This window comes from Bubalus kerabau, chromosome 3 (assembly GCF_029407905.1).
Source record: "Bubalus kerabau isolate K-KA32 ecotype Philippines breed swamp buffalo chromosome 3, PCC_UOA_SB_1v2, whole genome shotgun sequence".
NCBI lineage: Eukaryota > Metazoa > Chordata > Mammalia > Artiodactyla > Bovidae > Bubalus > Bubalus kerabau.
The window spans coordinates 161,123,877-161,258,317 of NC_073626.1; the positions used below are offsets into that span (position 1 = coordinate 161,123,877).

The 134,441-nt window shown below is 45.2% G+C and overlaps 4 protein-coding genes across 6 annotated transcripts; 1 reads left to right on the top strand and 3 right to left on the bottom strand.

Annotated features, from left to right (window-relative positions):
* Positions 1-7,246: 7,246 nt before the first annotated feature.
* Positions 7,247-98,542, bottom strand: NHEJ1 (non-homologous end joining factor 1). Its single transcript, XM_055573506.1, has 8 exons — positions 98,405-98,542; positions 94,937-95,208; positions 93,805-94,017; positions 86,346-86,484; positions 85,359-85,417; positions 9,427-9,544; positions 8,511-8,629; positions 7,247-7,760 (listed from the first exon to the last, which is right to left on the bottom strand). Exons 2-8 carry the CDS (start codon positions 95,111-95,113, stop codon positions 7,686-7,688), a joined length of 900 nt encoding a protein of 299 aa, XP_055429481.1. The 5' UTR covers positions 95,114-95,208; positions 98,405-98,542; the 3' UTR covers positions 7,247-7,685.
* A 1,374-nt stretch (positions 98,543-99,916) lies between these two features.
* Positions 99,917-105,655, bottom strand: SLC23A3 (solute carrier family 23 member 3). The gene is made up of 12 exons (XM_055574798.1): positions 105,491-105,655; positions 105,219-105,376; positions 104,993-105,114; positions 104,759-104,832; positions 104,228-104,409; positions 103,786-103,909; positions 103,525-103,639; positions 102,493-102,746; positions 101,888-101,993; positions 101,424-101,591; positions 100,298-100,393; positions 99,917-100,203 (listed from the first exon to the last, which is right to left on the bottom strand). Exons 1-12 carry the CDS (start codon positions 105,653-105,655, stop codon positions 99,917-99,919), a joined length of 1,851 nt encoding a protein of 616 aa, XP_055430773.1.
* A 2,010-nt stretch (positions 105,656-107,665) lies between these two features.
* CNPPD1 (cyclin Pas1/PHO80 domain containing 1) lies at positions 107,666-112,720 on the bottom strand. Of its 2 annotated transcripts, none has more exons than XM_055573509.1 (9): positions 112,234-112,720; positions 111,895-111,982; positions 111,323-111,431; positions 110,698-110,779; positions 110,415-110,535; positions 110,201-110,329; positions 109,568-109,629; positions 109,086-109,203; positions 107,666-108,870 (listed from the first exon to the last, which is right to left on the bottom strand). In XM_055573509.1, exons 1-9 carry the CDS (start codon positions 112,581-112,583, stop codon positions 108,325-108,327), a joined length of 1,605 nt encoding a protein of 534 aa, XP_055429484.1. In that variant the 5' UTR covers positions 112,584-112,720; the 3' UTR covers positions 107,666-108,324. The 2 variants fall into 2 exon arrangements, with proteins under 2 accessions (XP_055429484.1, XP_055429485.1); XM_055573510.1 differs by having other exon boundaries at positions 112,229-112,356.
* A 517-nt stretch (positions 112,721-113,237) lies between these two features.
* Positions 113,238-118,666, top strand: RETREG2 (reticulophagy regulator family member 2). Of its 2 annotated transcripts, XM_055573507.1 has the most exons (9): positions 113,238-113,732; positions 114,014-114,120; positions 114,889-114,919; positions 115,281-115,416; positions 115,827-115,911; positions 116,200-116,343; positions 116,499-116,593; positions 116,766-116,901; positions 117,155-118,666. In XM_055573507.1, the coding sequence occupies exons 1-9, from the start codon at positions 113,470-113,472 to the stop codon at positions 117,775-117,777; spliced, it is 1,620 nt and encodes a 539-aa protein (XP_055429482.1). In that variant the 5' UTR covers positions 113,238-113,469; the 3' UTR covers positions 117,778-118,666. The 2 variants fall into 2 exon arrangements, with proteins under 2 accessions (XP_055429482.1, XP_055429483.1); XM_055573508.1 differs by lacking the exons at positions 113,238-113,732; positions 114,014-114,120 and having other exon boundaries at positions 114,901-114,919; positions 115,369-115,416.
* Positions 118,667-134,441: the final 15,775 nt, after the last annotated feature.

Here is a 134,441-nt window from a genome sequence, read left to right on the forward strand (position 1 = left end):
TTGAGGGCAGAAGATAAGTCTTTGTGGCAAAATACAGCACATAGCATAACACCCCCATTGGTGACAGTGTTGGTGAATGAGCACTCAAATATATGTGAGTTAATACACATCTAAGTGTTCCTGTTTCTTGTTGAATATGGGTTTTTGTATCTCATTCCCAACACAGTTCCAACAAACCCATGCCATGCCTTTGAATTCCTTTGCAGTGATCTGGAATGTTCCTGTTGGACTTTCTCATTTTGCAATTCAAGTCTCTCTGCAGTATAACCAACTTGGTTCCTTACATATCCCTTCCTGGCCAGGAGTACAGCATTCTTTAGAGATTCCACGGGGGCTCTTTCTTCACATTGAATTCTTCCCACTAGTTACCCAAGCTTCTTAATGGTTGAAATGTTTTCTGTCATATTTAAATGATTTTGATATCAGTTTCATACCTGCTTCCATTCCATTTGATGACTACCATGAAGGTATTTTTGAGATTCCTACCCAGAAGCATACACATCTTTTAGATTCTCAGTCCCAGGAGGTATTTTCCAGATGTCTTTCTGGTGGGAAACTCAGCTCCCACCTGTTGTCCCTGCTTTAAAATGGCTTTGATAAATGACCTACAGGAGCCATGCTTGTCCCTGAATCGTCACATAGCACCCCAGGTGGGAAAAATCAAGCTTCTCTGCTGTTGCTCCATCCCTGACCTATGTGAAGAGACTGCATGCTCAGTCGCTTCAGTGGTGTCCAACTCTGTGCAACCCTATGGACTATAGCCCGCCAGGCTCCTCTGTCCATGGGATTCTCCAGGCAATGATACAAGATGGGTTGCCATGCCCTCCTCCAGGGGATTTTCCCAACCCAGGGATTGAACCCATGTCTCCTGCATTGCAGGCAGATTCTTTACCCACCTGGGAAGCCTATATGAAGAAATTAAGTACAGGCACATGCAGTAAGCCAGGCTTTCTTCCTGCAGTTCTGCTATTTCATTCTTCAAGTCCTAAGAACATATGTACACTTTGACCGTTCAACAGTCTGCAGTGTGGAACTGGGGCCTCACTCTACTTCACTGGTGACACATCCGAAAGCAGCGTGGTGGCACCTTGTGCCCAGTGCATCCTGGGTGCATGAGAGCCAAGTACCAACTCAAAGTTGGCTGCTTCACAAGTTGGGTGTCCCAGAACCTACAAGAGGAACGTCCTCTGCCTCGTCCTGAACGTAGCACCATGTTCATTTGTGCCCTTTAGCACAAGCCAGACATTGCATCTTTTTCTTTTTTTCAAAATGCCATTGTACAGCTCACCTATTTCCTGTCTTGCTATTCTAATTATATAAATTACCCTGCCACAGTTAATTCATACTTATTAAAGAGCTACATAATGGACATTACTACTACTAGAAAACCACTCAAGTTGGGATATCAGTACCACCTTCATACACCATCACAGTATAACATATATTGCTCTTTTATCAGGTTATTAATGAAACAGAAATGTTTATTACCAGCTCTCTCTCCCCCAACCAGTGTCTTTCCATTCCCTATATGTGACCTGTGACCAACTGGCATTTCTTTGTGCCCTGGAAGCAGCAGGCAGCAGTAACAGATGAAATCGGCAGTCTTTTCTTCTCATCTGGCAGGAGTCTTTTTTCTGTCTTGAGTAAAGGCTCTCTTTACCACCCAGGATTCCTAGCAGTACTGTTCTTAACCCCAGAACACACATCCAGACCCTGCTGGGGGGTGGAGGGTTTCCCCACAAGCAGAAACTCATTTCACCACCCCTCCTCACTCTTCAAGGCCTGGAGGTGGGGCAGGGGGGAGGCAGGATGGAGTGCCAGTCAAGAGGATTACCCTTCCCCTACTCCATCCTCTCTTCTCCTGTCACCCATTTCTGTCGATCCTATCAGGGGTCCATAAAGCCAGGAGGACTCTGGCCCAGGAGAGGGGGGTAGGGGTTAGGCAAACAGGCCAGGGAGGCAGCTGGTTGAAATTTAACCACAATATTCTTGGTCTCTATTGTTTTGAGTGAGGCCCAATATTTCCACAGCAGGATTATGGGATCTGATTAACCACGTTAGACAACAATGCTGAGCTGGGATGGGCTTCCCCTTCCAGCTGCCAATATGAAAAAGTAAATACAACACCCACATTTCAGAAGGGACTCCCAGCAGCCCCCCAGACCTTACTCCCCAGTTCTGACCCAAAGTGAGGTGGGGGGGGGCAGAAGAGTGTGGCACTGCATACACCCCTAAACCCTGGCCCCCAGCCCAGCTGGACGAGTAACCTGGCACAGTATGCCCAGGTGAGTCAATGGCTGTGCGCTCCCCACACCCTGCAGTTCTTCCAGTGCTTCTTCCGGGTTCCCCTAGGCTGGCCCAGATTCTCAGGAACCCATGAGAGTTAGGTGCTGAGAGGCTAGCACTCACGCAGAGGATCCAGAAGTGTAGAAAGCACACAAAATCAGTTGGATTCCAGGACAGAGAGACTGAGAGCAGGTAGGATTCCACAGCTGAGAAGAGGCTGAGCCTTTTCTAGAATGTTTTGGTGCTACCTCATGACTTCCCACGAGACAGGGTAGAAAGAGAGACCCCAGAATTGAGGGAAAGCGTTGAGGCCACGAACAAAGTCTCAGGAGACAGTATTCCTTGATGGGTCTGGGCTGGGAGACAGAGGATACTACTTCACACCCTCCCCTCTCTGAATGTTTCCCCTCAAGGTGGGATCTTCTGAAGCTCTGTCCAAGAGAACCTGTAAGAAAGAGCATTAAGAAGCCCTTGACAAGAATACCCTGTGGCAACTCATAGGAGGGCACAGCAGCTGGGGAAAACCCTCCCTCCACAATGTGGGCTCCCTTAATCTGACATTTCTCTGCATCTAAGTGCCTAGCAGAATCCACTACAATTCTACAAGTCCCTGCATTTACTCATATTGGTAACAGGGACTAGGAAGCAAAGGTCTTGAGCTGAGTCTGGTGGCTTCCTTGTAGAAAGTCACTTGCTCCTTTTGAACTATTTCTTCTTCAGGAAAATTAAAAGACAGAAAAATACTTCTGGGTAAAGCTCAGAAAAGCATATCATGTTTGCATGAAAACCCAGTTAACAAAAAGCGGCACCCTTTAGTAGTGTAATATCAGCACAGTGCTATTTTTTGAGTTAGCATTAAAAACTGACCCTGTTCTCAAACTTATACTCTTGAGTATAACCCAATGTAAGGATGGAAACAAAAAGCCCATAGGAAATGTGTCTATAAATGCCGATTACGTTAATAGCACAGTGAGGAGGTGGCAAGAACAGATAAAATGAGCGTACCACGTCACGAGGAAGGTTAATTAAGAGGATTTTAGGTTTCCCCAATACTCTGTGGAGCAAATCCCCTTAGCTTTGTAAATAGGAGGAAATGAAGGACAGAATAATTGAAAAGAAGGAAATGCCCCTGATGACAATGTCAAGTGTTAGTTGCTCAGTCATGTCCAACTCATTGTGATCCCATGGACTGTAGCCCACCAGGGTCCTCTATCCATGGGATTCTCCAGGCAAGAATACTGTCAAGAATGAGACCAAATCTAGGTGGCACGGCCTTTCCCATTCCCATTCCCACCATCTCTGTAGAGAATGAGACCCAGGCTCCTGCTTATCTCCCAGCCGACCAGGGAGGAGGAGGTCAGGAGGTTTATGTGAACAGGAAGGCAAGAAAAGGGAGTTCAAATGGACCACAGGACAAAATTTAAAAAGCATTGTGCTGAATGTTCAGGAGACTTGAGCATCTCTTCCTCCCCCAAGTGCTCCTTGAAGGTGAACCATATCAGACCTGTGGAAGGATACAGTCCAAGAGGAACAGATTCTTTCCAGTCCAGAGTACAGGAGCTCAGATCTCACTCTCTGCCACCTTACACCCTAGGGACTCCGGGATTCAGTGGGCAGAGACTAGAAGCTCCTTCCTTCCTTTTCCCTAACTTTACTACCCTATGGAGACCCTCTTTGATCTGGAGGTCCACCTTATACCCTAGGGACTCCGGGATTCAGTGGGCAGAGACTAGAAGCTCCTTCTTCCCTTTTCCCTAACTTTACTACCCTTTGGAGACCCTCTTTGATCTGGAGGTCCACCTTACACTCTAGGGAATCCGGGATTCAGTGGGCAGAGACTAGAAGCTCCTTCCTCCCTTTTCCCTAACTTTACTACCCTTTGGAGACCCTCTTTGATCTGGAGGTTGGTTGAACAGTGACAGAACAGAGAATGACCCTCTTGGGGTTTTCCGGGCTCTGGCTTGGGCTCTGCCTTTGGGGGGCTGCTGGGGAAGCCCTCAGTGAAGCCGGAGGAGAGGAGGTGCTGCCCAGCTGCAGTGCTAAGGGATGAAGATTTGTCTCCCAGCAAAGAGCTGGTCTGTCTGGGCTGACTGTGGGGGAGGGGTGAACCACCAGCAAGGCCAAGAAGGCCTTGCAGCCTAGGTGGCGCTATTTCTCTACTTTTTAGGTCAAGTTCCTGCAGGAACTTCCTCGAGGTCCCTAGTCCTGCTCCTGGTTTGCTGGCTTGCTGCTGTAAACCACCTTATATTATTTTTTTTTCTAAAAATACTCCAAAGCAATTGAAAGAGTCCCTTCTCCCACCAGCCAGCCCTGGCCCCAGCCCCGGCCCCGGGGAGCGGGCGGGTAGGCGGGGAGGTGGGCCACTGCTTTATTAAACACAGGGAAAACTAATATTTACGGAATAAAATTTATGGAGCAGCCACGAGAATTCGACCCTTTTATGTGCATGCGGAGTGGGGGTTGGGCCAGGCTGGGGGCCTCAGGGAGGGGCCCAAGCCAGGGGGCAGGGCTGGAATACAGCCTGGCTAGGCCAATTTGTCAAGGCAGGGGTTTCCCTGGAGTTGCCCTGGGATGAATGATTTTCAAACACCACCCCTTGCTTTGGGGGGCAAGGGCTTCAGGGCAAGAATGCCCGAGGCAGAGCCACGGGGAGCAATGTTTCTCCTAAGGATGTGTCTTTGGGCAATAGTCCCATGGGGGCAGCAAGCTTTGGGGATACAAGGGGCAGTGGGCAGGGAAGTCATTAGGCATATTCTCATTTAACCTTTTTAAAAAGTTACACATTCTTTTGAGAACATGAAAAAAAATGCTCTTCGCATTTTATTTATAATTTTAGGGGATTCACAAACCCCTGATCCCCACTCTGATTAAAAAATGCCTTCTCTTGAGACTGTGCTTTTAGGGCAGAGGGATTACCTAGCGTGAAGAACCCTTATTTTCTTCCAGTTTTCTGGGGAAGTCTCTCCATTTTCCATGTGGTCTCATACCTTGAAATCTGTCTATCTATACTATGCCAAGAGAAACTAAACAATAAAGTGAGTCATCTGATAGATTGTTTTTACATAGTTCCCTAGGTACTTCAATGACAGTCACCACCAGGGCACAGACGGGGGCACTGGCCTGGAGGTAAAGAAACTTATCAGCAGCAACTGGGAATGAGCCATGGTGGAGCTCTCAGACTCTGCCAGCAGGTGAAGGCCTGGGGTAAGTCCTGGAGTCTGCCAAGGCTCCTCCCTTGAAGAGCTAATATGCTCAGTCCCTCAGTCAGGCCCAACTCTTTGCAATCCCATGGACTGTGGCCCACCAGTCACCTCTGTCCATGGGATTTTTTTTTTTTTTTCCCCAGGCAAGAATACTGGAGTGGGTTGCCATTTCCTACTCCAAGGGATCCTCCTAACCGAGGAATTGAACCTGCGTCTTCTGCCATGCAGGCAGATTCTTTACCACTGAGCCACTGGGAAAGCCCTGAAGAGCTAACTGGGAGTGGTAAAAATATCCTCTTAAAAACAGGCAGGGTCACGGGAAAAGAATGGTCACAGCTGAAGACAGAAAAGAATGACTTTACATCCTTCCTGGAAAATGTTTTCAGTGAGGTATATAATAATGCAGTTCAGAACTCAGCAGTCTGGGCTCAAATTCTGGCTGCTACTTACTAGCTGTGTGACTTCTCATAGGGGGGTTTCCCAGGTGGCACAAATTCAAGAGAACCCACCTGCCAATGCAGGAGAAAAAAGAGATGCAGGTTGGATCCCTGGGTTGGGAAGATCCCCTGGAGAAGGAAATAGCAACCTGCTCCAGTATTCTTGCCTGGGAACTTATGGACAGAGAAGCCTGGCAGGCCACAGTCTATGCGGTCACAAGAGTCAGACACACACACTAAACCACCACTGCCACTTAGCGGAGTAGCTGGTACACATGAACTGCTCAGTAGATGGTAACTGTTGCTGTTATTATAATCATCATTACTTTCTTATTACTTGGATGGTCCTCTTCCTCCCAAGACTTGACCTGGGGACAGAAACACCAGTCCTATGTGCTTCTCTCTCAGTGCCAAGAGAGACCATGTGACTGAGGAGCCTTTGACCATCATAAGCAAATAAACCAGAAAAGGCCTCTGCGGGTTCTGCCCCGACCCCTTCCTCTACCTAACAGCTCCCAGTGAACATCTGAGTTCTACTCTCCTTCCTGTCTCTCCAAGGTAAAGATTCAGATGGTGTTACCCATAGAGGAAAACCTAGTAGAGAAGGCCAAGGAGCTTTACGAATGCTGGTCTGTTAAATCCTTTTTTTGGCTGAGCCATGCAGCTTGCGGAATCTTAGTTCCCTGACCAGGGATTGAACCTGGGGTTGTGGGAGTAAAAGCACGTAGTCCTAACCACTGAACCACCAGGGAAGTTCCAAATTTTGCTAGATTTGTCCAAAAAATTGACCTTATAACTGAGAAAGTCTATCTCATACAGGCTTTATATCTTTTCCTGCTAAGCACTATTCATTCTATACGTCAATTCTGTTGGTCCCAGAGAACCATGGCCATTTCCTATTCCCACTCATCCTATCTTTTCTAGTTCTTCTATTTACTCTGCTATCTAAAGTGAAGGATAGGAGAGCAAAATTCTTTTTTATCCCACTCCAGGAAACTAACTTGGCCCTAGGGCTCACAGTTCTTTGTCATTTCAATCCCATGTTGTGGTTTAACCTGTTGTCTATGCCTCAGAAACAGATTAAAAAACACCCCATATCAAGCTGGACCAAGAAGCACAGAAGCCATAGGGCACAAGACTATGGAGAGAAGTTTCAAGATCAGTGCTCCCCAATGGAGGCTTAGCACAAGCCACAGAAGAGAAGCATAAAAAGAATCCTGAAGGATTGGACAAGGGCCTTGACTTCATCCAGAGACATCAGTGGGTTGGGATCCAGTAATGGGTTGGTTGTATGTTCCACAGGTAAGCAATCTCAAAAGCAGGAGTGTGAGCGCTTTTTATTCTGTGCTAGAGAAAAGAGTGTCTCTGAGGAGCATCTGGGAGTAGCTAAGGACTCTAGAAAGACAGGCAAGACTTCCTTCGTATGTTGTGCCTTTTTGCTGACCTGCCCCATATACCTAAAGTCCATGGTAGATCCTAAGTCTAGAGAACCTTCCCTAAAAGAAAGGAGGGTGTGGGATTCCCAGAAACTGTCTTCCACTCAGACAAGGAAGGCCAGTGCCCAATGGATTGGAGCCAGGATTCCCTTGTTAACAGTAGTCATGCCTGTCAACATGAGCTTCAGTTATCTGGCCCTTACGGTGGAGTCTCTGACTGTATAACTCTGTGTCAAAGATGCTGCCGCCACAGGAGCTCCTTCCAAGGTAACACTAGGAAACTACTCTCCGAGTCCATTTTCAGCAGTTGAGATGGTGACAAGTTAACTGAAAAGCCCCCTTAGCTTCTTCCTCTTGACTTTCAACAGCTGAGGTTTCTGCATAGGGCCTGAAGAGACCTAGAAAAAAAAAAGGAATCCAAGTTAATAGAGGTTTTGAACAGTTGCACTTAAGTTAGGAAAAGAATTTCCTTGCTCCCATGGCTCTGGCTAAGAAGGGTGACTGACACGGGGGTTTTGATGTCCATGTCAGGCTGTGAATGCGATGGAAGAGTCTATGCAGGAGAGGCACACCGCATCCCTTTTCCCCTAGGGAAAAACTTCATAGACCATCACTGGAAGTGCAATAAGGCTGAAAGGGAGCCAAGGTCCATCATTCAGAAGAACTGCAGAGAGACAACAGCAAGGGAACATGGAAAAGACCATGACTCTCCATCTAGAAATCCACAATCCACAATGTGGACGCCAGGTCACAACCCATGTTGGGTTAAGGCAGGGTCAACTAGGTGACAATTCCAGGGACCACCAGCTTGGGAGCTATAGATGCAGATTCTCCCAACTCTTTTTTTTTTTTATTCGTTTATCTGGCCGTGCAAGGTCTTAGTTGCGGCACACGGGGTCTTCAGTCTTCACTGCGGCACAGAGGATCTTTAGCTGCAGCCTGTGGAATCTTTTAGTTACAGTGAGTGGGGTCTTCAGTTGCAGCATGCAAACTCTTAGCTGCAGCATGTAGGATCTAGTTCTCTGATCAGGGATCTAACCTGGGCCCCCTGCATTGGGAGTGAGAAATCTTAGCCACTGGCCCACCAGGAAATTCCCCAGACACTCTCAACTCCTGAAATGCTATCTAGGAAGCTGCTCATGACTTACTGTGGGCTCTGTCTCAGGTCCTGGGAGGGATGGTGTTGAGGAGACCGGCTCTTCTAGCTGGTTCAAAAGTTGGTTATCAGTTCCCTGCGAGAAAGCACTGCTTGAGGTCTGGGGATCTCCTGAAACCAGAAAGATCAAAGGAAGATAGTGATAAATGCCTTCTTCTTACCAGGAAGGCATTAGCATTTACAAAGCATTCTGATAAAGGCCTGGCCTTGGTTGTTGTAGTTGTTTAGTCACTAAGTCATGTCTAACTCTTTGCAACCCCGTGGACTGTAGCATCCCAGGCCCTTCTGTCCAAGCCTTGGTACTAGTATGTAAACAGACACAAATTCACTTCCAATTAACTTTTGGAAAGCTGTTTCTACTGTGAAGATTCCCCAGGCCAATTGTAACCACGTAGGACAAGAGTCTCTGTGACTCAAAACAGCTAACTGTTCTCTGCATTGCCTGTCACATCTCAGGTAAGGGGATTAACTTTTTTTCCTGGTTCTCTAATTCTCCATTGGGTGGCATCACTGATTCAATGGGCATGAACTTGGGCAAACTCCAGGAGATGGTGAGGGACAGGGAAGCCTGGTGTGCTGCAGTCCATGACGTTGTGTGTGAAGAGTTGGACACAACTTGGTGACTGAACAACAACAAAATTCTCCTAGGCATGTAGACTAGTCCTAATAAAACTTTCTATAGCGATAGAATGAATACTTGTGATCTGTGTTGTCCAACCCGGTAGCCACTGGTCATATGTGGCTACTGAGCACCTGAAATGTACAAATGAGATGAGCTTTTCATTTTATTTAATTTTTATTTATTTAAATTTAAATGGTCACTATTGCCTAGAGCTACCATAATGGACAGCACAAACCTAGACCCTAACTCTAACCCCAGGGAGACCAACACCTCTAGAGCTACGTACCAGTGTCATGATGCTTCTGTCCCACCTGGATCGCTTGTCTGGTAACTGCCATATACATACTCTGCAGATTTGTGACGAAGGGTCTTCCATCACCAACACTGCATGCCTCTGGTAGTTTCTACAGGGGAGAGGAGATACTATCATGGGTTACATGGGATTGCTAGAGAAAAACTCGATATCCCACTGGCATTAACCCCAAAAGAGTTTATATACAGAAGTTAGATCCAATATGGGGCTTCCCTAGTGGCTCCCTGAGTTCAGTCACTCAGTCCTGTCTGACTCTTTGTAACCCCGGGGCCTGCAGCACGCCAGGCTTTCCTGTCCATCACCAACTCCCGGAGCTTGCTCAAACTCATGTCCATCAAATTGGTGATGCCATCCAACCATCTCATCGTCTGTCGTCCCCTTCTCCTTCTGCCTTCAACCTTTCCCAGCATCAGGGTCTTTGCTAATAAGTAAGTTCTTTGAATCAGGTAGCCAAAGTATTGGAGTTTCAGCATCAGCATCAGTCCTTTCAATGAACATTCAGGACTGATTTCCTTTAGGATTGACTGGTTTGATCCCCTTGCAGTCCAAGGGACTCTCAAGAGTCTTCTCCAACACCACAGTTCAAAAGCATCAATTCTTTGGTGCTCAGCTTTCTTTATAGTCCGACTTTCACATCCACACATGACTACTGGAAAAACCATAGTTTTGACTAGATGGACCTTTGTCAGCAAAGCAATGTCTCTGCTTTTTAATATGCTATCTAGGTTGGTCATAGCTCAGATGGTAAAGCTATGGCTTAGATGGTAAAGAATCCTCCTGCAATGCAGGAGACCAGAATTTGATCCCTGGGTCAGAAAGATCCCCTGGAGAAGGGAATGGTTACCCACTCTTCTATTCTTGCCTGCAGAATTCCACAGACAGAGGAACTTGGTGGGCTACAGTCCATGGGGTTGCGAAGAGTCGGAAATGACTGAACAACTAACACACTAGATCCAATACAGACATACATGGCCAAACCCGTTGGGACTGATATAAAGACCTCTTGGGAGGTCTTCTCTTCTGAAAGGCAACTCCAAACAAATATTTTTATTTCTCTCAATACTTAAATCTGTTATGCCTCCCCATGAATACCTCATAGGTTTGTAGGTTCTCTCCTCCAAAAGGATAACCTTTTAGAGAACGTTCTTAGAAAATCACACTCTTTAAATTATCCCTGAGTTGTAGATTACTATTTTATTTATTTATCTGGCCGTGTCTGGTCTTAGTTGTCATGTGGGATCTCCCATTGTAGCGCATGGACTCTCCAGTTGTGGCGCACACCGGCTCAGCAATTGCAGTGCACAGCCTTAACTGCTGCATGCCACGTAGGATCTTAGTTCCCTGGCCAGGGATGGAACCCCCATCCTCTGCATTGCAAGGAAGATTGTTAATCACTGGACCAACAAGGAAGTTCCCAGACTACTATTTTAATCAAATTTACTCTGAAACTTCTACGCTGGAGAGAAAAAAGAATGAAATCAAGGAAAGGGGAAAGAGAGCAAAATGGAAATGACAGACTGAAAGACAAGAATAAATTATGGAGCTATGATGTTCAGTCAAAGGAGATGGGAGAAACAAAGTTTACAAAATTTGGAGGCTTGCCTGCCATTTTACATTACTTATGCAATCCCATTGTGCTTTACTATAATCAATGAACTCACAATAGGGGTGATATTCTCCCCCCAGGGAGGAGAAAATTTGCTTTTGGTGGGAGGGATAAAAAAATCTTACTCTTTTAATGTATATGGCACAGATACACAAATAGTACATAAACAGAGTTTTGGTATACCCGTGGTATTAAAATTTTCTTAGGGGGGATAATTAGGGGAAAATGTCTTAAAAGGTTCCTCTGGAAGTTGATAATGAAAAAAAGTTGAGAAACCCTGCCATAATCGCACCATATTTATCTGTTTCCTTCACTACGGAAGGAACTCTGAGTTTACATTCACAACAAAATCTTTTGCCTAGTTCAAGTTTCATACACTTGGCTGAACTGAGTTTTAAGTAATGGCTGAAAACTGAAGAAAGTGCAATCAAAATGAGATGAAAGAGTATGGTGTCCAGTGACCTAAACCTGGCTGTACTTTAGGATCTGGGAAAAGGCCCAGAGCCACTTCATCCGTCCTTGTGCATGCAGATTGTCATGGTTCCCAGCCAGGCTAGCAGGTCTCAAAGGAAAGCCATGCCAGCAGCTCACATGGGAACGAACCCAAGAATCTTGGATTGCCCACATCTCACATCGAGGGCACTTCTGTTGTGCTATAAAAGCATGCATTTCTGCAAACCCACGGTGGGAGAAGGATGGAAGAGAGAGTGGGAAAAGCAGTGAAGTAGTTGCTGAACCATGGTCAAGGTTACACAGCTCTTTCCCCCAAGCATGGTGGTAGCTGAAAAACTGGTTGATTCCAGGAAAGATTTCTACTCCATAGATTTCTATTCCAACCCAACTTGCAAAACACTGTGTCAGTCTTGACCTTTCACTGGAAACCACAGACAGTGAATCAGGAGCTGCATGCAGACTTTGCTTCCAGCAGCAATCACACTCAGAGTGTAACGTCCTCTTCAGCAGCATTCCCTAAGGAATGAACTGAAACAGGTCATGGACCTCTGCCTCACCTCATTCTCGTTCCTAAGTTCAGCTCTCCAACCCCCAAGCCATCTCCTCCAGCAGAAATCCTCTATCCCATGGCCAGAGAGCCCTGACAGCAGAGAGACAAACAGGTGTTCTCTGTCCTCACATCTCATGTCTCTGGGATGTCCCTTCATGCTGCGCAGGAAGCATGGCCTCTCTTAGAGTCACCCACACATGGCTAGGTGGGCACTGTGCTGCCTCTACAAAAAAACCAGCCGGAATCTAGGTAGTCCATGGGGGCATCTTCTCCTGCCCTTTCTACGGAACTAAACAGACTCATACAATTTCCAGAGTGACCTTTAACCAGTGCATGTATTTAGTCTCAAAATAAAGTGCCAGAAATAAAAGGCCATTCAAGCTATTGCTGTCCTGGAACTAAGTCCAAATCCAGAACCTGTATCTTAGCCCTTCCTCCAACCTTCCCCTTCTCAGAGAGATCTGATCCTGCAGCTTCTGCCAAAGGTCATCCCATCTGAGTATCCCTTCTCAGAAAAGCACTAGGAAGAGAACACATATTTACTACATGCTAGACACTGTTCTAGGGCTTCCCTGGTGGCTCAGCTGGTAAAGAATCTGTCTGTAATGCAGGAGACTCTGGTTCAATCCCTGGGTTGGGAAGGTCCCCTGGAGAAGGAAATGGCAACCCACTCCAGTTTTCTTGCCTGGAGAATCCCCACAGACAGAGGAGCCTGGCGGGCTACAGTCCCTGGTGTCACAAAGAGTTAGACACAACTGAGCAACTAAGCACAGCACAGACACTGTTCTAAGTATTTAAATGTTCAATCCATTTTGTCTTATTCACTGCTATCTCCCTGGCACCTAGAACAATCTGGCTCACAGGAGTGGCTCAGTAACTACGTGTGAATGAATGGACATGGTGGGCATGAGGATGACCCTACCCTGCTGAGAAGTTACTCAGTCACAACTAGTAACTGGTGGGACAGGATTAGAATCCAGACCATGAGGCTTCAGGGCCCTCACATATAACAACTACCCTAGGGACCTCTCTGAAGCATAGAATTTCAGTCCAATGGACAATACAACCTTCCCTAGGATTACAGGCCCTTATTCCTGGCATCACAGATCATCTGTATATATTCCCTTCCAGCTCAGAAACAAGATCCCTTGGGGGACAAGGAAAAGAAAAAAGCGAGCAGATAACAAGGAGGCAACTGGCCCTCCCTGGAACCCTCAGAAGGCTGAAGGGTCACACCCATAATCCTGTTCTATCTGTTCCCCATCATCACGGATTCCTTGGGCATCATTCTCAGAATATGTGAGGGAAGAGGTGGTGAGGCCTGAGCCTGGGAAGGAGAAACATTATTTCCCTGGGCAGGACAATGGTAGGGGTGAGCTGGGGCAAGCAGCAGAGATCAAAGGGAGAAGCTGGAGTCAGGACTAAGAAAAGCAAACAGCGGTGCCTCCTGCTATAGTACACTTGAGCCAGGAGCAAGGTGTACCAGCCACAAGCGGGTCACTGCCCAGAATGGAGAGGGGAAGAAGAGCCAGGTCAGTCTACTGTATAATGTGTTCATCTGATTAATCCAGAATCAATCCTACTTGGCAAAAAGGCTACTTAGATTCTATCATGAGCCAGTTACTACAGGACTGGGGGAGGGGAAGTGGATGCAGTCCTTCCTGCCTCAGAACAGGACAGAGTTAGTACAAAGATAAATAAGTCAGAAGCCCTGCCTCCAAGAGTTTACAGTCACACATAGGAAAGAGGCAGATTCAGGTATCCCCCACTTTTTGTAAATTTGTTTTCTGCCACTTTGCTTTTGGCTTCCCCAGTGGCTCCACTGTTCTTGCCTGGAGAATCCCAGGGACGGGGGAGCCTGATGGGCTGCTGTCTACGGGGGCGCACAGAGTCGGACGCGACTGAAGCGACTTAGCAGCAGTGGCAGCGGCTCAGAGGTAAAGAGTCCACCTGCAAGGCAGCAGACATGGAGGCACAGGTTCGATCCCTGGGTTGGGACGATCCCCTGGAGGAGGAAATGGCAACTTACTCCAGTTTTCTTGGGAAATCCCATGGACAGAGGAGCCTGATGGGCTACAGTCCATAGGGTCGCAAAGAGCTGGACATGATTCAGCAACTAAACAACAACTTTGCTTTTAGGAAAAGCCTACATTAGTATCTGTTTTTGCTAACTAGAAGAAATCCAAAAAAGATTTTCACTTTTATGAAGAAAGGTAAGTACTTCTTCACTTTACACTATTTCAGCTTATGAAAGTTTCATAGGAATGCTCTCACTTTCAGATAGAAGGAAACTGTATGTGTTTTTTTTTTTTTTTTTCTTTCAGGCATTATGCTATAAGGGAGTTATAAACAAAGAGCAATAAGAACCCAGCGAAGAAGAAAGGGACAAAGTCTCACTGAGAGTCCTGCAAAACACTTCAGAGGTGATGGAGTTAAGCCTTTGCAAGGTTAGACTTTGTAGTGGAAGTCTTTGAGGCACAAAGGTGTGAAAAGATAGGCCAGGTGGGCATGTGCTCAGTCATTCCGTTGTGTCGAACTCTTTGCGACCCCATGGACTGTAGCCCACCAGGCTCCTCTGTCCATGGGATTCTCCAGGCAAGAATACTGGAGGAGGTTGCCATTTCCCACCCAGGGGATCTTCCCAACCTGGGAAGATCTGTGTCTTGGATCTGTGTCTCTTGCATCTCTTGCATTGGCAGGTGGATTCTTTACCATCTGAGCCACCAGGGAAGCCCATAGGTGGGAATATCTGATGGGAAATGAGACTGGACAGCTAATTCATAACCACCGAACTGCAAAGGACTTTATTTTCTGAATTAAGGATATGCCCATAGGAATTCCTTTTGTTTCATAAAGTGGATTTCTCTGCTATACAACTACTTGCCGAGGCTTCCCTGACTTTGAACTGTTACTGATACAGTGTAATATAGTATTGCAGATGTCACGTTGAGTAATCAGGCGTTTCCTCTAGGTTTGCATTTCTAGGTTTTCTGCTACACTAGAACCTCTTCTCTACTTCCTGCTAGTACTGTGACTAAGAGCCACATCACACTCTAATCCCAAGAGCTCTGTCACTCTCTCACCTCCAGCCCACCAGGACTTTGGCCCCTGCTTTATGACCATATCAAAAGCGTTAGGAAAACCAAAGTCACAGAAATCACAAAGGGCATTTGATCGTCCCTTCTTGTCCCTCTGGTGGCTCCTCTTCGTTGCTAGGCCCCAAACTTCCCTCCTGTTTAACAATAACTCCCACCTTCACTGAGTCTAAAACTCACTCCCAGTGGTCTGGAAATTCTAAGACTCCCTCCTACCCCCTGACCCCAACAGGATGCTGGAGCCATCCCAGTTACCACTTCCAATTAGAAACAAAAGGTTTGATCCGACCCCCAGACCTCACCCCCATTTCATCCACTCTTTCCTCTGAGGCTGCTTCAGAAAAAAAAAAAAAAATTTAGAAGTCTGGGTCAGGAAAGGCTGGACCTTGAGACACTGCTCACTCTACTCTATATGGACCCACAGGTGGAGTATACAGGCTTATAAGACAGAGGAGAAAGGGGAAAGGAGCAAACTAGAGCTCCCAGCACCAGCTGAGTAGGTCCTTGGTTCTGGCACCAGTCCCAGAAGCTGGCACAGCCCCAAGATCTGACACTGCCTGTCTCAGTATCATAACTTCCAGGGCAGGGCCCCAAACATGTGACTTCCCAAGGGTAAAAATCCTCTTCTCCATCTTGTACAAACTTCCCTCACTAGGGGGCCCAAGTCAGGTTAGGAAAGCATGGTGTGTGTGCTCCATCATGACTCTGCAACCCCATGGACTATAGCCCCAGGCTCTTCTGTCCATGGAATCTTCTAGGTAAGAACACTGGAGCGGGTTGCCATTTCCTATTAATTGCATCATTAGCTCCTCATAGGGGTAAGAGCACACTGTGGAAAACCATTCTAAGGTCTCAAGTTACTCAAAAACCATTCTAAGGTCTCAATTTAAGGTCACCAAAATAAATAGAAAGGAATAAGAAAACTGGTTTGGGAAGAGAACTCCAAGGAGAAAGACTCTTTAGAGCAGAATTCTTGCTTCCTCATCCATTCATTTGGCAAATATTTACTGGTTATCTACAGTATCTGGGATGATGTAGATGCTGGGGATACAGTACATTGAACAAAAGAAATAAAAATCCCTTGTCCTCCTGAAGTTTACATTCTAGAGAGGGGAGAGCAACAGTAAATATAACTAATTAAAACATATAAAGAGGAGAATGAAAAAACTGGAATGATACTCAACATTAAAAAAACTAAGATCATGGCATCCAATCCTATCTCTTCACGGCAAACAGAAGGGGGAAAAGTGGAAGCAGTGGCAGATTTTATTTTTTTGGGCTCCAAAATCACTGCAGATGGTGACTGCAGCCATGAAATTAAAAGATGCTTGCTCCTTGCAAGAAAAGCTATGACAAACCTAGACAGCATAGTAAAAGGCAGAGATATCACTTTGCCAACAAAGGTCCTTATAGTCAAAGCTATAGTTTGTCCAACAGACATGCACAGATGCGAGAGGTGGACCATAAAGAAGGCTGAGTGCTGAAGAATTGATGCTTTCAAATTGTGGTACTGGAGAAGACTTGAGGGCCCCTTGGACTGCAAGGAGATCACACCAGTCAATCATAAAGGAGATCAACCCTGAATATTCATTGGAAGGACTGATGCTAAAGCTGAAATTCCAATACTTTGGTCACCTGATGCGAAGAACTGACTTGCTGGGAAAGACTGAAGGCAAAAGGGGAAGCAGGTGGCAGATGATAAGATGGTTGGGTGGCATCACTGACTCAATGAACATCAAATTGAACAAACTCCAGGTTCAGAGGAGCCTGGTGTGCTACAGTCCACGGGGTTGCAATGAGTCGGACACAACTTAGCAACTGAACAACAAGCAACAATTAAAACATACTCTTAGAGTAATGAAAATAAAAATAAACAAATGGGACCTAGTTAAATGTGAAAGCTTTCGCACAGCAAAGGAAAACATAAACAAGATGAAAAGACAATAATTGCAAATGAAGCAACTGACAAAGGATTAATTTCCAAAATACACAAGCAGCTCATGCAGCTCAAAATCTGAAAAACAAACTACCCAATCAAAAAATGGGCAGAAGACCTAAATAGACATTTCTTCAAAGAAGGCATATAGATGGCTAGTAAACACATGAAAAAATGTTTAACATCACTTATTATTAGAGAAACACAAATCAAAACTACAATGAGGTATCACCTCACACTAGTCAGAATAGCCACCATCAAAAAAATCTACTAACAATAAATGCTGGAGAGGATGTGCAGAAAAGGGAACCCTCTTGCACAGTTGGTGGGAATGTACATTGATACGGCCACTATGGAGAACAGTATGGAGAGTTCTTAAAAAAATCAGGTATAAAAAATACCATGTAGGTTTGTGTGTGTGTGTGTATGCTCAGTCACATCCAACTCTTAGTGATCCCATGGGCTATAACCCACCAGCCTCTTCTGTCCCTGCAATTTTCCAGGCAAGAATACTGGAGCAGGTTGCCATTTTCTGTATGACCCAGAAATCCTACTACTGGGCATATACCTAGAGAAAACCATAATTCTAAAAGACACATGTACCCCAGTACTCATTGAAGTGCCATTTACAATAGCCAGGACATGGAAGCAACCTAGATGTCTATCGACAGATGAATAGATAATGGTACATACATACAATGGAATATTACTCAGCTATAAAAAAGAATGAATTTGAGTCAGTTCTAGTGAGGTGGATGAACCTAGAGCCTGCTATATAGAGTGAGTAAGTCAGAAAGAGAAAAACAAATATTGTATATTAACGCATATATGGAATCTAGGAAGACGGTACTGATGAAGCTATTTGTGGGACAGCAGTAGAGACACAGACATACAGAACAGACTTGTGGACACAGTAGGGGATGGAGAGGGTGGGACAAATGGAGAGAATAGCATTGAAACTTATACATTACCATGTGTAAAACAGATAGCCAGTGGGAATCTGCTGTATGATGGTGCTCTATGACAACCTAGAGAGGTGGGATCGGGTGGAGAGTGGGAGGGAGGTTCAAGAGGAAGGGGACATATGTATACCTATGGCTGATTCATGTTGATGTATGGCAGAAACCAATACAACAGTGTAAAGCAACTATCCTCCAACTAAAACTAAATTAAAAAAAACTCTAGGGACTTCCCTGGTGGTCCAGTGACTTAAGACTCTGCCCTCTGAATGCAGGGGGCCTGGGTTTGATCCCTGGTCAAGGAACTACTAATAGCTCCTACATGCCACAACCAAGATCCAGCGCAGCCAAATAAAATTTAAAAACAACAACAACATACACTCTATCAGATGGCGTCAGCACCACAGAGGAAAATAAATCAGCACAGGCAATATGGGATCGGGGCAGGAATGTGTTGCAATTGTAAACAGTGGTCAAAGGGGGCCTCACTGTGAGGTGACACTATAAAGACCTAGGGGAAGTAAGAGAATGCTCCACGTGGCTCTCTAGACCTGGTGACCAGATTCCTCCCAGTTTGCCTGGTCAGCCTCAGTTTGCGTTTACTGTCATTTATCAGTAGAGCTCCTTTTCTCTCTTACGAGTGTCCCAATTTGAATGATAAATTAGGTGGTCCCCCTATTATCAGAGGAAGAGCATGGCAGGTATGTGGACACATGTTTGTGTGAAATCATAAGATAATACAGCACATGATCTTTTATTCTGTAAGATGGGAAGCCACTGGAGGTTATAAAGAAGAGAGTAAAATGATCTGACATACATTTTTAAACGATCACTTTGAGTGCAGAAAGACAAGTGAGCAGATCTGTTAGGAGGCTGTTGCACTAACCAAGTGGGAGATGACAGTAGCTTGGGCCTGGGTGGCAACAGTGGATCTGATCAGATTCTGGATATATTGAAAGTACAGCTGTACATTGTCACCCTGTTTGTTTAAACTTCTATGTAGAGTACATCATGCAAAAATGCTGGGTTGGATGAAGCACAAGCTGGAATCAACACTGCTGGGAGAAATATCAATAACCTCAGATATGCAGATGACACCATCCTTATGGCAGAAAAGAGCCTCTTGATGAAAGTGAAAGAGGAGAGTGAAAAAGTTGGCTTAAAACTCAACATTCAGAAAACTAAGATCATAGCATCTGGTCCCATCACTTCATGGCAAATAGATGGGGAAATAATGGAAACAGTGACAGACTTTATTTTTGGGGCTCAAAAATCACTGCAGATGGTAACTGCAGCCATGAAATTAAAAGATGCTTGCTCCTTGGAAGAAAAGCTATGACCAACCTAGAGAGCATATTAAAAAGCAAAGACACTACTTTGCAAAGATCCATCTAGCTAAAGCTATGGTTTTTCTAGTAGTCATGTATGGATATGAGAGTTGGACCATAAAGAGAGCTGAGCGCTGAAGAATTGATGCTTTTGAACTGTGGTGTTGAAGAAGACTCTTGAGAGTCCCATGGACTGCAAGGAGATCAAACCAGTCAATCCTAAAGGAAATCAGTCCTGAATATTCATTGGAAGGACTGATGCTGAAGCTCCAATACTTTGGGTATCTGATGCAAAGAACGGACTCATTGGAAAAGATCCTGATGCTGAGAAAAAATGAAGTCAGGAGAAAAAGGGGATGACAGAGGATGAGATGGTTGGATGGCATCACTGACTCAATGGACATGGGTTTGAGCAAACTCCAGGAGATGCTGATGGACAGGGAAGCTGGGCGTGCTGCAGTCCATGGGGTTGCTGCAGTCCATCGGCATGACTGAGTGACTGAACTGAACAAATGGCTGATAGGATTCAATGATGGATTGGCTATATAGAATGTGAGAGGAATCAAGGATAAGTCTATTCTAGGACATAAGGCAGAGGCTACAGAGTGATGATCCAGAAACCTAAAATAAAATCAGAGATAACCTGAAATGGCCCCTGGATCAACAGCACAGACTCAGTGTGGATAATAAAAGGGGGAGACTGAGTGAGAAAGGTGAACCCAATGACCAACGCAAGTATCAGAAAGTTTAAAAAGAAGAAGCCCAAAGTGGCTTCTCATTCAAAGAAGGAGGAAAACTATTAGGAATTAGGACAAAAAAACTCTCTAAAAGAAAAGAGAAGTAAAAACAAGATTTAAGTTCTGGCTTTAGAACCTCAAAGACTCAGATTTGTACCTAAGTTCTTCTATTTGCTGGCTGTGACATTTTGGGCAAGTTGTATTTAACCAATGTCTTATCTTTAGAGAGAAACAGATGGAGGGATGGGTAGATATGGGGGCTGGGAAGGGAGGACTGAGACAGACAACATCTACATCACAGAGTTTGTGAAAGGATTAAAGGAGAGAGTAGAATAAATTGCCAAGAAATGCTGTCCTCTCCCTTTGCAGGACAAAGGAAGCTCAAGAAATGCCCTAATGCTCTAGGACATAGAGCAGCCAGCGTCTCACCCAGTTATGAACCTCTCCCCAATGCATTCCAAAATATATGATCTTCCAACAATTCAGTGACTAGTCAAAGCTTAGGTCAGGGGGATACAGCTAGGTCAGAAACCTAGCTCGTAACCTCTGGGGAGCTCATCATCCACTATCACCACATAAGCCCAATCCTCAGTCTCTAGTAAGGACCAAGGTTCTGGCTTTAAACCCTGGCCTTGCCAATTAGCAGCTATATTATTAACCTCTTTCAGCCTCTGTCTCCTCACCAGAACAATGAGGAGACCAGTATCCACTTTTATGAGGCTGTTAGAAGGACTGCATGAGATAACACATGTAAGGGTTGCCTGCTCCTTGTAAATGATGTCTCCTGACCTCCCCCTAAATGCTCTCATTGCCTCTCAAAGATCCCCCTTACTCTCCCAATGTACAGGACCTACCCACAAGGCTAGGTTTCACTTCCATTCTCCTTACCCTCTTTTTTGGGGAGGTGGTGAGTATAAGAGTGTAGAATAAAGCTTCCTACTTCAGAAGCACACAAAGCACAGTTTACTCTCTGAAAAATTTTAGCTGAAGTATTCCACATGGCCCAACCTGTCCAACAATGGTTCCACCAGGAACCTTTTCTCACCATTGTTTCCTGCTCCCTAGTGAGGCCTGGGCAAGAGGTTCTGCTATGGTGTTTCCATTGTGAAGCAATGTACACTCACAAAAGGTTATTTGGAAAGTAGAAAAACATGATCTGCAGATAGGTCATCCAAATATGGGGTTTTTTAAAAATATATTTTTTAATTTATTTATGTTTGACTGCACTGGGTCTTTGTTGCTAAGTGGGCTTTCTCTAATTGTGGCGAGGAGCTGCTACTCTGTTGCAGTGCGTGGGCTTCTCATCGCAGTGGCTCCTCTTACTGCAGAGCACAGGCTCTAGGTGCATGGCTTCAGTAGCTGCAGCACAAAGGCTCAGCAGCTGTGGCTTTCGGGCCCTAAAGCTTGGGCTCAGTAGTTGTGGCCCACAGACTTAGTTGCTCCCCCGCACTGTTGAATCTTCCCGGACCAGCGATAGAACCCATGTTCCCTGCATTGGCAGGAGGATTCCACTGCGCCACCAGGGAAGTTCCAGTAGTCATATATATATATATATTTTTTTTAGTCCTATGTTTTTGATGGGATTAATCTCACAGTTTCTTCAGAGTTTGAGGGGAAAAAACAACAAAACAGTAATAGGGCAGAGAAAAGAGAAGTGGTGGTGATGTCTAGGTTTTTATTTTTCACTTTTTTTGGTGGCACTGAGTGGCATGTGGGATCTTGGTTCCCTGACCAGGGATTGAGCCTATGCCCCCTGAATTGGAAGCATAGAGTTTTAACCATTGGACCACTGGGTAAGTCCCATTTAAAAAAAAAAAAATTTTATTAATGTCCAGGTTTCTAAAAGACAACCAGCTCAATCTCCGTTCGCCTCCCTTGAAACGTTTCCACAGCAGCTCACTTGGATGCGGTGCTTCAGGTGATTCCTAGCCCAAGGGGTCCCTGTGTGTGTTGACCCTCACAGAATACCCCTCTGAATTTCCTCAGTTCAGTGATCACAAATCTTGGTGACTTGGGAGAGATCCGGCACACTAAGGATACAAGGCAAGCTGCCCTTGAGATCGTCTGTGAAGTTGTTGAGACAGCTGACCTGCTCCTGTGTTTGGTCTGGTCTGGCTTTGTTGGGTCTGGGTCGCACAAGGCCCACCCTGACCACCATGCCCCACTGAGACTGACCTCGCCAGGCTCTCCTGTCGGCCTCTGTCTCCTGTGCACCCACCCCCACAGCACGGGGCTTTGCTAAGGAAAAAACACAAATAGGTCTGAACCTAATCTTCTGTTTGAGACCTTACACATTCATTATAGCTCACCTCTGTCCTCCCCACCTTTACAACTAGGTGGGAGAATGGACACATGCGTACACTCACCCATCCAAGCATGGATATAGTCCAGTCAAATCTTTACGTCACTATCTTATATGGCCCGCTCTTCAAAATGGGGTCATTTTGTGCCTCACTCTCCCTCACGGAGCTGGAAATGCAACTGAGATAAAATAGGTACAGAATTCAAAACAGTTTAAGATAAAGTCTAGATTTTTCTGGTTTTGCTTAAGGAAGGCCTAGGTATCTCCTTGAACTGCACAGTCAGAAGAGAAATGAGATGGAAAGCAAGAGAGGTCCAAACAGAAGGCTTGAATTTTATTAGTAAGATTAACATTTGGGAATGCTTTAAGTGTACTAGGCACTAGGCAAAACATTAAAAAAAATTTTTTTTACTGTGGTAAAAGTCACATACTATAAAATATACTATTTTAACCATATTTAACTATACAAATCAGTGGCACTAAGTACACTCACACTGTTGTATAACTCTCATTTATGTATAACATCCGTGTATACATACAAATATATAACATACATTTCCTGAAATTTTTACCTTCCTAAACAGAAACTCTGTCCCCATTAAACAATGACTCCCCATTCCACCCCCCAACCCCACCGCCCCCACCCCGTCTCCTCCCAGGCATCTACCAGTGTACCTTCTGACTCTATGAATTTGACTATTCCACGTACCTAGTATAAGTGGAATTAAATAATACAGTAAACCTATTAAGTAATCTGTTAATCTAATAATCAGTCTCATTAATTTATACAGGAAAAAAGAAAGGCTCAGAGAGGTTATGAAACTTGACCAACGCCACAGCTAGAGAGTAGCAGAATGGGGCAGCAAAAGGCCCAGGGAGCTGAACCTCAGAACATACACACACTTGCACCACTCCACTACGTGGCTTCTTAAAAATCACCTCTGGAGGAGGATCCCACATACCTTGGAGCAACTAGGCCCATGTGCAACAACCATTGAGCCTGGGAGCCCTAGAGCCCACAGTCTTCAAGAAGAGAGCCCTCCCCAGTGAGAATCCGGCACGCTGCAACCAGAGAGTAGCCCCCGTTTGTCAAAACTAGAGAAAAGCCTTCGCAGCAATGAAGACCCAGCACACCCAAAAATGAATAAATAAAATAATATTTTAAAAAAATCACCCCCAGAAACAGGCATGTGTCCCTCCCATCCCCCACCTGCCATTCCCCAGGAGGAGCTTGGTCCCCCCTGGTTCTGAGACCTCATAGTACTAAAATGTACCTCTCTTGCCTTCTTTCTTAAATCTCCAAATAGCCCAAAAGACTGACAGAGGAGAAAGACAAAACACCCTCCAAAGAAGAAACACCTTACTTATTAACTCCTTGACTGTCCTCTAATGGGACTAGAAAATCAGAGAAATGAATCTCTGGTATGGGGAGGCTCTCAACTCTAAATCTCCTTTTCAAATAAGTACAGCCCCTCAAAGTCATAGCAGGAAGGCCCCTCAGCTCTGCCCCCAAAAGAAAAATAATGGTAAAGGGAGTGGAAGTGAAGGTGGGGGCAGGGGCCGCTGCTCTCATAAGAGCCCTTTGTGGTGGTGCCTCTGAAAGGAGGTTTTGCTAGACAAGGTGGAACTTCTCAAGGTGACAAGCAAATGGTACAGCCTAAGCGGTGACCCTTTGCTCGCTCCATAACCACCCCCTCCCCTCTGGAGAGCAGGAGCCTAAACTGTCCCTGAAGCCCCACCCAGCCCCAGCACAAACCCCGGCTTTCTAACTAACAAGCAGCAAAGGGGCTGGAGTAGGAGGGGACGTGAGTGGTTTCCTGGGGGGAGGAATCCTCAGAGCCCCTCAGAAAATGCAACGGCAACTCTCATTCCTTCTCTCTCTACTCCCACTCCTTCTCCAGGAAGAACAAGCAGCTCCTGTCAGCTCTGGCTCGGGGCGGGGGCACTGACCCGCCTCTCCGGGACAACCAGTCTGAAGGATAGTTTAGCCCCCCTCTCAAGTCAGCCGCCTCACCATCCTTTCTCCAAATGGAAATGAAATGAGGAGGTGAGAACCAAAAAGAAAAAAGCATCAGGCCTAATGACAGAAAGAAAATCACAGCCATACAGCAGGCATCTGACTGAAGCGCGTGACCCTTGCCCTGTGCCCCCAGCACTCCGCAGGAGCACATATTTCTTTTTCCCCCTGTTTTAGCGGGGAAGAGAGGACAGTCAGCTGGGTCTGCAGGGCACAGAGGTGATTTAGAGGACCTGGTAGTTAGTATCATCTGTAGGACCTCTACCACCAGAGGGATTCTCTTTCACTCCCCATTACATGCTTGACAGCTGGGAACACAGATCACAGCGGCTGTGATCTCAGGGCCTCCCCACCCCCACCCCGCCCATCCTCTGCACCTCCTGAAATCTTCCTCTACAGGGTGATGCACCCTCCCATAACACACACACACACACACACACACGCACACACACATGCGTGCTCATGATAAGGGCCTGACCTTCATGACCTTAGGTAGGCAAAGATTTCTTAACAGGACATAAATCATAAGAAAAGATTGATAAATTGGACTATATCAAAGTTAGGAACTTCTGTTCATCAGAAGATACAATTTAGAGAGTAAAAAAGCAAGCTCTCAAGCGGGAGAAGATATTTGTAAAACATATAATCAACAAAGGACTGACTCATTTTCAGAATATTTGAAGAACTCCGAGAAATTAATTGGAAAAAGTCAAATAACCCAATAGAAAATTGACAAAAGGCTTGGTCATAGCTAAATGATCCATAATGACATGAAAATGTTCAGAACCTCATTAGTTACTGGGGGAGTTAAAAAGCCACAATAGGATACCGCTACACATGCACTATAAATGGCTAAAAGGAAAAGGCAGATAATACGAGTGTTGGCAAGGATGTGGTACAAACCGGAACTCTTATATATTGTGTGTGTGTGTATAAATTAATGTAGTCACTTTGGAAAACTGCTTGGCGGTATCTATGAAATCTAAATATATGCGTAACTATGAAGCATCCAGGGCTTCCCAGTTAGTTCAGTTGGTAAAGAATCAGTCTCACCAATGCAGGAGACCCAGGTTTAATCCTTAGGTGGGGACAATCCCCTGGAGAAGGAAATGGCAACCCACTCCAGTATTCCTGCCTGGAAAATCCCATGGACAAAGGAGCCTGGTGGGCTATAGTCCATGGGGTCACCAAGAGTCAGACATGACTTAGTGACGGATGAATAAATTGTGGTACAGTCTTACAATAAAATACAAAAATGAAAATTAACAAAGTACTATCAACATGGATGAATTTCAAAAAAATTTTCTTGAGTGAAAGAAGTCAGACACAAAAGAGTATAGACCATATAATTCCACAAACAGACAAAATTAACCTATTGTATTAGAAGTCAGGACAGTGATCCTTTGGAGACAGTAGGTACTGAGTACCAGAAATTTTCTAGTTCCTGATTTGGGTGCTGATTACACAACTATATTCATGCTGTAATTCTTCAAGCTCTTTGTTTACGACAGAGGCACTTTTCTATATGCATCATATACTTTTATTTTAAAAGTTTATTAATAGGAGAAAAACAATTTGGCAACTCCCCTGAAAGTTAAATAATAGAGTTACTATATGGCCGAGCAATTGCACTCCTAGGTATATATATACCCAAGAGAATTGAAAATGTATGTTCATACAAAACTTATACACAAATGTTCATAGCAGCTTTATTCATAACCCCAAAGTGGAAAACAACCCAACTGTCCATGGATGGATAAACTGATGTGGTATATCCAACTGATGAATGAATAAACAAATGTGGTATATCCATATAAAGGGATATTATTCTGCCATAAAAAGGAATAAAGTAGATACTTGCTTCAATAGATGCACCTTGAAAACAACGCTAAGTGAGAGAAGTCAGACACAGAAGACCATATATTGTATAATTCCATTTGTATGAAACATTTAGGAGAGGTGACTCCAAACAGAGACAGAAAGTAGATTAGTGTTTTCCAAGAATGGGGCAGTAAGGAATGGAAAATGACTACAAGTGGGTACACTGTTTCTTTTGGGGCGGGGGGGTGATAAAAGGTCCTGGAGGTAGATAGCAGTTGTAGTTATACAGTCTTATGAATATTGTAAAAGCACAGAATTGTACATTTTCATTGTATATATTTTTGGTAAATATTATGGTATGTGAATCATACCCCAATTTCTCAAAACAAAATTGTTATTTTTATTTTTTAGAAAAGATAAAGTCTCTATTCTCCCACTCTCCTCTGTCTGCTCTCTGTTACTTCTTTCAGGAATAGACTCTCAGCCTCCCAACAGGCAGGCCTGGACAACTGTCAAAGGATTTTTTTTTTCTCTTTCAAAGGATTTTAACAGTAGATTCCTGCCTAGTGGCCAAGTGACTGGCATTAGCACCAAATGGGGACAGAGGATGGGCTCTAGAGTCACGTAGGCTTAGCTTTGGAAATAAGCCCACCACTTACATATTTTTGGCTAAGTATCTTTATATTTTTTTAAAGATTTTTTTCTTTAATGGGGACCATTTTTCAAGTCTTTATTGAATTTGTTCCAATGTTGTTTGTCTTGTGTTTTGCTCTTTTGGCCACAAGGCATGTGGACCTTGGTTCTCCCACCAGGGATCGAATCCACACCCCCTGCACTGGAAGGCAAAGTCTTAACCACTGCGCCTCCAGGGAAGTCCCCTTTTCCATGATTTTGGATAAGTGTCTTAATCTCTCTGAGCCTCAATTTTCTTTCTATAAAATGAGTAGAATAATTCCTATCAATCAGGGTTGTTGCAAGGATTGTTAAATGAGATCATGTATGTAACATATTAATTCCACTCTCCTGAAGTTCTAAGCAACCTCAGCTACTTGAATACAACCAACATGAAAAGTGAAAGTGAAGTCACTCAGTCGTGTTCAACTCTTTGAGACCCCGTGGACTGTAGCCTACCAGGCTCCTCCATCCATGGGATTCTCCAGGCAAGAATACTGGAGTGGGTTGCCATGTCCTTCTCCAGGGGATCTTCCCAACCCAGGGATCAAACCCAGGTCTCCCGCATTGCAGGCAGACGCTTTACCCTCTGAGACACCAGGGAAGCCAGGAGCACTTCAATTTGGCAAAACACTCAGATCCCAAGTCCATCACTTTATCTTTCTAAGCTTTAATTTCTCCAACTTCAGAATGGGAATAAGAATACTGCCTGCATTTTAGAGTAATTTTGAGGATTAAATGAAGTAATGTATGTGAAGTGCTCACTAACACCACTTTGCACATAGAAAAGTGTTAGTTGCTCAGTCATACCCAATCCTTTGCGACCCCATGGACTGTAGCCCACTAGGCTTCTCTGTCCATAAAATTCTACAGGCAAGAATACCGGAGTGGGTTGCCATTCCCTTCTCCAGGGAACTTTGCTGACCCAGGGATTGAACCCGGGTCTCTCACACTGCAGGGGGATTCTTTACCATCTGAGCTACCGGGGAAGCCCAGAAAGTACTCACTAAATATTAACTGTTATTATTAATTAAGTCACTAAACAAAAAAACTGTTGGCTGTGCCAGATAGTATGCTGTGTCCTAAGGATAAGAAAGAGTTCTCTGCCTTCAAGGAGCTCATAGTCTGGTTGGGGAGTCAGTCACATAAACAAATAATTGTTCTCATTGCTGGGCACACACTGGAGTCTTTGACCAGCAGTCAGAAACACTAGGTCTGAGGCATTATAAAATCAAGCTGGATATGTGAAGAACGGGGGTAGGGTGGGGGCAGTGGTGAACAGACTAACCATGAATCAACAGTAGACCCCTTCTTTTTTCTACAAATAGCCTACAAGAATCTAGATAAACAGGCAGGCAGACTTTGACTTCCTTCTAAGCATTAATACCAACCAGGCAGGGGCTTATGGGCATCTCCTATGTATCTATCTCCCCTGCTCTTCAAGTGCCTGGTTCTTTCTCATCTTTAAGATCTCAGTTTAATGGTACCTCTCCTGGCACCCTTACCGAAAGTATTTGTTCTTAGAGCACTCTATTCTTTTTCCTCAAAACAGTCATAATAAATTTCAATTATTTGTTTACTTGTTTCCTATCTCTCCCAGTAGATTCTAAACTCCTAGAGTTCAGGTTCATTTAGCAAATGTTCACTGAGTACCTCTATGTGCCAGGCTCTGAAGTACGCACTGGGAATTCAGCTTGGGGATAGAGACATGGCTGCTGCCCTCATAGAGCTTATAGTCTATATTTGCTGCAGAGCTTTGGGATGGACGTTTATCCCAATCCTGGCTGAGAACATCTTCAGACTAGCCCAGTCAGGAATGAGTCCTGGGCTGCCAGTCTCTCACTGAGTCCAGAAACAAGAGGCTGCAACTGTAGGGACATCTTATCCTTATCCTTTTGCAGTCCCGGATTCCCAAGCTCACAGCCCAGCCGAGGTTAAGTGAAGCCAAACAACACAACCTCAGAGCCATTCCAGCAAATTCTCTCCTTGTAAAGCTACTCCTATCAGCATTTGGGACTAGGGGATCAGGGTCACAACCATCTCCTGCTATTAAAAGATTGAGACCATGTATGTGTATGTATGTGTTTGCATACACACCTTGTTCATTTAATAAAGAATCTGAAGCAGATTTTAAAATAATTCTTTCCATTTTATTATCTTCCAGTCCTGGAAAACAGTGTTCCCTTGGCCTATTCCCAGAGAATTTGCTGCTGACTCTATTAACTAAAGCCTCATGGAGCATCCCTTGCTCAAGCTCAGGCTGGCTTTTGCAAGAAGCCACCTTGGGATGGTCAGGTTCAATGTTAAAGAAGCTCAGACTACTGGAAGCAGGCATAGTGAGAATCTTGGAGCACTGAATTTGAAAAGTGCTGAGGACTCTAGTTATTCCTTCTCTGTAGGACTTAAAAGGAGACTCTCACCTCCCTATCCCTACCTCCCACCGCACCCCACCCCAGACATATATCCTTTGCCAGAACCAACTGTTCTTGCTTTTAGAATGCTTACATGTACATCTTTATTAACACATTAAATTATAAGCTCTCACAGTGGATCAAATAGCCACCAGAATTTCAAACAGTGATGAGCATAAACTATATTTCACAATATCTGTAAACTATAAAATGATCTGTGATTTCTATTGGTGACAAAGTCACAGAAACTGCTAATGACATGGTGATTTTCTGCATATATTTGTTTAGTTTTTTAATTGAAATACAGTTCATTTACAATAATTGTGCTAGTTTCAGGTTACAGCAAAGTGATCAGATATAGATAGATATTCAGACTATTTTCCACTGTAGGTTAAGATATTAAATATAGTTCCATGTGCTATACAGTAAATCCTTATTGTTTATCTATTTTATGTATAGTAGTTTGTAACTGTTAATCTCATACTCCTAATTTACCCCCCCTACCCTCCGTTTCTCCTTTGATAGCCCGTAAATTTGTCTTCTGTCTTTGAGTCTGTTTCTGTTTTGTATATGAAAAGTAAAAGTGGCTCAGTCAAGTCTGACTCTTTGCGACCCCGTGGACTGCAGCCTGCCAGGCTCCTCTGCCCATGGAATTCTCCAGGCCAGAATACTGGAGTGGGTAGTTGTTCCCTTCTCCAGGGGATCTTCCCAACCCAGGAATCGAACTCAGGTCTCCCGCAATGCAGGCGGATTCTTTATCATCTGAGCCACCAGGGAAGATTCTATACGTAAGTGATACATGATGTTTGTCTTTCTTTTTGGTGGCTAATATTGCAATATATATGTGTGTGTGTGTGTATATATATGATGTTTTCTTAAACCAATGATCTGTTGATAGGCACTTAGGTTGTTTCCATGTCTTGGCTATTGTAAATAATGCTGCTATGAACAGTGGGGTGCATATATCTTCTTGAATTACATTTTTCCTCTTTTTGGAATATATGCCCAGGAGTGGGATTGCTGGGTCATATGGTAGCTTTATTTTTAGTTTTTCTAGGGAATCTCCATACTGTTTTCCACAATGCTGCTGCTGCTAAGTCGCTTCAGTCATGTCCGACTCTGTGTTTTGCACAATAGCTGCACCTATTTACATTCTCACTAACAGTGTAGAAGAGTTCCCTTTTCCCAACACCCTCTCCAGTATTTATCATTTTTGGCTTTTTGATGATAACCATTCTAACCTTGCTTACATTTATAATAGAAAGAAATGCTAAATTTCAGTTACAGGTTAATGAAAATAAAGATGCAACTTTCCTCCTATCCAATTCACAGAACCCTGAATCCTAAGCATGAATTCTCAAAGGATTCATGGACCAGGGTGAAAAACTTCTGCTATAAAGATTCTCACTGGGTAACAGTGCTTGCTTACTTATCAACAGAAAGACCATGCAGACCTAGTCAGAGTAACAGGGCAAGCCAAAGCCACATGTCAGTCGATAACTTATAGGATCGGAAACAAACCAGGCAGCAGGTCACTATGAGGTGCAGAGATGGGAGGATCCGGAGATCCCGGGGAAAGACACTGCCTTTCCAGTTTCTGTGAAAGTTTCTGTGTCGTCGTTGTTGCTGTTCACTCAGTCGTGTCCGACTCTCTGAGACCCCACGCACTGTGGCACTCCAGGCTTCCCTGTGCTTCACCATCTCCCGAAGCTTGCTCAAACTCACGTCCATTGAGTCAGTGATGCCATCCAACCATCTCATCCTGAAATTAGGTACTGACAGATCTTCTTGTGCCTTTTCACTAAATTTCCTTTTTATTTAAACTAATTGAGGGAATTTTTTTCTTTACAATTAACTACTGAGATAACCCTTTAAACAAATGAGTGTACTGAACCATGTTTATAATACATTGTGTTTATTTGTATACATTAACATCCTACTGGATTATGAATTCCTTTAGAGCCCAGAGTATGTATAACCTTAATTCTGTAAAGCCCATGGCTGCTAATGTACACAAACCCACTATAGCAGATACTGACAATATCAAAGCCTCTGAGGAGGAGGGAAACATGCCTTTCTTCTTCCTATGTGGCTAAACCTGGCAGGCAAACCTGGGCAGTTTACAGAGTGAGCTCGTAGGAGCCTGATGAAATGGATTAGGATGACAAATCATTGAAGACGTTTTGGTATCATCTGAATTACTGTAGAGCTCTAGGTTTAGGGAGGGCAAAAGCAAGAAAAAGGTATAAAAGGCCAGAAGAAGAAACCAAAGTTGTCAGAAGGCCTCTTAGAAGATGTATCTTTAAGCGATATTCCATTTTATTGAGGGGGAAAACTGAGGGGGATAAGTTGTGTCCTGAACAGCTTTCCTATTACAAAAGCAATGCTGATGGTTAACACTTAACTCCCGCTGGACAGATGTAGGCCTGGGGCCACTTCTGTGGAGAAGAGAACAGAATGACCTCCAAGGCATCTCCCATTGCTCTTCCCACTGTTTTTCATCCCACTGGGGGAAAAGAGGAAAGGAGAAGTGCGGGGACAAGGGACTGAATGTTACGGTTAATTGTTTAAAAATTCAGTGTGTGCTGGGTACATGGTATTTGTTTTATTATCCTTTATATACCTCTCAAGGGGCTTCCCTAGTAGCTCAGCTGGTAAAGAATCCACCTGCAATGCAGGAGACCCTGGTTCATTGGGTTGGGAAGGGATAGGTTACCCTTTCCAGTATTCTTGGGCTTCCCTGGTGGCTCAGATGGTAAAGAATTTGCCTGCAATGTGGGAGACCTGGGTTCGATCCCTGGATTGGCAAGCTCCCTTGGAAGAGGGCATGGAAACCCACTCCTGTATTCTTGCCTGAAGAATCCCCATGGACAGAGGAGCCTGGAGGGCTGTAGTCCAAGGAGGCAAAAAGAGTCGTACATGACTGAGCAACTAAGAACAGCACAGCATACCTTATATATGTCATATATTTTCTAATAATATTTTATATTAAGAGTATTTAAAAGATAGTGAAAACCAAATCAAATCAAATATCCAAATGAAAAAGTAAAAAATACTTAACATAACACTGCATCAAAGTCCAAGCATAGTAAACCAATTGGGAGACATGTTCTTCAGACTTGTACCAGTGCCTGGCATCCCTGGACTCTGAATTTCAAGATGGGCACAGATTCCAAGAAGTCTGAGGTTCTAAGAAAAAAAATTCTGGATTCAAAGTCATTTTCCAGAAAATCAAGAGGCCTAGGAGGCCTCAGGGTTAGAAAGCTGAAGTGCTAGCAGGTTAATTGCTAGCCCTCAGTTTCTTGCTACCAGTTCAGCTCACAACAAAATACTCACAACAGGGCACCTGCCTAATGCATGGCTGGGGTGGTGATGGAGGGTGTGACCCAAAGTGGTCCAATGATGACTCTGCAATCCAGTGTCTGGGGAAAACTAAGCAGGCCTAACGAGGATTAAAGAGATATCAGTAAAAGATGGAACACTGGGAGAAAAGCAGAGGTTAAAAGATGCACTTCAATCAGACCACAACTCAGGAGTGTGGTCATGCTATGGTGGAGTTGAGGGTGATGGTGGGAGAAGGGGGCTGAAAAAAGAGAGAAGAATGACTCTATGGGGGGATCAAGGCAGGCTTGATTAGGAGGGAATTTTCCTAAATGTATATAATCAGGCTTGAGGCTAAAAGCTGTTTCCTGAGGCTTTCTAGTCCCTCAGCCTGGGGTTTTTGCACTCCTTGTCTGCTTTCCCAGGTGTAGACCAGGGACTCATTTCTAGGTACAGTACATCTCATACTCCTTACGATACAGGTTTCATTGAGGAAGAGAGAAAGGCCTAGTTACCTTATTAAGCGTTTCCTAACTGATACACTCTCCACTTCCTTGCAGGAAGCCATAATCTTGTGGGTTTAAGGTTCCCACTGAGTTTGCTAAACGCTTACCCTCATGTTCACTTAGGAGGCGAGAATAGACAGCCCTGACACCAGGCTGACCCAAGGGAATAGAACAGCTACTTCAGGGTTCATCTCCAGGTGAGGGGATGAAGGAAGGACCAAATCTAAGCTCTGGTTACAGGGCAGTGGGAACACCTGCCGATCATAAAACATTATCCGTCAAGGCTTTGGCCCTCCAACCCACAGAAACACAGGAAGAGGGTGGGAGAGGAATTTTATTCCTTCTGATACCCACCCCAGAGAATAACAATCCCCATCCTCCACTCCATCCCAAAGGCCACCAGCCAGAGTAGAAGAGCACCAAAGGGAGGGTCTCAAAGAAAAGATTGACCAAGGGTTGTGAAAGGCTGTACTAGTCCCTTTCTAGAAAGGAAAGGTGGGCAGTGGATATGAGACAAAAGCTAAGGAAACACTTGGCCAAATCAGCTTTCTTCCTTACCCACTTCCACTGAGTTTAGTTCCAGAGTGGCTTTTTAAGACTTGTGGGAGCACAAAGCAGAGGAAATATTCAATTCAAACAGATTGAGTTTGAGAAGTCTATTAGACATTTAAGTGGAAATGTTGAACGAGCAATTGGAAACACAGGCGGAGGGTTTAAGAAGATCCAGGCTGGAGATACACATGTAAAGATGGTGTTTAAAGCCGTGAGATGGAATGCAATCGCCAATAAGAGTGAATGTGGGTAGAGAAGAGGACCAAGGACTGAGCCCCACAGAGAGTACAGAGGAGAAGGAATCAGCAAAGGAGGTGTGAGGAAGTAACCAAGAAGCTGAAGATAAAGCCAAGAAAGGGCACAGCTCTGGAAGCCAAAGGAAGACAGTGTGTCGAGAAGGACTGGATGACCAACTATATCAAACGCTTCCTGTAGATCAAAAAAGATGAGGACCAAGAACTCACTATTGGATTTTGCAAGGAGACAGTCAGCAATGACCTTTTCAAGAACAGCTTCAGTAGAGGGGGGAGTCAAAACCCCACTGAAATGGTTTTAAGAGAGAACAAGAGAGCGATTGAACATCATGAAAACAGATAGCTCTTGAAAGGAGTTTTGCAGCAAAGGGGGCAAAGAAGTACAAGAGTAACTTTTGGGTAAAGCAAGATATCAAAGGAAGGTTTTTAAGATAGGAAAAATAGGGCTTCCCTTTCCTTTTAAGATAGGAAAAATATCAAAAGAAGGATTTTAAAGATAGGAAAAAAATAGAAAAATCCTATCTTAAAGGATTTTTAAGATAGGAAAAATAGGTGGCTCAGTGGTAAAGAATCTGCCTGCCAATGCCACAGACACAGGTTCAATCCCTGGTCCAGGCAGATACCACCTGCTGTGCAGCAACTAAGCCCATGTGCCACAACGATTGAGCCTGTGTTCTAGAACTTGGGAGCCACAACTATTGAGCCCATGCTCTGCAACAAGAGAAGCCACCACAATGAGAAGCCTGTGCACGGCAACTAGAGAAAAGCCAGCACAGCAACAAAGCCCCAGCAGAGTCAAAAATAAATAAAATTTTAAAATATAGAAAAAATAATAGCACATTTGTACACTAATATGATAAACTTATACAAGGCAAAAAGTTAGAGAGGGAAGAATTACTGGAGCATTTTCCTTATTAGATGACATGGCATCTAACTGCACAGAGGAATTGTTTTTGGATAGGAAGATGGCTAAGTTATCTATGCAAATAAGCAGAAAGGCAGTGGATGAGGGTATATATGTTAGTAGTAAGTAGAAGACGTAAGTCTGTTACAGTTCACTTTTTGTTGATTCTTCCCCCAACCCCAACCCCCAGCAAATCAGAAAGCAAGCTTAAGGTGATAGGGACTTAAGCAAAGAGAAAAAGGTATGAAACAGTCATTTAGAATGATGGGAGAGTGAATGGATTAGGGAAGTATGACTACCTGGCAGTATTAAGAGTACATCTGAAGTTCTTGGTCAAGAATCTAAATTGAGGAAATTCCCTGGTGATCCAGTGGTTAAGAATCTGCCTTCCAATGCAGGGGATGTAGGTTCAATCCCTGGCCAGGGAATGAGGATCCCATATGCTGCTGGGTGACTAAGCCTGAGCACCACAACAACTGAGCCCATCCAGCCAAAAGTAAGAAAAAAAAATTGAAATTGAAATTAGTTTGGTATGCTTTTTTTTTTTTCCTCCCTGACTATACTTGGCTGCACATGCAGGTATGAAAAAGTAGAAAAGTTGGGTTTAACTGTATACAACATTTGAGATGGGCCTTAGAATCAAAAGTGCATATAAGGAAGTGGTTATAATGATTGACCATAGAAACTGGATAAAGAAAGGAAGCAGGACATCAAAGGGGTCAGGACAATGAAAGGAGGGTAAGATCAATGGACTGGAGGTCTCTGTGGAATTAAAGGAATGTTGAGTCAAGGTAGAGCGAGAGAGCCAGAATGATAAGAAAAGGAAATGGTTAGAAAGTAGGATGTATAAAATTGAGATTACGGAGAGGTTGCGATTACTGGCCGATGACAAAGTCCACAGTAGATCCTAAGGTAACTTCTAAGCAGTGGCACTACTGACACTTTGGGTTAGACATGTTTTGTCATGGGGGCCATATCCTGTGCACTCGAGGATGCTGAGCAATGTTTCTGGATGCTGCACACTACACTAGATGCCAGCAGCTCCCACACCACAAATGGTAACAACCAAAAATGTCTCCAGACGTTGCCAAATGTTCCCTGAGGGCAAAAGTCTCCCCTGGTTGAGAACCAGTGCTCTAGAGTATGTCCACAGCAATCAGGGAACGAGACAGAGCAGAAGTCAAGATAATTTGCAGAGTTCCAAAGAATAGCAAGAAGAGATGAGAAAGCCTTCCTCAGCGATCAATGCAAAGAAATAGAGGAAAACAACAGAATGGGAAAGACTAGAGATCTCTTCAAGAAAATTAGAGATACCAAGGGAACATTGCATGCAAAGATGGGCTCGATAAAGGACAGAAATGGTATGGACCTAACAGAAGCAGAAGATATTAAGAAGAGGTGGCAAGAATACACAGAAGAACTGTACAAAAAAGATCTTCACGACCCAGATAATCACGATGGTGTGATCACTGACCTAGAGCCAGACATCCTGGAATGTGAAGTCAAGTGGGCCTTAGAAAGCATCACTACGAACAAAGCTAGTGGAGGTGATGGAATTCCAGTTGAGCTCTTTCAAATCCTGAAAGATGATGCTGTGAAAGTGCTGCACTCAATATGCCAGCACATTTGGGAAACTCAGCAGTGGCCACAGGACTGGAAAAGATCAGTTTTCATTCCAATCCCAAAGAAAGGCAATGCCAAAGAATGCTCAAACTACCGCACAATTGCACTCATCTCACATGCTAGTAAAGTAATGCTCAAAATTCTGCAAGCCAGGCTTCAGCAATATGTGAACTGTGAACTTCCAGATGTTCAAGATGATTTTAGAAAAGGCAGAGGAACCAGAGATCAAATTGCTAACATCTGCAGGATCATGGAAAAAGCAAGAGAGTTCCAGAAAAACATCTATTTCTGCTTTATTGACTATGCCAAAGCCTTTGACTGTGTGGATCACAATGAACTGTGGAAAATTCTTCAAGAGATGGGAATACCAGACTACCTGACCTGCCTCTTGAGAAACCTATATGCAGGTCAGGAAGCAACAGTTAGAACTGGACATGGAACAACAGACTGGTTCCAAATAGGAAAAGGAGTATGTCAAGGCTGTATATTGTCACCCTGCTTATTTAACTTCCATGCAGAATACATCATGAGAAACGCTGGGCTGGAAGAAGCACAAGCTGGAATCAAGATTGCCAGGAGAAATATCAATAACCTCAGATATGCAGATGACACCACCCTTATGGCAGAAAGTGAAGAGGAACTAAAAAGCCTCTTGATGAAAGTGAAAGTGGAGAGTGAAAAAGTTGGCTTAAAGCTCAACATTCAGAAAACGAAGATCATGGCATCCGGTCCCATCACTTCATGGGAACTAGATGGGGAAACAGTGGAAACAGTGTCAGACTTTATTTTTGGGGGGCTCCAAAATCACTGCAGATGGTGACTGCAGCCATGAAATTAAAATACGCTTACTCCTTAGAAGGAAAGTTATGACCAACCTAGATAGCATATTCAAAAGCAGAGACATTACTTTGCCAACAAAGGTCCGTCTAGTCAAGGCTATGGTTTTTCCTGTGGTCATGTATGGATGTGAGTGTTGGACTGTGAAGAAGGCTGAGCACTGAAGAATTGATGCTTTTGAACTGTGGTGTTGAAGAAGACTCTTGAGAGTCCCTTGGACTGCAAGGAGATCCAACCAGTCCATTCTGAAGGAGATCAGCCCTGGGATTTCTTTGGAAGGAATGATGCTAAAGCTGAAACTCCAGTACTTTGGCCACCTCATGTGAAGAGTTGACTCATTGGAAAAGACTCTGATGCTGGGAGGGATTGGGGGCAGGAGGAGAAGGGGATGACAGAGGATGAGATGGCTGGATGGCATCACTGACTCAGTGGACGTGAGTCTGTGTGAACCCTGGGAGTTGGTGATGGACAGGGAGGCCTGGCATGCTGCGATTCATGGGGCCACAAAGAGTCGGACACGACTGAGTGACTGAACTGAACTGAACTGAACTGAGAGAAAGTGATGGTGAGTCAGGAGCTAAAGTCCTCAAGAAATGAACTGGAATGACTCAGAGTCAGTGTGTCAAAACAACAACGAAGAATGGATGATACAATCTGATGACACGAGATTCAAAGCCAGGCTTTTTAGGGAAGAGGAGGGAGAACAGTCAGAAAGCAGCGATTAGAAGCACCAAGGATACGTATCCCCGATCTTCATGCGTGTGTCTGTTAGTTGCTCAGTCATGTCTGACTCTTTGGGACCCCATGGACTATAGCCCACCAGGTTCCTCTGTCCATGGGATTCTCCAAAGCAAGAATTCTGAAATGGGTTGCCAGTCCCTTCTCCAGGGGATCTTCCTGACCCAGGCATTGAACCCAGGTCTCCCACATTGTAGGCAGATTCTTTACCGTCTGAGCCACCAGAGAAGCCACTCTGCAGTATGAGGACTATGGGAGAATAGCCACCATGTGAGAGGGGTGGAAAAAAGAATCCTCAGGGGAAAGCCAGGTTTCTGAGCAGAAGGAGAAAGAAATGCCCAGATAAGAGACTAATGATAAAGAAGAGTCTGCTGTGTTGTACTGTTAATCCCAGAAGGCACAGTGGAAGCATTCAGAACTGTGGAAAGGTGGGAAAAAAGGACAGAATAGGGGAATGCAAGATGTGCTCCTCAAACTGGAAGGAAGAATCCAGTGGGAGGTCCACTAAGGGGAGTGGTGGTGTAGAGGACACAAATCTTCAGAACAAAGAAGAAGGAAGGCTTCCGTTATTTTGTTAGCAGACTAGAACTAGCCTAGAGCAAAAGGATAAATTTCTGCAACAGTTTTAATATTAGGAAGTCAACCAACCAGACGCATATCTCTCAGGAGATGAAAAGGGGGTTTTCAAGGGTCCAGGAGCTAAGAAGGGTGAAACTGATGTAAGGTCAGTCCAGATAGGTCTAAAGAGGTAAGTAGAATTCTTAGGGCCAATTAGGAAAGTGCTTTCCTCATTAGGAGATCAGAAATTAGGGTGATCTATGAGGGCCAGAGGGGCTCTAAAGCTTACACTCTGGAAGAGAATTAGAATGTAAATTCCCAGAGGGACTGAGAATTACCCCCACAACACACCCACCCAACCAGACAAGACTGAGGAAAGGAACAAGGACCAGTGAGCCCTGAAAGCTAAACTGAATGGACTAAGAAAAAAAAGGCAAAGAATTCTCTCAGGATAAGGAATTGGTGCTGGGTAAACTCATCAATTTACTTTTTCTTCCTTTTAAAAAAATTACAAAGAAACATACTGACAATATCTAAGTTCTACACTAAACACTTAAATTTAAATGCTACAGAAGTACAGAAGTAAAAGACTCTCTCTCTTCACCTCCAATCCATTCCTCAGAGGCAATCGCTGTGAACAGCTTTGTGTATATCCTCCCAGACTTTTTTCTATTCTTATATAAACATACACAGAGATGATTTTCCCCCTAAAATGGGATTTTATGTTTTTTCCTTTGGTCACTTAACAGTATATCATGGCCACCTTTTCAAGGTATAGAAAGGTCTACCTCATTCTTTTTAATGACTTCCTTGTATTACTTGAATGGATAAGCCATAATTTTCTCATATCTGCATAACAATAGGCATTTAAACTGTTTCCAATTTTCCCTGTTACAAATAAGGCTCCTTTGAATATACTTGTGCACATCTTTGCATGTTAATTCTGCAGATTACATTCCTACCTGCTCCATTAAAAACTGTCCTGCCAAAATAATGTATCAAGTTACCTTCCCACTAAAATTGTGTAAGGAAAGCCCAATTCCCCACACTCCTGCCAAAGTTATAATAATCAATCTTAATTTTTGTCAGCTGATAAAAGAAGATCTCATTCTTGATTTAATGTGAACTCTTTTTGTTTTGTTTTTCTGTTTATGCAGGGAAGGATATTTCAGTTTAAGGATAATGGGAACCAATTTCAAATTCATTTATATACATAAACATTGAACCAACAGGATACCATCCTTATTAAATATACTGATTCCTAAATGGGAAGAAATATGAGAATAGTCTACACATAAGCAATACTTCTGAGTGTTTATTACATGCCTAGACACTATGAAAAGTACCTAAGTATATTATCTTATTGAGCTCTTACAACTCTATGGAGTACATTAATATGCCCATGTTAAAAATAACATGGAAAAATAAACTGAAGCCAGATAGGTTAAGTATTTTCTTAAAGTCACATTGCTAATAACTGAGTAGAACCATGTTTTGGACCCAAACCACCTGAACTCTGGAGCCCCTATTCAGAAAAGTTAAGTAACTTGCTCAACCAAAATTACATGGCCAGTAAATGGTACAGTCAACCCCAACTGTCAAACCCAGGCCTGTCTGACTAGCAGAGCACACATACGTAAGGTGTTTGTTCAGTAGAACTTGCATTATTTACATGAATAATGTAGTGATGGTGTGGGAAAGGATTTATTCCTAACCGAATGTGTTTTTTGTTTTTTCGATTCTGGTTTTGGTATTTTGGGTTCTGTTTTGTCTAAGGTTTTTTTTGTTTTGTTTTAAGTGAAATTGCCTTGGCTGAACTAAATGCAAAACCACTGCATCCCATGATACCAGGGCATCATACCTTATTTGTGTAGTATACAACCCACGGGGCTGAATGTGGTGGCCCCAGGACCAGACACCAACTGACTAAAAGTGAAAGTGAAAGTCACTCAGTTATGTCCAGCTATTTGGAACCCCATGGACTATACAGTTAATGGAATCCTCCAGGCCAGAATACTGGAGTAGGTAGCCTTTCCCTTCTCCAGGGGATCTTCCCAACCCTGGTTTCGAAGGCAGGTCTCCCACATTGCAAGCAGATTCTTTACTAGCTGAGCCACAAAGGAAGCCCAATTGACTAAAGACAAGGGGATATTTCTCCCACAATTAGGCCAAAAGAGCCAAGGGAAACAAAGTGTCCCCTAGTGGCTGAGAATGGCATAACTACTGTAAAGTCTAGCTAGAGAAATCTAGAACTGCTGAACGAGGGTAGTTGCGATAGTGAAATTGAGACATGAAAACTAATTGCTGCTCTCTGCCTAGAAGTGTCCCTTTTTAAAAGCATGCAAGACATATAAAGACTACTCTTTAGACAATCAATGGTTCTATAGGAAACAAAGGGGAAGAGACGATAAACATCACCCACATCTTGGGTCTCAAGAATAAGATACCTACAGAGTAAATGAAAAAAGAAAAGGATTTACCTTTTAAAATTTTAGAATTTACCAAACTAGAGAAGGTGGTAGAGAACGCAGGGAGAGTTCAGGATGGGGAATACATGTACACCCATGGCTGATTCATGTCAATGTATGGCAAAAACCACTACAATATTGTAAAGTAATTAGTCTCCAATTAAAATAAATAAATTAAAAAAAGAGAGAGAGAGAAGGCAGGGAGATATACATAAATAGACTCAAGACTAGATAATCAGTCCTGGAAACTTCTTAGTAATCTTATAAAAGGCGCCCCTCCTCCGCCCAAAAAAAAAACTAGAAAATTGGGAGAACCTTGAAAATGTTCTCAAGAGGAAAAATGATGCTAAAAGAAACCCAGATGTGGTGAATGTAAAATGAATGGAATTTTGGATTCATTCCTGCTGTCAGCCTCTCTTAGAATTGAGGCAAAGGCAATTGCAGACTTGGGAAGAAAGGCTTAACTTGACCAAATTAAAATGGCCTAAAGCCATGAAAAGACCATGGGTAAAACAGAAACATACATCAGTGGGCAGAATATGGGCCCGGAGAATCAGTACAGTAACTGAAAGAAACGGAGAAGATTCAGCCAAGGTAACTATGATTATACTATCAATCATCTGCTTGACTGAGAAGGGGATATTCTAGGTAATCACATTTTCTAGTTTAATATTTACTATTTGTTACATATACAGATTATCAATTTTCAAAGAATTTGAAAGTATATTGTAAGATAAAAATAACACTAAAATAAAGACACCTTATCACTTTCTAATGACATGGTGGTGGTGGTGGTTTATCTGCTAAGTCGTGTCAGACTCTTGAGACCCATGAACTGTAGCCTGACAGGCTCCTCTGTTCGTGGGATTCTCCAGGCAAAAATACTGGAGTTGGTTATCATTTCCTTCTCCAGAGTATCTTCCCAACCCAGGGATTGAACCTGGGTCTCCTGTATTGCAGGCAGTCTCCTGTATTACAGAAGGATTCTTTACCAGAGAAGCCCCTCTAATGACATGGGGTGTTTATCAAAAGTATCAGTCATCATTACTATCTAAGGATTGTGCAGAATCTGGTCCCTGTTACTGATATATCATAACTCTAGCTAAAAAGAAATAATATAGAAAGACGTAGGTGACACCAAATAGATTACAAAGTCCACGGAGTTGAAAGACACGATCTTTCTCAGTTCAAAGAACTTAGCACAGTAGGAAGCATGAGGAATGATATAGCAATGGGACAGAGAAAAAAAGACCACATTCATTTAGACAACTCATCAAACTATCAGTTCTCTGGGAGCTAGGACTTTGTTTTGGTCATTGCTGTGTCACTGCCACTAGAACAGTGACTGGCACACAGCTGGCACTAACAAATATCTAAAGAAGGAATAGGTGCTGTTCTGGTTAATATGTCCTTTTCCCATCCTCTCAAAAAATATTTCTGGGAACAAAGAATGAATGTTGTTCACTCTGTCTAATATCCCTTTCCACATTCTTTACTTAGGGAAGTTCTTATCCTTTAAGGTCCAGCTCAAATTTTTCTCTTTTTCAAAGTCTTCCCTGATCCCCTCCTGCTGCCCACAATTCCGCCTCCTTCAAAGAGCCAAAATCAAACCTACTTTATTCTTTCCTTCCAAAGCTCATTACTTAGACCCACATTTGCTCTCATGTCATTCTGCATTACACTATAGTTCAGTATATACATGTCTGGGACCCTTCTAATGGATTATAAGCTCCTTGAGGGCCAAGTTCTGGATTCAGTTACTCTTGAACTCCCATCTTCTAACATAATACCTTGTAAATAGTCATTACTTAAATGTCTGCTAAGTTTAATAAAACAGAATTACGTTCTTGGTGTCTAATAAGAAGAAAGCATATACTAGGTGCTCAATAAATGTTTGTTACATGAAGAACAAAACTAAGTTCCTGGCCTCAAATCCCAGGGTTGGGAGGCATCATGCCTTGGGGTTAGAGAAACGGTCTCTTTCTTGCCTGGTTCATGTGGCGAGTATTGGGCATTCTGGTACCAAAACTGTGGAAATAAGTTTGGGGGAGCTCTAGAAAGAGCCACATAACTGACTTGGGGTGGGAGAGGAAAGGATGAAAAAGGAATGATTAGGGGCTTAACCCAGGCAGACGGCCTCAGTGACGCCTGAGACTGGACACGATAACCTGCTGCTAACTTTGGGAGAATGTAAACACCCAAGAGGGGAGGAATTGTTTAGCCTGGTCCAAAGAGCTAAAAGTAGGAGAAAGGATGAAACAAGGGATGGAAGATCAAAGCCCTGGGACAGGAAAGCTAACCAGGAGAGACACTGGTCTCCTTGGACTGAGAAAACAATGTCACATACATTTTCACAGCTATCAACAAGTGTTATTATCCTCATCTTCAGGCATACAGGTCTACAAACAGATGGATTGCTGAAACTAGAAGAACTGAAACCTAATACAAAGAGCCTATGCTTGGAACAGAAAGTCCTTTTACCCTTATGCAAAATATAGCCCCATACTCAGGATTATATTAAAGCAGTGTCCAAAAAAACCATTGCTTCAGACTGTACCCATAAGTAAAAGCTCCTCCAAGAGAAAATAAAAGAAGAAACAGTAGAAAGAAAGAGAATCAACAGGACTGGAATCCTGTGGTTCAGAAAAACACACGCAATCTCCTATCTATACTCTAAATCGCTGTTTTCCATTTTACGCTAACAAAGTCACCTCTCAAAGTGCAGTTTGCTGAAAACAGATTCATTGCTTCCTGTTCCAATTCCCTCCAAGTCTGCCTGCTAGCCTCCCAGGAAAGTGGTAGTGGGCTTCAATGCCGCCTACAACATTCATAGTGAGTGCAGTGAGTGGTAGAAATAGAGAAGATAGGGCTTCCTCCTTCAAAGAACTTGTAATCTACTTGAAGAGACAAAATATAAATATGTGAAAATAGCAATAAAATAGCTTCAAGGAAACATATGATATATGCAAATGAAGAAGAGATCTACATTCTGGAGAAGAAAAATAGAAATGGACTGACTGAAATCAATATATGGGTTTATAAAAGCTAGAAGAAACCTTAGGGGGTATTTTATTAAAATTGCTCATTGACAGGTGTATTAAACAGAAGCCCAGGGAACTTAAATATTTGTTAGTTCAAGTGACAAATAAATGAGTGGAAGAACTGGAATTCAAGTCAAAGTAACACTAATGTTCACTGCAGCATTAAATATAGGAGCCAAGTTAAGGAAGCAACCTAAGTGTCAACAGATGAATGAATAAAGAATATATACATATATAATGGAATATTATATATATGTTATATATAATATAATAGGATATTATACACACACACACATATATATTTATATACACAATGGAATGTTATTCAGCCACAAAAAATAAAATCTTGCCATTTGTGACAACATGGTTGAATCTAGAGAGTATTATGCTAAGTGAAATAAGTCAGACAAAGACATACACTATATGATCTCACCTATATGTGGAATTTAAAAAGTAAAACAAATAAAGCAAAATGAAAACAGACTTATAAACACAGAGGACAAATGGGTGGCTGCTTGAGGAGAGATGGGTAAGGTGGGGGCAAAATAGGTGAAGGGGATTAAGAAGTACAAAATAAAATGTTATTATAAAATGTTTTATAAAATGTTATAAAATAAATAAGCCATAAGGATGTCATCTATAGCATAAGGAGTATGGTCAATGATACCGTAATAACTTTATATAAGGACAAATGGTTCCTAGACTTAAATGGTGATCATTTCATAATGTATACAAATGTCAAGCCACACTTGAAACTAACAAAACACTGTATGTCAACCATATTGCAATAATTGGAAAAAAAAAAAACAAGTATTCTGCCTTCAAATCCAGGGCAGATGACAAGAACTCAAGCAGAGAAGCAAGAATTAGCAATGCCTGTAAGGAGGAAGGTGAGTAGACTGGTTTGGCTGTGACAGAGGGCTTGTTTCATAGAGTCCTGAAAACTAAGAAGCCCCCCTCTATTCCAAAATAATCTGGGTGGCTCCATGTGAGACTCCACTTCTCTCCCTCTTCAGGAATGCTCACCATGCTTTAGGGAGCTCTGCGTTTCCCATACCACGTGTCCTGCTCTGAGATCTTATCTTCTGGCAGTCACCATTTTTAGTCCCAGATGCCTACAAGTCTAAGGACCCCCAAAGCACCAAGATACATACATGGCAAAACTAACCAAGAAGCTACTCCACATATGAACTTCTGGTTCTGCTCACAGTCCTGCCCTCCTCCTTTGCCCCCACTAACACTGAGGAAACCAGATGTACAAATAGTTAACAGAGGGGAAAAAAAAAATCCCACCCAGACCACTTGAAACGCGGCTAGTCTGGCTGGGATTCGAGTCCGCTCAGCTACTGCTCCATGCCTGCTATTTATAGCCTCTGGGTGCCCAGCCCAGCTTCCAGGTCACTAATTGTGGCCCAGCCCCGAGCCAACCCCCACACCTCCTCCCCCGCCCAGGGAACAAGAAGCAAACCCAGCTTTGTCCAGCCCAGGAAGAACAGCCTGGAGTGAGATCTGAATCCAAGACCCTATTTTATAGGTTTTGTGGGAGGTATCAAAACTGTTCCAAGGAGTCTGCCTGCCTACTGCATATCTTGGGGAGCTGAGCTATCCCTTCCTTCTACACCAGCATCCTTTCCTGAATTCTTTAAGATCATCCAAAAATGAATCCTGAGTTCAGGCTAATCCATTCAGATACTAGGGAGATACAGGTTTTAGCTATCAAGGACATTAGCCAACAGGCCATAAAGAGTATGCCTCTTGAGTAAGTGTCCAAGCATTTGTGGACTGCTATGCTTGCCCCTTTCTGGGATCTATTTGTTAGATGATCTACCCATTTGTTTGTATTACTACCCCACAACAAGACAAGTACCTGGGTACTTTTTAGTTTTATTAGAGTTCCATCTATAAACAATCCCTTCTGATTCCAAGATGCTATTACTTGAGTATTATTCTATCCTATGGCTTTTCCCCTAGGAATTCAGATGATTCTGAGGTGGGCAATGACCATTTTTGGATATATGAAGCTTTGTGAAGTTACCCTGAGAGGAAAAAGGTTTTTGTTTCATTGTTTTGCTTTTTTAAAAAATAAATAAAGGCATACAGATTAACGGCAAAAAGATTTGGCAAAAAGACTCAGTGAAGCTTTCTGTGTTAGGTCTATATCCATGCTACATTGAGGCAACCAAAATGGGCCACATTCTCAACTATCAAGTATACCTGACCATTGTCAATGATGTTCATATTCAGAGCAAAGGATTACAACTAGAGGTGAAGGAAGAGGTAAGGGGCTTAGAATTAACGTGAGACATCTCCTTCCTTTCCTGGTTCTCCAGTGCCTAAACTTTGGTTGCCCTTTCTCAGACCGCCCAACAAGCTCCCAATCCTCTACATCCCTCAACTGATACTGCCCAAGGCTATACAGTCCAATGTCAGTCTTCCCCATTTCACTTTGGGGTTCACTTGGGCCTCTGGATAATATGCCAGAGATTCTGGTTATTGGAGCCAGAACCAGAATGCTGCTGCTATGTTATCTCATCATCACCCACAAATACCAATTCCCAGCCCCAAATGGCCCCAAATCTTTCCTCCCAAGACCACAAGGGGAAAAAAGTTTCCAAATTAAAAAACTAAAACTGGCAACAAAGGTGCCCCATGGCAGTAACCTTTAAAACTGGCCATTAAAGTTTATAAGTCAGACGGGCACCAACGTGAACGATCAAGAAGAGAAAAACAGCCCCCTCCCTTGGGGACCTGGAGCCACAGCCTTCCCCCTAAAGCCACAGAGCTGATGTCACATGAAGTGCCTGCTGCCGTCAAGGGCTCTCTGTGTCCTGACTGCAACCACTCACAATGTAGGCAGCCTCTGTGTGCTGGAGGTGGGTGGGTGTCTGGCTGAGAATAAAGGAAAAGGGAGGGAAAAGGGGGCACAGAATGGGGGTATATAGGAGGTAGGGAAAGGTGGGAAGGAAGAGAAAAACAGCAAACAACAAATCTCCTATCATGAGGGCTGTCTGCAATACCCAGGCCAAGAGGGGGCACGGCTGTCAGCCTGCCTAGGACAGTGGTTCTCGACTTTTTTTCCCAACCAACACACATGAGCCATACCAAATATTTTCATCGGCAACTATAGGTCATCATGCAATGACTCTTAACCATCCTGGGGTTGGTGGGGGCACATAATGGAATTTTTTAGGTAAGGGTATGAAAAGGCCTCCAAGCATTCTCCTCACCTCCCCTATGGGTTATGTACCCCCTAGGAAGAATCATCAGTTTACAGAAATTACTCCTTCCCTCCTCCTCCATCCTTCCATGTATTCAACAAATACACATGCCAGGCATTGTTCTAGGGGCACTGGTCAGATGGCAATGAACACACAAATGAGATCCCTGCCCTCACTGAGAATCCATGCCTCCACAGGGGAGGAAAACAACATAATAAAAAAAGTAAGAAGTAAAATCTGGGGTATGTTGTGCATGCTAAGTCGCTTCAGTCGTGTCCAACTCTCTGCAACCCTATGGACCATAGTCCACCAGGCTCCTCTGTCCATGGGACTTTTCAGGCAAGAATACTGGAGAGGGTTGCCATGCCCTTCTCCATAGGATCTTCCCAACCCAGGGACTGAATCTGGGCCTCCTGCATTGTAGGCAGATTCTTTAACATCTGAGCCACCAGGGTATGTTGGGTAATGATAATTGCTAAGGAAAAAGAGCAGGGAAAGAGAACAGAAGGTACTGGTAGGGGTGGGAGTGAAATTTTAGATAGGGTGGCCAGAAAGTCCTCAACCAGAAGGCACAGGGAAAAGGCCTGGAGGAAGTGGAGGAACCAGCTAGGCAGGTATCTGGGGAAAGAGCATTCTCAGAAGAGGGACCAGCAAGTACGAAGGTCCTAAGGTGGGGCACATGTCTGGGATGTCCAAGGAACGGTAAGGAGGTGGCCACTGAGGCTGAAGCCCACATTCCACTGATCACAAGCAGGAAAAAAAAATGTAAATACCTTGGTGAAAGGGGACTCAGGTAGTTAGGTAAGATGAACTTAGTATTAAAGTGTTTCTCTTTATTTAAACAGCTCAGAGTTCTTTTAAATAAAATCTCACCCATTAACACAAAATCCTTCCAAGGAACAAAGGTCATTATCGCCTTAACTAAGGACTAGAGGGGGAAATGGCTAGCTCAAGAATTAATTGTTAAATTATTTTAAAGCTAGAAAGTAGAATAGAATTTACTCTTGATACCCAAGCTGATGCTCTATTATTCAGGAAATCATAGCATATTAAAAACTGGAGGACTTCCCTAGTGGTCCAGTGGTTAAGAATCTGCCTGCCAATGCAGGGGACACAGGTTAGATCCCTGGTCCAGGAAGATTCCATATGCTGTGGGGCACAATGACTGAAGCCCACTTATCTAGAGCCCATCCTCTGCAACAAGAGAAGCCACTGCAATGAGAAGCCCACCCACTGCAACTAGAGTGTAGCCCCTGCTCGCTGAAACTAGAGAAAGCCCACACAGAGCAACAAAAACCCAGCACAGCCAAAAATACATAATTTTTTTAAAAACTTAAAAAAAAAAACTGGAGAAGCCTTAAGAGATTATCTTACACATTCCCCTCACCTTATGCAAGAAGCAACTACCAAAATTAGAATCCAGGGTTCTTGCATGAGGGTTAATACTCCTTAGAAAGCAAAGGAGGGGGATGGTGCAGATTTTAAAAGAAGGGACCGTTTCTCTCAAATCTCATATTTCTAGAATCTTTCCTGCAGAGGAAGGTGACATCCTAATGATGATACTAGGATCACTGAAGGCTCAATAGTGTTCTCTGTCCCCTGACTTCCTAGAAAAAAGTCTGTTATCTCCACATGAGAGGCTCATTGCGCTTTATCTAGCTGCCTTCAGTTCAAGTGTCCTTGGTGAGACAGAGCCTGGCTGAGCCAGTGGGCTGCAGGTCTGAAGACCAGACCAAGTCTACAGTGTGGATACAGATAAACACACACACACAGACGCACACAGTCGGGGGGAATGAAGGAAAAGGAAAGCACACACAACACAACACACCAGGGCAGCTGCAGAAAACAACTGCTTGTTAAGTTAAAATTAAACTCTGCACAAATATTGACCTTTGGAGGGGACAGAAACTGGTCCCATATTTACCAGTTTTATAAATGGGACTGACCACAGCTGCCCCACGCGCTTGGCCAGTGTGATGGCAGGATGGGGCGAGGCCACGCTTTGGGGGTGGGGGATGAATGAGAGGGGCAGGAGACATTTTAAACACTCTCTTAAATGTAGTTACTACTGGTAGGTCAAAGTTCCCAAAAGCCTTAAAAGAGGAATTTCTAGGAAAGCAAATAAAGCCGTCTCTGAAAGTGGGGGGTCAGAGAAGTAGGGATAGAGAGGGGAAAGGAAGTGTCAGGAAGGAAAAACTGTTAAAAATAGTGAGAAGTAGAACAGAGATTGAAACTGAATGGAGAAAACACTGGGGAGCTTATCCTTTTGAACCCTGGCCCTTAGTCAAACCAAGAGTCATAAGGTAGAAGACCAGGTGACCAACTTAACCCAGTGGAACAACCTAAATGGACTTGGATTGAGTCTTGGCTCCGCTGCTTACTTGCTATGTAACCTTGGGACATTTGGGGACCCCAGCTTCCTCATCTATAAAATAGGGGTGGTAATATAAAAACATTGCCCTAATGTGTGAATTATACGAAGACCACAACCAAAAGACAATGTGAGTGTAAGCACTTTGCCAACTATAAATACCACACAGATATCAATCATAATTTTTATTCATTCTATTCCAGCTAACTGTGCAGCTTTATGCTCAAACTAGCCAATAAACTGCAGTCTCTAAGAGCAAAGTCAGGGGTCAGAAGGGAGAGCCTAAGCTTCTTCTGGACTTGTTTAAAAGCCTCCTAAAGGCATATACCTACAGGCTTCCCAGGTGGCTCAGTGGTAAAGAATCTGCATGCCAATGCAAGAGATGTAACAGACTCGAATTCCGTGGGTCGGGAAGATCCCCTGGAGGAGGAAATGGCAACCCACTCCACTATTCTTGCCTGGAGAATTCCATGGACAGAGGAGCCTGATGGGCTACAGTCCATGGGGTCTCAAAGAGTCAGACATGACTGAGCAACTAACACAACAACAAAGGCACATACCCAATTCTTCCCTTGCTACAGGATGACAAGGAGGTCAGCTTGCTGAAATAGCCCCCAAACCCACACTCTCAGCTGCAAAACATCTAGATAAGCAGGAGGAGAAAGGACTCATCAATATTATCTCCCTGAAAGCTGATCTCTGACAAACTAAGGTTTTTCAGGAACAAACATCACAGATGCAGGGTAACTTAGTTCTGTTCCAAACCTCTGATGTGTTTTTTACACTTTTCTTTACACTTGTGACTTTCATGACCAATGCTGCTGCTGCTGCTAAGTCACTTCAGTTGTGTCCAACTCTGTGCGACCCCAAAGATGGCAGCCCACCAGGCTCCCCCGTCCCTGGGATTCTCCAGGCAAGAACACTGGAGTGGGTTGCAATTTCCTTCTCCAGTGCATGAGAGTGAAAAGTGAAAGTGAAGTCGCTCAGTCGTGTCCGACTCCTAGCGACCCCATGGACTGCAGCCTACCAGGCTCCTCCGTCCATGGGATTTTCCAGGCAAGAGTACTGAAGTGGGTTGCCATTGCCTTCTCCGTCATGACTAATAAGAATACACAAAAAATTCCTGGATCCAATCTCTACATAAAGCATGACAACACCTTCCCCTCTAGTTGTGCCACCAAGAATCAGAACTCTGAAAGTATTTCAACTTTGAACAATACATGAATAGATTTTGCTGAAATTAATCACCAGTTTTATAGACAGCTCCTGTGCCTTTATGTAGCACACTATTTGTACTGTTTACACTCCACACCTTAAAAGCATGGAGCAAACCAGTATCTATCACTTACAGCAAGTGAGAAAGGCAGTGATAAAATGGAAGTCCTTTACCTCCTCTGTGCTAAGCAAACACGTCACTGGTATCTTTCGACTCTGCTTCTCTTGTTCAATGTTTTACCTTAATATATTACAGTTTATATTGTTAAACGAGTGTCATAAAACATAAACAATGTACAGCACAACCATGTCAGCAATTCAGGAGGAATTTCCAACGCTGCAGTCTCTGTGGTCACAGGACAGGAAGATGACTTGCATTTGGTAGACCAAACACGTGCTAAGGCAGAGACTCCAAACAAATTGGGGAGGGGGAGACAGGAAAGAAAAGAAGAGAGTGGGGAAGTTACACTCCTTGTGGGGAATCAGTTTCCCTGGATTGTGACCCAAGAAGTGATTTTAAAATGGAATCATTGTGAATTTCTGTAACACTCTGGATTTACCCTTCTGCAGGGACAAAGAGAATGCCCCCAGGTCCAGCCACTCAGGGCCTCTAAGAGCTTGTGTTATTCTTTTGTCAAAAAGAGTCCTTTCTTTACTCCAGCCCCATCCTTTCCATAAGCAAAGGACTCCCCCCTGGAAGTTTTAGTTCCATCTTCTGTGAACATAGAAGAATCTAGGCTAGCTAAGCTGGCAGATCTTCTTTGTAGGGGCCTAAGATTCCTTACCTGTTAAGCTATAGCCAGAAATGATATCATTTTCAAGAATTCCCTAGTTCCAGAAAAAGGGAACTAGGTGTTACCATAATTACGAGTGTCACCCATTTAATACTCCAAAAAATCCGTCTTCACTCTAAGTGCCAGTGTTCCCAGGAGAAGCCTGAACAGAACGTGCCAGTCTGTCACCCTTCAAGATCCTCCTGCCTCAATGTTCTCATCCAGAGTAAAACCAGTGCTTCAGACACAGGGGGTGTCTTGGCTCAGAACATGGTGCAGGAGCTGAAAACAAGATCTTCAAAAGCAAACTGTTCTTAAGGAGAAATTCACAGCTAAGTAAATCTCCAAGAAAATAATAAAGGTCACAGTGGGACAAATGATTATTATCCAGCAATTAGAAGTGACATGTCCAGAGGAAGACAAGTACATGATATCACTTCTATGTGGAACCTAAAAAAAAGGGTACAAATGAACTTATCTTTTTTATATTCTTTAGGTACAAAACAGAAACAGGGTGACAGATATAGAAAACAAACTTAAGGTTGTTGTTTAGTCATTGTGTCTGACTCTTTGCGACCACATGACTGTAGCACACCAGGCTTCCCTGTCCTTCACTATATCCCAGAGTTTGCTCAGACTCATGTCCATTGAGTCGGTGATACTATCCAACCATATCATCCTCTGTCGTCCCCTTCTCTTCCTGCCTTCAATCTTTCCCAGCATCAGGGTCTTTTCTAATGAGTCGGCTCTTTGCATCAGGGTGGCCAAAGAATTGGAGCTTCAACTTCAGCATCAGTCCTTCCAATGAATATTCAGGGTTGATTTCCTTTAGGATTGACTAGTCTGATCTCCTTGCTGTCCAAGGGACTCTCAAGAGTCTTCTCCAGCACCACAATTCAAAAGCATCAGTTCTTCAGTGCTCAGCCTTCTTTATGGTCCAAAAACCAGGGGATAAGAGGAGGGCAGGGATAAATTGGGAGATTCGGATTGACATACACACACTATTATATATAAAATACATAATTAATAAGAACCTACTACATAGCACAAGGAACTCTACTCAATACTCTGTAAACAGCATATAGAGTATACCCTATATACTCTAAAAAAAGACTGTCACTGTGCTGTACACCTGAAACTAACACAACATTGTAAATCAACTATACTCCAATAAACTTTTTTTTAAAACTGACATATTCAGAGATGCTTGATGAGGGAGTCTCTTAACCCTACCCAGCACAGCGTCATCTGTGAGAACCTCTCGATCCCCTCCCAGACTAAATTCAGGCTGTCCAAATTCAACAGAATGCAGCCCCACTGAGGACATGCGGTTGAACACTGGTTGTTTCCGTGATCGTCTGCTCTCTCCTACACAAACTGGGAGACTGACTTCTCAGGGCAGTCCCGCAGCAGATCATGTTCAGTTCAGTTCAGTTCAGTTCTGTTGCTCAGTGGTGTCCGACTCTTTGCGACCCCATGGACTGCAGCATGCCAGGCTACCCTGTCCATCACCAGCTCTCAGAGCTTGCTCAAACTCATTTATTGGGGCAGATCATGTATCAGGGCTGATTTCCACTGAGAAGGCCTTCACCTGACTAAGTCAGCAAAATGTCTTTCTGGGAGCCTTCAGGACAGAAGGGCACTTTTATTATCAAAGATGACAGCTCCAAAAATGCTCCGAGGGCTATAAGAGGTAATGCTTATTCAGGCCTAAGAATTACAGATGAAGCTAGGGTTCCCAGAAACACTCTGATGTAGCCCAACAGTAAGGACAAGCAGGGGACTCTCACACAGGGCCTAGATAGGGCTGGGAGCAAAGTGAAAGCACAAAGAAGGGACTCACAGACCTGGAGAGCATTTCCATACACAAGTGCATATCTCTTCCCTATCTGAGGCTCAGACACTGCAGGAGTCTTTGACTGGGTAAGAACTATGTCTGTAACCCAGAAACAACTAAATTTCGAGCGCATGAGGAAAGATCCTTCCCCCTGTAATCTCTGAAGCCCCTAGAGAAGTAAATAAGGAAACACTGCTCCCGGGTACCAGTGAGGGCTGCCCACTCACCAGCCCTAGGAAATGTCTGAACAGAGTCTTATTCAAGCCAAGGGAAAGCGCTGTTAAAATACACAAAACTCCTTTGACTAATGTGAGAGGGGGAAAGAGCCTCTATAATTAACAGAAACTGTCACAGGCATTGGGGGCTCCGACGTGTTCAATGCAAACCACTTGAAAAGACCCGGTCTTCTAGGAGAAGGCTGGGGTTTGTGAGTGGGGATCCAACAGGCTGGGGACAGCTTTTCCAAATGAATCCACCATATTAAGAAGAAGGAAAAAGGAGAAGAAAAAAAACTGGGGGTTGGGGGGGTGGAGAAAAGAAAAACCCAAACCTCAGCTGAATATTTTTCCACCACTGGAACTAAAAAGCTGAACAGAAGAAGAAAAGTCCAAATACAACCAGTTTTCAATCAGGGCCTAATTAGAAAGAAAAGTGGCAGTGCTATTATTACAGATCTAGGGAGGAAGAAATGCAGTCAATGACTTTCGTTTGGGCTGAGCCATCCACTTGAAAGCTGTGATGATTAGAGGGACAATTTATGCTGAGAGATGCTGAGGGGGAAGAGAGCAATGGAAGAAGGGGCTGACTGCTCATGCCAATCAGGAGCCAAAGCACAGAGTCAGAAACATTTATTGATCACTTGCAATTTGTAAAGCATCACATGAAGGGCTGTACAAATAAAGAGGAAGGAATAAAGAAGAATAAAGATCGTAACAGATGTAGCTCTGACCTGAAGAGGCTTCTAAACACTACCCCTGCATAAGCACCTACCTCCTAACCCTCAGCCACTATATACACATGCACACGTCTTCAGAGAAAATTTAACCTTGACTTCTTTCACACACAAAGTCCACTCTGACTGCTCATGTGGCCTGACTCTGCATTGCTCCCAGCTCCCTCCTCATTTCTATACATGAGACACAGAGACTCCATGAGGAAAAGACGCCATCATCCAATATAATTCCTGAAAGAAGCAATCTGGATTTGCCTGAGCCCTCAAAAGAAGCCTGTCAAGGTCTACACCCTGGCTCAGACAGGCCAAGATCTTACATCAAGATGGGTAACCTCACAAGGGCTGAAAGAGTATTTTCTGCCTTCTTTACAATCCTGAAGGAATCAGGTCCATTTTCTAGGTAAAAGTCATAACACATGAGAACAAGCAGAAGGGAACTCGGGATGGGCACCCTGATATACACATGGCTATAGAAAGGAAAGCGGCAGCCAGTTCCATTCCTTATTTGCAATAGAACAAAGCAGTTTGATTGGTGGAAGCATGAAGGACTTTCTTCCCTTGCTCTGGGGTACCCTCTTCTTTGTTGATTTAGCTCAGGCAACTTGGAGGAGGGACAGGAAGGGCTACGCAAACATGTCACAGCCTGCAGTGAATAGGGCCAACAGAAAGGAGAGGCAAAGAACAGAGCTGAGAGGAGAGGAAAAGAGGAGAGGCCTCTCTTCCCATCCCACAACCTGGGCTCCATCCAACACAAAGTTAATTCCTAACCTCGGCTCACCACCCTGCCCACTGCTTGCATGATTTATCCCCCTATCTGCCTGCATCGCCTTTACAAGCCTCCCAGCCCTGCACACCATTATAAAAGCTGTCTGTGCTGCTGGCTCGACCTGGCCTGGCCCAGGCTCCTGCCACTGTAACCCTTCCCCACCCCTACATTTTACAAGCCTTCCGCCATCATGGAAATCTGAAATCCCACGAAAGAACAGTAAACATCGCAGGGAAAAGAAAATACCTAGCCAGGCCACTCTGGACAGCAGAGTCACAAATGGACCGATGTCTCTAAGCCAGAGGAGAAGGCCCCGAGGCAACAACGGTACAGTGCGCTGCCTTCTTGCCTGAGCTCAGCTGGATAATACCAAAGAGATGCACACACAGGTGGGCCAATCCTTTATGGGCACAGCCAAGCGTCCCGGTGCCCTGGGAATTCCCAGGCTGGAAGAATCAGCCAGAATGTCAGGGAAGCTCACAAGTAAACACAGGTGTCAGGTTCAGAGAACCACGTGGAAATGTGAAGTTTTAAATAACGGAAAGAGACTAAACATTTTTCAGACCACAAACTAAGTCAGGAGCAGCTCTGTCACCTGCTTATATGGGCTCCTTAGGGAGGCAGCACGGTGCAGCGGAAAGAGCATGGGTTCAGATTTAGCTGACTTGTTTTGAAAGCTGGCTTCATCCCTTATTTATTAGCTAAGTGACTTCAGGAAGCTTATACTCTCTGAATCTCAGTTTCATTCTCTATACCATGAGAAATACCAACTCACAAAAAGGTGGTGAAGAGTCCTAACAAGATTTATAGGCAGAGGGCCCAGCACTCAGAGGTACCCCCCAAAATGGTACCTATTATGATTCCTGGGGATGTTAGACATCCTAAAATGGGGGGAGGGTCTATTGCTTCCTCATGCAAATTTTATTCTGCTTAACAAGTTTCCCCTTTGTTCTAAGAAAACTTTCTCTTTCTAAACCAGATTCCACCAGTTCATCTCCTGGCCAGAGAATGAGCCAAAAGGGAGGCCCCTGGAGGAGCATCTTCCCTACCCACTGGGTTGAGTACCCTTTTCATCACTCTGAACTCATATGACCCAGGTCTGCCTCTGATCCTCACACTAGGCCCCCATTGGCTCCTCTGGCCCCAGTTCATAAGGCTCTTCTTCCTTTTTCACATGCCTCAAGAGAACCTGCCAGCAGCTGCTAGATTCCATTCTGTTCGAGAATGCCCACCTGCCCTATTACAGCAGAGTCTAAGCCAGATGTCAGGGTTCACACCTTCCCCAGCTAACTGAGTGGAGAAACTGGACACTCAAGAATTCTCCATGAGTCTCTTGAGTTCCAAAACGCTTTGCCAATGAGGCTGAGTGCTCCCCAGAGCTCTGTTATTCACTTGGGGGTAGGCAGTAGGGACACGGAGGGGGAGGGCGGGGGAGGGCAGGGAGAGAAGAGAGCCTTGATTCAGGGGCCAGACTGAGTCCGCCACAGGCCAGGCTCCGCTGAGGTTTCTCCAGTGAAACACGCCTCTGTGATGGCTGTGCCTGTGAAGCGCATGGAAATGCCCATAAAGCCGTATCAAACCCTGCGCAGAGAAGGACAGGGATATATATAGAACCAGGAACCAAAGGGCCCAGAGGGGATTCGGGCGGACAGCTCCGCCCAGCCCTTAAGCCCGCCCCGGGGAAGCGGGGAGGCCCAAGGAACAAGCTCAAGGAATGAAGGTTGGAGACAGCCCGGCGGGTGTGCGCAGCGAGTGGGGAAGGCAAGGGGCACTGGGGACAATGATGGAAGAGAGCTGGCGATGGGGCTGTGGGAATTGGTCAGGGCTGGGGAGCCGTGCCTGCTCCAGCACCTGGACGCCAAGGAGCCGGCCTCTGAGTTCTGGCAGATCCCGAGGTGACTCGTAACACTCGCTTTGGTGTCCCATGGTCTGGACAGTGTCCTGCCGCCTTCTCAGAACCAAAGAGCCTCTCATGAAATAGCTTTCCCTGTCCTTCTCCACCCTCTGGGCAGTACCTCCAGTTTAAATTCGTCTGGGAGCCAGTGTTCCCCAGTCACCACTCCCTGCCTCTCAGAGAAACTGGGGTCGATAAAAAAGAGATCTACCCATGAGGAAAGTGTCCCGAAACAAGAAAGGTATCCTAAGAAGGACATCTGTCAAAAGATAGAATGAAATTCACAGAAAGGAAAAAATAGAGGATCACAGAATGAGGCAAGAGCCTTAGGAACAAGGGCATCTGGCAGCATCGGGCCCTGAAGGAGACCCAGTCTTGGCAGGGACAGAAAGTCAACGGGCTCCTCCACTCTTGGGTTTGCTGGGAACCCCCTCTCCTCACCAGTCCTCTGGCTGAAGTAGGACAGTGGGGGTCCAGACCCTGGGTGAGGGGGAGGGAGCAGACACGGAGCCCGCAAGGATTTCTTACCTGAGCAACAACCAAGGTAACCAGCCCCCATCCCTGTCCCTGAGAGAACCCTCTCCACCTCAAATGTTCCCCAAGCCAGTGCCAGAAGTAGGACAATGTTTTGGCGCCACCTGCTGTCTTTTTCCTGACAGCTGCGTACACTACATCCTAAAACTGGATGGACCTCAAATTCACCTTCTTTAATTCATCACAAGCCCTAAAGGAATGGAATCCAAACAATGGACAACTTCAGGACTCCACGCTTCTCCTGGTTCCCTTGGACCAACATCATAGGAACTCCAGTTAGCCAGAACCATCTTACTGGGTTCTGAGTTCCAGTCTTAACAGCCATGGGTCTCTGAAATTCCTTCTCCAAGAGTCTTGCTGATTTGAGAACTGTGAACACTCAACAAGCCCTTACTCTAGTCAATAAGTTCTATATAGTTTTAAAATATTTCTGTATCATACTGGTTTTCTTGGTTTTGGTAGAAATTCGAATTTTGCACCAAGATGACATGATCCTTTGTCATCCAACAGCAGAATGAAAGCAGTGTCACCAACAAGCAATGACTTAGACACTTCGCATTGCTCCACCATTCCTGTGGTCCTCACTATGGTCTGGGCAAACATTCTAATAAGCAACATGCTCGTTGAGCAGTCCGTTCATCTTACAAATATAAACATTTGTTCATCCATTTAACAAATATTTCTGTAGCACCTAGGAGGCACAGGCTGGAGGTACAGTGGTGAATAAGACATACAAGCACCCAGCTCTCAAGGACCCTTCATTTTAGCATCATTTATCTGATTCTTTAAGGTAGTCTAGCAATTTCTCACCCATCTTAAAGACTATCTGGGTGAATAGCAAAGATCAAGACAAAAATGTAAACAGACTTTGTAAAGAGAATGAAGAAATATAAGAAGATATAAGGAGAAAGATACACAGAGTGGGACAATGAATGTGTACAGAAAGAGAACTGTTAATATTATTCCTTCCTCATATTCCTTATGAAGAAGAGTTTTTTTCCTAAAACCCATTAATGGACCTAACTCTAGGAACTGCATGCCAGCTTCCACGGTCAGCTTCCTCAGACCTCAAGAAGGATTTAGTAGGTCTTTAGTAGAAAGTATGGAGGGCTGCCTGGGATTGACAGCTTAAATTATATGCAAGTATTACCCCAAATGTCACCACAGGAAATACGTGGGGCTCCATAAAAAGTATTGTCATCTTGTAGAAGAGGAAGAAGCTTCTGCTGGGCTGTAGCACAAGCCAGCAAATCGAGGGGAATAGAGTTAACCATAGAATCTTAGGGTTAGCCATACCCTCTCCTACTGCTTTCTAAGCAGGGCTAGATGACACCTGTTGTTAGGGAAACAGTCTTAAAGAATTCTAGCAGGGTAGTTTCCAAAGTTTCCCTGGTAACATTCTAGTCAGGTGAAAAATTGTTCTTTCTACTTCAACTATATCCTTATTGCTATAATGCAAGTTCATCCTTTCTTGTAATATAATTTTGAAATGCCGAAAAGCACATCCTACAGGCACTAATTTTTCATATGTAAAAGAATGAGCTATGACTCAATCTACTTCTTAATTAATCCTATTTTCCTTGGATTTTTTAAAAATTCTATTTCCACCACTCTTACTACTGTTCTGATTTTCCTATGGGCACTAAGGCTCTGTGCATCTTTCAAACATGACACCAAAATCCTGTAATAGAAGGGTGGCCTCAGGCTCTCCTCCTCTTCTTTTAATTACATAATTTGGAATTCTGTTCATGTTTTTAAATAACCAAACTATGCCAAAAATTATGTCACAGTCGGGAACCCTTACTAGTTAAATCTGAAAGAAAAAAAAAGGGGGAAATTTTCTCACCTAGGAAGTATAAGGATACTTTATAGAGAAAAGAAGTTCTATTAAATAAGATACTGGAATAGCCGAAGCATCCGACAAAAGGTGTAGCAGGCAAGGCTGGTAAGCAGGGCGCCCAGGGCGAGCATTTAGAGGGGCTTTACGCCTCGTTGAGGGTTATTAAAGGAACCACAGGAAATTCTACTTTCCTTTCCTTTCAAGAGCTCCCAGGGAATCCTTCACTAATTTCCCCACAGAGAATGACTTCCTCATTTGTCCTAGCTCAGTGCTTTGTGTGTAATCTCCAGAAGAGCGCTCTCACTTTGGATTCATGTACACCTAGCCATCTCCCCTTCTCTTTCACGTGCTTCTTGGAGCAGGAATCATGTCAGTTATTGCTGTATCCCTAGCACTCACTAAATATTCAACAATGCTAGTTTCCTACCCCCCAAAGCACCTCGTGCAAGAACCTAAACCCAGCGGTACTCAACACACTGGAACAAGGACAATGGCAGGAACAACAGCCATCCAGCACAACTCCACTAAGTCGTCAGACCAGTTCAGGATATTGGCATGAAAACTCCTTTTTCTCTTGGCCCAGACATTTACTCTTAAGATTTGCCTCCTCCTCAACAGACTCCAGGAAATAGGGTTAGTTTTAACTTCTAGAAACTCTAATCATTCTTGTTTTCTCCAAGCTAAGGGCCCGAAGGAAGGCTGCAGATACCTCATGAATATGGATGAGCCTCTGCGGTCACATGAATATTAACAACACCCTGTGGCTTTCGGGAACAGCAGCCCAGCTAGAAGGTCTAATATTAACCTTGGCTAGTCCCAAAAGGTGGGCAGAGCATATGCCCATACGACTCCATGCGGAGTAAAGACTGAATGGCAGAGTCTGGTTGGGGGTTGGCCCCTATGCAAACACTGGGCACAGGGGCAGTTAAGAAAGGACTAAACACTGTGCCCACGTCCCTGGCACCAAGAGCACTGCTAGCTGCTATCCAGGCAGAAATCCCAGTTCACAAGCTCTGCAGAAGTAAGGATGCAGAAAGCTCAAGTCATCCTCAATGCAGAGAACTGGTAGGGATACCCTGACCTAGTTCAAGAGCCACCGTAGAGGGCTAGGGAAGGTTCAAAGTCAGATTTCGTTGGACAAAAACCAGAATCAAATAATCAGGCTCATTTAGACAACAAAATACAGTTAGCAGGTCACACATTAACAGTAATGAAAGACCTGCAGGCTGTGGAATTTCCAGCCCACACCTTCCGTGAAAAAGCGGATATAGAGACCAGTGACTTGGGCTTAAGGGCAAAGATGTTCTAACACCGAAGGAGCAAGAAATAGAGAGACTGGGTTCTTTCAGCACCTACAGATTCTGAACCCAGGAGACACCAGAAAGAATGATGAGTGTTATTAAAAATAAAGGAGAAGTACCCTGAATCAGAGTCAACCAAAGAAACCCATATACTCCTGGCTCTGGGTCTAAGTTCAAAACCTACTGCCAAGATTTCCCTGGTAGTCCAGGGATGAAGAACTACCTTGCCAATGAGTGGACACAGGGTTTGATCCCTGGTCCAGGAAGATCCCACACGCTGCAAAGCAACTAAGCCCGTGAGCCACAACTACTTACGCCTGCGTGCCCTAGAGACTATGCTCCGCAACAAGACAAGCTACTGCAATGAGAAAGCCCTCACACAGCAATGAAGACCTAGTGTAGCCAAAAATAAATAAGTTATTCATGTTGATGTACGACAGAAACCAACACAATATTGTAAAGTAATTATCCTCCAATTAAAAAATAAATAAATTTCAAAAAAAAAAAAGCCTACTTCTATGGCACAAGGCAATACTACTGAAAGGCAGGTTAAGTGCCCCATGCAGGGAATTAATGCTAATCACTGGATTCTTGCTGAACTCACACCCCAAAACAGACTTTGTTTAAAACTAGAAAACACCTCTTTACTCCTCTTGCCTGATCCTACTTAAGGCCTTGACCCCTTAGTTCTGTCTGCAAATCTGACCCAGCCCCCTTTACACACACATGCAGAAGAACAGAGAGGCCTGTGGGCCGAGCCCCAGCTGAGGTGGTGAGAAGCCACACCTAGGAAGAGGGTGGCGGCTGCTCACGGAGCTGTGTTCTGTCACACAATTACCATATTATGCAGCTCTAATAAAAGAAATACTTGAAGTTTTACTACTGCCATATAATAAAGTATTTATAGAATCCGGGGGGTGGGGGTAGGCAGAGTAGAGGTGGGGAGGGAAAAAGGAGGAATCAGAATTGTTCGCGAGAGCCCTGGCGACAACAACCCCCAGCATTCATCGTGTAGCACTCGACTTCAAAGCGTCAGCCTGGGCTATCGGGCTGGCTCTCACTGGCCCAGATCAGTGTGGCTCCCCATCCACTGCTTCTCCTGAATAGTCTGTCTCTAACTTCTTCCTTGTTTAACAAAGAAAGAGATGAGAAACTGAAAGGAACAGGAAGGAAGAAGAAGGAATGTCAGCAACACTGGAGGCCTGAAAATGTTGGGGACCTGAGGACAGGGGACGGCAGTCAAAGAATGAATGGAATGTGAGCTTTAAAAGGCTAAACTTCTAGTCTCACCATCCAACATACCTGACAGCTTTCAAATTTGCCCAAACAGGGTTTTCCATCATTGCACTGGCCCCTCTGCACACCTCTCACACTCCCCATTCCGACCATATGCTTCACTTGTAGCTACCACGAGCAAGCGTGGTATGCTCCACACCTACAACAACCACAGTGTCTCCCACACCTCCCCTTCTCCTGCACGGTCCCCAGAGAAACAGCATCTCACACACAACAGACTCGCCACAGCACACTCCTCCCCACGAGCACTCACTGGCTGCCTGGATTTCCCAGGCATCTTCCCAACTTAAAGCACATCATAGATAAAAAAGGTTTTCTGGTTCTACCACCCTCTTTAACGTTTCAAATTTTCTATTACCCAGAAAATCTCCCCAAAGAGAGCACAGTGAGGGCTGTGGCATTATTACAGAGGAGACTATAAACAGAACAAATATAGAGCTGCTTTATTACAAGGCAGTGTGGGGTTGGTGGCTGGCTGATTACAGGGACACTCCCCGGAGCTCTCTGCAGTCCCAGACCTCAATAAAGCCCAGACTACAGTCGCTTTTCAACTGAGGGGCAATTGGATTCGGGGGGCCCCTAGAATCTCTTCAGATTCCAATCCAGGATATGAACCTGCCTTGGTGGAAGATAAGGAGGAAGAGCAAATATAGTCTAAGAACAACCATGCTTGGCAGAGAGCCACCAGGCCATCTTCTCCAAGGCAAACACAATTAGTAATGCTTTGGGTTTCTTGAAATCAACAGATATCAAACTTCGGATTTAAAAAAAAAACTATAAAAATCAAGAGCAAATTGATTTAGAATCTCCACACGTCAGAGATGGTGCAGGGGGACGAGACAGAATGGATTCGAAGACAGAAAGAGAAGCAGCGCAGCTTGAGTGACTAAACCAACCCGTATTACGCATAAAATCATAGAAGGAAAGGGTGGGAAATCCACAAGTCCTCTCCTCTGGGCTCGGGCACACGGCGTCCCTTCCGGGGTGACTCACAGTGGGCTCACCTTCACCCCTGCTTCATGTGGTAAGGGCCTCTTTATAAGGAGACATACCCGCGGAGCCTTCTCCTCCTCCATCGCTGCAAGCCAGGGGAATTGCGTCACTGACCTCCACACACACTCACTCCCTCCTCTTTCCAGCCGGCCACCACACAAGGGATCTTGTCTTGTGGTCCCCGCGATCCTTTCATCTAGGCTCCAAACCCACTGTCACCTTGGCCCTGAATCACTCCCCAGGAGACACTGGGAAAACATTGCCGGACAAAGAGCGTCTGGGTCCTGCATGGCTAGAATTCACTGATCCCTGCTGGCCAGAGAAGCCGGCCGTGCTCTTCCCTACCCAATAGCTAGGGTGCAGGGATAATTTTGAAACCTGGCCTTGTGGCCAGCTCTGCCTACAGACGAGGTTTCCACTGATTTGGGTGATACCAATTCCCTCCAGCTCCCAAGAGCTGAAGGATAAAAAAGGACCAAGGGGCAGCCTGAATGGTTCCAGCTCTGCCTTACTTGTTCAGTGGTTGAGAAATTGTTAGAGCTGGAAGAGGGTGAGCAAGAAAGTACCCCACCCCGTTCTCTTCTCATCCCACTCGGCCATCCTATTCCCAGGGTAGCCCCAAGGAAAACATTTTGGCAGCTGAAAATGTCAGTGTTTCTTAGATCCCTCTCCAGATAGAGAGATTCCCCTCTAGAGAGAGGATTCGCCTCTAATTGTGTCTCATGTCACGTCCACATCCTATGGTCCTAACATTTTTCCTTGACCTTCTGTGTGATGATGCTCGGGTTTGGGGCTTGGCCGCTTTTCTATCATTTCAGACCAGTGTTTCAGTGGGCATATATAAGGGGAGTCACAGGAACGCTTTTTACTCTTTGAGTATCCTCCCTTCTCAAATATATTTCATTAGAACAGAGTCTCTGAGACAGTGTGAGATAGTGGAAAAGCTCTGTCCTAGAAAGTCAAAGGATGAGGTCTGGCTTCAACTGCAATGACCTGTGGACACAAGGTCATTAAATTGCTCTGAGCCAATCCATCATATTTCCTTATCCTGAAGTGGCCAGAGGGGCGTGAAAACAAAATTTTTATACATAAGTTTGTTCTCTCTTTTTATAGCCTTTTAAAAAATCTGAGTAGGTGATCAATATATTTACGTTGAATTTTCCTCAATGAAACCTGCTTATTTCACCAGATAGTTATGAGAATTGAATTAAATAAAAAAGGCAAAAATTCTCTGCAAAATACATAGCACCAAAAAATTTGCTGAGTACTTAAAATGGACCAGACAAATTAAACAAGACTGATAATATCGCTGCCCTTGGGGAACTTACCATGTAGTAGAAGGAGCCAGAAAAACTAGTACTTACAGTGCAGTGTTGATAGGGCCTATGATAGAACAAATAAAGTCACACATAAGAAGGGCAACTAGAGAATTCCCTGGCAGTCCAGTGGTTGGGACTCCATGCTTCCACTACCGGGGGCCCAGGTTGGATCCCTGGTCAGGGAACTAAGATCCTACAAGCCGCACAGAGTAGCCTTAAAAAAAAAAGGGGTGGGGTGACAACTAACTTTTGCTCCCTGGTGACTCAGTGGGTAAAGAATCCATCTGTAATGCAGGAGACCCTGGTTCGATTCCTGGGTTGGGAAGATCCGCTGGAGAAGGCATAGGCTACCCACTCCAGTATTCTTGGGCTTCCCTGGTGGCTCAGATGGTAAAGAATCCATGTGCAATGTGGGAGACCCAGGTTCAATCCCTGGGTTGGGAAGATCCCCTGGAGAAGGGGATGGCTACCCACTCCAGTATTCTGTCCTGGAGAATTCCATGGACTGTGTAGTCCATGGGGTTGCAAAGAGTTGGTCGGACATGACTGAGCGACTTTCACTTTTCAACCTGAGCTCAGAGGGCCAGGGAAAATTTCCTGGCAGAAGTGACATCCCCTCTGAAACCCAAACAATGAACAGCAGTCATCCAGATGAGAAGGCTTTGCTGCTGATTGGCAGGGCACTTCCAGAAGGAAGAGCACATGCCCAGGACTAGAGACAAGACAACAAGGAGCTCGAGGAGCTGACCATAGTTCACTGGACTGATGTGAAGATTGGGGATGGGTTTAGGGGTACAGATTTGGAAGTGTAGATTTGGGGGTGAGTGTGGCCTAGCATAAAGAAAGCTGAGCACCAAAGAATTGATGCTTTTGAACTGTGGTGTTGGAGAAGACTCTTGAGAGTCCCTTGGACTACAAGGAGATCAAACCAGTCAATCCTGAAGGAGATCAGTGCTGGGTGTTCATTGGAAGGGCTGATGCTGAAGCACCAATACTTTGGCCACTTGATGCGAAGAACTGACTCATTAGAAAAGACTTGGATGCTGGGAAAGATTGAGGGCAGTTGGAGAAGGGGGCAACAGGGAATGAAATGGTTGGATGGCATCACCAACTTGATGGACACAAGTCTGAGCAAACTCCAGGAGTTGGTGATGGACAGGGAAGCCTGGCGTGCTGCAGTTCATGGGGTTGCAAAAAGTTGGACACGACTGAGCAACTGAACTGAACTGTGGCCTAGCAAAAGAGTGGGAGAGGCAGGCAGAGGCCAGATCATTACAGGCCTTCATGGTTTCACTAAGGAGCTTGGACTTTATCCTAAGGTCAATAGTGAGTGACCGATTAATTTTCAGCAGGCACACGTGACCAGATTTACTTTAATCAGGAGCTTTCATCTGGTTTGTTGTCCTTTCTTGAGTATCGTCCCTGCCCAGCCCCCACTCTCCAATGAGGACTGTTGGGTCACCCAGCCAAGAGTTCACATTTCTAACCCAAGGCCCATTTCTTATCTCTTACTCGAATTCCACCAAGTTTGCCAATATTTACTTTCTCCTCAATCCTAGATCTTTCAACCTCTAGAAACAATTTGGGGGCCTCCTAACAGAAGACTAAGATAATACTGCCCAGACACATGATCAATCTGTATAAGAAAGACCTCATATCTGGATGATAATGACAGACTAGCAAATGAAGTGTATGGAAAACATCCCCTCCTTTTCTTTCTTTACCTCATTAAGTCACATAGAGCCACAGTTTAAGGCTTAGAATCAATACCCTAGGGGGAAAGCATCATGGCCATTAACTTTATCTCCTGGCCTTAGCATTTAACCTTAGGATCGCAGAACCTTGGCACTGGGAAAGAAACCTTTAATCCTCCAGTCCAGCCTTCCACCTGAGTATCACTGGCAATTGAAATCAGATTATTTCTTACTGCCTGAAATTTCCTTCAGAATTTATTTTTATGTTCATCCCCCACTGGACAGGTCTAGGGTAGGACCTCTATGTGCAGTAGAGAATGGCTGTAACTCACTAGGTCTTCTGGTTCTAGAATAATGCTATTCAAAGTGTTATCACTAAACTGGTCCTGGTCCATGGACTCCTTGTTACCACACACAGGCTAAGTACAAAAGTTAAGTGTAAGCATTTGGAAGTCTGTATAGAACCTGATATTGCCATGACAGCCAAACACAAGTTCAGAGGACTCACCTCAGTGAACAGGGTATAAAACGGTTTGAGCATTGTTGATCTTGTCATGTGTGGCATGTGCTACAATGAGTTATGCACAGTAAGACCAGGTTACTTTGAAAAGCACCATTCTAGAAGGTTTAACGGGAAGAGAAGAGGAGAGGTCTGGATGTAGGAGGACCAGCTCTTTCCCCTCTTCTGGTTACAATAAAGAGTGAATCTGCTGTGGAGGATGAGGAACAGGAAGCTGCTCCCCCTAGGCCACTGGCTGTGTGGGGTGAAGAGGAGGGCAGGAGTTGGCGGCCAGGTTATCAGGCAATAACAAACTCAGCATCCAAGCACGCGACTTCCAGCAATGCAAGGAGCTTCCTTTGTTTTGGGAAAACAAGAGCTGCAAGAAGCCTCTCCTTGACACGTTCTTGCCCGGCTTCGGGAGGAGCCCAACCACCCGTAACACACAAACAGGACAGTCCTGGCCAGTCAGAGACAAGCCGGTACCCTGACCACAACCCCTGTTTGCTTTTCCTTTTCCACCACTTCCTCAGTTGGAGGGCCACTGTGGGGCCATAGGGAGCTGCCAGCCTAGGTCACTACTCAAGAACTTCACCCCCAATGACCCAGTATGTTCTCCATACAGCTCTTCCTATGCCTTTTCTACAGCCTACTTTCTCTTCCCAATATGGTACTTTTGGTCTGAGACCAAGGAAATACTTCTAGGGAGCGGTAGGTAAAGCTAGGCCTCAGAGCACCATTCCAACAAAGCCCATGGTATGCTCTGGCCAACGATGCTAGCTTAACTCTAAAATCAAAAAGACTGGCACCTCTCCAAGGGCCCAAGAAGAACGATATCTGAGGTTTCAACAACTTATTCTCAACATGTATTTTTAAGTTATCTGAAGAGTCAATTATATTAGAGTCTTGGCTTCAAGAACCCAGTTATCACCAAGACTAACGTATATAAAACAGTGCACCACTTCATGACACGGAATGTTGTTAAAACTAAACTTCTAGCAGCCAGCTAGGGAGCAAGGACCAAAGACCCAAACAAACATCTGACAGCACCTGCTAGTCTAGCTCTCAGGGTATAAACAGAGTAAGAGTGTCAACCTCCCAGACTCACAGGAGACTGTCTTCTAAGACCAGAGACTTCGGGACATTTTCTCCAAGAGCACTCTGAAGTAGGGCTGGCAAGTCCTACTTATGACTTTATGAGGATCCATCAAGAGCCTGGGGGACCAGGAAAGCTTCCTCCCTTTCTGATTCATCAAGGGAGCTTACTCTTTACCCTGATGGCTCAAGAGTCCAAGTTTCTATGAAGACTTATTTGTCCAGTAAGGGGAGGGGTGTGGGGGCGGGACTCCCCCCCCTCACTCCAAGCCTCCTTCATGCCAAAGAAGGAGGAAACAGAATAAGCAAAATAAAATTCATAAAGCGAAGCAGTAATTATGGTGTGGTCAACAAGAGGCTGTCCTCAAGCCCATCATTATGTGGCTAAATTTAACGCCCTGCGCGGCCAGGGGAGCCGTGCGCCCGGGGCACCGTGTGTCCACACAGACGCCAGCTCCGCCACCTTCACCCGCTCAACAGCCGCCAGGCCTGCCAGAAAGCAGGTCACAATTTTTTTTATAGTCTGTTTACCAAGATGCTGTTTTTACTGCGAGGTTTCTCTCATTTTATCTCTTTTTCCCTTTTCCCCAAACAGACTGGCCTGTATTTTCTGTCCTGGGTTTTTTTTTTTTTTCTTTCTCCCTCTCTCAGTACTATTTTCAGAACTCTAATTTTATATGGTATGTCCCTTTTTTTTTTTTTTTGGTAAATATTTGCCATGACTAAGCCAGGCACATCCAGTTTAAAAGGCTCCGTCCCACAAAACATCGGGTCTTTAATGATATGCATCTCATTAGCTCTCCCCATGAAAGGGGGTATAGAAAAAAAAAAAAAGCAACTTACAGACTCTCTCACTTTTTATATCTAGAGAGACCTATATTTATATATGAGGACAAGCTTGAAACTGACATTCCGAGCCTCAATACGAGGTTAGTACAATGGCCATTTGATTCAGTAGAGAGAGGCTATGGGGTCTGTGTGTCAGTTGATTGCTAGCTGAGCCAGGCGGTTCTGACCAGATCAGTACAGCCAGAACCAATCCTCGAACTCTGAGGTATCAGGGTTCGATAGTTCAGGGGAACAAAACTCCAGGAAGTCCTCTGACACTAAATTTCCTAAAACAGGCATGAGAGGACAGAGTGAGACAATGGGGCACCAATATTTTCCCCATCCCCTGGTGCATGAAGTCAAAGAAAGGAAAGCTACAAGTTAAGGGAGTGCTGAGAGAGACCCCCTTCCAGTTAGCATTTCATACCTGCCATTCACCATCCAAAGAGCTTCTCCAGCTAGGCAAAGCCTCAAAACTGATGGGAGGATTTCTTACTGTACATGTTAGGTTCAATGAAAGGGGCCACGTGTCCATCTATCACACTGAGCAAAAGGCAGAGCATTCAATAAGCATTCTCTGAGGACTGATCTATGGTGCATTTAAAATCACCCTGATACTCCAAGAGAGAGCCCCTGAGATTGAGGGCTTTCAATAAGAAGTGTCAAGGCAGGGAAAGAGATATACAGTTTGAGAGACCCTGAATGTCTGCTAAAGCAGCATCTTGAGGGAGTCTATACTTTGAAGGCATCACCAAAGGTCCAGAGTCTCAAACTTGGTCTTCACTGGTTAATTTAGGGATAAACAGACTCCAGAGGATTGACTGATACTAACTAAAATCACAAGAGACCAATTTAGAAATTAAAATGCCAATTTATTAGTTTATAAGGTAGGGGCTATAACCATTCTAGTGGCTGATACACCTTGTGCTGATTTTTCCTGAGAAGATAAAAACCGAGAGCCCTCCTTACTAAACACACAAAAAAAGGCAAAAACAATAAATGACTTTATGGAATAGTTCATATACACTGCAGAAAAAGCTGGCCATTCATCCTTATTCTACACTAGCATGCTGCCGCTCTGGGGTAGACAAATTAATCAACTGTCACTCCCTGGTTTTTCTCTTCCTACATTCTATACAATGAGGCAGTTCTTGGAGCAGTTCTCTAGCCATGGCCACTTCCCCATCTTGTAATTAAGTTATGAGATAGTTAGGAGTCTCCCTCTGCTCGTAGATGGGTCTCAGTCTTGCCTAGTGCCCACATGAAGTCCTAGGTGAAGCTGTGTAATATGTAGCAAGGCAATGGGACACGATGGAAGAATACTGGGTGGCAAGTTCAGAGCCCTGGGTCCTGGTGCCAATCTACCACCGGTTTCCCATTACATTCTTTTATCTTTGCAAGCTCTAATTTCCTTATGAGTAAAACAAAGAGCCTTGATATATCCTTAGATTGATAAAGCCCCTTCCAGCTCTTAAATTTCTACAGCTCTAATCTTCTCAACAAGGTATCTAAGACACCATGATTTCCTTCTTAAGGTACTGGCCTGGGCCCTTGAGATTTGTAACCTCATCTCAGAATCAATACATTTACAAACAGATGGGTGGGTTCCTTCTGTAAATAGCTAATTTCACCCATGTTATATTGATTATTATTATCTCAGTATCAGAGATGACCCCAACCTGGGGGAATATTCTGCTTGAAACTAGCATCTCGTTAGGTACCCACTAAATTCAGCAGTTTCACTTTGCTCTTTCCCCAGCTGCCAGGCGCTGCAGAGAAAGATGCTCATTGACTATTTCTTCTTTTTATTATTATTATTTATTTATTTGGCTGTGCTGGGTCTTAGTTGCAGCATGTGGGATCTAGTTCCCTGATCAGGGATCAAACCCAAGGCCCCTGCATTGGGAACACAGAGTCTTAGCCACTGGACCACCAGGGAAGCAGCAGCAGCATCCTTGTCTCAAAACCTCCTCTTCATTCCTAGCCTCACTTACACCAAGCTGGAAGGATTTCGTTGGAGTAAAAGATTCGAAGCAGCATTAGAACTGCTCAGCCTTCAAGTTTAAGAGTTAAGAGACGCCAAAGAGTTTGAAGAAAAAGTGAAAGTGAAAGTCGCTCAGTAGTGTCTGACGCTTTGTGACCCCATGGACTATACAGTCCATAGAATTCTCCAGGCCAGAATACTGGAGTGGGTAGCCTTTCCCTTCTCCAGGGGATCTTCCTAACCCAGGGACAGAACCCAGGTCTCCCACATTGTGGGCAGATCCTTTACCAACTGAGCCACAAGGGCAGCCCAAGAATACTGCAGTGAGTAGCCTATCCCTTCTTTAGCAGATCTTTCTGACCAGGCCGGGGTCTCCTGTATTGCAGGCAGATTCTTTACCAACTGAACTATGAGGGAAGCCTGTTAGAGTTTCTGCAGGACTCCCTCAAACCATCATATCTAGGGAGAGCTTCTCAGATTGCATAACTGAATAAAGTCCCTAGACATGTCTTTCCTTCAACAGCCTGCTGCTGCTGTTGCTAAGTCGCTTCAGTTGTGTCCGACTCTGTGCAACCCCATAGACGGCAGCCCACCAAGCTCCCCTGTCCCTGGGATTCTCCAGGCAAGAACACTGGAGTGGGTTGCCATTTCCTTCTCCAATGCATGAAAGTGAAAAGTGAAGTGAAGTTGCTCAGTTGTGTCCGACTCTTAGCGACCCCATGGACTGCACCATACAAAATCCCTCTGAACTTTTAGCTCAAGATTTCCCTCTTCCAGAAATACCTTACCCAAACTAGCCTGGTATGAAACCCAGATGCCACCCAAATGAATCTACTGCTCCTCTCAGACAACACATATTTTATGTATTTAGAATATTCTTTGCATATGTGTAAATATGCCTAATCTCTCAAAAGTCCAACTTTCAAGGACAGAGACCATGTTTTAACTTTTCAGTATGACTCCATGTTGTTTAATATTTTCACTGGTGCTTAAAAAGTACTGTCCACATAGAGCTTAAATTTCCAAATTAAAAAACAACAACAACAAACAAATAGACCAAAGATCTCCCACGCAGAATGGAAAAAATGCTTTCTGGGACTCTGGGGCAATTTCCCCTTGACAGTTTTATTATAGGAGATAGCAAGGACACCCGTGAATCCTGCCATCTGTGCCCTAAACATTGGACAGGTGAGCTGCCAACCAACAGACCTCAGTCTCACTCCCATGCTTCAGTTCAGTTCAGTTCGGTTGCTCAGTCATAGCCGACCCTTTTCGAGCCCATGGACTGCAGCATGCCAGGCCTCCCTGTCTCATGTTTCACTGTGGCTCACTATCCAAAGGAGGTTTCACCCACAAGCAAAAGCCATCATAAGAGAACATGGGTATAAGGCTGAAGTTATAAAGTCAATAGATCAGGCAAAGCTTAAAGGTAAGTCATTTGATACTTTTGTTTTTTCTCTTCATTTCTATGACCAGAGACATTGAACAACGGGAGAAACTTCTCCAATGCCAAGACCTCTGAGCTACAAGCATTCATTATTTTGGACCTCCTACTACTGGGCACTGCTGTAGACTCAGAAGGGAAACAAAATGAGCAAGACGGTTTTGCCCCGAAGGAGTTTATCACCTAAAAGGGGCAAGAAGTATAGAAATTCTCATATACAAGGCCAAACTGAGACGTGACACAGGAAAGATACAAAGCATTGTGGGAGCTCAGACGAGGGAAAGAGTATAGCTTATACTTTGACTTCTGTCCGTTTCACTATTTCTGGCATTACAGAAACGTCACAGAACCATCTGATGCTCTTTTTAAGTTAGGAGAATTAAATGCCCTTGGAAAGAACTGCAAAATTCCTAGATGAAAAGGCTATGTCTCCTGGGGAAAGAAGATGGAAATAGGCAGAAATCAAGTCCTCAATCTTCAAAATGTCACCTGTGCCTTCACTCCACCTGCAAATCCCAGAGCAAGGCCTAGCCCCTCGCTCTGTCCACTTCGCAGGTCCTTCTTTCACACTGTCATTTTCACACCACCAGCATAAATGTCTCCTTCTCCAGGGGCTTATCCTTTGTTTTCAAACACATATGTGTCTTCCCATCTTAAAAAGGGAGGTTGTTGGACCACTTCTAGCTCTCCAGCTAGCTCTCATTACCTTCTCACTGTGAAACTTCCCAGTGAAAGTTCTATATTCACTGTCTCCATCATATCAATCAACCCTTCTTTAGCTGCCTATAATCCGCTGATGTTGCCCAAGATCCCGAACAGCATGATGATCTTTCCTTGGGCAGTCAGTCTGGCCTCTCTCCTGTGTGTAGCACAGTGGATCACCTCCCCAGTGATAGGAAGAGCAAGGGATTTGAAAAAAAAAAAAAAAAACAAACAAATTCCATGACCTGAAGTGACCTGCAGCAAATTACTTAGCCTTTGAGCCTCTGCTTCTTTAAGATGAGGATAATATCACCAACCTCATGGGTTTGTTGTAAGGATTAAAAGTTATACCTTAGCTAAAGCACCTATCACTGTGTCTAGCACAGGCAGTATGTATTAGATAACTGCTAGTTCCCCTTCCTTAGCTAATTTACTCCTCTACCCAGATTCCCTTCCTATCTCACCCACATTTCCTTCACTGGCTCCTACGACCTTCCAATTACATTTGTTCCCCAAATTGAGAAAGATTGTTCTCAATTACTGGACTTTTGTTCTTTTCTCCATGCTGTTCCTAGTAAAAGATGCTTCCATTCTAATGCCTTCAAATGCTGCTCCTTTGTAGAATATTCCCAAATCTATTTCTAGGGGTCCTTTTATCAACCTAAGCTCCAACTCTATTTAACTCTTTTCCTGAACATTTCCACTTCTATGTTTTATAATCAATTTAAATTCAACATGTATTAAAAAAGATCCTCATCTCATGTTATTTTAATTAACTCTGATTATATATAAGGCATTGACTATTTTTTCAACAAGCTAAGGCTTATGTTAACTGGTCATACTGAAATGAATGGACTTTTATGAAACTGTTCCTCTACTAGGGGATGAGGGGGGAGACTCAACTGTGTGAATCATGGCAAGATGTTCCAGAGGTGTGTGAAGCTTTTATTGTACATGTGAATGCTCAGGCATGTCTAGCTCTTTGTAACCCCATGGACTGTAGCCCACCAGGCTCCTCTGTCCATGAGATTCTCTAGGCAAAAATACAGGAGTAGGTTGCCATGCCCTCTTCCAGGGGATCTTCCCATCCCAGGGATTGAACCCATGTCTCTGCATTGGCAGGCAGGTTCTTTACCACTAGTACCATCAGGGAAGCCCATGAAGCTTATAGGTTAGGCCTAAAAAGACTTAATATTTGCCAGAAATAAGGCATCAATGATCATTGCCTCATGACTCAATTCTGAACTAAGTGGATTTCTCAGACCAGAGTTAAAACCAAATGGATTTGGCGAAGCTAAACAGAAAAAAAAAAAAAAAAGTGGTTTTCATTTTAGAAGAGTGGGTAACTTCCTTTGAATGAAGCGAGATGCCCAACCCTGGCAGCAGTGTTTGTTATACTGTGTCAGCCAGTCTGGGCCTAGATGTATCTAGATGTGCACCATCTAGTTTCCCACAGGCCCCTACAAACCCTGCTGTCTTTTATCCAGTCTGACACACATGTTTCTATACTATACCTATCCCATGCAGTCATCTGGGTTTGAGTGTGTTAGGATAAGAGAGGGTTTCCCTTGTGGCTCACATGGTAAAGAATCTACCTGCAATGTGGGAGACCCGGATTTGATCCCTGGGTTAGGAAGATCCCCTGGAGAAGGGAATGGCAACCCGCTCCAGTGTTCTGGCCTGGAGAATTCCATGGACAGAGGAGCCTGGTGGGCTACAATCCATGGGGTTGCAAAGAGTCGGACACTACTGAGTGACTACACTTTCACTCAGGATAAGAGAATTTAAATGTGACAGAGCCCTTCACTATTGGGATTCCCAGAATCAGAGAGCCTATCTTCTGGAAATGAGTAATTTTAACCCACTGTATTTTCTATATCAATATCCTTTTAGTTTTTCCCTCAGATTTTTGGTGGTTTTTTTCATATTTTTTAATACATTTCCTTTTGAAAGTATAAGCCCTTATAAAACTTTGTAAAAGAAAAATAAACAAAGAGGCCTTTCTATACATTCTTGGGACAAAAAGAAGTGGTGAGCCCTGATAGCAGCGCTCGATGGTGACTACAGGAATCCCAATGAGAAAACCCCAAAGAAAAGGCAAAATTCAGAAGAAATATGGCTGAGAAACATGTGCAGCCATCCCTGCCTCCCTGGAGATTTTAATTCCAGACCTCAAATACTGGTGGACTTGTGTTTTAAATAAGGAAAGCCATTCCTTTATAGGCCCAAGATTAGATTTAATTGAGCCCCACCCATGATTTTTCCAGTCTGTCAATGGCACCACTATTCTTCAGATCACATAGGCAAAGCACTGACAGCCTAATCTTCCTTAAAGATCACTTTCATATGTCACTTATACAGTCAAAACTTCCCATGGTTTCCCACTCTATAACAGTAGTTAACTGCAAGCAGGAAGCGCCCCATCTCCCTCCTAGGAGACGCGCCCCTATTTGAACATCACTACATGTAATGACAGATGTTAATAACTGGACTGAAATGGGTAAATAAATGGATTACAGGCAGAAAAGAAATACAAAACATTTACCACTAGCACAAAGCATCAATCTTCCAGGCCAGCATCTCAGCCCCCTGCTCCACAACTCAAGTATTACCTTACTAACTTTATTTTCTACTGATCCTCACCCACTCTTGTTAATTTACATCCTTCGTCCATGTGTTTCCCACCTAAAATGTCTTTCACATAGTTCCCTAGGAAAATCTGAAAAAAAAAAAACAAAAAACAAAACCCCAACAAACTAAAGTCCAATTCAAGTCCTATTTCTTACAGGAAGCTTTTTCCAATCACTCCACTACTGTGGCCCCTATAACCACTCATTAAGCACAGTGAGCTCTTTGATGGCAACATTATCATTTATGCTCATAGAACCTGGCATAGTACACATGCACAATACTGACTACTATAAGGACGAACTAGCTGCAAGGATCAGAGAACTGACACACGCAATCATAGGGAGGATGTGCTCATGATCTAGACTTGCCCTTCTTCATGATGCCCATGAAGGAGACTGAAAAAAACATCCTCTGAATGCTATGTCTTCCTCTCCATAATGAAATGCAGAAACACGGCAGAGGAGCAGCCCTTCCAACCTTGGAAGCAGAGCCCAGAGAGAGGAAAGACTGAAGAAGGAAGAAACTTAATAACTTGCTTTGGGCTCTATGACTAATGTTCCTTCCAGGATTTTTTAAGGTTCTTATTCATTTGGTTTTTGAGATATTTAGTTTCTTAACTGGCTCTTAAAAAAGAGGTTCTAGGATCTCTCAATGGGCTTCTTGGTGGCTCAGATGGTAAAGAATCTGCCAACAATGCAGTAGACCCGAGTTCAATCCCTGGGTTGGAAAGATCCCTTGGAGAAGGGAATGGCAACCCTCCAGTATTCTTGCCTGGAGGATACCATGGACAGAGGAGCCTGGCGGGCTACAGTCCATGGGGTCGCAAAGAGTTGGACATGACTGAGTGACTAACACACACACACACACGCACGCGCGCGCACACACACACACACACAGAAGATCTCTCAATAATGAAAGATTCAAATTGGGACTATGTCCCCAAATTGGGACTATGTCCCAGTAAACTAAGTGCCAAAGAAACAAGGCAGGTACTAGAATGGGAATCTGACAGTGGTCCTCTCCTTAAGCCACTCATCTGTTCATAGCAGTACTGTCTAAGTCTCAGGCTACCAAAAGGTGATGGTCTCATGGTTTACTATTCATAAGAGTAAAAATAAGGAAAAGTGAGAAGATATGATTTCTTCACCCATTAACAAATACTGCCTGAGTGCCTACCATGTGCGGAAGCACTGTTCTAGGTACTTTGGATAAACCAGTGCACAAAATACACATCCGTGTCCTCACTGAGTTTAAACATTCTGTCAGGGGGAAGACAGGCCATAAACCATAAGCATAATAAAATAAAGTTGATGTTAATATGGAATATAAGTGCTATGGTGAAAAAATAAAAAGTAGAGCATGGTGAAGTGAAATGGGAGTGCCAGGTGCAGAAGGGTGGGGGTGTGGCTTACAATCTTAAATAATATAATCAGGGTAAACCCACTGAGAAGGTGACACATGAACAAAGCCATGATTGTAGTCCATGTAGCTATGTCTACACATTTTTTGACATGCTTCCCCTTCAAGAAAAAAACAAACAAACATGAAAGTGTTACTTGCTCAGTTGTGTCTGACTCTTTGCGACCCCATAGCCTGTAGCCTGCCAGGCTCCTCTGTCCATGGAATTATCCGGGTAAGAATACTGGAGTGGGTGGCCATTTCCTTCTCCAGGGGATCTTCCTGACCCAGGGATCTAACCCACATCTCCCACATTGCAGGCAGATTCTTTACCATCTGAGCCACCAGGGAAGCCCCCTCCCTTTCAATTACCCTTCCCTGGAGTGTGACCTGGACTTGGTGACTCACTTCTAAGGAAAAGAATATAGCAAGATGGTGTCAAGATGGGGGTGTCACTTCTGAGATTAAGTTATAAAAAGACTTCAGCTGCCTTCTTGGTCTTGGTCTCTCAGTCTGCCTCTCTGATTACTGGCTCTGGAGAGGCCAGAGTCGTGTCATGTGGGTGGCCTTACGGATAGGCCATGTGGCAATGAAATGGCACCTCCTGCCAAGAGTCACACGGGAGAGCTTGGAAATGAATTCTCCAGCCCCTTCTGATGACGGCCTTTCCAGCTGAGATCCTGACTTGCGGTTTCAGAAGAAACTCTTGAGTCCAGAATCACCCAGCCAGCCACTTCTAGATTCCCAACCTTCAAAACTATGTGAGAGGATAAATATTTGTTGTTTTAAGCCACAACGTTTTGGAGTAATTTGTTATACAGCAATAGATAACTAATACAGGCAGAAAAGAAGGGAGGGTTTTGGTCATACAAATACCTGAAGAAAGAGCATTCCAGACAGAGGGAATAGGAATATAAAGGCCTAAAGGAGGTGATGCTCAAAATGTAGAAAAACAGCAACAAGTTCAGTGTAGCTTCAGTGAAGTGATGGGGGGAGAGAGGGAAGAGAGGTTCAGATCATGTAGGGTTTTGCAGACCATCATCAGGTCTTTGGGTTTTACTCCATAACTGAAACGTGAAGCCAGCTTTGAGCAGAAGAGTATCATGATGGGATCTGATTTTAATAAGATCTTTTTGTTGGTAATGGGCCCGGAAGAGAGAAGTGGCAACAGGGACACTAATAAAGAGGTTCATGTAAAACTTCAGGCAAGAGATGCTGGTGATGCAGACAAGAGTAGTAGCAGCAGAGGTGAAATTACAGATATGCTTTGAAGGTAAAGCCACGAGGCTGATAAACTGGATATAGGATGGAAAAGGACAGATTTCACTCCAAAGATGACTCCAAGGTTTTTGGCTCTAGGAAGTGAATGGATGAAGCTTCCATCAACATGTGCTGTGATAGATATGCTAAGTCACTTCAATCGTTTCTGACTCTTTGCAACCCTATGAATTGTCCTCTGTCCATGGGATTCTCTAGGCAAGAATACTGAAATGGGTTGCCCTGCCCTCCTCTAGGGGATCTTCCCAACCCAGGGATCAAACCCACATCTCTTACTGTCTCCTGCATTGGCAGGCATGTTCTTTACCACTAGTGCCACCTGGGAAGCCCTTTCCATCAACATGAGAAGGGGATTTTAGAAAAGCAAATTTGAGGGTTAGGATTAGGAGTCCAGTTTTGGACATGTTAAAGGTGAGATTCTATTAGACTTCCATGTCAAAATGTTGAGCAGGCAGTCTGGAGTTGGGGGTCAGGTCTAGAATGAAGACTAAATTTGAGATTCATCAATGCAACGATATTTAAAGACATGCAACTAGATGAGATTACTAAAGGAGTGAAAAAAAGATCAGAGCATCAAGGACTGAGTCCTAGGGTACTCCAACATTAAGAGGTGAGGGACAAGACCCAGAAAAAGAGTCTAGAAGGAACAAGTGAGACAGAAAAAACAGAAGAGTATTATGCTGTGGAAGCCACATTAAGAAAGTATACTAAGGAAAAGGAATTGACAAGCATTATAAAGGAAAAACCTAAATAAGAAAAGATCAGCCAACTCAATTGTCCTCTGCCTCCCTACCCTTCTTTTTCATTTCCACATCCTCCCTGTTGACAAATTTTACAGCAGTGGTAAGTACAGGGGGCTATGGGACTTCCTTGGCGGTCCAGTGGTTAAGACTTGCACTTCCACTGCAAGGGGTGGAGGTTTGATCCCTGGTTGGGGAACTAAGATCCCACATGCCACGTGGTATAGTCAAAAAGAAAAAGTACAAGGGGCTATAGGGATAACAGGGTAGTATACTTATGCCTGGAGAAAGGAGAGCAGACTGAGAGAGGGAAAAGTTGTCATGGGAGACTCAAGAAAAGGATGACACCAGTGCGGAGCTGGCAAAGCTGAACAAGAGATTTCCATGAGCACAAGAAAGAAGAGACTACCAGGCTAATGGATCATGAGATGTATGGACAGGAAGCTGTCAATACTTGAACATGGTGCTACTGGGGCAAGACATACGGTCAGGCGGAAGAGGTCAGCAGGACCACATCATGAACCATCTTGTATGGCAGCAAGGATTGAACTTTCCCTGGTAGATCAGACAGTAAAGAAACTACCTGCAATGCAGGAGACCCACGTTTGGTCCCTGGGTCAGGAAGATTCCCCCTGGAGAAGGGAATGGCAACCCACTCCAGTATTCTTGCCTGGAGAATCCCATGGACAGAGGAGCCTGGTGGGATATAGTCCATGGGGTTGCAAAGATTCAGACACGACTGAGGGACTAACACTTTCACTTTCTGCAGGCAATTGGGAATCAGTTAAGGACTTTAAGCAGGAGAGTGACATCATCAGGTTTCTGTTTCAAAGAGACTCCTCTGACATAACTTCCAGTCCAATTGGAGGGAAATAAGTACTAACTGGGAGACAAATTAGGAAGCTGTGACACGGTCAAACCAAAAATGGGGCAGACGATGGCTAATCTTAGGCAATGGAAGTTGGAATAGAGAAGAAGAGTAGATTCAAAAAAGGCTTAACAAGGACTTCCCTGTTGGTCCGGTGGTTTAGAGTCCACTTGACAACGCACGGGACACAGGTTTGACCCCTGGTCCAGGAAGATTCCACATGGCACAGAGCAACTAAGTTCATGTGCCACAACTACTGAGCCTGTGCTCTAGAGCCCAGAAACTGCAACTGCTGAGCCCACAGGACACAACTACGGAAGGCTGCTTGCCCTAGAGCCCTATGCTCTGCAACAAGAGAAGATACCATGATGAGAAGCCCGAGCACCACAACTAGAGAGAAGCCCCCACTCGCCACAACTAGAGAAAGCCCATGCACAGCAAGAAGGCCCCAGGGCAGCCAAAATAAAGAAATTAAAAAAAAATGTTTAAGGGGTTAACAAGTTAGGCTCTGGAAGTAAGGACAAAGAGAAGAGGGGATAACTCCCAAGTTTCTAGCTTAGAAAACTAAACAGATAGCTGTACAGTTCCTCAAGATAAGGAATATAGAAGAGAACTGGGTTTGGGGGAGTAGACGATACTTTTGTACACGTTTAGGGTATTGCCTGTGGGACATCCAAGTGGAAATGTCAAAGATGCAGAAATATGAGCCTGAAACCTAATGAAGACAGAAAACCAGTACTCAGCGGTGTACTAGTGATAGCTGGAGCTGGGGTCTGGATGAGATCACCAGAGAGAAAGTGAAGGGTGGGAGGATGGAGGGTTACCAGCCCCAGGGAACACCAGCACGTGAGGGCCAGCGAAAGGATCGAGAGCCAGCCAAGGAAACCAAGTATAAATTGTCTGTGAACTTAACAGGAGAGCAGTTTTCAGGTGAAAGACTCCCCATCTTCCCCAAGCATCTTTGACATAAGCTCCAGCTTCATAAGAGCAGCCATGAAGATCTTCAGAGCTTGAGGTCTCTGCTCTAGAATCAGGCTGAAACCAGGCAAGGGATGAAAATACTACCTAAAGCTAGATAGGACACAAAGGACATGGCTGCATTCAGGATGCTGAGTCAAATCAATGTGAATTATAGCTGTAGAACTAGAACTATATAAAAGAAATTGGCCACATGGAACTCTGCTCGATGTTATGTGGCAACTTGGATGGGAGGGGAGTCTGGGGGAGAACGGATACATCTATGTGTATGGCAGAGCCCCTTGGCTGTTCACCTGAAACTGTCACAGCGTTGTTAACCAGCTCTACCCCAATACAAAATAAAAAGTTTATTATCAAGCATGGTAGAAAAGCCTTTGTATACATATTTATAAATTACATGTGCAAAATATATATTATAGAAAACATGAATGTTTGCCTAACTAAAAAAATTTATGACATTTGATTCTACTTGTTTGACTCAGTATGAATAGAATGGTAGATTTCTACTTTAAAAAACAGATATGCAACAAGCAACAAAGGTTTACTGTATAGCTCAGAGAGCTACAGTCAATATCTTGTTATAACCTATAATGGAAAATAATTTCAAAAATAATATAGGTGTATATGTATAACTGAATCTCCCTGCTGTGCACCTGAAACACTAAGTCAACTCTACTCCAATAAAATATATATGTTAAGAAAAAAAATTTTTTAAGAAGTGGAAAAAAATAAATAAAAAGTAAAAAAAAAAAAAGAAATTGGTTAAGGTATTACACGAACAGATTATTTAAGTCTGACAAGGCATTCAGGAAGCAGTCATGGGAGTAACTGCTATGCTGAATATTCTCCACTGAAGACAGAGAAGAACTGCAAAATCTCTATCTCTGAGAAGGCTCCACTCCCCGAGGAAGCCGACTTCACACAACTGCCCAGGTTTCAGAGTCCGGGGCTGATTCCCAGCCAGGGGTTGCCAGCTGCAGAGGGCGGGGCTCTATTTTGGGCTGCCTGCTGTCCCTGAGCCGGCCGCCTCTGGTTTGAGCAGCAGGCAGCCCCAGTGACTCACACACCCATGCAAACCGCCTGTGGCTCGTGGCATGGCCTCGGAATGCCAGCCTTAGGCCAGCTCCCTCCTCACCCCATTACACTGGGATAAATAAATAAAGAGCACGCCAGCAGCCGCACAGCCTGATGGCAACCAGATGAAGAGAGGGAGGCACGGACAAGGCCAGGAGAAGGAACTCCCTCCAGTGGACCCTGCTGAGCAAGGGCCATGCCAGCCCACTCATCCTAAACTTCCTCCTCAACACCGTTCCGACTGGCGTGTAGCCGCAGCCCCCAGATCCTTGACGGGTCTACCATTCCTAAAGGGGCCTCTCAGCCCCTTGTCCTAGGAAATGCTCAACGTGGGGATGTTGCCCTCTGTGAGAACAGGGCCAGCCTTGACTTGAATGGGCATTGCCAGGATTCCTCCTCTAGTTAGGTCACCGTCAATTGGCCCCTTTGGGCTCCCTGGAAATGAAGATCAGGCTCTTAAGGGAAGAGGAAAAACAAAAGGTCTAAATACGGAGAGGTAACCCCTGTTCAATCCTTAAATATTTTTCCTGGACTTAGTGTCCTAGAAACCTCCCATCCACTGCCCCCTGCGCCCTATCTCGATGGCCTCTTGACTAGCAACTGTCCCAGTGAGAACCAGGAAAACAGACCCCAGGCACTGACCGCTCAGCCCTCTGACATCGGCCCTGGCCCCCTGCACCTTCATCCCGAGCTCTCTGTCCTCGGTTTGTTTATCTTCCTATGTTGCTTATTTTGATGGCACATCCTTTCAGCTCAGTCTTGGGTGACCCTATGACCCTTCTGTGTCCTGTTTGTAGGACCCCAGGCAAGCAGAGTTGCTGAAAAGATGCAGTGGCCATAAGAAATGCTGCAGTCCTGGAAATAAATCTTTCAGTTCTAGCAGCTCTGTAGGACATTCTGAGGACAGTGCAGTGATCTCAGGGGTCACAAGAATTCTACATTATCCCAGCCCTTGACTCTCCTCTAATTTGTGTGTACGATCAGTAAAAGCAGCAAAACAAAATAGGGATAATCCTAGACTATGAGTCAAGAAGTGTGGATGGTCCTAAACCTATAGCTACCACCATATGACCTTAGGCAAGTCACTTAACCTTTCTGAGGCCCAATTTCTTTTATTTTATTCATCTATTTATTTGGCTGTGACAGGTCTTAGTTGCAACATGCTCCATGGCACAAGGGATCTTTGTTCCCCAACCAGAGATCAAACCTGCATCCCTTGCATTGCGAGGCAGATTCTTAACCACTGGAGCACCAGGAAAGTCCCTTAGGCCCAATTTCTTAAGCTATGAAATGGAAAGCTACTATCTATCTCTCAGATCTTTTCCAGATATAATAAAACTCTACAAGTCTAAGCAGTTTGGATGTGATCCACCCAGAACCTAAAGGACCAGTATTCTTGAAGCAGTTGGTTCGAAAACACCAATCTCCTTCCTGGGCTAACACCTGTTTTCTACATGCTTTCTCATTCAGTTCCACAGTATTCCCCCCACCCCAATAGTGTGAAATGAGCCTCCAATTTTACAAATGAGAAAATAGAGGCTCTGAGAGAAGTGATTTATCAAAGCCACAAAGTAAATCAGAAGAAAAACTGAAGATCCCAAATAAGAGTCTAACAAGCAACACTGGATCCACAGCCCACACAGCCACAATTTTCATAAAATCCCTTTAGCATAGGTTTATCAACATATTTATCCACAAACTCATTGAGAACCTATTACTTCCAGGCACTATGTTTGGTGCTGGGAACATGGAAACATATTCAACATGGTTCTTGCCCTCAAAGAGTCCATGAAAGTGAAAGTGAAGTCGCTCAGTCGTGTCCAACTCTTTGCGACCCCACGGACTATAGCCTAACAGGCTCCTCTATCCATGGGATTTTCCAGGCAAGAATACTGGAGTGGGTTGTCATTTCCTTCTCCAGGGGATCTTCCCAACTCAGGGATCGAACCCCGGGTCTCCCTCATTGCAGGCAGATGCTTTACCATCTGAGCCACCAGGGAAGCCCTTCAAAGAGTCCATAGCTCAGTGGAAAAAGACATACTCTTGCAAGCATACAAACAGCATCATTATGAAGCTATAACTGCTAAAAAATAGAGGCATGAACCCAGGCACTATCATCTCAGGAAAGCAGGATTATCTTTACAAGAAAGTCTGTAAAGGTCTCCCAAAGAAGCTGAAGCTGACACTCGAAAGATTAATAGACGTTCACAAGGTAGAAAAGACCAGGGCACTGGGCATTCTAGATAAAGGAACAATGTGTGCAGAGACACAAAGGCAAGAGAAAACAGCATTTTTGGCAATTCAAACCCATTCTATATGGCTGACACATAAAATATACAGAAAAAAAAATGCTGAGAAACCAAGCTGAATAGGAATGCAGGCACTAGATAGGAAGGCACCTCCCTGATGAGCTAAGAATAAGCCTAACATTGTTTGACTAAGGGGCTGAGGCATGGAACAAGCATGTCATACCAGCCTACATTAACCTCCTTAATACATAAACCTATAGACAGGAGAAGCTATCTGAAAGAAAAATGGCCTAAGATATCTCTCTGTCCCAAGTTTTGGTTTAATGGTCTCTCTTTCCCCATGAATACCTAAAACCTGTTCTGCTTCAAAACTGAGCAATGCAGCTCTCCTCCTCCAGAATTACAACCGCTTTAGTAGAGGGACTGAGGGCTCCCTTTACATGTTTGGTTCTCACTGTTAAGACCTCAAGCATCATGCAGCTACTGCTCAGTCAATAGACAGAGGCAGGACAGAAGGATCCGAATCAAGAACACCTGCCTGTTGCCCAGCCCTGTGAAAAGCACGAATTTCAGGTTCAAAAGAAGTATGAGTCACAGTCCCTGCCCACAAGGAGCTGACAAATTAGCCTAGAAGACAAGACAGAAAAATGAATAATCCATACATATGATAAATACTATAACAGCATTATTTACTTACACAATAAAGTACCAACCTGGGTAACATGTATAATTAGAAAATAGTGCAATAATACTAGGGTACTAACGGTACAACCAACAACTCCCAGAAGAGTTAGAGAAAAAGATCAATATTGACTGGTACTATCAAAGGTCACTATTATTAATATTCCCCCTGCTTGGCATTTAATAGATGTTTCTTTTGGCCAAGCTCAATCCTTAGAAGGGAAACCTAGGAAGGAGCTTCTGACAGGCCACAATTATCTTCTCCCCATTCATTCCCTTGCCAGTCCCCTTGCATAAACACTGTGATTTTCCACAGCCTACTGTGCCCACAAGACCGTCCCCAAATGGTAGCCCTGTGCTTTTCACCATCCCCTACTGCAGGATGTACAAGGGGACAAGGAATAATGACTAGCCCCCCGCTCCACAATCCAGACCTGGGATCAAATCTCAACAAGCAAAAACTTAGCAACTGGTCAACCAAGCTTTCCAAGAGAATACCAAATAAAATGCCTAGGTACTGCAGCAGCGATGTTTTACAAATGTTAATCAGCCCACTTCTACCTTTTACATCTTTCCCCCTACTTCTCCCCCAGCGTCTCCATCTTAAGCTTTTCAGACTTTCTATAGGTGACTTTTCTAGAAAATAGATTTTTCAATCATGTAATCAAACCCAATACCCAAAATGCAAGTCACTACTCAGGCACCTGGAAAGAGGAAGTAAAGTGAAGGCTGCACAAAGAGAAAGGAAATAACAAACACTTTACCTCTACCATAAATCGTTCCAAGAAGGAATTCTCTTCAAATGGCTCTGTCTTCAACCGATCTGCAACAAGAAGGGAGACAGAAAGGAAATATGAGTCTTAGAACACGCTCCCTACCTGTGAGATGGAAAGGGAACAGAGCCCAGGACTTCTTGGGGAAAAGGATAAAGATGCAACATTCAGAGACACCAAGTGGGAGAAAAGCACAAGCAGGAGGAGGACAGGATGATTAGCCATGACAACAGGTTCAGCGGCAGCACGTGCTCTCGAAGGTCTTCCCACTATAAGGACAGGTTGGATTGAATTTTTAATCTGAAGTTGGAGCTATGCAACCTTCTAAAGTCCCAAGTCATGTTTGCCCTCATGCAATTTTGTACAGCTGTTGGCCCCTTTCCAGAATCTTTCCTGGCCATTGCCTAGGGCATGTCTGACTCAGTTACAGCATCTCTTAGACACCTGGGCCCCAGCCAGATACTTAAAGCAAAAGAAGTGTCATCTAATCTCCAGTTCCTGGTTAGCACCCAGCACCCGGGGAAGCACCTCCGTAATACAAATGAGTCTCCCCCTTTCCGAAGGCCCTTCAACCACTCCCCACCCAACTCCCAAAGAATGTCCTGGGCTTCCCTGATGACTCAGTAGTAAAGAATCTGCCTGTCAATGCAGAAGACACAGGTTTGATCCCTGATCTGGGAATATCCCACATGACACAGAACAACTAAGCCCATGCGCAACAACTACTGAGTCTGCAATCCAGAGCCCAGGAGCCGCAATTACTAAAGCCCGTGTGCCCTAGAGCCTGTGCTCCTCAACGAGAAGCCACTGCAATGAAAAGTACATGCACCACAACTAGAGAATAGCCCCCACTCGCCACAGCTAGTGAGTAGCCCACAAAGCAAGAAAGATCCAGCACAGCCAAAAATAAATAAATAAAATTATTTAAAACAAACAAATGAAAAACCCCACATGATGTCTAAAAGAATGTCCTCTTACCTCGGCTGAGTGTAGCCCCACTCTCCTGGTAGTCCTGGATCTCTAGATCTTTCATATGAAGCAACGTTGTTAGGTCCCTCACCTGGCATTGCAATGCCAGACTCATGCCCATCAGAGGACGAATCAAATGTTGGGAGACCTTCCATGGAATAGATACTAATTAGTCAACAGATACACATTAAGCACACCCTAACGCTGTATAAGGTATTAGGAAAAAATACTAAAAAAATAAATGTTTGCACAGGAATTTATATTTTTATAAGCATGCAACATGTTTACATGAATGTAAACACAGATACAATAACTTAATAAGTATGCGAAAGAGGTCCAGGGATTTTCTTTGTGGCACAGATAAGAGGATGGGAAGAATAAATGATAGCACACATGAACAGATAACCTCAAGTCACAATGTAAAGAGAAGGCTGTGATACAGGTGATAAGAGGTAAGTGTGGACTCAAGTCTCAGCAAAAATTTAGAGACAAAAGCAGAAGATCCAGGTAAACTTCAAGAAAGTGGGTCCAGCTAGAACAGAGTATGCTGGCTAGAGTGTAACAGAAGACAAACAACAGCAGAAAGTAGAGAACTTTGAAAGTCAAATCAGACCCAGACACTAACTATGAACCATTCAGGGCTGATCAGTTCAGTTCAGTCACGTCCAACTCTTTGCAACCCCATGGACTGCAGCATGCCAGGCTTCCCTGTCATCATCAACTCCCGGAGCTTGCTCAAGCTCATGTCCATTGAGTTGGTGATGCCATCCAACCATCTTATCCTCTGTCGTCCCCTTCTCCTCCTTCCTTCAATCTTTCCCAGCATCAGGGTCAGTTCTTCAGATTGGGTGGCCAAAGTATTGGAGTTTCAGCTTCAGCATCAGTCCTTCCAATGAATATTCAGGACTGATTTCCTTTAAGATTAACTGGTTTGATCTTCTTACAATCCAAGGGACTCTCAAGAGTCTTCTCCAACACCACAGTTCAAAAGCATCAATTCTTTGGCCCTCAGCTTTCTTTAGAGTCCAGCTCTCACATCCACACATAACTACTGGAAAAACCATAGCTTTGACTAGAGAAACCTTTGTCAGCAAAGTAATGTCTCTGCTTTTTAATATGCTATCTAGGTTGGTCATAGCTTTTCTTTCAAGGAGCAAGCGTCTTATAATTTCATGGCTGCAGTCACCATCTGCAGTGATTTTGGATTCCAAGAAAATAAGGTCTATTGCTATTTCCATTGTTTCCCCATCTATTTGTCATGAAGTGATGGGACTGGATGCCATGATCTTAGCTTTTTGAATGTTCAGGGCTGATAACAGCCCACAATGAGGCCAGAGTTTCAATCTGTCCCCACAAATGCAGCAAAGTCTAAGATCATTGTTGTAACTGAAGCAAGCCAGTCACCAAAAGACCAGCCTAGGAAGGAATAAGCCAGCCTTCCACACGGCTTGCTCTTAACCAGAGATAAAGAAGGATTCAAGCATGGCCATATGGCAATGCAGCTAGGGTGATGCTTATATGATAATGCATAGTTATATAGAATAACTATTCCATTCACCCACACATGGTGAATGTGTAGGTGACATTTTTTTGACAGCCAGTCAAAAAAAAGAGCTAAATTCGATCATTTATTCCTGGGAAGTATCATGAAAGTTCCTTTCCTTTCCCTCAAGGAGAATTGTTTCTTTTAAGAGGCACTAAGAAGAAATGCCCTAAATCAGAGGTCAGCAAATTTTTTCTGTAAGGGCAAGATGGTCAATATTTTCAGCTCTGTGGCCCATACAGTCCCTGCCACAATACTCAACTCAGCTGTTGTAGCAAGAAAACCGCCATAGAAAACATGTACTAAATGGGGGTGGCTGGGTTCCAATATAACTTTACAAAAACAAGCAGCATGCCAGGTTTGGCCTGCTGACCACATATGCCAATCCCTGCCCTAGACCTGAACAGGAGAACTTTTAGACAAGATAGTCCACACAGGCTTGAAATGAAGAAAAGGTACTGAAGTGGTCAATAAGATGTACAAGCCAGACTCATTTGGACCAGGATCAGAAGTCTGAATTCTTCAGACTCTTCTGTGTGCATTTCCATTAATTTTCTAGTAAAACTTATTACTAAAGGCTTCAAGCTTATCACAGCTCAAACTGAGAGAAAGAGATCTTTCACTACAGACAGATTATAAGAGAAGACACTGGGTGTGTGATACTGTGGGGGAAGTTAGGGGTTAATGGCAACAAGCTTTTGTATCAGCACCAGGACCCAAGAAATGCAGGGGTAATAGTGCAGCGTGGGAGGCCAGTAGTCAAGTTCAGCCATAGAGACCGGTCCCTGCTTTCTGTCACACACCACACCCCAACCAAGTACTATCTCCCAGCTCAGTCCTTAGTATGAACTTAAACCTCCAGGCAGTACTGTTCAGAGTGTGGCAGAAGTCCTGCTTTTGGAAAATGTATCTGTTCCAGACTCAACCCTCTTTCCTAGGAACTGTTTTAAGTTTGGACCTTTTCAAGGGAAACCAGGAGGAAAAATAGGTGAATACTTATCTGAAAGCAAGTCAATGGTTGGTGGGCTGAATTGAAAATAACTGCCACTGCTAACTGAGCAGCGCCACCATCTATTTGGTAGCAGCACTCAAATAACAAAAACTCCTAAAGTTAATAATCAACCTTTCTCTGGGGGTTACTTTCACAGCAATTCCTTTGAGTGGTAGTAAATAAAACAGCATGAAACATGATGAGAAACAGCTTTTAATTAATGCCATGTCTAATTAAATGTGGTGATTATTTCAATTATTGATAGGACTCCAATGTCTATATAGCATTTTTTAAAAGCTTTTTATCATTGAGTATTTCAGCTTCTGAAATAATTTCACAGAGTTGGGTTACACCACTCTGAATCATTGAGGTGTAACTCATTTCGACATTAGCTGAACCCTGTCTTAGATCAATTAATTAGAATAAGACATTGTGGCTGAAGCAATAGATTTCAAAGCAAATTCACAGACACTACAAGGAAAAACACTGACGCTGTAGGAGGCCAGGGACACTCCTTCCCCTTCATCTATGGACAGCAACGTATGGAAAGATGCAGTTCAATAAGTCAATTCAATAAATACCTACCGGGTGTCGAATATGTGCTCTGACCCTGCGAGGCCTCTGCCCTTACAGAGCTCCCAACAGCTAAGGAAGTCAGGAAGTGTGGTGGATATAGAAGCAGGAGTCGCCAATCTTGTCTAGAGGAAAAGCTATTTATAATTTTCCCCAGCGTCTTCAGATTTCCCATAGAAATGTTCAAGAGTCAGAAGAGCAGGACAGCAGTTATCAATCCCAAGATGAAACACAGCATGCTTGAATTTAATGAAAAAGGCAGTAGACTGGGAATCAGATTAACACGCTACCCTGGTTCTAACTATACCTGGATGTGAAAATGACTTCATCCCCAAGTACTCTTGTGGTCTCTGTCTTTTTTAAAAAGAAAAATTACGGAATTGGAATATTTGCTCTCATAGGTCCACTTTAATGCTAAGGCCAAGTAATATGACACATATTCTCTTATCTAATCCTCACAACTCCTTAGTAAGGTCATGATTGGTATCTTCATTTACAGATGAAGAGACTGAGTCTCATAAAAATTTAGTAACTTATCCAAGCTGATACAAGTAGTTAAAGTGGTGGAGTTAAGTTACAAGTTCAGGTCTGCTGGTTCCAAACCCTGTGCTCCTTCCACTATGGAAAAAAAAAAAAAAAACACAAAAACCTTTGGATGTGACTCCTGGGAATCATAAAATTGCCAAAAAGGTGACAAATTTGAAACTCAAAATATGGAATATCAAGAATTACATTAGGGCTTCTCTGGTGGCTCAGTGGTAAAGAATCCACCTGCCAATTCAGGAGAGATGGGTTCGATCCCTGATCCAGGAAGATCCCGGATACCTTGGAGCAACTAAGCCCATGTGCCACAACTACTAAGCCTGTGCTCTAGAGCCCATGAGCCACAACTACTGAAGCCATAATGCTCTGGAGCCCGTGTTCCGCAATAAGAGAAGCCACCATGAAGAGAAGCCCGTGCACCGCAACTGGAGAGTAGCCCCCGCTCACTGCAGCTACAGAAAAGCCGGCACAGTGACAAAGACCCAGCACGGCCAAAACAAAGAAAATTATTTACAAAAAAGAATTACACTGGGAATAAAGATAACAACAACAAAAAAGAATTAGATTAGATAATAGAAAGACTGAACAGTGGGAAGGAGTGGGTGATGAAGAGAGGTTGGCCAGAAGTGGAAATGGGCTCTGTGTTAGAAAGCTTTATATATCCCATAATATCTTGCAGAGATAGGAAAACTATTATCAACACGTTACTAACGTGAATACACCATGTGGTAGAGGAGGTGGGGACGCTCCCTGTATGAAGAGGGAAGCTCTCACTCCCTTGTATGATGAGGAGGAGTTATACTGCATAATCTCTCCAGAAGACAAGACGGCATTATGTTAGCGATTTATTAAAGATGCAAATATTCCTTGATACAGTTATTCCACTTCTAGGAATTTACTCACACATTTACACATAGGAAAAGTAAATACAAGGGTGTTTATTACATATAACAACAAAAGAATGGAAACAGTTTAAGCGTCTACTGGCAGCAGATCAACTAAATACATGTTGATATATTCATTCATCAAAATGCTATGTGGCCATTAAAAAAATATTAAGGCAGGTCTTCTAAATGTATTACTGTGAATGATATCCAAGTTCTAAAACTAAGTGAAAAAAGCAAGGTACTGGACACTGTGAACAGCATGTTAACATTTGTGAAAATACATATATATCCAGAGATCTGATTCTGACTGTATAAGTATATTCATATATATACATATATTCATATATAAATGTATAGATACATACACACAAACATATATGTAGCTTTCCTTAAGAATTCACAAGAATGTGACAGAAGTAGTTGTTTTAGAAAAGGAAAATGAAGGACTGGGAAGGGAATAGAAAGTAGACCGACTTCTTAACGACATACCCTTAAATGCCATTTGAAGTGTTTGCCTTTGGCATGAGTTACTCATTCAAAAAGAATTAAATAAGAACTATGACAAGAATGAGTAACAAACAAAAATTATGACTGTGTGACCTCACAGACACATACAAGCCTGAAATAGAATCCACCTACATCCTCGCCCATGTCCACTGGTTCTAAATTTTCCCCTATAAAGCTTTCTCAGGTACAGGGGTTTCCCTGAGATGGCATTCTTCTTCTTTGAATAATATATCTTGAAGCATAATTATTAATAAATTGTTCTCCCCATGGCCAACCAAGACTCATTCGACTCTAAATACTGCTGCCTCTTTTTAAACTGCCGCTCTCCAACTAGAGAAATTTGCCTAGGAGAGCTAAGTGTTCTTAACACACTACTTTCCATTATATTATCATTATACAAGTATCCTTTACTGTATTCTTTTGAAAGGAATAACTATTAGAGCTCATAAGCTTCCAATATGAACTGCCTCTCCAGTCTCACTTGTCTGAATTTCCAGGGCTGTGTGATACAAAATAAGAGTAGCTATTGGGAGGGCTTCCAGCCAAGGCTGCCCAAGTGTTTTGGTGCCACAAGCATTATTGAGGGAACAGTGCCCCCTGGTGTTACTTAGAAAAAGGTACAGGGGTTTTAAACAAAAACAAATTCTATCCAAAGCAAGGTGGAAATTTTCATAAACTCAACTAAAATCAACAAATGTGAGTGATGATTACCTGCTAAGCACTGCCAATGAGCCTTAAAAATACAGAAGTTAATGTGCAGTGGTTCTCCAAACACTCAAGTCTAGTTTGGGTCAAAAATACCAGATCAAAAACAGAACAGTTTATTGAAAAGCACTTTGTCCCATCACCCCATTGATGCCAAAGCATCACAGCACCTCTGGGAGACTAAAGAAGGAAGGTAGGAAATGATGCCCACTTGTCTTCAGTTTTCTCTGCTGATAAAACTATAACCTTCAAAAACCCACAGAAGATCCTGTCTTCTAATGTTGAAACAAGCTTTGTTTATATAGAAGGATAGAAAGACTACCAGAAGTCATTCCTTCAAACTAGTTCTTCACTCTCAACTAACTAATCACTAATAAAAACTCTTGGGGAGACTTCCCTGGCCGTTCAGTGGTTAAGACTCCATGCTGCCAATGTACGGGCCATGGGTTCAATCCCTGGTCGGGGAACTAAGAACCCACATGCTCCACAGTGCAGTCAAAAGATAAAAATAAATAAAAGCTCTTGGGACCTAGAGAGCTACAAGTGAGCAGAGGACATTATCTCCCAAGTCCCTGAAAATGGGTTCATGAATCAGACCTAGCTGGGAGTCAAATTCCAGCTCATTCATTCATAAATTGGATGACTTTGGACAAATTACCTTAAATCTCAGCTTGCTACTCTGAAAAATGTCAATAATAATACTTACCTTGCAGAACAGTTGTGAGGATTAAAAGATAACGTTCAGAAAGGTACTCAGCACTGGCATATACCCTACCCTACTCCTAGAGTGATCTTAATAAATTACAAACTGAATCAGCTTAAACCCCTGCTTAAAGTTTTTCAATGAATCCCTGTTGCCTTTGGGATCAAATCCAAACTCATTAGAATCTTTCAAGATCTGGCCATTGTTTACCTCTTTTCTCACAACCTTCTGCAGTCATGAAGTTCCCCCACTTGCCCCACACTTATACACCTCCACTCCTCTCAAAATGCACTCTTGCCTAGAATGATTTTTTCATTTTCTCCAATTAGTTCCTACTCATCTTCAAAACTCAGCTCAGAAGATCTTTTCAAAAATGTTTTCCAGATTTCTCAATCATCCTGAGCTTATCTTGACCAACGTATATATCATCCTTTATCTTGCTTTCTGTCTGTCTTCTCATTAGATTATGAATCTAGGAATAGGCTCAAGTGAAGTGAAGTGAAGTCACTCGGTTGTGTCCGACTCTGCAACCCCATGGACTGTAGCCTACCAGGCTCCTCCGTCCATGGGATCTTCCAGGCAAGAGTACTGGAGTGAGTTGCCATTTCCTTCTCCAGGGGATCTTCCCGACCCAGGGATCGAACCCAGGTCTCCCGCATTGTAGGCAGATGCTTTACTGTCTGAGCCACCAATAGGCTATATTGTTTTAAATCTGAACACCCAACAATTAGCCCACAGTAGATGCTTAATAAATGTTCAATAAATCAAGTAATGACTAAAGATACCCAGTCAAGCATGTAGACCCAAACTCTGCTCCTTTTGTAAGGAAAGGAATACCAGTCAAGAAAACTTTATGCCTTCTTTCTAGTTAAGTAAAGTTTTCTAACTGGAGAAGAATTTCAAATGGGGTTTACAAAGAAAAAAAAAAGAGAGTACCAAAAGCTTCATATGAGAAGCTTTGAGAAGGAGGAGCAGCTGGCACCCCTTTCCCTACCCCATGTTCAAACTGCACTTACCAGTGAGGGGCTAGCTAGGCTGCAGTGGAAATTCCAATAGAATGGGAGGCCAGAAAGCTCACTCCGCACCTGTAGTATCAGTGCCTCTGGCACACGATCACAGGAGAATGTAGCCGTGCCAGGGCAAGAAGCATCCTTCAACAATGGGCGAAGCAGATCATCCAAATGACGAAGAAAAGCCTCGGGAGGAGCAGTCAGGCGCTTGTTCAGCTCCTTAAAAGACAGCAGGGTTTGTACAGAGTGAGAAAGCTAAAAGGAAACTGACTCCCTTGTACACACATGCTAAGTCACTTCAGTCGTGTCCAACTCTTTGTGACCCCACATACTGCAGCCCGCCAGGCTCCTCTGTCCATGGGATTTCCCAGGCAAGAACACTGGAGTGGGTTGCCTTGCCTTCCTCCAGGGGGCCTTCCCAACTCAGGGATTGAACCCAAGTCTCTTACGTCTCCTGCACTGGCAGGCAGGTTCTTTACCGCTAGTGCCACCTGAGATTCCCTCATAGATAACAGCAAAGAAAGCTCTGGTTAACAGGAAGACAGTGGGCAGGGGACTCCCCTGGTGGTCTAGTGGGTTAAGAATCTACCTTGCAATGTAGGGTATGCGGGTTCAATACCTGGTTCAGGAAGATCCCAAACCTTGAGGGGCAAGTGAGGGGCCCATGCTGAGGGGCAGCTAAGCCCGTGTGCAGAAACTGCTGAGCCCGTGTACTCTGGAGCCCACAAACTGCAACTGGAGAAGTCCTCAAGCCAGAATGAAAGATCCTACATGTCACAACTAAGACCCGATGCAGCCATGTAAACGAAGACATATTTTTAAAAGAGAAAATAGTAGGCAGAAGAGGAAGGTGAGGGAAAATAAAAACATCAGAACAGGAAAGAAGAAAACAATTTTGGCCTACTTCTTCCTTCTACTAAATACACTACAGAAATATACCCACACCCACATCCATATGGAAAGATCCCAGGGTTAGAGGCAGAAATGCAGAACACTGGTGGCAATTGTTTTATCCTGATTTAACCTTCCTTGGTAACCTATAGGCCAACAAGCTGGGAGATGGTAATGCTCCCTGACCTTCACTAGGGAAGAAATTATGTCCCCTGCCACCCACAGCAGTACTTCTCTTCACACTTACCTTGGCTCGCTGGCTGATCACACTAGTGTCCACCTGTTCATGCCACACCTGTTGAAGATCTGAAACCAGCAAGGCATAGCCCTGCCTGGTGATATACGCCTTGGCCAGGAGGGAGTTCTTAGCAAGCTGTAGCCATGCCCATGGCTGCATCAGCAGGCCTTGCTCCAGTTCCTCCATCTGCAGCAGAGTCTTAATTTAGCAAAGTGCCTCCGGGGTCCTGCAAGTCTGAAACCACTCAGACAGTTCTGTATCAAATATGCTTCATGAAAATCCTAAGAAAACAGAAGGAATGGATTTACTTTCTTCCACCTCTCCTCCACCCTCCTGGTATGTAATAAGCTGAGCATCAATCTTACTACCTCCTATCACTAAAAATCTATCTAGAATTTTGACGGTTTTTTTCTCATATTAAATTCCTAGAGGACGTAAAATATCTCCTTCTTCTATAGCATTTAAGCCTCAATAAAAGGGTAATAGAATTTCTGCTTTCCAATGGTAAAACAATGTGGAAACCCACACCATTCTTGTCGCAACTTTATCACATTCCTAATAAATATGTCAATGCTATCCTTTCCCAGAATTTCTAAAAGAGAAGAAATTGTTCTTTTTTTATAAAACATCATAAGTATCATAAGCAGGAAACTCAAATTATTTGATCATTATCTAAAAACAAAACTCTGGAAGCTCTCAGAATTTTAAATATATGTGTGTGTGTGTTCTGACTCTTTTCGACCCTATGGACTGACTAGCCTGCCAGGCTCCTCTGTCCATGGGGATTCTCCAGGCAAGAATACTAGAGGTGTGTATATTCACTAAACATATATATATTCCCTAAATTACAGTATGTATATGTGTATGTGTGTGTATATATATATATATATACACATACACTTATATGTCCCCTAAATACATTTTTCTCTAAATATAGATACATTCTCTAAGTCAGGGATTCTTAACCTAGAGTCAATGCATGTAAGTTCTCTGGAATTATAAGCAAAATTTGTGCATACATCCATATACCCAGTTGGAGGGAAGAGATGCACAGTTATGGTCAAATAAAGAGCTAATAACTCCATGTCCAGAAGCAAAGAGAAAAGCCCCAACTCCATTTCAAGAAGACTCTAAATGACTAAGAAGTCAATATAAGATACAGAACATAGCAAAGATAGAGACCATGAAATAACTCCACTTTCCTCATTGCCTACCTCCCCACCCAAGGCACTGCCATCAATGATATCATTCCCTGCTGAACATCCTGGAAGCCAACCTTTCCACTTCAATAACTAAATGTGTAGCCTTAACCAAACAGATGTTCAGTAACTATGGCTACTATACAGGCAGTTTGATCATTTTTTCTGTGGGTTAAAAAAAAGTGATATACATATATGAAATGAACTGCCAGTCCAGGTTCGATGCATGATACTGGATGCTCGGGGCTGGTGCACTGGGATGACCCAAAGGGATGGTACGGGGAGGGAGGAGGGAGGGGGGTTCAGGATGGGGAACATGTGTATACCTGTGGCAGATTCATGTTGATGTATGGCAAAACCAATACAATACTGTAAAGTAATTAACCTCCAATTAAAATAAATAAATTTATATTTTTAAAAAAAGAAAAAAGTGATATAATGAAAGTCTATAAATACAAACTGAAGTTGGGGGAGGCAGATCTTTAAGAATATAAAGAAAACAATGAAAATCCTTGGATTTCATTAATATGGTTAACATGGCTCCATTCTTCCAGTCATTTTCATCTCAATCTAAGCCATTATTCTTCCAACCATAACCTAGTGCAGCCTTGTAACACAATTTGTACAGTCACTAGGCAGGTGAAATAGAAATGCATATATTGTGACTTTCATCTGCAGCCTCAAAACCTTCTGTTTTTTCAGTCACAGTTCCCCTGCTATTCCTACTCAGAGGAGGAGATCTGGGAATGATGAAGCCAGTCCTCCTCACCAGACCAGAGTCCCACTTTGCCGAAGATCACAAACCTCAAGTCTGTCACAAACAGCAAGTCACCAAGCCCTTCTTTCCTTTCTAGGCACTCCCCAGTGCGCATTCGCAGTCACCAAAATTGGGCTGATTATCTGAGCCTGTCATTTTAGAAAGCCTGGATGCTCAAGACCCCCACACTGTATGGTGTTTTGTGGACGGGGGAGGAGTTTAAAATGCAGCTGGGGGGGTCAACAAGCCCCCCCAGAAAAGTCTGAGAAATTCAGCACCACACCTAGAGTAAGCTGCTCCCACCACACACGTCCAGTTCTGAGGCCTCTATATCTCAGCTTTTTCTTATTTCCTTCTAGGATGACTTCACATTAACCAGATTCACCCGTTTATTATTCTTTTCCTTCTAATAATTTTTTATTTAAGTATAGCTGATTTACAATATTATATTAGCTTCAAGTGTGGTGGTGGTGGTTTAGTCGCTAAGTCGTGTCCGACTCTTGCCACCCCAGAGTCTGTAGCCTGCCAGGCTCCTCTGTCCACGGGATTTTCCAGGCAAGATTACTGGAGTGGATTGCCATTTCCTTCTCCAGGGGATCCTCCCGACCCAGGAATCGAACCCGGGTCTCCAACATTGCAGGTAGATTCTTTACCTACTGAGCTGTGCTGCTGCTGCTGCTAAGTCGCTTCAGTCGTGTCCGACTCTGTGCGACCCCAGAGACGGCAGCCCACCAGGCTCCCCCGTCCCTGGGATTCTCCAGGCAAGAACACTGGAGTGGGTTGCCATTCCTTCTCCAGTGCATGAAAGTGAAAAGTGAAAGTGAAGTCGCTCAGTTGTGTCACTGAGCTATGAGGGAAGTCAAATGTACACCTGTTTATAATTACTGAATGAAGGGAGGGGAAGTGTGGAGGGCCAACAGCGGAGTGCCAACAGCGGAGTGGGGTTGCCTAAGGCGGGTCGGCATGAACCCCTCTAGGCGCAGTTCCTCCGCCATCCTGCAGAGGGAAGCAGAACACCAACGACCGTCCGGGCTAGACCCCGCCCCGCCTCACCCCTCTGGGAGAGGGCCGACCCTCTCTCCCTTCACCACAGCCCCACCCCAGGACCCCCCAGGAGCCCCGCCTGGTGGCAGCCAGTTTCCATTCGCCCTCGCTAGAAAGGCCTTCCAGTCCGTGTTTCTACTTTTACAGAGCCGGCTGCGTGAGGCGCGGCTCCGGACTCCCCAAGGGGCAACAAGGCCAAAAACCGGCTGCTTCATGGCAGCAACTTGCCGGATAGGAGTACCTCCACAAACCCCGCCCCGCGGCCGGGAGGCGAGCTGCGCACGCGCGGCCCCCGCCACCCCGCTCCCGCCGCCCATCCCCGAAGGCCTGGCCCAGAACCTTGGCCGCGCGCGGGTCCCTCCTGGCAGGACACTTGGGGGGCGGAGGCACTATTGCCAGGACCAGCCCGCAGGGCCCGAGAAGTCTCTCGCTGCCTGGCCCCGGCCCTGGCCCGGATTAGAGCTCGACCCCACCTACCGTGAGCGGCCGAGAGAGCTCTCACCCTCCCCGCGGCAGGCTGGCCCGCCCGCGCCAACGAAAAGGCCTAGAGTAGAAGCATTTCCCACCCCCACTACAGGGAGGTGGGGTCTTGGGACACTGGGGCGGAGCCCAGGCCTGATGTGGGCGGGGCATCTGGGCCCCAGGAGCTGATAACTGCAGGGCTCGGAGCCAGAGGGCTACCGGGGCCCTGGTAGGGACGTGGAAGGATAAAGACGCTCCTTAGAGTTGCCCTGCGTCCCTGGTGACTCAGATAGTAAAGAATTCGCCTGCAATGCCGGAGACCAGGGTTGGGAAGATGCATCCCCTGGAGGAGGCATGGCAACCCACTCCTGTATCCTTGCCTGGAGAATCCCCATGGACAGAGGAGCCTGGCTGGATACAGTCCATAGGGTCGCAAAGAGTCGGACATGACTGAGCGACTAAGCTCAGCACAGCAGAGTTGCCCTGGCAGAGTAGAAAGAATGCCAGACGAAATGCAGGAAAGAGGACCACGAATTTGGATTTGTTGAAAAACCGAAAGTCAAATTTCCCTACCCTACGTGTCTTTTTTGTTTTGTTTTTAAATAAAATGAGGGGATTGAACGTCACTAGATAGTCTCTCTTGGGTCCCACCAGCACGCTGGTTGTTAAGAGATGAGTCTCCCAGGCATACTGCCCCTGGTCTGACCTCATCTTGTACCTTCCTGCCTCCTTTCTCCCTCCATCCACCACCATACTTACGCTCCATCACCAATCCAACTCATCTTGTACCTTGTGTAACTTAACAGTTTTGCTCCATCTGGACACCCAAGTCTGAAAACTTCTCCTCATCCATGTTCCCCAACCCAAAGTCCTCTTGTTAAGGCCAGCCCCAGTGCTGCTTCTATGTAAAGTCTTTCCCACTGTCCCCAATCAGAATTCATTGTTTCTTACTCTTTGCTCCCATAGCATTCTTTTAATCTTTATTGAAGACTGACTTCCATTGTGGATTTTAGTTAGTAATTACATGTTTTTTATTGTTGTTGTTTCTTTTTGATGCACCACCAAGCTTACAGGATCTTAGTAGTTCCCCCACCAGGGATCGAATTCACACCCCTTGCATTGAAAGCTCAGAGTCTTAACCACTGGACCACCAGGGAAGTCCAGTAATTACATGTCTTTTTAAATCATAAGTATTTGAGAGGGGAGGGACCCTGTCTTATCCATATCTGTATTTCCAGGACCTTACACATAGGAGATACTCAATAAATATCAGTTAAGTGAATGCTAGGGTTCGAGTATAGATCGTTCACAGGCAAAATATCACTCATTCATTCACAGTCCCTGCTCTGGAACAGGCCTAACTAAGAAAAGAAAAGGCAAACACACCTATTGGGAAGTGAGACTTTTGGGGGGCCCATGTGAGACACACATATACATCCTATCCCTAGGAGAAAGTGGAGCCTGCCATCTGGCTCTCCAGCAAGCTGGAAGGTAGGACTAAACTAACCAGAGTAGGAATCCTAGTAATTACTGGGACTCTCCTCTGCTAGGCTGAGGGCACTGGTCCCCAAAGTCAGGCAACAAGTCAGCTGTCTCTCCAGGCTCAGAGGGCACTCTTTCCTCATTCCCAGAGCCTTGGGGCAGCGGGCAGAGGCAACAGAGGGGTTGGGGAGTGCAGGGACACAGGTTTTGGATGGAGAAAGGAAGCTCGTACTCTTGATCTGCCTTCTCCCTAGACTTCTGAGGCATTGGAGCCTCTCGGGCAGTAAAAGGAGGTGGCAGCCCTTGCCCTAGGCCTCGCTCAAGCCGTGTGCCTGCAAAAGACAAAGTGGTCAGGACATTGCCCAACCCAGGGAGTGATGACTTCCTGGCCACTCCCCAGTCTGCTGGGTACTGGCCTCAACTTACCAGGAATGGTGTTCTCTAGGAGGAAGCCCAAGAGTCCCGCCAGGAAGATGGGCTCTGTGAGCAATGAGCGCAGTAGCACATCCAAAGGGCTCCAGCCTACAAGGGGTTGGGACCAGGCAGGAGGGGGACTCTGACGCTATGCAAAACCAAGGGTCTAATACTTCCAACCTAAGCTTAAGTACTGGATGGAGGGCATATCTTTCTGAATTGTTCTCTCTCTCCCTCCCCACTTTGTCCCTCTGCTCTCTGTTTCCCACACCCAGATCCTTCCCACAGGATCCCTGCTTAACACCCTGTCTTCTGAGCATCCACGTACCCTCAGATATGCTTTGATCATTCCAGGCTCCCTGTCTTTGGAAAGTTTGGTATTAAAATCCCCAACCTTATTTCTTACTTCTCACTTTCTATGCTCTAGCATGAGTTCCTCAACCTTAGTACTACTGACATTTGAACCAGATAATTCTCTGTTTGAGAGAGGCTGTTCTGGGCACTATAGAATGTTTAACAGCATCTTTCTACTCACTAAATGCAAATAACCTCTAAATGCAAGCAACCTCTCCCCTGCTTGTAACAGCCAAAAATGTCTCCAGACACTGCTAAATGTTCTCTGTGGGGCAAAACCATCCTCAGTTAAAATCACTGCTGTTTGCTAAGCTGAGCTAACAAACTAAGTTATTTGCCACTCCTGGAGCGTATGCTATGACTTCCTACTTCAGCATCTTTGTTTACTGTGGTTCCTCTGCCAGGAATGACCTTTTCACCAATTACGTTTCAATCTTACCATCCTTCGAGACCAGCTCAGTGTTACTTTCTCCATAAAAGTTACCGGGATCATCTCCAACAGAAGCCATCTCTCTCACTGCAGAACATCACAGCTCTTTATCTGAACCTTTCTAGTTACATTTCTACACATCTCATCTCTTTTACTAGACTGTAAATCTATGGGTACCTTTGTATCCCAAGGAAGCTAGCATGGTGTTCAGTAAATATTTGCTAAACAAATGGACAGACTATTTATCCCCAAGCCCAGAGAAGGGTGTGGGGCCTGGAGTCCAGAGAATCTCAAGCTTTGAGCCCTTGCTTGCCCACTGCCAAGCAACTCCTCTTTCCCTCCCCTTCCTCCCACCTGTGCTCAGTAGGACTGGAGCTTCCCGAAACCACCTCGGCAGCAACAGGGCCGTGAAGATGGAGAAGCCGACAATGAAGACATTCCGCCCAGAGTCAATGTCAGCCAAGTGGAAGCTGGAGAATCCAGTAGACAGAACCATGGCCTGGGTCACTCCCAGCACCCCACCTATGTTGTACAGAAGTAATCGAAGAGGTTGGGAGAGGGCTGGCACAGCAGAGTACTTACTATAGGGCGGGGCAGGTTGTGATGGGCAGAGACCACCAAAAAGCCCAGAAGCCCAGTCAGGAGGCCAAGATGTGGCCAAATGCGGGCAGCTGCTACATACTCACAGCCATATACTAGGGAAGCTTCTCAGAAAGAAAGGGTGTCGACCACAAGCAACCAGTTGGGCCCTGCTGGGGGATCCTGATTCAATACTAGTGCTGCTGAAACATCCGCTCACCAAGCACAGGCCCACTCACCAAGCACAGGCAGCGGGATGGTGGTGAGGAGCTGGGCTAGCCTCGGGGAGAGCCCCAGTGCCACGCAGAACAGCCCCACCAAGTGGGCCACTCGCCGAGGTCCAGCCTACGTGATGAAGAGGCACTAGAACACACCTCTTCGACCACTCAAGCTTTGTGCTTGGCCAACCCCATCTCATCCTTTGGATCCCAACTCAAATGTTACTCTCCCAAGAAGCATCCTAAACGGATCTCTCTTACTCAACCCCCTTCCCATCCCCTGCTTTGTTTTCTTAATAGCACTTATCACTTTTGGAAATTATCTTATTTGCTTTTCTCCTAACGTGTCCGCCTCTCTCTCTCTTGAAGTCCTCAAGAGAACAGGGACTTCATCTGACTCCTTTCTGTCTAGAACCTCAGCCCTGGTACAAACGCCTGAGGCACAGAAGGAGCTCAGTAGTGACTTAGTGTCTCCCTCACACTCCTAGTCCCCACCACTTCTAGGCACCTCTGTCAATGAGATGGCTGCTGTAAAGAGCCCGACAGAGGGCTGGGCACAGCAAGCCATCAGTTCCCCTCCCTCTCTTGCACCTCCGGTTCCTCTCCCCACACCTCTGTTCACATACCTGGAGAAGACCCACTGTGCCCACGTTGGGGAAGCTGGATGCAGTGCCCATGGGGCTTCCCAACAGCCCAGCCAGCACACTGCCCAGTCCCTCCAGGCTCAGCCCTCGGCTACAGGCATGCGGAGGTGGAGAAGGCAAACGCAGCAGCTGGCCACAGAGGGCATAGCAGCCCAGGGAGCTGGTGGAGGCTGCCAAGGCCATGGAGATGCCTGCAGCCAGAGCCCTGGGTGTCAGCAAGGGCCAGTCCCACTCAGCTGGGGAGGGAGAAGGAGCCACTTTGGGGCCAGACTCAAGTCTGAAGCATCCCCCTGCCTGCAAAAGCCTGTGACACAAGAAGCCTAAAGGCCCCATTGTCTTTGAAGATAATGTCTTGGGACAAAACCATCAAACTCAGGGTAAAAACCCATCCCTTTACTGCGATCTACAAAGTCCCTTTGGTCGGACCCTTACCTCTTTCTCTAGCCTCATCTACAACCACACTCTTCATCATTCCTTTCACTCCAGATACACTGGCCTTGTTTCAGGCCTTTGTACTTGCTGTGCTGCTGGCCACCACAGGGCCTTTGCATATGTTGTTCTCTCCACCTAGAATGCTCTTGTCTCTTGCCTTTCCCTAATAAGCTCCTACTTATCTCTCACATCTCAGCTCAGCGATCACTTCCTCAAGAATGCCTTTCTTGGGAAATCTCTGGTAGTCCAGTGGTTAGGGCTCCATCTCTCACTGCTGAGGGCCCAGGTCCGATCCCTGGATGGGGAACTAAGATCCCACAAGCTGTGTGGCATGGTCAAAAAGTAATATAAATAAATAAATAAAAATAAAAACCATTAAAAAAAGAATGCCTTTCCTAACCTCTCCAATAAAGTCAGATTTTTTCCCATTGTAAACCTTCATCATACAAGGTACCTGTCCTTTGCTGTACTTACTACAGGCAATTCTACATTCACTTAGGTAACTACTGAATTAGTATCTGTATTCCCTGACATATTATAAGCTTCCTGAATGCAGGCTCTGCATTCTAGGAGAAAGCCTACCTGGATGAGGCAGCCAAAACCATGGTGCCTTGGTGGGGGCAGACAACTCCCCGGGGATGATGCTGAGACCCAGAAGGGCAGAAACAATCCACACACAGGCCACTGGGATCAGCACCTGAGGGACAAGGCTCAGAAAAGAACCCCTCCCCCAGAACCTTCCAACCTTCTTAAAGGGGTAAGCAACAACCAAGTAGGGGCCAAGTGAGCAATCCATGCCAGCCCTCCTAACTCCAACTGCCTCCCGCCCAAACCCCCACATACCGAGAGGAGCCTGAAGGCCAGGATGTGAGTATGGGTTGAAGAGGTTGAAGCTGGCCTCCAGGGGCGTGGGGGTAGCAGGCAGGAGCCCAGGTGCTGAGAACAGACCACCATGAGCACAATCAGCCTAGAAAAGGGAAGGGGCTTTAGGGGCAAGAGGAAGCTTGCCCCTGAGGCAAGGAGTGGAGATGGGAGGGGCAGAATACCATGAAAGGTTGTTCCAGAGAAGAATGCCCCCGTGGAGAGGGCAGGAGGGCTCCTTGGGGGTCAGTGGGAGACAAGGTACAAGTCAAGGTGAACAAATAAATCCAGTAAAAGTCCTGGATTCCAAACCCACAAGTGTTATCCCCGCTGAGACAGCTGCTGGGCTGGTAGAGTAGCAGCTCTCCCCTCCCCCTGCTCCCACACAACCCACTGGGCATCACGCCTCTCAGGACTTACGTACAGCGATGCCAGGCCCCAGTGAGTGGAGCAGAGCAGAGCTACTTCCCTGTAGACAGAGAGCCCTGCCACAACCAGGCTGGGGGCCAGCACTAGGGGCCCACAGTGGGGGAACAAGTGGCCAGGACCCCCCAACAGCCCCAGAGTGGCCTGCAGCAGCCCAGAGACCACCACAGCCCCGGACACCTGGTGGAGAGGAGAAAAGGACAAAGAGAAAATATTCTCCTTTATCAAGATGACCTCAGCCTGGACTTCTTAACTAATTCCAGGGAGTTCGCTGGAATCCTCGTGGTTAGGATTCCAGGCTTTCATTTCCATGGACCAGGTTCAGTCCCTGGTTGGGGAATTGAGATCCCACAAGCTGCATGATGTGGCAAAAAAAAAAAAAAAAACAATTCCAGGAGAGGTTCCCCACCACCACCTCTTTCCCCTACAAAAACCTCACCTCAGTTCCTACAAAATGTAAACAAGAACCTCCCCAACCCCGGGAGCACTCTTAGTCCAGCCCTCCTTCTCCACATCCCCAAGCACGTACCTCTCGGATAGAAGTGTTCCAGAGCTCCAAGCCATGGCAGCCAGGCCCCCCACAGAGGCGCAGCACAAGGGAGGCTGGGAGAAGTTGGGGGCGTGGAGAGGAGAGATGGAAACAGGATGGAGACCCATTGCTCTACAGTTCTGGCTGGTGTCTGGCCCTTTCATCATTGCCCCATCTCAACCCTGCACCCAAGTCCACCTGTGTGCTCAGAGGAGCACCCAGCCCCACCCTCGCCCTGCGCCCTTGCTCTATGCTCACAGTTTCCAGGTGTCCGGAGAGCCAGAGGTAACTTCTGACTGGTCAGCACCAAGGCGGGGATAAGAAACTGTAAGGATGGAGCCTGGACAAGAGGCAGCCTGTAGGAACAGCAGGTCTGGTAATGTAGGGCAGTCGCCAGCCTCCCTGAGCCTTGCCTCCCTGCTGGGACCCTGTCACCTTCTCTCCAGGGAATTCCTCTCACCTGCTGCCCATCCAAGTTTGCAGGGAGGTAGACACGCCACATGCAAAGAGGCTGGAAGCCAGGAGCTGGGCAGGGGAGAAAGAGAGTCCTCCTGCTGGGAGACTTTGAAGCAGGAGCAGGTGGGAGGCGCAGAGTAGAGAAGCCAACACCAAGATATGCTGCGGGCGATTAGGCAGAAATACGTATTTCCAGAGGGTTTCTCATGCCACCACACCTACACCCTCCAAACACCCTCTTCAGCCAACAGCGACCCAGGCACCTCTGCCTCCTACCTGCAGAGCCAGAAGACAGCTGAGGCCCCAAGGAGGAGGCCCACACAGAGAGGCCCAAGAGTGAGAGGGGGGATTTTGGACATCGGGTGGCCGTGGCAGGGTAGCCAGGGTGCCCTGGGAACCCACAGACTGGAGCTGTATGGCGTTGGGGGGTGACTGGCTCATGCTCCCTGCCTTCTGTCTCATCCTGGCCACCCTGGGCCAGAGTTAAGTAGGGAGAGAGAGAGAAAGAGGTCAGAGTTTGTGTGAAGTTAGCTGCCTGGAGCGGGGAGGGGGCGGGAGTGTCAATGAAGCAGAGCGAAGAGATGAGGGATTTGGGGCAGGACGCAGCCCTTTCACCTTTGCCCAGCTCTTGTGCAAATTCCATCACCCATTAACCAAGGAACCAAGTTTCGAGTCCCTCCCCCTCCCAAGAATCTCCATCTGGGTCTCCTGTCCCAGGATAGGAGTGGTGGGGAGGAAACCCCCCCAGCATAGCCAGGGCAAGTTTGATCGATGGTACTGCCTCCTCACCACTGCCATTTGGAACCATTGCAATTACAGTAGTTCTCAAGCCTTGTAGGGTCAAGACCCCAGACTACCTCAAGAGGAAACATCCCCCCCAAAAAAAGAGGAAACATCCCTTCGTCATGTACGACAACTGTGATCACAAGTCTGTATACAATGTCCTCATTGTAATATAAAGAAGAAATCAAAGTGATTTAGTTTTAAAATATTTATTTGGCTGCTCCAATCCTAACTGGGGGAAGCAGAATCCTCAATCCTTGCTGCAGCATGCAAGATCTTTAGTTGTGGCGTGCAAACTCTTAAGTTGTGGCATGTGGGATCCAGTTTCCCTGACCAGGGATGAAACCCGGGCCCCCTGCATCAGGAGCACGGAGTCCTAGCCCCGGGACCAACAGAGAAGTCCTCAAAGTAATTTATAATGACTTATTTCACCGTGGGAAAGCTTGGGTCCAACTAAACTGGAAGACAATGAAGCAGCCCAGTGCCCACCCCTCACGTGGAATTGCCACACAACTACGATCCCAGCGGATACTGGTGCTTCCCTGATGACAGGTGTACCGGCAGTGCTGCCCTTCAGGACCCGATGTTCCAAGAGTGAACAAGTTCTTCGTAAAGTGCTGAACCAAGCGTAGATTTAATGTACACAGAGATGCATTCCTGGGAAACAGAGTCTTTCCAAATGGGCAAAATCTATTCTGTGTTTACATGCTTAGAGAAAATAAGTAGTTCCAGGCTCAGATAAACAGTCATACATGATATCCACCCAGTCCTTCAAAAGTTGCCTCGGGAATTCTTCATAAGGGAATTCTTGAGCCTTTCTGGATGTGTAGCTTCCCATATAGGCTGACTAAGTGCCAGTAAGTCCCATCCCTTCAAATTTTTGTCAACCAAAAAATGACCCATAAGTTTCCAAGATGCCCCCTAGGTGGCAGTACCACGCCTACTGTGTATCTTCCTCTGTGGTATCAAATCATCTCGGTTCAGCTGGCTGCTCTTCTTCTTCCAGTGATAACCCAGCCTTGGTCTTCTCTTTGGTAGTGGTTTAGTCACTAAATTGTGTCTGACTCTTGTGACCCCATGGACTGTAGCCCACCAGGCTTCTCTGCCCATGGGATTTCCCAGGCAAGAATACTGGAGTGGGTTGTCATTTCCTTCTCCAAGGTATCCTCCCAATCCAGGGATTGAACCAGGGTCTCCTGCATCACAGGCGGATTCTTTACCTGCTAAGCCACCACGGGAAGCCCTTACGCTAATTACCACCATTTGTCAGCCCAGAAAGGAAGTCAGGAGACAAAGTGTCCTAGGGCTTGCCCTCAAGGAGCTCACGGGGCTCTGCTGGATATGCTCTCCATGAGATGGCCTTGGGATCCACAAAGATGGTGCTCACTCAGAACTTGTGACAGACAGGGCTACCCCTAGGCACCGCACAGTCACCATCTGTGCCCCACTGCACTAGAGTCGAGGAGTGTTAGGGGCCCCAGGGTGCTGGGAGCAGGAACAAGGGAGCAGCTTGATATGAGAACCTATGACCATCAAACAAGAAGGACATTCTGGAATGGGGCTCAGAAAGAATGAGCAGCAGGACGGTAGATCAGGGAGTAGGAGGCTGAGAAGGAAGATCTGGGGAGGAGAGTTCTTTGAGGGCTGCAGAAGGAAGAGTCCAGGCCATGCAACTAAAACTGTTTATTGAAACCTTAGTTCTACAAAAGCATGAAAAATCCAGATATAAAGCAGTGGCCAGAGAGGCCCGTGAAGAGAACACCCAGGAGAGGAACTGGAAGAGAGGAAAGCCCAGGAGCGGGGGACTAAGAAGAGAATGTTGGAAGACAAAAGGGCCGGGGTGAAGGTCCCAGAAGCCCCTGGTTATTCTAGACTTGGCACGGGTATGGGAGGTTCCCTCCCTCCCACCTTCCCTCAGCAACTCCCACCATGGGTGGCCCTGTCAGTCCCTGCCTCTCCTACCTCAGGGACATCAAACAGACCCTGGTCAATGTTTCCTCCCTCCCTTGCCCAATCCTAGGAAACTCAAAAGCGAAAGTCTAGAAGAGCCCAGGGGACATGGAGAGACAGGAGCCTTGCCCCTGTCCACCTGTGACACGCCCCTGGTCACTGAGCTGAGGCTTTCCCTGGAACCACCACTGCCATGGCCAGGCAGTCAGCCACTGAGGGACAGAAGAGCAAGTGACCTTCAGTCCTTCTGCCACACGACCCCCTTAAGCTCCATCACCCAGGAGGACAGGAGACCAGCCAAGGACCCAGATCAAGCTTTGCCCCTCCAGGCTCTCAGGGACTCCCAAATCCTCTTAACACATTCCTCAGAACCCTACCTAGCCTGGGAAAATGAAAGACTTCAGGCGGGCCAGTTCCATGATGCTGAAAAGGGAACATTGCTGGGGCTGTGGAAGCAGAGGGGGCATTGGGCTCCAAGGCCAGGGGGGAGCCAGGCCATGGGAGTGGGACCAAGGACTGGGGGGCCCCGTGGGGACAGTATGGTTGAGGTGGTGGCAGGCACGGCAGGTTGGGGAGTCCTTCTGGAGCTTCTGGCAAAGGGGGCAGTTGTGAAGAAGAATGGGGGGAGCAGGAGGGTCTGGAGGAGGCAATGGTGGGGGAGTCAGCGAGACTAGCAGACTGCCCCACAGTGAACGCAACACTACATTGCCTTCCAGGCAGCCGGAGACGTTAGCAGAAGACGGCAGGCACTGTGGCATGGGAGAAGGTATGCAGGGTTCCAAAAGGCACCTGGAGGCCAGTCCAAGGTCTGGAGGGCCAGGCGGGGGGCTGCAGGACAGCCCTAAGGACTGGTGTATTACGGCCATTGATGCCACGGCGAGGGCCACGCTGCTCACATATGCCATAGCCAACAGGCAGGACAGCTGGGGGAGAGGGGTTAAGAAAGGTCAGTGCCCAAATCTCCTTCCCCTGAACCCTCTTCTAACTGTCTTTAACACATCCACCCCTTATCTCTGGACATGTGGACTCAACTTAGAGATCTCAGTCACCATCTACTTCCAACCCCATCTCCTGAGCCATTCTGTATTTGCTTGACATCAGCCAGCTCAAGCTCCCTCTGCTTCCTGACCTGCCTCACCTTTGCCAGCCGCTGGCAGAGGGAGCCCAGCACCAGTTGCCAGGCAGGCTGCTCCAGCAGCACACACAGGTCTGTGTAGGTGTACCAGCCCCGCCGGCGCCCCTGCTGCTCAGCCACACTGCAGGGATAGGAGAAAAGACAGACAGGGTCTGCAATCTTTCTGTAGCTGGCCCAACGGCACCCTCATTCCCCCGGGGACCTACCAGGGAACACCGGGGAACTTGTTAAATGTACAGGCTCCTAGACTACCCGTTGATTCCAAAGATAAGGGTGAGACCAAGATCTGTATTTTAAATAAGCTTCTCCCACTCTTCCAAAGGTGATTACAAGGAGGAGAGCAGACTCGTTTCGGAACCATGACCTTGGGCAATTCTCTTTCTCGTTTTCTCCCTCCCCCCAGACCCTCACCTCTGTTTAGCTCCTATGGCTTAGGCCTCAGCCTCCAAATCCTCAAGTCCCTCTTCCCAATTCCTAGAACCTACCAGCCCTCCAGCCAGCTCAGCACCTCAAAGATTTCCCGAGGATCAGTGTAGAGCCGCCAATCCTGTGGATAAAGAGAAGAGCATCCAACCAGACTCGGACATGAGCCACAGTCAATTAATAACCAGACCCACAGCAGCAACTACGACCTCCACTACAGGTAACACGTGGCTCTTACCATGTGCAGATACTGTTCCAAAAGCTTTTATGTATTAACTTATTTAATCACCACATATCTGGTTTCACATTGCACCCTCCAATAAAAGCAAGGGGAAAAAATTAATCCTGGGAATGGTTCATGCCCATAGGGAGCCCAGAATCTAGGGAAAGGCAAAGTCTGGAAGCAAATACCCAGAGCCCAGTAAGATAAGCTCTGGCTCAGAGTGTACTCTGTGGGACCTGGAAGACTGACAGTGGGAGATCTCCACTTCTGACTTCACCATGCCAGGAACCTCCAAAGACTGTGCTTATTCCAGAAAAGCTAGAGGGGAAGATGCTAATAAGGGAAGACATAAAGAAGACAAACAGAAAGATAAATGAAGAGACCACAAGAAGCTGGGAGATAAAAAACAAAGGATGAAAAGAACATAAAAGCAGGTCAGGAAAACAGAGCAAGAGAGAGAAGAGCTATTCACCATGGCACTGAGGAAGCCCCTCTCCAGGGCATTGAGAGTGGGCACGGCCACACCCCCAGCAGCTCCCCATTCATCATTGAAGACCTCTTCTTCCTCCCCTTCATCATAGAGGTACTTACTGGCCACCATCTGCAGAGGAACCAGAGGTGGTATCAGTAGAGCTCACACCTGGCTCCGGGCTTACCAGGGAGATGAAGGGAAGGGGGCATCTTACCATGGAGATCAGGAACAAGTCAGAGGATGACACATGCTGTAGGTAGTCCGGGTTTCTATGCCGGAGCCGCTCAATGTATACCAGAGCCAGCATCATAGCACAGGGAGAGATGCAAGCCTCTCTGGGTATCAGAAAGCATTAGGAATTAAACGCAAGGATCTTTCGGTTCTTGTAACTTATGATGCTCATCCCTGTTTCTTTACAAGTTCTCTTTAGAGGTAACTGTTCCCCTCTCTCTAGAGCCCAAACACTCTCACTCTGTATCTCTCAATTGTGGACTCACCGGGACACGTGGGCTACATATTTCTTCTGGAGCCGGCGAATAGGACTGGGGGCTGCCTTCTGGAGGAGTTCCACAGCAATATCTGCAGAGGCAGAAGGATAACAGAGTGAGCATACAACTCCCCCATAGCAGTGCCCACTGCTATCAGCAGAAGACCCAGATCTACATTTTCTGAGGTCTTGGAGACAGGACCACAGTAACAAAGCGGAGATCCAGTTCTCCCACGCTGAAACAAAAGGCCTATTCCAAATTTGAATTCCAGCTCCTTCCAGCAGGAAGGCTTATTTCCCTGTCACCTGCAATTACCTAGGTGCGTCCTTCACTCTAGCTTATTTGAGAAGATAAACATGCCTTGTTGATGGGGGAAATATATGATAGATATGCTTTGAAAATTAAAAGTTTCTAGTATATAGATCAAGAATAACAAATTTGTAAGGCAGCAATATTTCCTACTCATCTGGATTTAAGGAAAAAATGAAATACAAACCTAGTCCTTACACCTGTCAAACATACTAGCTACCAAGAGGCAGTGTAGTTCACAGGCTACACCTAGAGTCACTTTGATGACAGCTGACAACCCCACTTTCAGGCTTCTCACTTGTCCGGTTGTACAACACTGTCTAACCTGCCACCGGGCTGGAGAGCTCCTCCAGGGTACAGTCAGTTTCCCAGTCCCAGCCATAGTAGAGTCTCCTTCGGATCCGGGCACTCAGCTTCTGGTGTCCTGGGAGGAACTGAAACAGGGCAGGAGGTGGGTGGAGGGTGAAGGGCAAGGAAGGGTATGCTGGAGATCCTGGCTCCTGACTGGAAGGGGGCTACGGGGCGGTAGGCCTGCCTCAGGGCTGGTGGGGCCCGTGCCCCACCCAGCCCCGCATTCTCTGGATTATTTGCTAGCGGCACTATGTCCACAGGGGGGTGGAGTCCTCCTCACCGAGGGCTCCGGAGGAGAAGTTCTCCAAGAAGGGGCCGGGCTGGTTACCTCCTACCCCATTCCTGTACCCCGCGGCTTTCCTCATGGGCCCAAGGAGCCAGGGCCTCGAGTAGGCACGGGTCGAGCGGCTACCGCCTAGTTCCCCAGCAGAGCCATCAGGCGAGCTCGCGGCCCCGCTCGGGCTCCGGTGGGGGGCGCGGAGGGAGCGCCCGCGGTCGCGGCTCCAAGCGCTGGGAGGCTAGGGAGGCGGCGGGCCGCGTGCTCACCGTGAAGTCCTGGAAGCCGGTGAGGGAGAAGGTGCCTTCTTCGTCTAGCAGGAGCCCGGCCAGGTCCATCGCACCGCCAGCCACTGCCCTACGAAGGGAAGGGAACGAGTTCTAAAGGGGCCGCGGAGCCGTCCCTACCCGCCTGCCCACCTGTCCGCCGGGCTCCCTCCCGCGGGCCACCGCCCTTGCCGGTGCAGCCCCCTCCCCTCGCGCCAGCCGCGGCAGGCGGGGCCGGGCAGCAGAGCCTCTTCCTGTTCCGCTCCGGGCGGGGCTCCCGGCTCCGGGTCCTGGGCTCCGGACTCCGGGCGTGGAGCTCCAAGGCATGGGCGCCCACCTCACCGAGTAGAGAAAAGTCCTGGCTTCGAGGCGCGTGCTGTGCCTTTGCCGCGCCGCGCGTCTGCCGGGTGTTTACAAGCCGCGGGGGCGTCGCGGGCGAAGTCAGCGCCGGGCACTTCCTGCTGCCAGCTGGGCCGAGCCGCCGGCTTCGACCGCTGGGAAGGAGCTGGGCTAGAATTCCTGATATCGCTGAGCCCCAGCGTGTCTGAGAAATCGGGACAATTCCTAGGGGACTGTGTTACACTTGAGGACGAGCGAGCCCGGCTGACCTTTTCGTGCCGGTGTAGATATAAATGTAAATAAAGACTCGGGACAGGGAGTTGCTCGCAATTGTTTTCTTTTAATGGGGACATGCACACACAGAACAATATACATTTAAAAAATAAAATCAGCAAGAGTACACAAATTTTAACTGGTGAATTGTGTACAAAGTAGCAAAGGCACTGATTTTTGGCTATAATTTTTGTAGGATTATTGCCGAGATTAAATGTTCTTGAGGGAACACGTTAACAACATGCTTGTTACGTTGTAAGCCTCAATAAATGGTGTTAACGCCCCGCCAAGAGTAAATAGCACCTAAACAAGAGTTTTAGACTTCGAGACCCCAATATCTCGCTTAAGTATTTGAAGGAGTTCCGATGCGTGAAAGGAGGGAGAGTTTACAGAAAGTTGAGACGGAAACAATTTTTCTGTTTTTGAGTCGATCGAGTCACGCGCTGGTGTTTGTTTATTTGCTGAGGGGAAGGAACTGGGAGGACCAGTACGTCGAGGGTTGAGTAAAGGGACGGCCGCCGCCCTAACCAGAGCAGAAAGATCCCACGGGGTCATCTGGAAGCTGACTTCCTGCCGCTTCGGGCCGCCTCACACCAGGAATCCAGGCCAGGACCGGCCTCCCTAGCCGCCCTGCCCACACAGTGGGAAGAAAATTGGCTGGGGTGGGCAAAAGCGGAGCTACAGCCCCTCTGTCAGGAAGAGGGAGACACCGCCCAGCGCCGCCAAAACACACACCTGCGTAGGAGCAGGGTCACCGGCAACCCCCTGCGCGCAGGCGCCGGTCACCCTATCCCGGCGGTTAGGGCACATCACGTGCCGGGCTCGTCGCTCCGCCGTCACGTGACGCCCGTCCGCGGCCTGGGCGGCCCTCTCCGCGGTGTGCGCCCCCTTCCGCCTGACGCGCCCCAGGCGGCGGCCGCGCAGCCCTGGCTCCTCGCGGGCTCGGGCGGCGGCTGCGGCGGGGCTATGGCGAGTGGCGGTGTTGGTGGCAACACCGGCACTGGTGGGGGCCCGGGGCTGGGCCTGACCCTGGGCCTGGGCATGGGTGAGGCCACCTGCGAGGCGGAGGAGGAGGCGGCCACTGCCGAGGCGGTGGGACGCCTCGCCACGACGCTGTGGCTGCGGCTCCGCGGCTGGGAGGCGGTGTTGGCCGCAGCGCAGCGGCTGCTGGTGTGGGAGAAGCCGCTGCACAGCCTAGTCACGGCGGCCGCGCTCAACGGCCTCTTCTGGTAACGGCCGGGGAGGAGGGGGCGGGGCCGGGCAGCGCGGGAGAGCGGGGGCGGGCGAGCGCAGAGTACCATTCCCCTTTCTGGGGAAGACGCTTGTCCTGGAGGGGCTGGTCCACCTCCTGGGGTTTAAAGATCGTTGTCAGCCTGGGTTGCCCCTTTCCTCTGTCTTCGGGTGTCGAATTCGGCCTGGAGGTTCCCATTGCCCCCATCAGTGGGCCTTTCGCGATGGGTGCAGGGGCCTCTCTCACCCACTCACCGCTGAGTGCCTGTTTCTCCCTAAGGTTGTTGTCTTCATCCTCCCTACGGCCCTTCTTCCTACTCAGCATCTCACTTTTGGCCTATTTTCTGCTGGATTTGTGGCAGCCTCGCTTCCTCCCTGACATCTCTGGTGAGTGTGACTTGATTCATTCAGCAAGCCCCAGTGAGCACTTGTTTTGTGCCTGACCCACCCGGCTTGGGTTGAATGGTGAGACGCATGTACCGCAGGCCACCTGCCTCCCAAAGCATGACTGCTTACTTCCCCAGATGGGAAATAAATTTCCCCTTTCTCAAAATTCATGTTATTGTGTGGTTGTTCAGTTGCTAAATCGTGTCTGATTCTTATACATTGAGTGGTGATGCTATCTAACCATCCCATCCTCTGCCGCCCTCTTCTCCTGACTTCGTTCTTTATTGTATGTAGTAGTAGTAGTAAAGATTGTGGACTCCGCTTCCAGATTGCCTGGGTTCCATTGCCTGCTTCCCGTTTACCCTGTATGTAACCTTATAAAAGTCACTCTATCTCCAGTTTCATAAGGAGGAGGATATTCTTGAATTTGTAAATACACTTCATATGCTTATGGTAGGGCTTCACTATTCTTACCAGGGTTTTCTTGTCCACATGTTTACTTAATAGACAGTTTAGAGAACTGGGTGCCAGGTTGTGTGTGAGCTGTTTGGGGTGTACGTACATGTGAATGTGAATAAGATGGGGTTTATATTGTTGAAAAGGGTAAAGCCTGAGGAAGGAGACATGCAAACAACGTAATAATGTAATACTTCCTGCAAATGGCATTTGGAGAAAGCACTTTGGGACTGCAGAGGAAGGGCAACTGTTTCTGGCTTGGGGAGAAAGAGCTCTGCCCCTGAGTAACTTGTCTCTCTTCCCTGTCTATAGCATCATCCCCGGAGGAGCCACACTCTGACAGGTGAGTGCAGACCACCCCTTGAAGAACAGACAAATGTCCAAATCCTGTCTTGCTTTGGTGCCAGTGTCACTGCCATGGTGCAGAGCAATTTGGAGTTTCTGCAAGCACAGCCCCCAGGATGGTGAATGCACTGTAGCAAGTTTGGTCCCGGGTTCTTGTGTAGGTGTTTGTGTGCCTGCTGTTTTCAGGGCAAAGGGTTGGGAGCCCCGGGCTTTATTTCCCAGGAGCCAGACAGCCTCCCTTTGGGAGGCAGGGTTGTCCACTTTCTTAGACTACAGAGCTCATGGGCATTCTCACAGGGATTTGAGTGCCTAGGAAGCTGGTGTCTGAGGCCTCCAGGGGTCATATCATGTCTCCCCAGTGAGGGTGCGGGGTCAGGAGCCCGGCCGCACCTGCTCAGTGTGCCCGAGTTGTGCAGATACCTGGCTGAGAGCTGGCTCACCTTCCAGATTCATCTGCAGGAGCTGCTGCAGTACAAGAGGCAGAATCCAGCTCAGGTAACCTCCCTCTCATCACACAGCAGTGCTCTACCCTGTGGAGAAATGGAGGTGGGGACGGGGAAGGAGTGACTCGCACTCCTTGACTGGAGACGAAGGATATGGTCTGGGGCCTTCTTGAGGCAAAACTTAACTGCTAGTAGCCTGATACAAGAGGCGGAGTAAGCTTTTGGTGTCCTGACACTATTTCTTGCCAAGAGAGACCAAGTTTGAATTATAGGTGTTTGGCTATATCAGTTGCAAACTTCCTAAATCAGTGATCCTGGGAATCTTCTTGACTAAACTGGATCACTGCGTTCTTAGGGGACATACCCTTCCTTCCACCAATGGAGCAATAATATTTCTTTCCCCGGATAAGTGGAGCGCATACCTCAGTCCCCTGTTCTTAAACCCTGTGCTCTTCTCTGCAGTTCTGTGCTCGTGTCTGCTCTGGCTGTGCTGTGCTGGCTGTGCTGGGACACTATGTGCCAGGGATTATGATTTCCTACATTGTCTGTGAGTAGCATCTGGCCCCTGCCCTTTCCAGAGCCCTTTCTTTGTCCTCTTTTCTTGGACTGACCCAAGGGGGGTTGTTGCACTCTCTTTGCCCATTTACCCATTTACAGAGATCTTCAGGAGGATGCTGTGGGATTAGTGGAAGGAGGGCAGTGGATGTGGGAAGAAGTTGGCACAGCCTCAGGAAGGGGCTTTGTCTCCTTCAGCCTTTCCTGTTTAGGCATCAGTTGAATGAGGGCTCTTAGGTAATAGGCATAGGGAGCTCTGAGTGGACTCTCTGACCCTCAGTGCTGAGTATCCTGCTATGGCCCCTGGTGGTGTATCATGAACTGATCCAGAGGATGTACACGCGCCTGGAGCCCCTCCTCATGCAGCTGGACTACAGCATGAAGGCAGAAGCTGATGCCCTGCATCACAAACACGACAAGAGGAGTAAGGGGATCCCATGACCCAGGAGGGAAAGGCAGGGAGGACCTTGGTTTGAGGCTTGTGAAATGCCCTGGGATTTAGATACTCTCCAGTACTGTGGCTATGTTTGTCCCCCACCTCCGTTCCTGCGTGGTCACTGCCGTGCTGTTGTTCTCCAGAGCGGCAGGGGAAGAATGCACCGCCCGGAGGTGATGAGCCACTGGCGGAGACAGAGAGTGAGAGCGAGGCAGAACTGGCTGGCTTCTCCCCGGTGGTGAGGTCCAGGGGTCCAGGGGCGATGGGCTGTCGAGTAGAAGGCTGGGGGAGAATCTGCTTTAGAGCAGCCACCTCTCAAGGGGATGGGAGTCAGTGGCAGGGCAGGGATGCTCCTGGAAATGGGCTCTCTCACCCCTTTGTCTGTTGCGTTCATCGTGGTTCCCCTGCAGGTGGATGTGAAGAAAACAGCACTGGCCTTGGCCATTACAGACTCAGAGCTGTCAGATGAGGAGGCTTCTATTTTGGAAAGCGGTGGCTTCTCTGTCTCCCGGGCAACCACTCCACAACTAACTGATGTGTCGGAGGGTATGGGAAGTCCTTTGTCCCTCCTGATATTCCTCTTCCCTGTCGGGATGCTGGCTGTGCTCTCTGGTGGTTGCCCTCATAAATGTTTTCTTTGGGGAGCTCACGCCCTAGTTGTACACCAAGTTCCTGAAAGACCTTAACATCCAAGGCCTGGCCTAGTATCCTATGTCCTGAGTTCTCATCCTTGAACTGATGGCCTGTTGCAGCTACTCAGAACAGCAGGCCCATTCCTGGCCCTTTGTTTTCTGCACAGATTTGGACCAGCAGAGCCTGCCAAGTGAACCAGAGGAGGCCCTGAATCGGGAGCTAGGGGAGGGAGAGGAGACAGACCTGGCCCCTCCCGAAGATCTGCTGGGCCCCCCTCAGGCCCTCTCACGACAAGACCTGGACTTGGAGGAGGAAGAAGATGCGGCATCCAAGGAAGCCTTGCTTCAGCTCTCATCCCCCCTTCACTTTGTGAACACGCACTTCAATGGGGCAGGGTCTCCCACAGATGGAGTGATGCTCTCCCCTGGAGGACCAGCGGAGACACTGAGCCGGGAAGCAGTGAGTGGTGACCTCACCACTCCGCCCAGCACCCTGTCGCCCCTACTTGGCCTTGCCGAAAGTGACCCAGTCCCTTCCCCCTCCATACTCCCATCTCTGCCCCAGGACTCACCCCAGCCCCTGCCTGCCCCTGAGGAAGAAGAGGCACTCACCACTGAGGACTTCGAGTTGCTCGATCAGGGGGAGCTGGAGCAGCTAAATGCAGAGCTGGGGTTGGGTCCAGAGACATGCCCAGAGCCCCCTGATGCTCCACCCCCTCCACCCCTAGGGCCCGACACCCCGTCTCTGGTACAGTCAGACCAGGAGGCTCAGGCCATGGCAGAGCCATAAGCCTGGGGGAAGGAGTTGCAGGCACAGTAGGGCCTCCTGGCTAAGGATGTCACTGTTGGCTCCTTTCCCTGCTATCCTGGGGAGGAGCAATATGTGGGGAAGCTGGCTATCAGATGGAGCCAGTCCACCCTCCACCTGCCTGCCTGCCTGCCTGCCTGCCTGCCGTCCCAGGCCTGAGACAGTACCTGGGATTTGTTTTAAGTTTGTAAATAATTTTACATTTGGGTTTAGTGGTTATGAACAGGGCTAGGGGAGTCCTTCCCACTTGCCTCCCCGCCTCATCTCTAGTCTCATTCCACAATGCCCCAAGCCCTGACGGTCTGTCCTTTTCTTTTTCCTCCTTTCCTCAGGGACCTGTGCTGCTCTGTCCTCGTGTCCCACTCGGTTGTTTAGTTCAGGCACTTTATCATTTTTCTTTCCTATCCCAGCCCCTCTCTGCTTTACTTCCCTGCTGTGTCCTGTCCTTAGCAGCTCAATCCCCACTCTTTACCAGCTCTTCCTCCCCAGCTGGCCCCAGCTAAGCTTTAGGGAGGCTCCCGTCTGGGAGGTACAGATGAAACCTGGGGTGGTGGGTCGGGTCAGTAGCTAATGCACTTAAGACACTGTAGCCCATGGAACCTCCACTGCACCCTTGCCCTCGTTCATCCTGGCCCTTCCCTATACAGGATGAGAGCAGGGATCCCACAGCACATACGCCAGCGCTGTGGTAGTGAGCAGGACCTCTGTCTTCTGGGGCGAGGGGCTTTCTTATCTTAGGGAGGAGTAAGAAGATCTGTTTCTCTGGGCCATGGTCCAAGTGTGGTGGGACCCCCTACTAGGGTCAGGAAATGGACAGTAACATCTGTGCAGGTGTTGACTGGAAAAATAAAGTGTTGATGGTTAGAACTGCTGCTGCCTGCCTCCTGTGAGCTCTGTCTCCCTCTGTGCTCTGCCCCTACTGCCTTGTCCCCTGTTTGCACCTGGCTGTTTATTTACTTTGGTGCAAAACAAGGCCAGAGGCAAGGATTACCCTGACAGCCCTAACCTGCCCTTAGCCGAGTTCTCTGTGATATGCTTAGTAAGGTTTAGCATGTGCAAGTAAGTATGTGCAGGAGGAGACTGCTTCAGCTTCCCAATCAGAAATTTGAGACCACTGTGCGCCACAATAGTTGTTTTCTAGTGTTGTCCACAAGCTTAATACTTATCGTCAGAAGTCCTTACCCATCTATGTACTGATGGTTAACTCCCTCAGTCCTCATTTGTCTCTCCTGATAGAAGCAAACAAGCAGGACTTATACCTGTATTAAAATTGATTCCAAGGGGCTTCCCTTGCGATCCAGTGTTAAGAATCCTCCTGCCAATACAGGGGACACTGGTTTGACCCCTAGTCTAGGAAGATCCAACATGCTGCAGGGCAACTGTGCCCATGTGCCAAAACTACTGAGCCCTTGATCTTCACCTACTGAACCCCTGCACCATAACTGCTGAAGCCCTCCCACCTAGAGCCTGTGCTCCACAACAAGAGAATCCTGTGCATCACATCACAACTAGAAAGGAGCCTCCACTCGCCACAACTAGAGAAAGCTGATGTGCAGCAACAAAGACCCAGTGCAGCCATCAATCAATCAATAAAAGAATATTAAAAGAAAAACTCCTGGCAGTCTGGTGGTTGAGACTACGCTTTTCCACTATAGGGGGCGAGGGTTAGATCCCTAGTCATGGAACTAACATCCCACATGCCACAGAGCATGGTCAAAAAGAGACACAAGACTGATTGCAAGCCCAGGAACATGAAAGAAACAGTGTCTACACTAACAATGCAACATTCCCACTCAGCACTCCTCTAGGTGATCTATACTAACTTTTTCCATCAGGACCCTGACATAAGATACTGTTATTTTATAGAAGTTACCTTTCACAAAGCCATGGCCTTAGTTCAGGATGGAGCCAGAATCCAAATCCAGGCAGTCTGGCTCCAGCAGTCAGCCTATAATAGGGAGCCCCTGTCCATCAATAGGGCCCAGATGGGAAGATGCTCAAGGATGTGGGAATGATACAGGAGCAGTCTGCTTATCCCAGCTTCACAAAGACTGGTGTCAGCAGTCCTTGCTCTTTGGGGAAGAACAGCATTCAGAGGAGAGCCCAGAACTGGACAGATGGCTTTTTTCATGACTTCACAGCCTTGGCCTCCATTCAGCTGGAAGCTGGATCTGGCAATGCTGCCTGGCTCCTTGAGGTTGACTTCTGTGCTGCATCTCTTCTAAGTGTGTGAGAATTTTTTCCTTCCATTTGCCTGAAAGGCTTTCAGGGATTCAAGGGTCCTCCCTGTCTTGCTGTTGGAGGAACATGAACTTGTAATCATCTAGAAATGTCTGAAGAGAATGGGCAAACAGTTCTAATCATCAAACAGACAATTCAGGAAAAAATAGAATTAATCCAAAAAACAATTGCTGCCATGGCCCAACCTTTATTTCCTTGTTTAACTTGCAGTTTGAAGACAGAGCCAGAAGCCTGTACTGCGTCAGAACATGAACCAAATGTTTGGAGTTCCATGAGAGTCCATTCTTGACACTTGCCCTGGTCCACTGGCTGTTAGATGTTTGTCTACAGTTTTTCATTACCAGGTGTTCTGGCCATTTCCTGCCTCATGATGAAAGGGACAAGAAGAAAGCTTTTCATATGAATGAAAGAAAAATTAAGCAGAAATATGAAACCTACAGTTAGGCTAAACAAAAGACTAGAAGTACAGGCTGCAGAAAGAAGGGTTCAGTTCAGTTTAGTCACTCAGTCATGTCCGACTCTTTGCAACCCCATGAATCACAGCACGCCAGGCCTCCCTGTCCATCACCAACTCCCGGAGTTCACTCAAACTCACGTCCATCAAGTCAGTGATGCCATCCAGCCATCTCATCCTCTGTCTTCCCCTTCTCCTGCCTCCAATCCCTCCCAGCATCAGGGGCTTTTCCAATGAGTCAACTCTTCGCATGAGGTGGCCAAAGTATTGGAGTTTCAGCTTCAGCATCAGTCCTTCCAATGAACACCCAGGACTGAGCTCCTTTAGGATGGACTGGTTGTTTCTCCTTGCAGTCCAAGGGACTCACAAGAGTCTTCAACACCACAGTTCAAAAGCATCAATTCTTCAGCGCTCAGCTTTCTTCACAGTCCAACTCTCACATCCATACATGACCCCAGGAAAAACCATAGCCTTGACTAGACGGACCTTTGTTGGCAAAGTAATGTCTCTGCTTTTCAATATGCTATCTAGGTTGGTCATAACTTTCCTTCCGAGGAGTAAGCGTCTTTTAATCTCATGGCTGCAGTCACCATCTGCAGTGATTTTGGAGCCCAAAAAAATAGTCTGACACGGTTCCACTGTTTCCCCATCTACCTGACATGAAGTGATGGGACCAGATGCCATAATCTTCATTTTCTGAATGTTGAGCTTTAAGCCAACTTTTTCACTCTCCACTTTCACTTTCATCAAGAGGCTTTTTAGTTCCTCTTCACTTTCTGCCATAAGGGTGGTGTCATCTGCATATCTGAGGTTATTGATATTTCTCCCGGCAATCTTGATTCCAGCTTGTGCTTCTTCCAGCCCAGCGTTTCTCATGATGTACTCTGCATATAAGTTAATTAAGCAGGGTGATAATATACAGCCTTGACATACTCCTTTTCCTATTTGGAACCAGTCTGTTGTTCCATGTCCAGTTCTAACTGTTGCTTCCTGACCTGCACATAGGTTTCTCAAGAGGCAGATCAGGTGGTCTGGTATTCCCATGTCTTGAAGAATTTTCCACAGTTTATTGTGATCCACATAGTCAAAGGCTTTGGCATAGTCAATAAAGCAGAAATAGATGTTTTTCTGGAACTCTTGCTTTTCCGATGATCCAGTGGATGTTGGCAATTTGATCTCTGATTCCTCTGCCTTTTCTAAAACCAACTTAAACATCTTGGAGAATTTTGAGCATTACTTTACTAGTGTGTGAGATGAGTGCAATTGTGTGGTAGTTTGAGCATTCTTTGGCATTGCCTTTCTTTGGGATTGGAATGAAAACTGACCTTTTCCAGTCCTGTGGCCACTGCTGAGTTTTCCAAATGTGCTGGCATATTGAGTGCATCACTTTCACAGCATCATCTTTCAGGATTTGAAAGAGCTCAACTGGAATTCCATCACCTCCACTAGCTTTGCTCGTAGTGATGCTTTCTAAGGCCCACTTGACTTCACATTCCAGGATGTCTGGCTCTAGGTCAGTGATCACACCATCGTGATTATCTGGGTCATGAAGATCTTTTTTGTACAGTTATTCTGTGTATTCTTGCCATCTCTTCTTAATATCTTCTGCTTCTGTTAGGTCCATACCATTTCTGTCCTTTATCGAGCACATCTTTGCATGCAATGTTCCCTTGGTATCTCTAATTTTCTTGAAGAGATCTCTAGTCTTACCCATTCTGTTGTTTTCCTCTATTTCTTTGCATTGATCACTGAAGAAGGCTGTCTTATCTCTCCTTGATATTCTTTGGAACTCTGCATTCAGATGTTTATATCTTTTCTTTTCTCCTTTGCTTTTCTCTTCTCTTCTTTTCACAGCTAATTTGTAAGGCCTCCTCAGACAGCCATTTTGCTTTTTTGCATTTCTTTCCCATGGGGATGGTCTTGATCCCTGTCTCCTGTACAATGTCACGAACCTCCATCTATGGTTCATCAGGCTTAGTTACATGTTTATGTTTGCAGGGGAGGGCAGTGCACTTTATGTGTTCTAACAGCTAATAGTATAACATTGCTGCTCATAAACTTAATTTTAGGCTGTATTACTGGGAATAATATAATACCTAAGGTGTACTGTGCACAAATTAGAATACATCCATAGGGTGCCTTGCTACGCTTATGGACAAATTGACAAATTGAAGACTGCCCAGAAGAGAATCACCAGAAATAAATGCTGAAAATACCATCACATGGAGCAGATAGGGAATTGTGAAGGAACAGAGAATGTTTAAGCCAAGAAAGGAATGCAAAATTAAATCACTTCAGTGGCTATCACACTTTGCAGGGTTATCTGTAGGTCTTCTGAGTGTAGAAAGTCTTTGAGAAGAGTTTGATTAATAATCGTGTAGGCAGATCCATCGACAGATGAATGGATAAAGAAGTTGTGGTATATACACACAATGGAATTTTACTCAGTCATAAAAAGGAATGCATTTGAGTCAGTTCTAATGAGGTGGATGAATCTAGAACCTATTATACAGAGTGAAATGAATCAGAAAGGGAAAGATAAATATTCTAACACATATACACAGAATCTAGAAAAATGGTACGGAAGAATTTATTCACAGGGCAACAATGGAGAAACAGACATAGAGAATAGGCTTATGGACATGAGGGGAGGGGAGGAGAGGGTGAGACGTATGGAAAGAGTAACATGGAAACTTCCATTACCATATGTAAAATACATAGCCAATGGGAATTTGCTGTATGGCTCAGGGAACTCAAACAGGGGCTCTGTATCAACCTAGAGGGGTGGGATGGGGAGGGAGTTTCAAAAAGGAGAGGATATATGTATACCTATGGCTGATTCATGTTGAGGTTTGACGGAAAACAGCAAAATTCTGTAAAGCAATTATCCTTCAATAAAAAATAAATTTAAAAAAAATAACCGTGTAAGCAGAATTTCTCTGTTCAAGGGATATTGCAAAACAGATTTAAATGATCTTTAGAAGTACAAATATCAAGGACAGAGAGTGTAAGAATTTTCCATCATGCAAGGACAGTGTATCACCATGTTATTTTGCTTTTAGTGTCTGAAGTCTCATGGACTTCCTCCTAATCCCTTAAGTTTTGGTTTTTCACTGAGTCTGTCCCTGGCTCACTTTTTCTTTGCACTCTACCTGGACAGTTTCACATGTTCACCCATTTAGTTTCCACTCATATGCTGATGACTTCTAAATCTTAGCTCCTTTCACAGAACTTTTGACTAGGCATCTCCATTTTAATGTCCCATGGGCAGTTCTGCTCAACATACCAAAAACAGAACACATGGTCTTTCCCCTCACCTTCCACCCCTCATCTTCCCTACACAGATAGGCTTTTTCTGTGTTTTTTATCATGCCTGTTTCTATCACTAACTCTAAAGACCTACTTCCTTCTCTCTCATCCCATACCCAGTCAATCCCGAGTTGCTGCTAAATTGATGTCTTAATTATTTCTTGATTCAGTCCCCACCACAGCCCTGATTCACACCCTCCGCATCTCAACAGTTTCTCTGCCCAAACTCATGTCTCCTACCAAAATTTATGCCCAAGCATGTGGCTAAATAATTGAAAAATACAAATTAGATGATCTTTCTGCTGTTTAATAGTAATCATGGCTCTCCTACAAGGTATCATTCAAGCTTCCTAATACCATTAAGAAGCCTTCTGAGATCTGCCCTGTCTTGCTCTTTACAGCACCAAACCCCCAAAAGATTAACCTTTCCTCCACTCAGCTGTAGTGCCCTCCTCCGACCCTGCTCTACACACCCACCTCTCATTCCTCCACTTGCTAAACACTTGTCTTTTAAGATGTACTTCAGACCACACCCCACATTTGAAGGTTTCCCTCATGTCCCACATCATTCCCCCATAGCAGACCTGTATAATGCTTACTCAGTATACTGCTGTTTTTGCAAAGATCACATAGAATCTTCATATGAGCACAGTGTATGGCACTTAGAGGTGTATGTGTATGTGGATAGATTGCTCCCATGATACTTGCTGTTGACAAGAGGCTTCAGTTCCTCATCATACTAACCTCTCCCTCATCATACTAACCTGGTTGCTTGGAGGCTTCCCTGGTAGCTCAGCTGGTAAAGAATCCTCCTGCAATGCAGGAGATCCTGGTTTGATTCCTGGGTTGGGAAGACCCCCTGGAGAAGGGATCGGCTACCCATTCCAGTATTCATGGACAGAGGAGTAGGACAGGCTATGTATAGTCCATGGGGTCACAAAGAGTCGGACATGACTGAGCGACTAAGAGTAGCGCAGCACATGGTTGTTTGAGTGTCATGACAACACGATAGCTTCCTTTGCTAGAGCAAATGGTCCAGGAGAGCAAGAAGAAAGCCACAGTGCTTTTTATGACCTAGTGTCAAAAGTCATGCTTTATCACTTCCACCACACTATACATTAGAAGCAAGTTACTGAGTCCAGCTCATGCTCTTTAAGGGAAAAGTAGGGGAAAAAATTGTGGACTTTTTTTGGGGAGGGGTGGGCATGCTAATTGCAGGATCTTAGTTCCCTGACCATGGATTGAACCTAGGTCACAGCAGTGAAAGCACTGAGTCCTAACCACTGGACTCCCAGGGAATTCCCTTGTGGACATATTTTAAAACAATTACACCAAACTGATCTGGAAATTATATTCAAGAATTTGGGCCAACAAGCTACACATTATAAAAATAAAGACAAATAAATGAACAAATCTGTAACAATATATTATACACTGGATATAAAAAATACACGTATGTTAAATTTATGTATCCTTTTTGTAATCTTCACCATCCTGCTCTACTGTACGAACCATCCACCCTACCCCCATTTTACAGATGAGGAAATTGAGGCATAGTGGTAAAATGGCTTGCCCAAAGTTGCATAGCTGGTTGTGATTAAAATACTGGTTTTCAGCATTTTGTTATTCTCACATATCTTCATATCTTAAAGTACCAAAATAGAATTTTAGTTGAGGTAGAAATATTCATTCAACATTGGAAAAAGAAATCTGAATTCTGAATGATTTATAAATGAGGTATCAGTTCAGTTCAGTTCAGTCGCTCAGTCGTGTCCCGCTGGATCATCGAAAAAGCAAGAGAGTTCCAGAAAAACATCTATTTCTGCTTTATTGACTATGCCAAAGCCTTTGACTGTGTGGATCACAATAAACTGTGGAAAATTCTTCAAGACATGGGAATACCAGACCACCTGACCTGCCTCTTGAGAAACCTATGTGCAGGTCAGGAAGCAACAGTTAGAACTGGACATGGAACAACAGACTGGTTCCAAATAGGAAAAGGAGTACGTCAAGGCTGTATATTATCACCCTGCTTAATTAACTTATATGCAGAGTACATCATGAGAAACGCTGGACTGGAAGAAGCACAAGCTGGAATCAAGATTGCCAGGAGAAATATCAATAACCTCAGATATGCAGAAATGAGGTATAGCCATGTTAAAATTTTCAACACACAAAGGTTTGTTTATAAAGCATTGTTGCATCCCACAGACTTTAAGAGGAATCAAAAGATGTCAATTCTATTGCAAGAATAATTGTTCTAGTTCAAAGACACTTTAAACAAGTATATTAGGAACAGGATACTGTCAAAATTAATATAGGGACTTCCCCAGTGGTCCAGTGGTTAAGAATCTGCCTTCCAGGACTTCCTTGGTGGTTCAGTGGCTAAGACTCTGAGCTCCCAACACAGGGGCCCTGAGTTCCATTCCCGGCCAGGGAGCTAGATCCCACAGGCAGCAACTAAGACTTCGAATGCTGCAACTAAATATCCCACGTACCGCAACTAAAGCCCTGGAGCGGCCAAATAAATAAGTAAAACTTAAAAAAAAGAAGAAGAAGAATCTTTCTTCCAATGCAGGGGAAGCTAGTTCAATCCCCGATCTGAGAAATAAGATCCCATATGCCACAGACCAACTAAACCACAACTGGAGAAAAGCCCAAGAACCCCAACAAAGACCCAGTGCAGCCAAATTTTAAAAAATTAATATAGGTCCTCTGCATCAGAATCTCAATCTAGAGTCAATGAAATTGAAGAAGATGGATACAAATCAGAAATTTTCCACTTGAAACAAAACTATACTTTGCTATAAATTAAAAATATATTTATATATATATATCCACCTGGTGGTGGTTTAGTCACTAAGTCATGTTCAACTCTTGCTGACCCCATGGACTGTAGCCTCCTAGGCTCCTCTGTCCATGGGATTCTCCAGGCAAGAATACTGGAGTGGGTTGCCATTTCCTTCTCCAGGGGATCTTCCTGACCCAGAGATCGAACCTGGGTCTCCTGCATTGCAGGTAGATTCTTTTACCAACTGAGCTATGAGGGAAGCCCATATACCCACCTAGAGAAACAAAAATAACTCAAAGTTACCAAATGAGGTGAAATTATTTGAATGAGGAGAAGTTGGGGAACTATATTTGAAGTTAGATTTATAACCATCTCTTCACATTCCTTTGAGAAATACAACACCAGAAAGAGCTTTTTTAAAGCAGCTAGAAAAATTGGTACCAAAAATACACTTACAATTTAACAGTGATATCTTAATATACTTCTTTAACAGATCACTATTTTTAAAAAGAGCAAATAGGGAATTTCCTGATGGTCCAGTGGTTAGGATTCCATGCTTCCATGGGCTCAGGTTTGAGCCTTGGTCCAATGGCTAGATAGCATCACCAACTCAATGGACATGAGTTTGAGCAAACTCCAGGAGATAGTGAAGGACAGGGGAGCCTGGTGTGCTGCAGCCCATGGGACTGCATAGAGTAAGACACAACTTAGCAACTGAACAACAAACAACCAGGAACTAAGATCCCACAAAACAGGTGACCAAATTAAAATAAAATAAAGATGTAAAAATAAATTTCACTTAAAATAAAGAGCAAATAATTTTATTTCCAATTATTTATAATTATATTTTTACTTTTGTTGGCATTTAGTTTTTTTACTCTAAAATAATACTTCATTAATTTTATATCCTAACAGCCATATTAAAATATTAATGTATATTTAGCATTTGTGGTTTTTAAGCTTACATTTTTACATTTAGTTGTGTGTGTGTGTCTTTCAAAGATATCAATAAATTTTACTTTTTAAAATGCTTAACATTTGGCTTTAAAAGTAAATTATTGTTTTCTGTAAAATAAATACTGAAACACCGGTGAAGTCATTTTGCCAATCTGTCAACCTCTAACAGCTAGTGGTTATTGGCACTGCAATTTGAACTCACTCAGAAGAACTCCAGTTTTATACTTCATCTAAATCAGGCTTTATCAGTACTATTGACTATATGCCCTACTGACATTTTGATCCAAATAATTCTTTGCCGGTGGTGATAGGAGCTGTCCTGTTCATTGTCAAATGTTTAGCGGCATCCTACCTATTAGATGCCAGGAGCCCCTCTCCCTCACTATCCCCCTCCTCCTCTGCACATTGAACAACCACAGGGTAGAGACCTTAAGTTAGTCACCTCTATGCCCAGGGCCTTGTATAAAATCTGATAAGTCTTGGATTGAATTAAATACATGTAACCTGTAAAATCATATGAATTTGAACTATGTGCCTAAATTAAGAGTCTTCAATTAATCCATGGGAGAGCTAAGGCACTTCAGGACAAGTAACTGAATGTTATCACAAAGTTTGTTTTATTATATTATATACCTGAGAAAGCAAGGCAAACCTCAGTGAAGGGAGAGCCAGGCCCATCTTCAAATCTCTTGGGATCTGGTCATTTCCAGTCAAAGAGGGTCCACACCTGGTTATTTAAATAGTGATAGATATTTGAATAATACCTTGCTCCAAATCATGGCATTAGTTTTACACCTCGTGTTTTTCTTTGGGTTTCCCTGGTGGCTCAAGAAGCTGGCTGCAATGCAGGAGACCTGTGTTTGATCCCTGAGTCAGGAAGATCCTCTGGAGAAGGAAATGGCAGCCCATTCCAGTATTCTTGCCTGGAGAATTCTATGGACAGGAGAGCCTGACAGGGATTGATAAAAGCTCTTTCTGGTGTGGTACTACTCAAAAGAATGTGAAGAGATGGTTATAAATCTAACTTCAAATACAGTTTTGCAACTTTTTCTTGTTCAAATAGTTTCACCTCATTTGGTAACTTTGAGATCTTTTTGTTTCTTTAGGTGGTTACATTTGTTTTTTTTTGTTTTGTTTTGTGGTTTTTTTTTTTTTTTTAATTTGTAGCAAGGTAAAGTTTTGTTTCAAGTGGAAAATTTCTGATTTGTATCCATCTTCTTCAATTTCATTGACTCTAGATTGAGATTCTGATGCAGAGGACCTATTTTAACTTTAAAAAATTTTTGGCTGCACTAGGTCTTCATTCGAGTGCTCAGGCTTTTCTCTAGTTTCAGCTCATGGCTTAGTTGCTCTGTGGCATGTGGGATCTTAGTTCCCAAGTCAGGGATCAAACCAGCTTCCCCTGCATTGGAAGGAGTATTTTTTTTAATATATTTAGTTTTATTTATTTATTTGGCCACTCCAGGGCTTTAGTTATGGTATGTGGGATGTTTAGTTGCAGCATTAGAACTCTTAGTTGTGGCCTGTGGGATCTAGCTCCCTGGCCGGGAATGGAACCCAGGGCCCCTGTGTTGGGAGCTCAGAGTCTTAGCCACTGAACCACCAAGGAAGTCCTGGAAGGCAGATTCTTAACCACTGGACCACTGGGGAAGTCCCTATATTAATTTTGACAGTATCCTGTTCCTAATATACTTGTTTAAAGTGTCTTTGCTCTAGAACAAAGACACTATTATTCTTGCAATGGAAGTTTATTTTGTCCATTGACATCTTTTGATTCCTCTTGAAGTCTGTGGGATACAACAATGCTTTATAAACAAACTTTTTTGTGCTCAAAATTTTAACGTGGACAAAGGAGCCTGGCAGGCTATATAGTCTGTGGGGTCAGAAACAGTTGGACACAACTGAGCGACTAACACACTTCACTTGCGCTGAAAGGGTGTTTGAATATTGATAACCCATGTAGAGATTTGGGATTTTCCACACTCTGAGAAAATCACCACTTGAGATCTTTTCAGTTACCTAGGAGGTTACAGAGTCGATGTGGGAGAGGCAGTGTTGTATAATGAAAGAACATGGGACTCAAGGCTATGCCCAATCTTGGATTCAAAGTCCATCTCCATAAGCCAATGACTTCATCTCTCCCAATCTCAGTTTTCTTTATCTACAAAATGGGAATGCATAATATCCACTTCAAAAGGTTTTCATGGGGATTTAAATAAACTAAGAGATGAGTAATCGTAGGACAGGACAGTCAGCAAAATGGTTTTTGTTTCCCTTTCAGTATGCGCTGTTTCTCTAAGAGTCAACAGTTATTGTTTAGTTACTAAGTCGTGTTTGACTCTTTGTGACCCTACGGACTGTAGCCCACCAAGCTCCTCAGTTCACGGGATTTTCCAAGCAAGAATACTGGAGGAGAGTGCCATTTCCTTCTCCAGAGGATACTCCTGACCCACGTCTCCAGTGGCTCCTGCATTGCAGGCAGATTCTTTACCACTGAGCCACTGGGGAAGCTTGCTAAAGAGTCAACTGAGGAGGAGGAAAACCACTAAAGAGAAAACTGTTAAATTAATATTCGAGTAGATTTGGGCCTGAGACATCCTTACTGACATCCTCACTTTGACCTTGTCTGCTTTAAACCTGCTGAAGCTGATATAGGAAGTGTCTGGCTGCGGCTCCACCTGCTGATTTGTAGAGGAGCCGATTCCTGCTGTGCCTGTGGGAGGCTGCAGCTCAGCTGAAGCACAAAGCTGCTTAGCAAGTCTGCGTGTGGTTTGTTGATCCACAAGACAAACGACTGAAGCAATGCTCAATTGCTAATTGATATCTTTTGACACAGCCCTTTCAATGTGGGAAGTGTAATTGGATTTCTCACTGTTCCTCCTTATTCCTTTATTCAGGACACAAGGAACCTACACCCACACTATGTAGGGAGGTGGTGGCTTTGGTCTGTTTATCATCCTTTCAAATCTTGGGAAGCTCCTAGGCTGCTGATTGGCATGAATAGCTTAATCTGGACTATAACCCATCAGTCAGGAAAAGTCTGGCCTGAGAAAAAAGAAATTGTGAGGGCTTCATTCTCTCTTGTGGTCTCTGGGGGTCCCTGGCAGTTAAAACACTCTGGCTCATGCTCAAGACAGAGCTGCAAAGAATTTACTTTTAGGGTTCTCTAAGCTTTGGACTATCTGAGCATTCATGGAGTAGGAGAAGGGAGAGAGGCGGCATTTCTCTTTGTTTGTGAAGTGAAAGTCGCTCAGTCGTGTCTGACTCTTTGCGACCCCATGGACTATACAGTCCATGGAATTCTCCAAGTCAGAATATTGGAGTGGATAGCTGTTCCCTTCCAGGGGATCTTCCCAACCTAGGGATTGAACCCAGGTTTCCTGCATTGCAGGTGGATTCTTTACCAGCTGAGGTCTGTTCCAAATAAGGTTTCAAAAATTGAAAGCCGACAACTCTAAAGTCATGAGTGTAGAGGGGAAAAAAATGAATAAATAAAATTCTTAAAACCAAATGATTATATTTTAACATGAAAAAAAATTAGGCCTTCCCTGGTGGTTCTGATGGTAAAGAATCTGCCTGTAATGCAGGAGACCCAGGTCTGCTCCCTAGGTCAGAAAGATCCCCTGGAGAAGGAAATGGCTACCCACTCCATTTTCTTGCCTGGAGAATTCCATGGACAGAGGAGCCTAGTGGACTACAGTCCATGGAGTTGCAAAGAGTCACACTTGACTGAGCGACTAAATACTTTTGCTTTTGGTGGTCCAGTGGTTAAGAATTAGCCTGCCAATGCAGGGGACATTTGTTCGATCCCTGATCTGGGAGGCTCCCACATGCCATGGAGCAACTAAGTCTGTGTACTACAACTACTGAGCCCGGTTCTAGAGCCCGCTCTCTGCAACTAGAGAAAGCCCACACACACAAATGAAGACCCAACACAGCCAAAAACAAGAAAATAAATAGATAAATAAATTTTAAAAATATTTAAAATCAGACATCTAGGGCTTCTCTGGTGGCTCAGTGGTTAAGAATCTGCTTGTCAATGCAGGAAACACGGGTTCAATCGCTGGTCTGGGAAGATCCCACATGTCACAGAACAATTAAAGTCCATATACCTCTACTATTGAGCCTGTGCTCTTGATCCCAGAGGAGCCACGACTACTGAAGCCTGGACACCTAGAGCTTGTGCTCTGCAACAAGAGAAGTCACAGCAATGAGAAGCCCCTGCACTACAACTAGAGAGCTGCTACTCTCTCACCACAACTAGAGAAAAACTTTTACAACATAGCCAAAAACAAATAAATAAATATTTTCTTAAAAATCAGACAGCTATATATTAAAAGTATTTATAAAGCCCTGGCAGTAATTTAAAACTAAAAACAAGTGAACAAAAATAAATCAATAAAAATAAAAACAAGTAAACAGAATATGAATCCACAGAATATGATGTCACTGTATCAGGAGTCTTTCCAGAGCTGTGAGGGGAGGCTCTCTAAAGTTGATTGGGAAGTTCAATGATCATTCCACTGCTACCATCACAGCTACCTATATATGTTGCCAATACATGGCAAAAATTCCAACTTGGTGAGTCAAATGTCCATTTTTATTCAGATGAGCTGCCACAACAGGTGCATCACCAAGAGAGCTTTGGGTTGCAAAATGTAGAAAATGTTGCTAATAAGGACATTTACTCTCTTACATAACAAGAGGCCACATGTAATATCCCCAGGCTGGTTAATTTATCAGTGACCCTGGAACTTTCCCATCTTTCTTCTCTAAATCTTCAACATGTTGGCTTGTCCTCTCTGCTTGGCTCCACTCATGGTCACAAAACAGCTGCCTGAGTGCTAGATGTCACAGTTAATGTCCAGAGCAGAAACAAATTTTCATCCAGATTGTATACACATATAAAGGTTTCATTTAAATCATTAATGAGGGAGCTGATAAAGAATACAAAAAGTTAATTCTCTGAGTGTTTTCAGGTAAGAAATGTATACATATCAATAAATGAACAAAATTATTAGGATAGGTACAAAACTGATTAACATTCCACAGGGCTAAAAAATAACACCTTTCAGGTTAATGTTTCTTCAAGGCTATACAAGAACAACACCTTATCAGTTTCTACAGGTTAACGTTACAGAAGTGTAAACTCTGTGCTTTTATTAGTAGTGTATTCTTAATCAAATATACCTTGACAACAGTTATATTCCCAAGAGTATCAGGTAAAGGTTAAGTTGGCTTATTAGGAAAACTCTAGAAGTATGTTTTAAAAAGAATGATCAATTTTTTTCTTCTCTAAAGTTTGGGATAAATTTTTCTTCCAGACACAAATTGTTTTACATGCCTCAACAAAGGGGAAGTTTTGCTGGCTTAGAAAAGTTGCGTTTATTTTTTTTTTCTTTCTGCAAACTGAAGGTTATCAGTTCAGTTCAGTTCAGTTCAGTAGCTCAGTCCTGTCTGACTTTGCGACCCCATGAATCGCAGCATGCCAGGCCTCCCCGTCCATCACTAACTCCTGGAGTTTACTCAAACTCACATCCATCGAGTCGGTGATGCCATCCAGCCATCTCATCCTCTGTTGTCCCCTTCTCCTCCTGCCCCCAATCCCTCCCAGCATCAGGGGCTTTTCCAATGAGTCAACTCTTCGCATGAGGTGGTTAAACTATTGGAGTTTCAGCTTCAGCGTCAGTCCTTCCAATGAACACCTAGGACTGATCTCCCTTAGAATGGACTGGTTGGATCTCCTTGCAGTCCAAGGGACTCTCAAGAGTCTTCTCCAACACCACAGTTCAAAAGCATCAATTCTTCTGGGCTCAGCTTTCTTCACAGTCCAACTCTCACATCCATACATGACCACAGGAAAAACCATAGCCTCTACTAGACAGACGTTTGTTGGCAAAGTAATGTCTCTGCTTTTCAATATGCTATCTAGGATGGTCATAACTTTCCTTCCAAGAAGTAAGCGTCTTTTATCTCATGGCTGCAGTCACCATCTGCAGTGATTTTGGAGCCCAAAAAATAAAGTCTGACACTGTTTCCACTGTTTCCCCATCTATTTGACATGAAGTGATGGGACCAGATGCCATGATCTTAGTTTTCTGAATGTTGAGTTTTAAGCCAACATTTCACTCTCCTCTTTCACTTTCATCAAGAGGCTTTTTAGCTCCTCTTCACTTTCTGCCATAAGGGTGGCGTCATCTGCATATCTGAGGTTATTGATATTTCTCCTGGCAATCTTGATTTCAGCTTGTGCTTCTTTCAGCCCAGCGTTTTTCATGATATATTCGGCATATAAGTTAAATAAGCAGGGTGACCATATACAGCCTTGATGTACTCCTTTTCCTATTTGGAACCAGTCTGTTGTTCCATGTCCAGTTCTAACTGTTGCTACCTGACCTGTGTATAGGTTTCTCAAGAGGCAGGTCAGGTGGTCTGGTATTCCCATCTCTTTCAGAATTTTCCACAGTTTATTGTGATCCACACAGTCAAAGGCTTTGGCATAGTCAATAAAGCAGAAATAGATGTTTTTCTGGAACTCTCTTGCTTTTTCCATGATCCAGCGGATGTTGGCAATTTCATCTCTGGTTCCTCTGCCTTTTCTAAGACCAGCTTGAACATCAGGAAGTTCACGGTTCACATATTGCTGAAGCCTGGCTTGAAGAATTTTGAACATTACTTTACTAGCGTGTGAGATGAGTGCAATTGTGTGGTAGTTTGAGCATTCTTTGGCATTGCCTTTCTTAAGGATTGGAATGAAAACTGATCTTTTCGGGTCCTGTGGCCACTGCTGAGTTTTCCAAATGTGCTGGCATATTGAGTGCAGCACTTTCATAGCATCATCTTTCAGGATTTGAAAGAGCTCAACTGGAATTCCATCACCTCCACTAGTTTTGC

Bases quoted from the DNA above. Each gene is read 5' to 3' on its own strand.
- CNPPD1 (XM_055573509.1), bottom strand. From the start codon at position 112,583: ATGTCCCCATTAAAAGAAAACAATTGCGAGCAACTCCCTGTCCCGAGT. The intron at 111,432-111,894 runs GTGAGCACGCGG...GCCCTGTTTCAG, and splicing joins CCGGCTTCCAGGACTTCACG to TTCCTCCCAGGACACCAGAA. The intron at 110,780-111,322 runs GTTAGACAGTGT...CTGCCTCTGCAG, and splicing joins GCTCTCCAGCCCGGTGGCAG to ATATTGCTGTGGAACTCCTC.
- NHEJ1 (XM_055573506.1), bottom strand. From the start codon at position 95,113: ATGGAGGAACTGGAGCAAGGCCTGCTGATGCAGCCATGGGCATGGCTA. The intron at 9,545-85,358 runs GTAAAGTGTTTG...TCTCCCCTGTAG, and splicing joins TGGAACGATTTATGGTAGAG to AAACTACCAGAGGCATGCAG. The intron at 7,761-8,510 runs GTAAGTCATGAG...TTTTTTTTCTAG, and splicing joins GACCTGAGACAGAGCCCACA to GTCTCTTCAGGCCCTATGCA.
- SLC23A3 (XM_055574798.1), bottom strand. From the start codon at position 105,655: ATGAGCCAGTCACCCCCCAACGCCATACAGCTCCAGTCTGTGGGTTCC. The intron at 104,410-104,758 runs GTACGTGCTTGG...CCTCTCCACCAG, and splicing joins GGAACACTTCTATCCGAGAG to GTGTCCGGGGCTGTGGTGGT. The intron at 100,394-101,423 runs GTGGGAGGAAGG...AACCCCTTGTAG, and splicing joins TCCAGTCCTACTGAGCACAG to GCTGGAGCCCTTTGGATGTG.
- RETREG2 (XM_055573507.1), top strand. From the start codon at position 113,470: ATGGCGAGTGGCGGTGTTGGTGGCAACACCGGCACTGGTGGGGGCCCG. The intron at 114,920-115,280 runs GTGAGTGCAGAC...ATGTCTCCCCAG, and splicing joins GAGGAGCCACACTCTGACAG to TGAGGGTGCGGGGTCAGGAG. The intron at 115,417-115,826 runs GTAACCTCCCTC...TCTTCTCTGCAG, and splicing joins AGAGGCAGAATCCAGCTCAG to TTCTGTGCTCGTGTCTGCTC.